This window comes from Episyrphus balteatus, chromosome 3, assembly GCF_945859705.1.
Source record: "Episyrphus balteatus chromosome 3, idEpiBalt1.1, whole genome shotgun sequence".
In the NCBI taxonomy this organism is placed as follows: Eukaryota; Metazoa; Arthropoda; class Insecta; order Diptera; family Syrphidae; genus Episyrphus; species Episyrphus balteatus.
In genome coordinates this window covers 86,275,327-86,419,505 of record NC_079136.1, presented here as the reverse complement: position 1 = coordinate 86,419,505, position 144,179 = coordinate 86,275,327, and the positions used below count along the sequence as shown (strand labels likewise).

The following is a 144,179-nucleotide window of genomic DNA, read 5'->3' as shown; positions in this document are numbered from 1 at the left end:
ATTTGTACAAAGTTTCAATTAATTTTGTAATGACAAATTTGAAATATCGGTAAAATAAAACTCTATTTTTCAACACGTTACATCTTTTGATCTGGAGCTTACAAAATTTTGATTTATCTTTATTGAGCATCCTGATAATATTTCCTTTCATTTGATATATCACACATAACGCTACATTCACTACAAGCTTCACAATGGTAAATTAAAAAACTTAAAAAACGTTTTTAACATAGGCCACTTTTTTTTTAATTTTAAAAGTGAATATTTTTAAATTAATTGGACGAACTTTTCAAGTTTTGATTTCCTTTTTGTATTGGGAATTATGACAAATTACAAAGTCGAAAATAGAAATAAATACAAGAAATGGCGGAACGAAGTCCGCCGGGTCAGCTAGTTTATAATAAATAAGAGCAATCGTTTGTTGTTATATTGTTTTATTTTTATTCTGGTGGATTTTTTTTAAATTCTTTTATCTTTTAAGCGCCAAATTTTGATAAATACAAAATCAAAATTTTAAGAAGCGAAAAATTGCAGCCTTTGGCAACACTGTTTGCTTTTGTGACCTACTTCACAGCAAATAACAATTTTTTTGTAATGCTCATATAAATTGTGATGGCACTGCCAAAATACTGCCTCACTTTGTGAGGGTCTTGCGACTTATGAGATTTTCCAGAATAGGTGTCTCTTGCAAGGGAAAAAAAAATATGTAGAGAAAAAACAATCATGAATCCATTCATTGAAAAATACAAACAAAATTCAGATGTATTAGGTGTGCAATCAATGCAATGGAAGCAATCCAAAAGAATTCGAAGAGCTCAAGATCTCTCAAAAGATAGCATTCAATTGACTGTTTTAAAACAAATACAGAATCTATCATTTTAATCACTTTAACCCCTTGTAACCCAACATCGTAAATTTTAAAATAAATAATGTCAATCGAAAGGGCTTTAGCTATAATTAAACACGTATTTTTTAAAAATTCAATAAATTCATTATTTGCTTAGTTATTTCGAAATTTGCGCAGTAAAAAAAAAAGTTTAAATAATTTATTTTTGTATATAAATGCAAAAATTCAAAGAAAAACTTACTTAAATCCGTTACTAATTTTCCCCGCCTTAGAAAACCATTTTTGGTTCAGATTTTTATTTTTGTATTTATATTTTTTGGGGAAATTACGATAACTAAGGCGGGGAAAATTAGTAACGGATTCTTGTAGAGGAGTTAAATACAAGCATTTTTTACTATAGGAAGGGGGGGTCTATCTTACCCCGTTTAGCAGGGAGGGGCAATTTTCTAAAAAAGTAACTCAAAATAAAAAAAAAAATTATTTAAAAACGATGGCAACACCTACAGTTATGAGTGATACATTTTTCAAAAGGCAGAATATTACACTTTATATAAGTTTTTAAATCAAGTTATTTTAATCAATACTTTTTGAAATAATCGATTTCAAAGTCAAATTTTGGATAAAAAAAGTTGAAAATTACACTTTCAAATTCATATATATATATGATGTGCACTGCTGAGGCCTGCCAGACCAAGATTTTCTTACTTAGCATGCTAAAAACTACCACTGTACGAATTTTCAGCCTTACAAGAGCTACCTTAGTCAAATGTGCCACTAGCTCTTGGACTAAAACTAGGTTTGATATGCACAAATGTGGATAAAAAAGTTTATATATACTTTACAATTTTTCAAGTAAAAGCATTTACTATTTTGTATGCATATGTCAATTAAATGTCAAATTTGTGATAAATGTATAGTTTGCTACAAAGTTTAAAAGTGAATCGAAATTAATGGAACCTTTAAATTGCAATTTTTTAAGATTGCATTTAAAAAGGTTGCATTCTCTGCCGCTCGGTAGTAATCACTAGGAAGCTTTTTTCCACTCTTTGAATCAAATCTTTCAAATGGTTAAAGAAACACTTTAAGACACAACGCTCCGCCTAAAGAAAACTATATTTTTTTTTGTTTATTCATATGATTTTTATAAATCTTTCTGGAAAAGACTAATTACAAAATTAATAAAAAAATTAAAACCTAGAATCTATAAATTCAAATTGTAGCTGTTTTGAAGGTCACATTCAAAACCATTTGTGACTTTATTACACTAATAAAGGGAAAAAGTAAAAAATAAACGAATACAAAAATGTAGCTAAAAAGCGATTAAAGTTTCAAAAATAATAATTATAAAAACTACTTTTTATTTAAGTTTTTAAAACAATCTTGTGTGATGTTAAGGACTTTGCAACCCAAGTAGAAGAATTTCCTATTAAATGCAAATAGGTAGCTTAAGAAAGTGGATAGATGAGTTAGCAATAGAGCTTTTATTTCTCAATTATTTTTGAAACCCAATATAAAGAACGATTAGCTAGAGTTCTTATTATTACGCTTGATTTTCTGCCTTGATGTCATTTGCCAAATTTACACCAGGAAAGAAAAATTAAGTGAACACTTTGATAGGTATATAACTATCGCTAATTACGACCTCCTTGATTTTGTTTCTTTAGTATACCTACTCTTATGAAGGTTCCTGAAGGTTCTGTGTTCTGTCTGACTGTTCCAAATAGATTTCATAAATTTTAATAGCTGTAATCTATGAACAAAGCATACCAGTCACTCTTGATTAGACACACTTATGACCTACTGGTTGCTTCCGGTTCCAAGCTCAACGGACGTACAAAAAATAAGCAGACTCTACTTCAGACGGGAATGATAATTATAGCTATGTTTTATTTTCCTCGTGATCCGGATCAGATCATTGTTTTTATTAGCTTTACAACAAAAGCAGGATTTTGTTTTGTTATTGTTTCGCAAATAAATCTGATCTGATCTGGATCACGAGGAAAATAAAACACAGCTTATATTGATGAAGAACTTTAGATGATTTTTACTTGCGATATATTTAGGTACTATACAATATCAAGTTATGCATTCGTACAAAAAAAAATAGTTTTTAGATTTAAAAAAAATTGAAATATTTTTTTGAAAAATCAAATTTTCGAAAACGGGACATTGATTTTTTTGAAATTATGGTTTTGGATGTTGATTGGTGACTTCTACAAAATGGCATACCAATTTTATTTTGAAACTTTTTTTCCTAAAAATTATTTATAAAAAATTATATTTATACCTACTATATTATTTTGATTTTTTTTTTTTTTTCTAAAAATGCATCTTAATATAACAAATAAAATTGTATACTTGATTTAGATGGCAATTTGATTTCAGATGTTGTTTTATTCCTTTGAAAAACGATTTTTATGTTTTTTTTTTTGTTTTTATACAGATTGTCCCACAGTCACCACCCCAAACGAAAACCATATATTCCTGAGGCCATTTAAAGTGGAAAACGTAAGAGGTAATTTTCTCGTTTTCGTCCCGTTTTCGAGTTACCACGGTTTTTATGATTTTTGCTCTCTTGTCCTTTAACTGGCCTTATCTTTGCCAAACTACGTTTTATTCGAAAGATTTTTTTACAACCAATCAAGAATTTATTACAGTTTTAGTTTGTATCAAAACTTTTTTTTCTGCGGACCACCGTTTCTCCACAATTTTGCATCAAACACAATTTTCCTAGTTTTTTTAGTTGTTTTTTACACTTTCATATCATTTAAGTCAAAAAAACACGTTAATGAGCATTAATTTTTTGTGCTTTTTATTAAAGCCCAGTTTATTTTCATAAAAAAAAATAATTTTTATTTCATAAAAAAGGCTACTGAAAGTAATTAAAAAAAAAAAAAATAAACAAACTAAGTGAATTAAAAAAAAAATAATTTTTAAATAAAAAATTAATTTAAATGAATTAAAAACTTTTTCTGAGCTATTAAGGCTAAGAAAAGAACAAATAGATAAAGCTCAGAAATTTATTTTTTTTAATTACTTTTATTATTAAATTAATTTTTTATTTCAAAATTTATTTTTTTTTAATTACTTTTAGTAGCCTTTATTATGAAATAAAACTTATTTTTTTTAATTTTTAGATAAAAAATTAATTTAAATGAATTAAAAACTTTTTCTGAGCTATTAAGGCTAAGAAAAGAACAAATAGATAAAGCTCAGAAAAAGTTTTAATTCATTAAATTAATATTTTATTTCAAAATTATTTTTTTTTTAATTCACTCAGTTTGTTTATTTTTTTTAATTACTTTTAGTAGCCTTTATTATGAAATAAAACTTATTTTTTTAAATTTTTAGATAAAAAATTAATTTAAATGAATTAAAAACTTTTTCTGAGCTATTGTGGCTAAGAAAAGAACAAATAGATAAAGCTCAGAAAAAGTTTTAATTCATTAAATTAATTTTTTATTTCAAAATTATTTTTTTTTTAATTCACTCAGTTTGTTTATTTTTTTTTAATTGCTTTTAGTAGCCTTTATTATGAAATAAAACTTATTTTTTTTATGAAAATAAAGTGGGCTTTAATAAAAAGCACAAAAAATTAATGCTCATTAACGTGTTTTTTTGACTTAAATGATATGAAAGTGTAAAAAACAACTAAAAAAACTAGGAAAATTGTGTTTGATGCAAAATTGTGGAGAAACGGTGGTCCGCAGAAAAAAAAGTTTTGATACAAACTAAAACTGTAATAAATTCTTGATTGGTTGTAAAAAAAATCTTTCGAATAAAACGTAGTTTGGCAAAGATAAGGCCAGTTAAAGGACAAGAGAGCAAAAATCATAAAAACGGTGGTAACTCGAAAACGGGACGAAAACGAGAAAATTACCTCTTAAGTTTTTCGACTTAAAATGGCCTCAGGAATCCATGGTTGTTATTGGGGGCGGTGACTGTGGGACACCCTGTATATACCTACCTACAATAATTACATTTACTAAATTTCTATGTTAAAACTCCTAAGAATTCTAGAAAGTTGAACCCTAAGAGCAAGTTTGTGCGACCCAGTAGTGCATTTTATTTTTTTATGAATCTAAAACATAGATAGGGGAGAGTGGGGCAGTTTTGAACACGGGGTACATTTGAACACTGCATATAAAATTTTAGTATATCAATCTTTTTTAGAAGTATTTCGATATTTGGACCCGTCAACACGATATCCATAAATGTCAATGACTTTCCATCGTTATCTCGGCTGACTTTCAGATTTATAGGTGGAAGGTGATTTTTATAGTGGTTTTGCATTATTTCAGTTTTTTAGTTGTAAGAGTTTAAAAAAAAAAATACAATTTTTGTTAATGGTTAATGAATTTAATACTAATTGACGGTGAATTTTTGAATGAATATATTAATGTTAAATATTTATTCAACATTTTATGTCATTGACACAGCTGGGGAAGTTTTGAACAAGTATGGTGGGGCACTTTTGAACATGTTCAAAACCGCCCCGAGCAGTTTGTATCAGACATTTTAAGGACACTTGATAATAAATAATAAATCGTAATGTTCTTATAAAAAAAATAATGAAACTAGCATTTGTGGCCAAAATTAAAGAAAAAATGTTAATATGTACAACATAATAGAAGATTAAAAAAAATGCCTGAATTCTTCTCGATGAGAACTCGATTATATACCTCTTAAGCGTTATAGAAATTAAAGTCAAGCTACCTACACCAATTAATGCTCCTGGTACATGAAGAACATCCGCTTTGTCAACATTTAGATTTAATATTTAAATCTAAATGCGATTTAGATCGCAAAATAATCTATTTTACTCTGAGAAGCATAAATGGTATGAATACCAATTTTCTAAGATATATTTTAAATTAATTTTTCTTGGTTTTTGTTTTTCTTTTGAACTTATAAATTTGATAAACTGATAACTATAGTATACATTTTAATGTTATTTTTTCTGAGTTTTTATTATTTGTTGGTGAATTGGATATGATATAATAATCAATTTGGAGTTTTTGTATGTTCTTATTAAAAAACTAATAAAAAGTTAAGTATTATTTATTCATTACAACGAAACTAATACTGCTGTTCAAAAGTGCCCCTTCCATGTTCAAAACTGCCCCATACATGGGGCACTTTTGAACATAAGAGCCTATAGCTTTAAAACATCAAAATTCAATATAAATAATTTGTTTAACTAATGAAATGTTCTTTGAAATCGAAGTTCAATGTTACTGTTCAATGTTAGTAAACTTTACAGATCAAGAAATCGAACATATTTCGTTCAAGCAGCTTCGAAAGCAAAAAGTGTTCAAATGTGCCCCACTCTCCCCTACACTAAAATTCAGCCATTTGATGAGCCACTGTCATATCCAACGCATTTGGAGTAGTAGATTTTACTTATACTATTAATTAAATTATTATTATTCAATCCATTTATATATCCAGAAGTTTGTAATAATTAAAATGAACAATTAAAAAACTACATTAAGACTTAAGACTAGTTTAAAGTGTAGTTATACAACTTATCTTGACACATTAAGTGATCATTATAATAAAAAATTATTTAATAACTCATGATCGACACTATAATGAATTGTAATCGATACATTTATAAAAGTTGTTACATGTAAAAAAAAAAAAAATTGTATAAAAAACAAATCTCCTGCTGTGACTTACTATAAAAATAACGAATGCAATTTCTCCGAGAACATTTTGCTAAACAAAGTGCTTCACTTAAGGTTAATTCTTTTATTTGCAATCTAGTATTCAACATGATCAGGAGCACCTTTTATGGAATTCTAATAGTATTGATTCTAGTACAATTCAATGAAGGAAAATTACGTAAGTGGATGAAGCTTGTTTTTCTTGGATGGAGGATTTTTTACTTAACCTTTTTTTTTTTCGTTCTATAGCTGCTGATATTAAGCCATGTAAGGCTGGGGATAAAACTTGTTTGGTGGAAACAATTAACAAGATCATTGAGACAAAATACAAAGGTCTGTTGAACTTTTGAACTGTTTATGCGAAGAACTTAACTTAAATTCATAAAATAGGTGACCCTGACCTGAATCTAATCAGCATTGATCCACTTCACATTGATCATATGGAAATTAAACAACCCAAATCAAGTGCTGTTAGTGTTGATCTATCTTTTCGGAACAGTGATGTGTTTGGCTATAAAACTTTTCGGGCATACAAAGTTCGGTAAATGAAATTAAAAAAATTTGAAATAAGGAAGTGATTCAAGGCATGGCAATTGAGTGACATCTGTGTACTTTACAACAATCATATTTCTGTTTTATAATTATATGGCTTTGTAGATCCAAGGCAGGGTTGTAAAAAATCATTTTTTTTTTTCCATTACAAATTTTAAAAAAATATTTAATATTTATAAAAAATGTTTGCATTTAAAAAAAAAATATTTTTTGCAACTGAAAAATATTTGCATTGAAAATTCAATTTTTATTGCAAATAAAAATGTTTGGCATTAAAAAATTGTTTGCATAGAAAAAAAATTCAATGCAAAATGTGTGCATCAATTATTTTTTTTAATATTCGTCGAATTTCTTACAAATTTGGGGTTTTTGGCCATATATTAGTTATTTCAAATCAGTGGCGTAGATAGCTTTTTGCTAAGGGGGGGGATAGATCTAGTTCGCAAATTTTTGTTTATGTTTTAATAATGCTTCTTTGTATTGTTTTTATTCTCTTTAAATTGGAGAAAGTTCTTTCGGTAGTTGACGTAGAAACCAGCAGTGTAGCTAATATCTTTAATAAAATATAAATACCATAACAACTTTTTTCGGTGCAGCTTTCGAGCGCTTTCAATGAGTTCATAGAGGAAGTATTTTTCTTTCAAATTTTTTTTGTAAAAATTTCATATTTTTTCCAACTTGGCACTAGAACAAAAATTGTGACCAATATTTCTATAGTAAGTTGGAATAGGTGATCCCGTACATGATCGTATTTTTTTTATTAAAAAAACAAAACCGACTTCCATGGATCAAAACTGGGTTTTATGGTTTTTCTAATAGTACTGAACAGGCACCAGCTTTTCAATACCTACAAAAAGAATTATCAAAACTGGTTCACTCGGTCCAAAGTTATGAGGTGACAAACACAAAAAAAAGTACAGACGAATTGAATAACTCCTCCTTTTTGGAAGTCGGTAAAACAGTTAGGAAATCCCGATTGTTTAAATAATATTTCCTTCTTGGATGAAAACTATAAGGAAATCTTATTGTTTTTGTTCAATTTTATGTGGTCTAGTTTTTGGTAAAACTCAACAGTTTCATTAAATTTTTTAGCTGCTTTGTCTATTTCAGACGAAGAATCCTTAGAAGGAACCGAAAACCCTTCTAGTGTGTTTTCATGGTTTGTACATTTTTCTCCAAGGCCCATTACATAGAAATCGAGAAAAAGATTGAAAACAGTAACACGAAAATATTCTTTACTGTACTTTGAACCGAAGGGTTCGAACGATTCTTTTGTCGCTTCACTATTCTCTTATGTTTAACGCATATGTCAAGGATTTCAGCTAATTTTTCCCATATACAAAAAACTTTCGAAAATGAGTCTGCCCGTTTAATTTTTAGTTGATCCCTTAAATCTTTAGCGAGCTCCATTGCTTGGACCAAGTCTAAATTCACTCTTTGAAACACCGACTTAATGGCAACGAAAGTTGGTAAACCATATTTATAACCTTTAAGCTAATCAAGAACTCGAAATCCATAGCGTTTTTTTTTTCAAAGTGCACTTCTTCAACTTATTTATTCATGACTGTTTATATCGATCCCAATGGGGGGGGATATATCCCCCTGATCCCCCCCCTATCTACGCCACTGTTTCAAATATAATAATATTGAACCTAATGTATGGTCAAACAGCCAAAATTGTATAGGAAATTGGATGAAATTTAAAAAACAAAAATATTTAATGTACACATTTTGCATTGATTTTTTTTTTTTTTTTCAATACAGAAAATTTTTTATTTGCAATAAATTTTTTTATTGCAAAATATTTATTTGGAATAAAAATCAAATATTTTTCAAGCAAATTGTTTTCATTTGCAATTATATTTTTTTTTTATGCAATTTTTTTTTACTTGCAACACATATTTTTCTTTTATGCAAATATTTTTCAGTTGCAATAAAATTTTTTTTTCAGTTGGAGAGCAAATATTTTTTCATGCAAATTTTTTTTTATTGGCAATAAATATTTTTTTTTTTTAATTTCAAATGCAGTTTTTGTTTAATCTATATTTTTTACAATCCTGATCCAGGGCCTTCCACCAATTAGATTTTTTTAAAACCACGTTAATACGATGAACGTTTCGTTCTTCAATTGACATGACATTATAATAAGAATAATTTTTAACTTTTCAGAGGATTTAAAGAAAGTCCCGAAGGCAAACACGTTGTTTATTTTAAAGGACCCTACGCATCTTTAGTTGGTGAATACGCTATTGATGGAAAAATTCTAATCCTACCAATTGTTGGAAAGGGCACAAGCAATATTACTCTTGGTAATTATTATTTTTAAAAATCTTAAATCAAACATAATTATCAAATCACTTATTTTAAAATTTTTTTTTTTTAATTACAGAAAATGTATATGTGCAAGTTTTAATTGATGCCGGATCAAAAGTAAAAGATGGTGCTACTTACATGGATGTAAAAAATGTTAAATTGAATTTAAATACAACAAAAGTTGATTTCAAAATGGACAACCTTTTCAATGGAGATAAAGAATTGGGAGATAATTTGAACAAATTTATGAATGAAAATTGGATGGATATTTATTCTGAAATTAGACAAGGTGTTTTAGATGGTTTTGGTAAAGTTTACACCGAGTTTATTAGGAATTTGTTTGCTTCACATCCATATAATGAACTTATTGAAGGTGGTAATTAGTTTTTGAAATGTCATATGTATGTGACAAGATTTAAATAAAACAGAAAAATCTAAAATGTGTTAATTTTATTTAACAAAGCAATTTGGAAATTTAATAAAACTTGTAGAAATAAATTTGATCTATGTTGGGTAAGAACACTCAGTAGGGGCCGTTTCTTCGTTTCAGAACCATAACTCTTGGGATCTGTAAGTGGTTTGAAAATACCTTCTTACCGCTTTTTATGATTACGTACTCTTTCTAGTACCTAAACCATAAAAAGTTGATCCTCGTCTGATCCACACAAGGTTTTTAGTGCACTGTTAAAAAGTTGGCTTAGTTTCTACGAAAATTTGGGTGACATATTATGAGACAACACCAAAATGTTATTTAAATTCAAAACTTTGAATATATTACATTTTTGAGTCTAATACAAGATTTATTAAACTTCAATATTTTTGTATTGAAAATCAAGGACGTTTTCCTTAATTTTAAGTTTCAATCTTATATATAAAAGAGAGTTCGTTTAGTGTGTGTGGCCGATAAATTTTTTTTTGTTTGAAAGGTATTAATATGTAGATGGTTTGTATCAAAAAAAAATAATACCTTTTCTCGCATCTTTACATAGCTGTCAATTTGTACGAGTAAAAAAACACTCTATCTTTTTAAAAAATTTTACTAAGCTTGATTTGTAAAGCTTTCAAAATAATAAAAAAAAAAGCCTGATTTTGAGTGAAACAAATAATTATTCGTCTTGTGACGAATCTCTCAATCTCTGAAATTCATTGAGGACACGTGTTTGATTATTGCGAGTAAAGCATTGGCACAGTTAGGATTGGATGTTCCAAATCGTGCAGACCAAGATGTTCTTGATTAGAAATACTACGCGAAAGGCAATAAAATTACGTTGAATAAATTAAAAATATGTGCCGAAGTTAAACGATCAACAAAAGTATGTATGTGTATGACACCATTATGCAAGGTGTCAGCAATCAGAGTTATGGTTTGTATCAATTACGTATATTTCTCCTGTGCTTTTGTTTGTGACCCTACTGATTCTAAACGACTAGACAGATTTTTCTGAAATTCTGTGTGAAATGTATGTGAAAAGGTCCATCCGAGACAGGTTTTGTTTTACCCGGACCCGGACCCGGTAGATGCCGCTAATGTCAAGTTATAGGCAAATTCCATATTTGGGGTCGAATAACTGGACAGATTTTTGTGAAATTTTGTGTTATGACAAGGTTCATTCGAGACAAGTTTTATTTTATGATTGGACCCAGTAGTTGGCACTGTTGTCAAGTTTTAAGAAAATTGCATATTTTGAACGAACTACTGGACAGATTTTTGTGAAATTTTTTGTGTCTGATAAAATTCATTCGAAACATGTTTTGTTTCATAAATTGGACCCGGTAGGTCGCTGTTGCCGAAGTATGTATAGACAAATTTCATATTTGGAGTCCGAAAGACTTGACAGATTTTTGTGAAAGTTCGTTTATGTGATAAGTTCCATCCAAGTTTTGTAAATTAAAATTGTATGCGGTAGGTGGCGCTGTTGTCAAATTATAGGCAAATATTCCATATTTGGAGTTCGAAAGACTGGACGCTAATGTCAAGTTATAGTTTGATTCCATATTTGGAGTCCGAACGGTTGTATAGACTTTTATGAAATTTTTTGCGTTTGATAAGGGTTATTCGAGACAGGTTTTGTTTTATATTTATACCGGGTAAGTGGCACTGCTGTTAAGTTATGACCAAATACAATATTTGGGGTTCAAAGAGCTCATATTCAAGGCTAATAAAAACAAACATGATTTAACTCTTTAAAATGTTATTTTCTCAAATAAAATTGTTTACCACTAAGCTATCTCACAGTTGAAAACTGGTATGATAAACTGAAACTTAAAATTTGTTTAAGTTGTTTCAACTCAGTGCCGGATTAGCCTCAAGGCAAACTAGGCAGCTGCCTAGGGGCCCCACTTCAGCTAGGGGCCCCTCGCCCCGACTACGAACAAACAAAATTTCTTGGAGTTTTACCTTCAATAAAAAACAGCATTACATTTGTATTTGTAAAAATAAGAAAAAAGAAGAATAAAAAAACGTTTGCAAATCATTAAACATTAGCCCCGTTCCATTGGAGGTGGTAGTTTACTCATGAGTTGATCTAGTACTATAATTACCACATGATCTTCTACTTCTACCACTGATCAACCCAGAACAGTCAGCTCAAAATATATCACGTTTAAATACCAAGACAAATACTGGTCTATTCGAATATTATTCCAACGACATCGAACCAGAGTTTAGTAACGAGATGGTGCCATTAAAGCTCTTCATGTTGCAATCAGATAATGGGTGATATGCATAAAAAATAGTAAATGCTTTTACTAGAGAATTTCAAGTATATACTATTTTTGATATGCATAAAAATCAAGTAAATGCTGAAAATTAAGTATTTACTATCAGTCATAGTAACTACTTTTTTGGATGAACTTTTTCAGCAAATACTTTATTCCATATGCATAAAAACTAGTAAGTACTTTTTTTCTTTAGGAATTACTAGATTTTTTCAAGGTTACAAAATACCAACTTGTAAAATTGATAGTATATACTTTTTTGTTTTAAAACCGCAATTATGAAGCCATGAAACTTATGAATAGCAGTCTTGAGTCATATTTTGACGCAATATTTTCATGGTATTTCTTAAAAATGGATGGTTGTTAATATTTGTCGAAATGGCAGAATTTTTATGTATCACTTACCAAAAAGTTTAGAATGATCGATTATCGGGCTCAGAGTTAAATTTAAGAAAACTTTATCAATAAGTCATTATTGTAAATGAGTAGTAATTTTTTTTTTTCAATAAGTTTTTATTTTAAGTAATGTCAAGTTTCAAAACTGTTGAGATAATTTCAACTCTGAATCATATATGAATTGCCAACAGCATATTAACTTTACTAGCCATGAATAATATATTTTAAGGAATTCGCAATGAAAAAAAATGCAAAACTGTGTCGCACGTACTTGCTCTTATGTCAAAAGTTGCTTGAAATATTAAAGCTTTGTACAAATTCATAAAAGATTATTTTTAAAAAATATAAATAAAAACTTTAAAATAATATAAAATTTGGTTTAAAGTTAAATAACGTTTTTTTTTTTAATGCATCACAAAGAATTGGAAATATAGAGCCGCTTTTTTAAAAAGAAGTTTTTTTTCATATAAAAATGTTCACAAAATTTTTTAAAAATAAAAATGGTATTCCATTAAAAAGAAGATATATTAATTGATAAATAAAAATAAAGTTTCAATAAAATCATTGAGTCGTTTTCAAAATAGATTTTTCATACAAAATTTCGATCTTTTTTTTATCCATAAATGATTTTATTGAAAATTTTGTTTTATTTTAATATTAAGGTCACTAAAAAGTTTTTGTTCATATTTTTTTATTGAAATTGGTGGTGTCGTTTACTAGAAAACGGTTCTATGGGAAATACCGTTAATTACGGTCCATATTTTCAATATTAAATTTTTTAAAGAAAATCGTTAGAGCCATCATGTAATATCTGATTGTTATCTCAAGTTAAATTTTTTTATGCTGCTGTTAAGTTCACTTTTGACTCACTAAAAAAGCACGAACAGATGTTCACATCACAAACTCAAATTAAAGAAACAGTAAAAATTTGTATTGGATTACACGGTAAAACTTTCAGAACAATTTATTTGTAAGCCCTAGTACGCTGCTAAAGCTAAACGAAATTTGTCTAGGTCTCCAAAAAAAAAAAACTCTTTTTTAGCAAGTAAAATGACATGGACAATTAAATGCTAGTGACAAATGATTTTAATTTTTTCAAATGTGCGGGCATAGCTAAGAATTTCGTTGCCTAAGCTCAAAATAATTTTTCGTTCAATTTAGTTGTGCTTTCAGCATTCGCTTCAGCAACATACGTACCAGGCTTAAATTCGAAACGAATACCAATCATCTAAAAAAAAAGTATTTACTATCATTTTTGGGTGAATTCTAGTATTTACTTGGATGAATTTAGTATCTACTTAAAGTATTTGCCTCCTAGCAGGTACTTTTTTTTATGCATACGAAATTAAGTAAATACTATGAATTTTACCTTTTACTAGAATTTATAGTATTTACTTTCACCTTTTACTTTAAGTAAGTACTACTTTTTTATGCATATCACCCAATATGTCAGAAAAATCTGAGATTGTGCATGCAGAGAAGTTAGAAGTTAATATAGGCACCGTTACAAATTTATTCATAATGAATTACCCCAAATAAAAACATAACTTCGAAAACAGCCAAAATGACGTTTTTTGGCATTTTCTAACGGTAATATTTCAAAAACGGATGCCAATAAAAAAATTTTGACTTCAGATTCGAGTTCAACACATCCAACACTACTAGGAAAGTATATTTTGGTTCTTGTGGCAAAAACCTTGTTGACCAGTGTTATCAATTAAAAAAAAAACTAAACCACCCACACGCGTTTTGAACGCGTTTCAAACGCGTTTAGGACGCGTTTTGGATGCGTTTTGGACACGTTTCGGACGCGTTTCAGATGTGTTTTCCCAGCAAACGCAGAACTACAGAAAAAACCGGTGAAATATGTACGTAAAAGAAGTACTTCTTTTCCACTGAAAAAAGATAGGAGCTCGGGAAAAAACTCAGTCATATACTTTCTGTACATAAGAATACGTGAAGCAGCTATCTCTTTCTTGCATGCAAGATGAAATAAATTTCCCCTCCATTAATAGTACAGACAAATGTACTTCAAAAGTGCATCAGCGAAGCACTTCTGGAAGTGGTCCTGATGTACATTTTCCAGTACTTTTTTACCTACAGAAAAAGCACTGAATCTTGTACTTTTAAAGTACTTATTTGGAGCACTTTCATGGGTTTATATCCGTACTGCTAAAATCCATATTTTAATTTCATCTGAAAATAAAAAAATCTTCAAAACAAACAAACAATTCTTTTAAACTATTATTTAATATTTTATTGGAAAAACACAAAATAGTTTTTTTTTTTGAAAACAAAATACACTTAAAAAAAAGATCCTTGGGCACGCGACTGTGGCCTGGCCAGTTGAAAAAAATGAAAAAGAAAAAAATACTCTGCGTCTGCAGTCTGCACTTTGGTGGTAGTTTTTGTATCTTGTTTTGATTTTTTTTTCTAAATGCTCAAGGCTGAAGCTGCTGTAAACTCAGTCAATGATGTCTGGAATTGATCGCCACTAAAAGACAGAAAAATCAACAACTTTATAATTTATCAATTTTATAATCAGCATACCTTTATTTTCCAAATCAATTGGTGGTTGTTTTTGTATCATTTTTGTATTACTTTTTTTTCTAAATGCACAAGGCTGAGGCTGTGCATTTTGATGGTGGAAATAAATTTTTGTGGCGTGCCGAAGAATTTGTGTGGTAGATATTGTTTAGAGAAAATAGTTTTCACAAATAACAAATAGCGTTTCGGACGCGTTTCGGACGCGTTTCAGATGTGTTTTGCAAGCGTTTCGGACGCGTTTCAGACGCGTTTTGGACGCGTTTTGGACGCGTTTCAGACGCGTTTTGGACGCGTTTCAGACGCGTTTCAGACGCGTTTTGGACGCGTTTCAGACGCGTTTCAGACGCGTTTCAGACGCGTTTCAGACGTGTTTCAGACGCGTTTCAGACGCGTTTTGGACGCGTTTCAAATGCGTTTTGGACGCGTTTTGGACGCGTTTCAGACGCGTTTTAGACGCGTTTCGGACGCGATTCACACGCGTTTTGGACGCGTTTTGGGCGCGCTTAAGATGCGTTTCAGACGCGTTTCGTACGCGTTTCAGGCGCGTTTTGGACGCGTTTCGGATGCGTTTCAGACGTTTTGGACGCGTTTTGGACAAGTTTCAGACGCGTTTTGGACGCGTTTCGGACTCGTTTCAGACGGGTTTCAGACGCTTTTCGGACGCGTTTTGGACGCGTTTTGGACGCGTTTTGGACGCGTTTTGGACCCGTTTTAGACGCGTTTTGGACGCGTTTCAGATACGTTTTGGGCGCGTTTCGGACCCGTTTCAGACGCGTTTCTGATGCGTTTTGGACGCGTTTCAGATGCCTTTTGGACGCGTTTTGGACGCGTTTTGGACGCGTTTCGGACGCGTTTCAGACGCGTTTTGGACGCGTTTCAAACGCGTTTTGGACGCGTTTCAGACGCGTTTCGGACGCGTTTCAGTCGCGTTTTGGACCCGTTTCAGATGCGTTTTGGATGCGTTTCAGACGCGTTTTGGACGCGTTTCAGATACGTTTTGGACGCGTTTCGGACCCGTTTCAGACGCGTTTTGGACGCGTTTCAGTCGCGTTTTGGACGCGTTTCAGATGCGTTTTGGATGCGTTTCAGACGCGTTTTGGACGCGTTTCAGATACGTTTTGGACGCGTTTCGGACCCGTTTCAGACGCGTTTTGGACGCGTTTTGGACAAGTTTCAAATGCGTTTTGGATGCGTTTCAGACGCGTTTTGGACGCGTTTCAGATGCCTTTTGGACGCGTTTTGCACGCGTTTCAGACGCGTTTTGGACGCGTTTCGGACGCGTTTCAGACGCGTTTTGGACGCGTTTTGGACGCGTTTCAGATGCCTTTTGGACGCGTTTCAGACGCGTTTTGGACGCGTTTCAGATGCCTTTTGGACGCGTTTCAGACGCGTTTTGGACGCGTTTCAGACGCGTTTTGGACGCGTTTCAGACGCGTTTTGGACGCGTTTCAGACGCGTTTTGGACGCGTTTCAGACGCGTTTTGGACGCGTTTCAGATGCCTTTTGGACGCGTTTCAGACGCGTTTTGGACGCGTTTCAGACGCGTTTTGGACGCGTTTCAGATACGTTTTGGACGCGTTTCGGACCCGTTTCAGACGCGTTTTGGACGCGTTTTGGACAAGTTTCAAATGCGTTTTGGATGCGTTTCAGACGCGTTTTGGACGCGTTTCAGATGCCTTTTAGACGCGTTTTGCACGCGTTTCAGACGCGTTTTGGACGCGTTTCGGACGCGTTTCAGACGCGTTTTGGACGCGTTTTGGACGCGTTTCAGACGCGTTTTGGACGCGTTTTGGACGCGTTTCAGATGCCTTTTGGACGCGTTTCAGACGCGTTTTGGACGCGTTTCAGATGCGTTTTGGACGCGATTCACACGCGTTTTGGACTCGTTTTGGGCGCGTTTAAGATGCGTTTCAGAAGCGTTTCGGACGCGTTTCAGGCGCGTTTTGGACACGTTTCGGATGCGTTTCAGACGCGTTTTGGACGCGTTTTGGACAAGTTTCAGACGTTTTGGACGCGTTTCGGACTCGTTTCAGACGGGTTTCAGACGCTTTTCGGACGCGTTTTGGACGCGTTTTGGACCCGTTTCAGACGCGTTTTGGACGCGTTTCAGATGCGTTTTGGACGAGTTTCAGATGCGTTTTGGGCGCGTTTTGGACGTTTTTCAAACGCGTTTTGGACGCGTTTCAGACGTGTTTCAGACGCGTTTCAGACCCGTTTCAGACGCGTTTTGGACGCGTTTCAGATGCGTTTTGGCGTTTCAGACGCGTTTTGGACGCGTTTCAGTCGCGTTTTGGACACGTTTCAGATGCGTTTCAGACGCGTTTTGGAGGCGTTTTGGACGCGTTTCAGACGCATTTTGGACGCGTTTCAGACGCGTTTCAGACGCGTTTTGGGCGCGTTTCGGACGCGATTCACACGCGTTTCTTACGCGTTTCGGATGCGTTTCAGACGCGTTTTGGACGCGTTTCAGACGTGTTTTGGACGCGTTTCAGAGACGTTTTGGAAGCGTTTCAGACGCGTTTTGGACGCGTTTCGGACGCGTTTCAGATGCGTTTTGGACGCGTTTCGGACGCGATTCACACGCGTTTTGGACACGTTTTGGGCGCGTTTCAGATGCGTTTTGGACGCGTTTCAGACGCTTTTGGACGCGTTTTGGACACGTTTCAGACGCGTTTTGGACGCGTTTCGGACGCGTTTCAGACGCGTTTTGGACGCGTTTTGGACGCGTTTCAGACGCGTTTTAAACGCGTTTCAGACGCGTTTTGGACGCGTTTCAGACGCGTTTTGGACGCGTTTTGGACGCGTTTCAGACGCGTTTTGAACGTGTTTCAGATGCGTTTTGGATGCGTTTTGGACGCATTTCAGACGCTTTTGGAAGCGTTTCAGATGCGTTTTTGACGCGTTTCAGAAACGTTTTGGACGCGTTTCAGACGTGTTTCAGGCGCATTTCAGACGCGTTTCAGACGCGTTTTGGGCGCGTTTCGGACGCGATTCACACGCGTTTTTTACGCGTTTCGGACACGTTTCAGACGCGTTTTGGACGCGTTTCAGACGTGTTTTGGACGCGTTTCATACGCGTTTTGGACGCGCGCGTCATTCTTACAAAAAGTGACGCCCACGTCATTCTTACTAAAAGTGACGCCCGCGTCATTCTTACAAAAAGTGACGCCCGCGTCTTTCTTAAAAAAAGTGACGCGCACGTCATTTTTACGAAAAGTGACGCCCGCGTCATTCTTACAAAAAGTGACGCCCGAGTCATTCTTACGAAAAGTGACGCCCGCGTCATTCTTACGAAAAGTGACGCCCGCGTCATTCTTACGAAAAGTGAAGCCCACGTCATTTTTACGAAAAGTGACACTTGAGTCATTCTTACGAAAAGTGAGGCTTGAGTCATTCTTACGAAAAGTGACGCGCGTGTCATTCTTACAAAAAGTGACGCCCGCGTCTTTCTTACAAAAAGTGACGCGCGCGTCATTTTTACGAAAAGTGACGCCCGCGTCATTCTTACGAAAAGTGACGCGCGTCATTCTTACAAAAAGTGACGCGCGCGTCATTTTTACGAAAAGTGACGCCTACATCATTCTTACGAATCATTCTTCGACTTCAGATTCGAGTTCAACACATCCAACACTACTAGGAAAGTATATTTTGGTTCTTGTGGCAAAAACCTTGTTGACCAGTGTTATCAATTAAAAAAAAAACTAAACCACCCACACGCGTTTTGAACGCGTTTCAAACGCGTTTAGGACGCGTTTTGGATGCGTTTTGGACGCGTTTCGGACGCGTTTCAGATGTGTTTTCCCAGCAAACGCAGAACTACAGAAAAAACCGGTGAAATATGTACTTAAAAGAAGTACTTCTTTTCCACTGAAAAAAGATAGGAGCTCGGGAAAAAAATCAGTTGTATACTTTCTGTATATAAGAATACGTGAAGCAGCTATCTCTTTCTTGCATGCAAGATGAAATAAATTTCCCCTCCATTACTAGTACAGACAAATGTACTTCAAAAGTGCATCAGCGAAGCACTTCTGGAAGTGGTCCTGATGTACATTTTCCAGTACTTTTTTACCTACAGAAAAAGCACTGAATCTTGTACTTTTAAAGTACTTATTTGGAGCACTTTCATGGGTTTATATCCGTACTGCTAAAATCCATATTTTAATTTCATCTGAAAATAAAAAAATCTTCAAAACAAACAAACAATTCTTTTAAACTATTATTTAATATTTTATTGGAAAAACACAAAATAGTTTTTTTTTTTTTGAAAACAAAATACACTTAAAAAAAAGATCCTTGGGCACGCGACTGTGGCCTGGCCAGTTGAAAAAAATGAAAAAGAAAAAAATACTCTGCGTCTGCAGTCTGCACTTTGGTGGTAGTTTTTGTATCTTGTTTTGATTTTTTTTTCTAAATGCTCAAGGCTGAAGCTGCTGTAAACTCAGTCAATGATGTCTGGAATTGATCGCCACTAAAAGACAGAAAAATCAACAACTTTATAATTTATCAATTTTATAATCAGCATACCTTTATTTTCCAAATCAATTGGTGGTTGTTTTTGTATCATTTTTGTATTACTTTTTTTTCTAAATGCACAAGGCTGAGGCTGTGCATTTTGATGGTGGAAATAAATTTTTGTGGCGTGCCGAAGAATTTGTGTGGTAGATATTGTTTAGAGAAAATAGTTTTCACAAATAACAAATAGCGTTTCGGACGCGTTTCGGACGCGTTTCAGATGTGTTTTGCAAGCGTTTCGGACGCGTTTCAGACGCGTTTTGGACGCGTTTTGGACGCTTTTCAGACGCGTTTTGGACGCGTTTTGGACGCGTTTTGGACGCGTTTCGGACGCGTTTCAGACGCGTTTTGGACGCGTTTCAGACGCGTTTCAGACGCGTTTTGTACGCGTTTCAGACGTGTTTCAGACGCGTTTCAAATGCGTTTTGGACGCGTTTCAGACGCGATTTGGACGCGTTTCAAATGCGTTTTGGACGCGTTTTGGACGCGTTTTAGACGCGTTTCAGACGCGATTCACACGCGTTTTGGACGCGTTTTGGACGCGTTTTGGGCGCGTTTAAAATGCGTTTCAGACGCGTTTCAGGCGCGTTTTGGACGCGTTTCGGATGCGTTTTGGACGCGTTTTGGACGCGTTTCAGACGCTTTTGGAAGCGTTTCAGATGCGTTTTTGACGCGTTTCAGACACGTTTTGGACGCGTTTTTGGCGCGTTTCAGATGCGTTTTGGGCGCGTTTCAGACGCGTTTTCGACGCGTTTTGGGCTCATTTCAGACGCGTTTTTTACGATTTTCGGACGCGTTTCAGACGCGTTTTGGACGCGTTTTAGACGCGTTTCAGACGCGTTTTGAACGTGTTTCAGATGCGTTTTGGACGCGTTTTGGACGCGTTTTGGACGCGTTTCAGACGCTTTTGGAAGCGTTTCAGATGCGTTTTAGACGCGTTTCAGACACGTTTTGGACGCGTTTCAGATACGTTTTGGACGCGTTTTTGGCGCGTTTCAGATGCGTGTTGGGCGCGTTTCAGACGCGTTTTGGACGCGTTTTGGACGCGTTTTGGGCTCATTTGAGACGCGTTTTTTACGATTTTCGGACGCGTTTCAGACGCGTTTTGGACGCGTTTCAGACGCGTTTTGAACGTGTTTCAGATGCGTTTTGGACGCGTTTTGGACGCGTTTCAGACGCTTTTGGAAGCGTTTCAGATGCGTTTTTGACGCGTTTCAGACACGTTTTGGACGCGTTTCAGATGCGTTTTGGGCGCGTTTCAGACGCGTTTTGGACGCGTTTTGGGCTCATTTCAGACGCGTTTTTTACGATTTTCGGACGCGTTTCAGACGAGTTTCGGAGGCGTTTCAGACGCGTTTTGGACGCGTTTTGGACAAGTTTCAGACGCGTGTTGGACGCGGACGCAATTTTGGACGCGTTTTGGGCGCGTTTCTGATGCGTTTTGGACGCGTTTCAGACGCGTTTTAGACGCGTTTCAGAAGCGTTTTGGGCGCGTTTCATACGCGTTTTGGACGCTTTTCAAACGCGTTTTGGGCGCGTTTCAGACGTGTTTCAGGCGCATTTCAGACGCGTTTCAGACGCATTTTGAGCGCGTTTCGGACGCGATTCACACGCGTTTTTTACGCGTTTCGGACGCGTTTCAGACGCGTTTTGAACGCGTTTCAGACGTGTTTTGGACGCGTTTCATACGCGTTTTGGACGCGCGCGTCATTCTTACAAAAAGTGACGCCCGCGTCTTTCTTACGAAAAGTGACGCCCGCGTCATTCTTACGAAAAGTGACGCCCGCGTCATTCTTACGAAAAGTGAAGCCCACGTCATTTTTACGAAAAGTTTCGCTTGAGTCATTCTTACGAAAAGTGACGCTTGAGTCATTCTTACGAAAAGTGACGCGCGCGTCATTCTTACAAAAAGTGACGCTCGCGTCTTTCTTACAAAAAGTGACGCGCGCGTCATTTTTACGAAAAGTGACGCCCGCGTCATTCTTACGAAAAGTGACGCGCGCGTCATTCTTACAAAAAGTGACGCGCGCGTCATTTTTACGAAAAGTGACGCCTACATCATTCTTACGAAAAGTGACGCGCGCGTCATTCTTATGAAAAGTGACACCCGCGTCATTTTTGAAAAGTGACGCCCGCGTCATTTTTACGAAAAGTGACGCTTGCGTCATTCTTATGAAAAGTGACGAGCGCATCATTCTTACAAAAAGTGACGCACGCCTCATTTTTACAAAAAAAGCCGCACGCGTCATTCTTACGAAAAGTGACGCTTGAGTCATTCTTACGAAAAGTGACGCGCGCGTCATTCTTACAAAAAGTGACGCCAGCGTCTTTCTTACAAAAAGTGACGCGCGCGTCATTTTTACGAAAAGTGACGCCTACATCATTCTTACGAAAAGTGACGCGCGCGTCATTCTTATGAAAAGTGACACCCGCGTCATTTTTGAAAAGTGACGCCCGCGTCAATTTTACGAAAAGTGACGCTTGCGTCATTCTTATGAAAAGTGACGCGCGCGTCATTCTTACAAAAAGTGACGCACGCCTCATTTTTACAAAAAAAGCCGCACGCGTCATTCTTACGAAAAGTGACGCGCGCGTCATTCTTACGCGTTTTGGACGCGTTTCAGACGTGTTTCAGACGCATTTCAGACGCGTTTCAGACGCGTTTTGGGCGCGTTTCGGACGCGATTCACACGCGTTTTTTACGCGTTTCGGACGCGTTTCAGACGCGTTTTGGACGCGTTTCAGACGTGTTTTGCCCGCGTCATTCTTACGAAAAGTGACGCGCGCGTCATTCTTACAAAAAGTGACGCCCACGTCATTCTTACTAAAAGTGATGCCCGCGTCATTCTTACAAAAAGTGACGCGCGCGTCATTCTTACAAAAAGTGACACCCGCGTCTTTCTCACAAAAAGTGACGCGCGCGTCATTTTAACGAAAAGTGAAGCCCGCGTCATTCTTACAAAAAGTGACGCCCACGTCATTTTTACGAAAAGTGACGCCCGCGTCATTTTTACGAAAAGTGACGCTTGCGTCATTCTTACGAAAAGTGACGCGCGCGTCATTCTTACAAAAAGTGACGCCCGCGTCTTTCTTACAAAAAGTGACGCCCGCGTCATTCTTACGAAAAGTGACGCGCGTCATTCTTACAAAAAGTGACGCGCGCGTCATTTTTACGAAAAGTGACGCCTATATCATTCTTACAAAAAGTGACGCTTGCGTCATTCTTAAGAAAAGTGACACCCGCTTCATTTTTCGAAAAGTGACGCCCGCGTCATTTTTACGAAAAGTGACGCTTGAGTCATTCTTACGAAAAGTGACGCGCGCGTCATTCTTACAAAAAGTGATGCCCGCGTCATTCTTACAAAAAGTGAGGCGCTCGTCATTCTTACGAAAAGTGACGCGCACGTCATACTTACAAAAAGTGACGCCCGCGTCATTCTTACTAAAAGTGACGCCCACGTCATTCTTACGAAAAGTGACGCCCGCCTCATTTTACAAAAAGTGACGCCCGCGTCATTCTTACTAAAAGTGACGCCCGCGTCATTCTGACTAAAAGTGACGCCCACGTCATTCTTACAAAAAGTGACGCACGCGTCATTCTTACGAAAAGTGACGCCCGCGTCATTCTTACTAAAAGTGACGCCCACGTCATTCTTACAAAAAGTGACGCCCGCGTCATTCTTACGAAAAGTGACGCCCACGTCATTCTTACGAAAAGTGACGCCCGCGTCATTTTTACTAAAAGTGACGCCCACGTCATACTTACAAAAAGTGACTCCCGCGTCATTCTTACTAAAAGTGACGCCCACGTCATTCTTACAAAAAGTGACGCCCGCGTCATTCTTACGAAAAGTGACGCGCACGTCATACTTACAAAAAGTGACGCCCGCGTCATTCTTACTATAAGTGACGCCGCGTCATTCTTACAAAAACTGACGCCCACGTCATACTTACAAAAAGTGACTCCCGCGTCATTCTTACGAAAAGTGGCGCCCGCGTCATTCTTACAAAAAGTGACGCCCGCGTCATTCTTACGAAAAGTGACGCCCGCGTCATTCTTACTAAAAGTGACGCCCACTTCATTCTTACAAAAAGTGACGCCCGCGTCATTCTTACGAAAAGTGACGCCCGCGTCATTCTTACGAAAAGTGACGCCCGCGTCATTCTTACTAAAAGTGACGCCCACGTCATACTTACAAAAAGTGACTCCCGCGTCATTCTTACTAAAAGTGACGCCCACGTCATTGTTACAAAAAGTGACGCCCGCGTCATTCTTACGAAAAGTGACGCGCACGTCATACTTACAAAAAGTGACGCCCGCGTCATTCTTACTATAAGTGACGCCGCGTCATTCTTACAAAAACTGACGCCCACGTCATACTTACAAAAAGTGACTCCCGCGTCATTCTTACGAAAAGTGACGCCCACGTCATTCTTACGAAAAGTGACGCCCGCGTCATTCTTACTAAAAGTGACGCCCACGTCATACTTACAAAAAGTGACTCCCGCGTCATTCTTACTAAAAGTGACGCCCACGTCATTCTTACAAAAAGTGACGCCCGCGTCATTCTTACGAAAAGTGACGCCCACGTCATTCTTACTAAAAGTGACGCCCGCGTCTTTCTTACTAAAAGTGACGCCCGCGTCATTCTTACGAAAAGTGACTCGCGCATCATTCTTACAAAAAGTGACGCCCGCGTCATTTTTACGAAAAGTGACGCTTGCGTCATTCTTACGAAAAGTGATGCGCGCGTCATTCTTACAAAAAGTGATGCCCGCGTCATTCTTACAAAAAGTGACGCTTGAGTCATTCTTACGAAAAGTGACGTGCGCGTTATTCTTACAAAAAGTGACGCGCGCGTCATTCTTACTAAAAGTGACGCCCGCGTCATTATTACAAAAAGTGACGCCCGCATCATTCTTACGAAAAGTGCCGCCAGCGTCATTCTTACAAAAACTGCAACCACGTCATTCTGACGAAAAGTGACGCCAGCGTCATTCTTACAAAAAGTGACGCCCGCGTCATTCTTACAAAAAGTGACGCGCGCGTCATTCTTACTAAAAGTGACGCCCGCGTCATTATTACAAAAAGTGACGCCCGCGTCTTTCTTACTAAAAGTGACGCCCGCGTCATTCTTACGAAAAGTGACTCGCGCATCATTCTTACAAAAAGTGACGCCCGCGTCATTTTTACGAAAAGTGACGCTTGAGTCATTCTTACGAAAAGTGACGCCCGCGTCATTCTTAAAAAAAGTGACGCCCGCGTCATTCTTACAAAAAGTGACGCCCGCGTCATTATTACAAAAAGTGACGCCCGCGTCATTCTTACAAAAAGTGACGCACGCGTCATTTTTACTGAAAGTGAAGCCCACGTCATTCTTACAAAAAGTGACGCCCGCGTCATTCTTACAAAAAGTGACGCGCGCGTCATTCTTACTAAAAGTGACGCCCGCGTCATTATTACAAAAAGTGACGCCCGCGTCATTCCTACAAAAAGTGACGCACGCGTCATTCTTACAAAAAGTGACGCCCGCGTCATTTTTACGAAAATTGACGCTTGCGTCATGCTTACGAAAAGTGATGCGCGTCATTCACACAAAAAGTGACGCGGGCGTCATTCTTACAAAAAGTGACGCCCGCGTCATTATTACAAAAAGTGACGCCCGCGTCATTCTTACAAAAAGTGACGCGGGCGTCATTCTTACAAAAAGTGACGCCCGCGTCATTATTACAAAAAGTGACGCCCGCGTCATTCTTACAAAAAGTGACGCGCTCGTCATTCTTACTAAAAGTGACGCCCACGTCATTATTACAAAAAGTGACGCCCGCGTCATTCTTACAAAAAGTGACGCACGCGTCATTCTTACAAAAAGTGACGCCCGCGTCATTTTTACGAAAATTGACGCGTTTTGGACGCGTTTCAGACGCGTTTCAGACGCGTTTCGGACGCGTTTCAGACGCGTTTCGGACGCGTTTCAGACGCATGGACGCGTTTCGGACGTGTTTCAGACGCGTTTTGGACGCGTTTCAGATGCACTTTGGACGCGTTTTGGAAGCGTTTCAGATGCGTTTTGGAAGCGTTTCAGACGCGTTTTTGGCTCGTTTCAGGCTTGTTTTAGGCGCGTCTCAGATGCGTTTTGGACGCGTTTAGACGCGTTTCAAACGCGTTTCGGACGCGTTTCAGACGCGTTTTGGACGCGTTTCGGACGCGTTTCAGACGCGTTTCAGACGCGTTTCAGACTAGTGATGGATAGTTCCGGAGCCAAATAGTTCCTGGAACTAATTCCTCACTAGGAACTAGTTCCACTAGTTCCCCAAAATTAATTTAAACAGTTCCATCGTTCAAACACAGCCACACACAAAAGAAAGAAAGAAGAAGAGGAACAAGAAACAAAACGAATGCGAATATATCTCTGTCTCTGTTTGAAATACACAATACACACACGCATGTCATAGAATTCTCATCCAAAGCCAACACACATGGATGCGAACGAGTTGAGCGCCAAAAATTCACAAACCAAAACCACAACTACTTTCTTATGAATCATGCTCACGGACATGGAACTACATTAATAGTTCCAGTTCCAGGATCAGGAAAAAATATTCAAATTCATACTATTTCTTATTTTGATGCATTTTATTGAAAAAAAAAAACTTAAATTCTAGATAGTTCCGCGGAACTAGTTCCAGGAACTAGTAGGTAGATTAAGTTTGTGTCAACCGACATACGTTTTTCTGGCCGCTTTAAAAGGTAGATTAAGTTTGTTTCAACTGACATAAGTTTTTCTGGCCGCTTTAAACGGCCATCAGGAAAAAATATTCAATATCATACTATTTCTTTTTTTGATGCATTTTCCTGAAAAAAAAACTAAAATTCTAGATAGTTCCGCGGAACTAGTTCCAGGAACTTGTTCCGACCGAAAAAAGAACCGTTCCATGTTCGTTCCGGCTTTGGAACTGTTTTGCGGATCTCTGTTTTGTGTAATTTGCCTTGTCTATAATAATAATAAAATCAAAATTGAAACTTTTTGGTATGATTTCTCTTTCCAGTTTTATAATGAAACCGTAATGCCGACTTATAACGAGTCGATTTTCGCCGTGCGGCGAAGCTTTTTGGCGTCAGTCGAGTCGTGTGAACGTAAGCCGCACGCGACTAAAGTGACAATCCCCATACTAGAGTCCTAGTCGACTTAAGCCGTGAGACATATCATGTGGTTAAAATCGACTCGTGAAAAGTCGGGATAGGTATACCTACTTATACCTTTTGAATCTAATATATTTTCTAATAACTTATCGTTAATAAAAATTATCTGTGAACCATCAAGTTGCTTAAATTTTTTTGTTGAGATATCACTACAATATTTATTATAGTTATTTCAAAACTTTTAGTTTACATTTATAAAATGACATGATAGGACACCAGATTATATCCGATTAGTCTCTAGTAAGTTACCTGCACAAATTTCTAACCTAACTTAAAAATAGCTTATGATATTGAAAAAGCATAGGAAAAGGGCCCAAGAATTATTTTGCCTAGAGGCCCATGTAATGGTTAATCCGGCACTGTTTCAACTACCAATTATTAATACGATTTCAGCATTAATTTAAAATGATTTAATTTGTTTAATAAAATATTGTTAAGGACATAGCACCATTTTGCTTTCCGCTGATGATTTACGTGGTTATACCTTAATCATACTTCGTACACATTCCAATTAAAATTATAATAGCTTTTTTGCTTTTTTTAATACTTTATACAATTTTATGTTTGTGCTCCACATATCAAGTTGTGGCCCGATTTTTTTGTATTGGAAAAGGTTAACACATTAAAAAGCAAAAAATTGGAAAGAAATACTAAAAAATGCGGAACGAAGTCTGCCGGGTCAGCTAGTTTATTATAATTAATTTCTTTCTTTATCTTTTTTATTTTTTTTTGAGTAATTTCATTCTTTTTTCTTTAAAATGAAACAAAACAATTGTCAGGAACAAAATAGTTATACCTTATACATATATTTGTACTTCTTTAGGTAGCGGTAACCCTACAACCAGACACAAGAAATTTAATTTCTTTTTTAATGGCATCCCACTTCGTTTATATTTTTAATACAGTTGGATTTAAATTTAATAATCTTGTTTTAAAACTAAAGACGACGATTTTAATTTTTACCAAGATAAAGTGTAATATTATTTTTTAATTAAAATTTCTTATATTTTGATTAAGTTTTTATGTTTTTTGTTTCAAAATAAGGTTTTAAATGCAAAAATATTTAAAATTAATAGAATATTTATTTTAAAACCCCATAATAAAACGAAATATTAAAAATTACATGTTTAGTATTGAAAAAGGCCATTCCAAAGGTTCTTTTAAAAACTACGACAGAATGTTTACCCGTGTAGTTTTCAAGAATCGAAGCGTCCTATAATTTACAGCAAAGTCAAACGGCCAACAGAGATGCACTGTCGATGCAATAAAAGTCGATCGAATAAATAAATATCTGTTTTATCTCTTTCGCCAAAAATATTTCCTATTGTTAACTATAAACTTGATTTCAATCGATAGCGAAATTGAATCATTTATTTTCAAAACATGATAAGTCCATGATTTCAAATTTTTCAGGAGAAGAAAAAAACGTTCTATTTTCTTTTGTTAAGTGTAGAAAAATGTATAAAAAATATGTATTGTAGAACTTTTACCTAGCTACAGAATATAGTTTGGTATTTACTTTTTGGACCGATATAGTTCAAAAGATAAAAAATAAAAACGATTTTGGACTTATCATACTTTGAAAATAAACGAATGTGAAATTAGTTTTAAAATGAATATAAAATTTTTTTTAATCCTCATATCAAACAATTGAATTTGGGAGTAGAATATAATGTTTCGAGTAGTTGTTTTACTTGAAAGACGCTTTCAACTTAAGATTTTAAGTCAGTAGTCAGCTTCTTTATGTGTAGTAAAGTTGCTATTTATTTTCAAAAGATGAAAAGTCCGAAACTTTTATCATGTTTTGACAGTAAACATTTTGTTCGCTTAGCTGTAAAATCGAATATAGACTTAGTAGATGCTTCATATTTTGAAAAAAACGAATTTTGAAAAAAAAAGTGGACTTATCATGTTTTGAAAATAAACGATTCATATTGTAAACGAAAAAGATAGAACAGTAAAACAAAAAAATATCGATCCACAATTCAGATTCCCTATACTACAAAAATTAAGAGATCGATAGAGATTCACAATATCAAAATTCATTTTCGATGATTATATTAATAAAAAGTTTTGCCAGTTTCTTCCATTTTGTTTCATGATTTTTTTCAGCATGGATAAATGGGTAAAAACTGTGCGGCATTCAGTGGCGTACGTTGAGTCGCCGGGGCCCCGGGGCAAGACTAAATTTTGGGGCCCCTTTGATATTTGGGGGCCCCTTATATGCAAAAAAAAGTACGTATACGCCATACATTTTTTTTGTATGGCTTATTTATTTTTAGGTTTATTTTAATGTTTTAATATGTTCGTAATGCACTTTGCTATAGGTACTTACTTAAAATTTCTTTAATAAAAGTAGTAAATACTTGTACTAGGGGCCCCCAAAAATTAAATATTTAGAGACCCCTAAAATCAAATTGGTTTTAGCTTAGAATTGATAGTTCTTGGGGGCTCTGTTCTGAAGTAAAAGTATGTACACATTTGATTTTCTATCAGCAAACCTACTTTATTTCTTTTGGGGCCCCTGAAAAATTATTTTTGGGGTCTCAAAATAAAGTGCTTAGAGGCCCCTAAAATATAATATAATTTTTTTGGAGCCAAGAATTAATAAGTATTGGGGCCTCTGTTCTGAAGTAATATTCGGAATGCCACCAATAACGTAATGTTTTTATTTTGGGCCCTGATTTATTTATGTTGGGGCCCCTGAATTGATATTTAATTTTCCATTTGATTGTTTTAAATCACTGAGGTAATAGATTTTGAGGATACTCAAATTATATTTGTCATGCCATCAGAAAATTTGATGAATATTTTTAGGCTCCTTAGTAATAGATTTTCGGACCCCCAAATTAATATTTGATTGCCTCTCAACTAAATTATTTTTTGGGACCCTTCATATAATATTTTTGGAGCCCCGAAGTCATATTTTTTGAGGCTCCTAAAGTAATATTTAGTAATCCATCAACAAATGTAATTTAATTTAAAAAACAATTTTTTTTAATTTAATTTTTTTTGACGCCCCACGGTTGTCCAAAATGACTTATCTCGTTGCAAAAATCATAACTTTTGAACGGATTGAGTTAGCGGTACAATTTTTTTTTTCATTTGAAGGACATTTCTAGGGCTGTTATACCAATGAATTTCAATAATATTATTTCACAGGGTGTTTCGGAATCATCGGCCAAAAACAGATTTTCTTTTAAAAAAAAGTTTAAATTAAAATTGGTATGCCATTTTGTAGAAATCACTAATCCACATTTAAAAACAAAATTTCAAAAAAATACAATGTCCCGTTTTCGAAAATTTTATTTTTCAAAAAAAAATTTAAAAATTTTTTTAAAAATCCAAAATTTATTTTTTTTTAAATTTTATTTTTGGCTTATATTTGAGTTATATAAGTGCTTCTTCACAAAAAGTTTCGTTGAAATCGAATAAGCCGTTTCGGAGAATATCGGATTTGAAAAAAAACGGTTTTATGGCAGGTACCGTAAAAAATCCATTCGGTTCCATGCATTACGCCGAATAGGGTATGTGTACCAATCAATTGTTGATCCAAAATAAAAATATTTAGCTGCGCATGCTTGCGCACTGCCGAGATTTTGTACTTTGAAAAAAAATGAAGGCAGAAGGAACAGATTTTCTTTAAAAAAAATGTTTAAATTAAAATTGGTATGCCATTTTGTAGAAATCACTAATCCACATCTAAAAACAAAATTTCAAAAAAATTCAATGTCCCGTTTTCGAAAATTTTATTTTTCAAAAAAAAATTTAAAAATTTTTTTAAAAATCCAAAAATTATTTTTTTTGAAATTTTATTTTTGGCCTATATTTGAGTTATATAAGTGCTTCTTCAAAAAAAGTTTCGTTGAAATCGAATAAGCCGTTTCGCAGAATATCGGATTTAAAAAAAACCGTTCTATGGCAGGTACCGTTAATAATGATTTTCCAAAAAAATTTTTTTCATTAGAAGATAGACCTTGTTTTCAAACTTACATTTGAATTTTTTAAACAAAATCGTTGGAGCTGTTTTTGAGCAATTACAGCTTTACTGAAATTGGTGTATGACAAATACCGTTATTTTTGGCCCAAAAAAATTAATTCCAAAAACCCCTCTGGAAGGTCTCCAAAAAATGCTACATACCAAATTTGAAGTCAATCGGTCCATCCGTTTAGGCTGTAGATCCTTATACAGACAGACAGACAGACGGACTTCCGGGACCAACTTTTTTGGCATTCTCTATAATCGTAATATCATGGAAAAGTGTAATCTGAACTTTTTTTAGATGTGAATTAGTGATTTCTACAAAATGGCATACCAATTTTAATTTAAATATTTTTTTTTTTAAGAAAATCGGTTTTCGGCCGATGATTCCTAAACACCCTGTAAAACAATTTCCTTGAAATTCATTGGTGTAACAGCCCTGGAAATTTCCTTCAAATTAAAAAAAAAACTGTACCGCTACCTCAATCCGTTCAAAAGTTATGATTTTTGCAACGAGATAAGTCATTTTGGACAACAGTGCGCCCTGAAGTAAAGGCTTTTGGGGCCCCTGGCCTGAAGTTGTTTTTTGCATTTTTACGGCCCCTAATGTATTATTTGTGGTTGCAAAGATTTTTCAAGTAATATTTTTTGGGGCCGTAAGATACAATTATAATTTTTCTTTTAAAAAAGCAGTTTATTTTTTTGGGGCCCCCGGGGGTAACCTTTTTATTAAATCAATATATATTGTGTGGCTACCAATGCATTAGACATAATTTGTCTCCTTTGTATCCAAAGTGATTCAAATACTTCGTAACTCAATTTATGCTAACAGTTTCCTTCTCTGCATTGTACCCAGTGGGGGCCCTGGAGTTGGTCGGGGCCCCGGGGCGCCGCCCCGCTTGCCCCAAGGGAGTGTACGCCCCTGGCGGCATTAAAGGTTCCGAAATCCTAGAATTCCAAATGTTAAATTTCAGTTCTACAACCATATAATATTGATGGTAAATGAATGGTCAATAAAAGTTAGTTGGTGATTTAGTTTGAGGAAATTAAGAAATCACTAATGTGTATGTGGAACTTTTTCCTCAAAATAAATAATTTTGTTGCAAATTGTTCTATTCTATTAATCAGACAGTTTGAACTTTGCTACCCATTCTTTGACTTTTCAAATGATTTCATTGATTACCTATGCAAAAAGAAATAAGATTTTTATTTTCCATAAACTGAGGTGACTTGGTGCGAGTCATTTGTTTTGTTCATTGAACAAGTTATTTTGCATAAAAAACTTGAAGTATATAAAGAAAGTGGTTTTAAAAATTGCAACAAACAAGTTTTATGTGGAATTAACTGAACAAAAACAGAAATGGCACAAAGTCACCTAGAAGCAGTCATCCTAGTCCAATTTTTTCGCTTATGGGTCAAAGGTTTAAATATTTTTATATCATGTTCTTTATTTATAGAATTTTAACGTGGCCTTACAAAAATTGTCTCATACCTATAATAGTCCAAATGGTGATACCGTCGAATTACCAGTTTAAAAATGGAAACTTCTTTGTGGCAACCCTATTTTTAAGGAAACATTTTCACATGAGAACATTTGTCATATCATTGTAATTAGAGAGCCCTCCCCACTAATATTTTTTTTTCTAATTAAAATAATTTCAATTTCTGCTGGTCAGATAGTTTAAATATTCCTCCACATCTCTTGGGTGTTGACCCACAATCACTGTTACTGACAGTGTGGTGTTGTTTAATAATAATTTCAAATGCAGGTCGTCGATCCTTCATGTAATGTTGCATTGCTGATAATCCAAAAAAAAATAAACCAAATAGTAGATTTCTATAAAAATAAACAAACAAAAAATTCCAAATTCAACATTTTTTTATTTGATTTCTACCTAATCATAGATAAAGAAACTTTTAACTAACTATTCTGTTAAAAACATTTCAGAATATTCAATTTTTGAAAATACACCATTGCAAATGTGAATCAAAATTTTACCCATAGCTTCCATAATAACTGGTTTAAGTTCTTTATAAACTTCAGCCCAATTTTCGTTTAAAAACTTATTCATATTATCTCCAAGAGTTTTGTCACCCTTGAAGAGATTTTCGAATGCAAATGTTGCCTTCTTTGGTTGCAAGTCCAAATGAACTTTATCAACATTCAGATACTTCTTGCCATCTTTCTCTACAAGCGAAGCCTTGCCTTTGATTTTGGAATCAACATTGTCTGAAATTATAAAACAAAATAAGTGTATGCGCATTTAGAAAAATATTACAATATTAATAGAATTAATTTTTTATAGATTTTAAAACTGATTGAAGGATTGCACTTTTTCTCCAAATAAGCTAATATTAGCTGTTTTTTTAAACAAGATAACATAAAATGATTGGTATTTTATTTTTTACTGTAGGTAGCAAAACCAAATATTGCTCTGAGCTCAAAATCTAGACTATTTTACATCCACACCTGTACAACCCTGAGTTGGGACACAACTATGATTACAGTTTACACGCACTATAAATGGCTACCGACAAAGTTTGTCAAAAATATGTTTTTTTTAACTGAATTTAACTGAAACTGTTCGTTTTTTTAAATAATTAGGCTTTTTATAATTTAATTTAAGGTTTGCATTGGACAGACCGATATCTTTGAAATCACCGCAAGGTCATTAAAACACCAAATATCTTTGTATAGTTGTTAGAATACCGGCAAATTGTATCGTCTAGAGATCCATTTAGCCCCAATATATTCATTCTCCATTAAATATGGGAGTTCTGTGAAATGGAACTTTAATTTCAATCGATTTCTTAAAAACACAAAGTCTTTGTAAAATAAATTGCACGACTGGGGTCGCACGTACTTGCTCTTATGGTAAAAGTTACTCTAATGTTAAAGCTTTCAATTGAACAAAATAAGGGAAAAATTAAAATTTGATATTTTCACTGAATTTCGTTAGTGGTGCAAAAAAATAAAATCTATTTTTATAAATAATTAAATACCGTTTTAAATGCTCTTTTACAAAAAACTAAGCCATTTGCCATCTGCCATTTTAATTCTAGTATAAAAAGGAATTTTTAGAAAAAAAATTTCGAAAATTGTTAGAGCCGTTTTTTAAAAAATTAATTTTTTATATATTAAAATTTCCTAACATTTGTCAAAAAAAATTTGATATGCAATTTTGAATAAATAATTAATTTACACATAAAAACGAAATTTAAAAATTTTTCACCAACCCGTTTCCAAAAAATTGATTTTTCAAAAAAAAATTTTGAAATATTTTTTAAAAATCCAAAAATGTGTTTTTTGAAAAACTAAAAATTTTTTTAAATAATGATTGTTTAAACGTTTCTGTGTTAAAAATTTGGTCGAAATCTGTTTTGTCGTTTATGAGAAATTCATAAATCCAAAAAACCGTTCTATGGCAGGTACCGTTAATAACGGTAAAAAAAAATATTTTTTGTATTATCAAAGGCGGCTCTTATCAATAACAGTAAGCATAAAAATTTTAATCAAAATCGTTAGAGCCGTTTTTGAAATAAATCAACTTTTCTGTTTCCGTTATATGCACAGAGAAAAATAGACCACATAAAATAGAACAAAAACAATAAGATTTCTCTATGGTTTTCATCCAAGAAGGAAACCTTATTAAAACAATCGGGTTTTCCTTATTGTTTTAAAATCTGCAAAAAAATAAAAAAAAACCATGACCAGGCTGGGAATCGAACTGGAGACTTCAAATCATTAGTCGCCCACCTTACCACCTGAACCAACCTGCCATGAAATTATTGATCGCGATTTTTGTTCTAGTGCTAAGCTGCAAAAAAAATCAACTTTTCAGTCAAATTTTAATAAGATTTTCTCTATAAAAATAATAAGAAATCTCCTTAAAAAAACCTTATTAATCGTTGATTTTAATAAGATTTCCTTATGAAATGTATGGACGGTAAAACAATATGGCCATCTGTTAGTTTTTAGCGGGTCATATTTTTCTCTGTGTGACAGGTACCGTTAGTTTTGGTCCTAAAAAAAAAATTCAATTTCTCCTCTAAGGAATCACCCAAAGCTGTAGCTCGAGGTTCTTACAGACAGACAGACAGACAGACACACAGAATTGCCGGACCCACTTTTTTGGCATTCTCCATCATCGTAATGTCATGTAAAATTGTTATCTCGAGTTCGATTTTTTTTACGAATCCTAAACTTGCCCTATAGTACCTATATCGCAAGTTAAAAAAAGGCAAACGGTTTAAATGCATTTTTTCTTTCACCATTTTCGCCATTACATTCTACAAACATAAACTTAACTCTGGACCAGGGTTGTAAAAAATCATTTTATTTTTCTATTATAATTTTAAAAAAATATTTATTGGAAATAAAAAAAAAATGCATTAAAAAATTTTTAATGAAAACGAAAAAAAATATGCATTGAAAATGAAATTTTTATTGTAAATCAAAATATTTTGCATTACAAAAAATATGTATTGCAACTAAAAATATTTAAAAAAAAATTTGTATTGCAAATGAAAAAAAATTAATAAAAATAACTTGCATTAAAAAAAAAATTATTAAAAATAAAAAATGTTCTGCATTAAAAAAAAATCAATGCATAAGTGTGCGTTATGTTTTTTTTTCAAAACTCATCGGATTTCTTACAATTTTGAATTTTTGACCTTATTATTATCTTCACTATTATAGTTGAAATAGTATATGCATGGTCAAATAGCCAAAATTGTAAGAAAATCGTAAAGAATAAAAATAACAACTATTTAATGCACATGCACACATCTTGGATTGAATTTGTTTTGAGTGCAGAAAATGTTTTATTTGCAATAAATTTATTTTAATAGAAAATATTTTAGTTTACAATAAAATTTTTATTTTCAATGCAATTTTTTTTCTTTTGCAATAAAAAAATTTTTTAATGCCAAATAGTTTCAGCTGCAATAAATATGGTTTTTTTCTATGCAAAATTTTTTCACTTGCAATACCTAAATTTTTTTAATGCAAATATTTTTCAGTTGCAATAAATATTTTTTTTTAATTTAAAATGTATTTTTTTAAACAACCCTGTTTTTAGTATTCTTTAGACGAAATTGATAACATCCTCAAAATCGAATGTGACACAGATACTTCATTTCTAGTTCATGATTTGGGTACTATTCACCGGTACCGCGTACCCGCGTATATTTTTAGTTTCACACAGTTTAATCGTACCATTGTAAAAAAAAAAGGATATTTTGCAACGTTTAAACGCCCATAACTTTTTTAATTATGATTTGCACTAAAATTTTCTTTCAGATAATGAAAGCTTATACAACTTCGAATCGAATATACGAATACTACTCCAGAAGTTATTAAAAAAAAATGCAATTATTTATAACAAAATCAATTATTTATAAATAATTTGTTGTTTTCTTTAATTTTTTTTTAGTAAATTGTTGTCTGTACAAATTGTTTTCATTACTGAGACACAGTCATTTTAACAAAAAGAAGTACAAAATTTCATTTGCTTATAACTTTTAACAAAATTGAAATTTATCAAAAATACTTTGGAAAACTATTTTTAACGTATAAATCTTCCAATATATGCAAAAAAAAAAATGATCAAATTTGAGAATTCGGTTTTAGGTGGCCCACTTGAGAAAATTTGACTCAATATGAAAATATTAATGTAGAAAGTGTAAGCTTTTAAGTATCATCATTTAATTTCTTAAACACTCACTTTTATTGTTTTCCTCTTAGTGGTTAACTTACTTGCAATTATTATTTAAAATAAAAGAAAACCAAAATGGTACTCACCAAATATAATTTTGCTGTTTCCTTCTCCAACAATTGGTAACACAAGAACTTGTCCATCCACACTATAAGGCCCATCTATTATAATTTGTGGAAAATCACATTCTATTTCATACAAAACATTTTGACCCTTTTCTTTAACACCACTAAAATTGATTATTAAAAAAAAATAAAATCAACTGAGAAGTGATTTTTGTTTTAATTATATTACTTACGAAACTTTATGAATGTTAGCTCCGCTAATACCAAGCATTTTGATATCCTTAAAATTTAATTCAATACCAACTGGACTTCCAGCAACTTTTGGCAAGTGTAAGCTTTTTATGGTTAATGGTTCAATTCTAATAAGATTTAGAGGACCATATCCATCAGGATGTTTTTGAAGAGTTTGATGAAGACTTTCCTTTTGACAATCAGTGTCGGTTTTTTTACATTTTAAAACATCAGCAGCTGAAATTATTCCAAATGATGATTTAATTAAGGAATCATAAAAAAAAATTATGACTCATGTTCTTACGAAGCTCTGCAGCACTTAACACAGTTAACAATAAAACTATCGAAAAGATCAAAATTGATCGAAACATTATGAACAATTGTTATGGCTACAAAAAATATATTCCGGTCCAGGTAATGAGGCTCGGAGTCTATCACAGTCGATTAAACTGGCTTATTAGCTTGCAGATGCTTTTTATACATAATTCCTAATTATCTTCCAAAATGCAATAATTGTTTTTGTGAATTTCGTTTATGTGTTAAGTTCTGGTCAGAACGATTAAAAGGAGTATAATCTTTCAGTGTATTTTTAATTCGGTTTAGATGTTCTGTTATATTAAGTACGATTTCAAACTTGTTTTCTTATATTGTCTTATCTTGTTTTTTATTTTAAAATTGTACTTTTGGTTTCGTTTGATGATGAATATCTACTCTTCTTGTTTTTGTATACATATATGAATTTAAGTTGGGTTATGGCCTTTTAATTTAAATCCAACATTTAAAAAAAAATGATTAAAAGTTATTTTTTTTAAGCTTTCGTCAATGATTTAATTGAAAGCAGAAAAACTGGTTGCAGAAGAATAATTCTTTCGTCTAGAATTTACTTGCTATGAAATTCTATCTCTTACCATTTTTATTTATTAATATACACTAAACAAGTTTGATTATTTTTATTTTTTGAAGATATGATCAAATTTTTGGATTTTTATCCATTTGTATTATTTATAAAATTTTGTATTTTTTACTTTATGCCTTCGTTGAATTAGATTTTTATCAAAACTTCACAAACTTGATAGTCTTAGATTTCTTCATAAAATGACTATTATAATTTTTGCTAAACTTATCAATAGTACAATATAATTTAAAAGCAAATAATAGTTTGATGTGACTTAATATTTATCAGTAAAAAAATGTTACACATACACCTCAGTGTCCCACTTCGATAATAGACTGATAAAATAAAATGCAAACATCTTGTATTTTGGCTCTTTATCATAATTTTCTTGAGTAACCGCCTAGTAAGAGGAGGAAGGAGGATGAATGTAACCCTAACTGACAATTTCTGGAGAATTTTTCTTCTTTTCCCTTATTCTTACGGTTTCCCGGAGCTTTTTTTGTTCCTTTTTCCCTTTTCTGCTATTCCAAACACAATTCAAATATAGAAAAGTGCACTCCAGGAAAAAAGTCTAAATTCTAAATGTCAAAAAAAAGGGAAAGAATTAAGTTAAAAAACAATGTTTTTGACCCTTTTAAAAGCACTTAAGTGAAAATACATATTGTATTTGAATTTGAAAACAAAATAGCAACACTTACAATAAATTGTTTCACCTTTTTCAAAAACCAAAAATCTGACGTTTATATCATTTTTAAAAAAAATAAGTTTTAAACCAAAAATGTTTAAACAAAGAAGTAAAATTGAAATATTTAGTACTATTTTTTTTTTTTTATTTTTTGTGAATTAAATTTCTAAAATGGATTCTTCAAAGTTCAAAAAATGCATAAAATCTCTCAATTTTTCTCGTAATTTAATGCTTCTAAAAATGTCCTTAACTTATTTCAATAAGAAAATATTGTATAACTTAATTTCCTTAATTGCGTCTCGAAAAGGCCGGTTTAAACCGGTTTCGGTTTTTTTGCTTCGGTCAACCGGTTTTTTCGGTTTTTTTTGTCCTCCCGGTTTAAACCGGTTTTTGCAAAAAAAAACCGGAAGAATAAAAAAACAAAGACTCGACAAAACAAATAACTGAAAACCGTAAAAACTTTTATTCCCTCTCTCAACTAACCATTTAATTATAAATTTTCATTCATGTTCAGCTTTAAAAATTCCACAAAACTCCTACTAAGAGTGAGTTAAGAATCAAACTAAAAAAAGCTTTGCTTAGGGATTTTCTTCGAAGAGCTTTTTTTTGGTTCACAAATTAGGTTAATTTTTTTTTTTTGAATGTCAAATCAAGGAAAAAAAACGAAAACCGGTTCTTCCAAAAACCGGTTTTTTGGCCCGGTTTAAAACCGTCCGGTTTAACCGAAAGGAAAAAAAACCGGAAAAACCGACAACCGGTTTTTGTACTAACAACCGCCATCCCTACTGCGCATCGAATTTTTAATCAATTTTTAAACATAAATAAAATATTTTTTTTCAAAAAAAAATGAAGATTACCTACAAAACCTAAAAATTGAACTTTTACTAGCACCCTCTTGCGGTTAAGATAGCGAATTGAAATTTCAACGTTAGTGTTGTAGATAAGTCGAACAAATTTAGGGGGTGGCCCGACCGAAAATCGAAAAAAAATATTTTTTGAACCACACTAATGTATATGTATAAATTAGAAAACCATGACATTATTTTTAATTTTTATTATTTGACATATTAATAGGACAATACATTCATAAAATTTAAGTTTATAAACCCATTTTCGATTGAACATTAAGGACTTTTAAAGTTTTATTTTGTTTTTTTTTTTTTTTAATTAATCTAAAGACATTATCAAAAATGTCGCTCTGGTTTTATAAGTTATGTAATTAAAACTTTTAATACATTAGTTATGCAATTAAAACTTTTAATACAAAAATCCACATCAGGTACAAAAATTATGCTAAACAAAACATACAGATAAGCAATACAATCAAACAAACACAAAAAATACACACACATAAAAAAATAATTTCAATATAAAAAATATAAATAAATGACATTTCAAAATAAATTGTATGAGTTCAAAAGTATGAATTATAAATTTTTTAACCGATGTAACGACGAGCCATTGCTGGGCGGCTAGTACTTGGCACTTCTTCATAACTTGCTTCTGGTGAAGGTTGAGGTTTCTCTTCACGAGCAGCCAAAAGAGCTGGTTTGTATATTTCTGGGGCGTTCAATGCCCGTTCGTAAACCTGAATGTACATGCGACTTTTCTCAACACATCCAGTCAAATGATTTAAAGCTGCCATAAGTGGTTCGAGATATACTAAAATTTAAAATTAAGAATATTAGCATTTTTAAAAGTAAACAACAATATTATTTAAATTTTTTAACAATACAATAACACTTAACGCATGTGGGAGTTAACCAGTGTCGTTTTTGTTTTTTCTATACAATATATTTTATTTTATAATAATAAAAGCACATTTTCGATTAACGCGACTAATTAAAAAAAAAGTGGTTGCAATGACCGAGTAAATATTTTTTAGGCTCAATCTAAGATGAAAAGCGAAAATATTAGAAAACCAACACTAACAAATATATTCAATGCAACAAATGTTTGTTCAGTAAAATATAATTGATATGAATCGAAACAAATGGATAGTCCAGTCAATTTAGACATCCGAGGTTACATTAATTCCCAGCAAGCTGAAATTTGGTAGGATTGTTGGAAACACCATCATAAATTAAATCTAAAAAGTCCTCATCGATCCGATTGGGGCCCTCCTCCCGAAACCATTTCTATCTAAAACCAGATAGAAACAAGTTCTATCGCAACCAGTTCATAAAATATTGACTTTTTTTCGTTCAGTGTATTTGAAATTTTATCATCTTACGTTTTCGTTCACTACAACCACGAATGAATGAATTTTATTTATTTCTTTTTTTTTATAATTTTCTACAATAATTGGATGAGTACATAAACACTCTAAAAATTTCATAGCTATTGCACATTTTCCTTAAAAAAAATTTGAAATCTGTTTTTCGATGCAAAATGTAAAAAAAAGTATTTTATGAAAATTTTTAAAGACCTGTGGTATAAATAAATCTATGGAAATCTAGGTGGTCAACTTTCTTAAAAATATTCCCCTTAGATGAGAATATTTTTAAGAAAGTTTAATTTCAATGTTTTTATATATAAAATTGTACGAACTAATTTTTTGTATAAAGCCTAATAATGGTTCTTATTTATTTTTTCAAAAAAATTTGCTTTAGCGGAATTAAGAATCGACTGCAGTTACATATAGTTGATAAAAAAGTTTCGTGCAGCTATTTAAATGTGAGAATAAATAATCATTTTTAGCAAAAAAAACAAAACCGACTTCCATGGATCAAAACTGGGTTTTATGGTTTTTAAAATAGTTCCCATGGCTAAAAGTGAACGAAATTAAAATAGGACCACACTGCAGCCACCAGCTTTCCACTACAAAAAGAATTATCAAAATTGGTTAACTCAGTCCAAAGTTATGCGGTAACAAACATAAAAAAAAAAAAAAATACAGACGAATTGAATACCTCCTCCTTTTTGGAAGTCGGTAAAAAAAACTCTCAATTTAGAAAACACTTTTAACTTCAAGCAATGCAGTGAAATTTCTATTTATCTGAGTCATTCTCGTATTCAGTTAAAATTAACTTCGTTTCTTATCAAGTGAAAAAAAAGATGATTTAATATTGGGGTATTGCTGAGGTTATCCAAGTAATACGGCCTGTAAATAGATTTTTTAATTAAACAAAACTGAAAACTGCTAAACTTGAGTCCTAAAATGCACTTAGATGTTCGATGTAAAATCGAATTCATGGTAGCGTTCAGTTTTTTGGCTCAGTGCGCCTTCTGTTGGGGAATAAAATATCGGCCTCTATTTTGCTGTTTGATTAATCTAAAATAAGAAGCATTTGGGGAAGTTAAAATTAAACATAAACAAATTTTGTTTCTTTAGAATTTCAAAAACAGACGGAAATAACGCTTTGCTAACGAAAGTTAAAGATTTTTCAGAGCCAATTTGATGCTAATTTAAAATTAATTTTTAACCAGTTTGAATTTAGCTCAAGACCCACAGAACGAGGAAAATCTATATTCTAATTACACTGGTCTGCAAAATTTATCTTTTTTTTCTCCTTCAAATAATTTTTTTGAAATTATGAAAGATTTGACTTTCCTGAATCTAAATCTGATTCCAGAAAAATTCTAGCTTATCATTTTTACTAGGTACTATATATCAAGTTATGCATTCGTACAAAAAAAAAAAGTTGAGATAACATTTTTCCATGACATTACGATGATAGACAATGCCAAAAAAGTGGGTCCCGGAAGTCCGTCTGTCCGTCTGTCTGTCAGTCTGTCAGTCTGTCTGTCTGTCTGTCTGTCTGTCTGTCTGTATAAGGAGCTACAGCCTAAACGGATGGACCGATTGATGTCAAACTTGGTATGTAGCGTTATTTGGCGACTCTCCAGAGGGGTTTTTGGAATTAATTTTTTTGGACCAAAAATAACGGTACTTGTCATATACCGATTTTAGTAAAATTGAAATATCTCGAAAACGGCTCCAACGATTTTGTTTAAAAAATTCAAGTGTTAGTTTTAAGCTAAGGTATATTTTCTAATGAAAATTTTTTTTTTGGAAATCATTATTAACGGTACCTGCCATAGAACCGTTTTTTTCAAATCCGATTATCTCCGAAACTGCTTATTCGATGTCAACGAAACTTTTTGTGAAGAAGCATTTATGTAATTTGAATATAAACCAAAAATAAAATTTCCAAAAAAAATATTTTTGGATTTTTAAAAAAATTTTGAAAATTTTTTTTTGAAAAATCAAATTTTCGAAAACGGGACATTGAATTTTTTTGAAATTTTGTTTTTAGATGTTGATTAGTGATTTCTACAAAATGGCATACCAATTTTATTTTAAAACTTTTTTTCCAAAAAATTATTTATAAAAAATTAGTTTTTTAAAAAACGACTCTAACGATTTTGAAAATTTTTTTTCTAAAAATGCACCTTAATATATCAATCAAAACTGCATACTTGTTTTGGAGGGCAATTTAATTTCAGATTTTATTTTATTTTTTTAAAAAACGAATTTTATTTTTTTTACAAATTTCTATATAAAAAGTCTTAAAAATTTAAGCAACTTTAACTCTAAGAGCAAGTTCGTGCGACCCAGTCGTGCATTTTATTTTATACGTGTTTTGTAATTTTATATACTATTTTTCTATAAAGAAATATCTTAAATTAGGATTTTGAGCTATACGCGTTAGAGAATCACAAAATCAAGAAAACCTCAAAAAAACTACTATATCTCAAAAACGGGAGCTGATCGAAATTTTTTTAATAAATACTAAAATCTACATATAAGAAAAGTATGTTTTTGTTCTTGGGAGAAAGTAATATGAATTTTTAATGATCAGTTTCTTTATGGTAAATGCTCTGTTATAGCTATCAGTAAAATCAGAGCCGGTTTTAGGGGGGGGGGCAGCCTGGGCCGTCGCCCAGGGGCGCAAGAATTGAGGGGCGCCGCAGGCGCCCCGAACTTTTACAAAAGTTATATAAATAACGAACTCTTTCCAATCGATGTTTTATTTTTTTTTACATTCACAAAGGCGCCCCAATTTTTTTCTATTTTACATTTTCAAGGGCGCTCGTATTGTTTGTCCTAAACTTTTTGAAGAATGAAGGCGCCCCCATCATTTTTCATTTTACATCGAACACCTCAGAGCCTTAGTTTCATCAGCGAACATTGAACACAGAGGAAATAACTCTGGTTGAAAAAGGAGCTACAAAAAACGCTTGACAACGAATTCGGAGCGACCCAGAGTGCCCTAGAGCTCACAACGAACAAACCTTATACTTATAAAGGTATGTTGTTTTCGATTGGCCGTCCGGAAGCGCCTGGAATCATTAAGAAGCGTGCTGCAAGTTTTTTATTCTCCTAGTGAAAAAACAAAAACAAAATATTTGATTTTTCACCAATACAGATATTAAATTTTAGAATTGGGTGGAAGCGATTCAAAGTTTTTTATTGGATTTCGGAATGAGTGAATCAATGAGTGATTCCAATCGAAAACGACATTAATGTACCTAGTTGAAAAAGTTTTTGAAAAAATATTGTTCAAATAAAACCAACTGTACCTAATCTTTAAATGTGTTTAAACAAAAAAGTCAGAGATAAAGGTAGTCTTGTCAATTGAGCCTAAATGACATGAATAATTAATTTTTTTTTTTAAGTTAACCTTTTTAAGTTAATACACTGCACATTTTTAATAAATGCATTAACAAGTATATGAGAGGTAAGACATAATCTGCTATTGCTTTTTTTCGTGATTTAAAAAATTGTTTTTAGATGAATTTTTTTTTAGAGGCGCCACTTGCAATCTTGCCCAGGGGCGACGGTAGTGCTTAAACCGGCACTGAGTAAAATCCATCAGTAAAAATTTTGTTTAGCTATTTTAAATGCTTTCAACTTTTATTTTGAGCAAAATATTGATGAAATAAGTTGGGAGCTTATTTCAAATATTTTTTTCAAAAAGAAGCAATGCATTTGGTGTTAAATTTTATTCACAAATCCATTTTATAAATTTTACTGTTTAGTAAAATGAAATTTCACCAGTAAAATTTATAAAATGAATTTGTGACTAAAATATAACACCAAATGCATTGCTTCTTTTTTTAAAAGTTAGTGAAAATGTGTTTTTAATTTATTTCATCAATACTTTGCAAAAATTACTATTCAAAATAGCAAAACAGAATTTTTACTGATGGATTGCTTCGAAAACAGCAAAAAAAATGATTTTTCGAAATTTTCTAACGGGAATATAATACAAACGTAACGTGCTAGGCCAATTTTGACTTCGGATTAGGAATCAGCACACAAAATTATGAAGATAATTGTGAGTTGTATTGTAACTGTTAAAGGAAGAATCAGGGCCACTTAAGAAGAGCTTGGGGGAGGGGAGCCGGAAACCACCCTCGATAGCGTAATAGTGTATTTGAGGCCTTATGTATTCCTAGGGATGAAATACGGACTTATTAGGTGTGAAGACCTAAGTAAGTAAGTATCAGTTAAACAAAACGGATCTAACCGAATGGAGTAAGCAATTACTAAACAATCTTAATCTCATCAGGAGGTTCAATACAAGCTTAAATCTAACAAGCTTAAATCTAACAAGCTAACTCAATCTTGACTGAGTAATTATTTAAAATAAACAATCATCTTTCTTATCTTATATATAAAAAAGAGTTCGTTTAGTGTGTGTGGCCGATAAACTCGCGTTTGGCTGGTCCGATTTTGGTAATTTTTTTTTTGTTTGAAAGGTATTAATATGTAGATGGTTTGTATCAAAAAAAATAATACCTTTTCTCACATCTTTACATAGCTGTCAATTTGTACGAGTAAAAAAACACTCTCGCTTTTTAAAAAATTTAACTAATATTCACTTTGAGTGAAACAAATATTTATTCGTCTTGTGATATTTTATTCAATCTCTGATCTTTATTGAGGACAAATAAGTAAAGCATTGGCACAGTTAGGATTGGTTGTTCCAAATCGAACAGACCAAGATGTTCTTGATCAGCATTACCAAATTTCATATTTGGAGTCCGAAAGACTTTACAGATTTTTGTGAAAGTTCGTTTGTGTGATAAGGCCCATCCATGTTTTGTAAATTATAACTGTATGCCTATGCGGTAGGTGGCACTGTTGTCAAATTAAAGGCAAATATTCCATATTTGGAGTTCGAAAGACTTGACGCTGTTGTCAAGTTATAGCTAAATTCCATATTTGGAGTCCGAACGGCTGTATAGACTTTTATGAAATTTTTTGCGTTTGATAAGGTTCATTCGAGACAGGCTTTGTTTTAGAGTTGGACCTGGTACGTGGCGCTGCTGTCAAGTCATGAGCAAATTCAATAGTTGGGGTTCAAAGAGCCAAAAAATATCATGATACAGTCAAATAAGGTGAAAAAAGGAGTAAACCGCGGAATGAATGCTAATAGAAATTTTTTTTGCTCAATATATTTGTTTTGTCATCCTCAAAAGTTTAGAAAAATCTCATGCCGCAAGTCGCGATTATCAAAGCGAAATGGAGATTTTCAAAATAAGCAATAATAGACAATGGTATTATATTCACATATGATACAATACTTCGAGGTATTTTTTAATGCTGATGCCAAAAAATCTAGACAAGATCAAGACAATCTGACGTCTCTGAAAAAAGTTTACCTGTTTTTCATTTGTTAACCCTTATTATTATAACAGTTGCAAAATTACTACCGAAAAACCCTTAAAAGTTATGGTAGAGGGACAAAATTTAGCATGAAGGTTTTCATATCCATTATCATTAAGAATCAAAACAATGCAATGAAAAAAACATTCATACCTATGAAAAATTGGTATTTTTTGAGAAATGGGGAAATTTTGGTATATGCACTAAAAAACAATCTTATAACTAGTGCTGATAGATTAATTTTTTTGTTTCTATCTTTGTTTGGATATTCTATAACTTATGTCAAAAATCTAAAAAAAAATCTCATGTCCGCAAGTCCTAATTTTGCAGTTTAAACTAAGTTAGGTGCAGTTTAAAAAAAAAAATAATAAGAAAACTTTGGAATTTTATATGTTTACCAGCATAACCGACATGATTTAAAGGTATTTTTACACTTAAAAAAAAAAACAGATATAACTTTTTTCAGAGACGTCAGATTGCTTTGATTTTAGATTTTTTGTAATCAGCATTAAAAAATACCTCAAAGTTTTATATAATATGTTTATATAATACCATTGTCTATTATTGCTTATTTTGAAAATCTCCATTTCGCGATTTGATCTTGAAAATCGCGACTTGCAAACATGAGATTTTTGAGGTATGTTATAGAATGCCAAAACGAAGGTATTGAGCAAACAAATTTCTATTAGCATTAATTCCGAAGTGAAACCCTTATTTGACTGGATTATCAAATTTTAGTAGCGATTGCAAGTGATTGAAAGGAGTTCGAGACACATACAATTTTGTTTTTAAAAACATTTTTTTACTATATTTGACGCAAAAAACCCGTGCCAATAACAGAAAATAACAGTGGCATGCATACAACATACATATCACCTGGGAAAGCAAAATTATTGTAACTCCATAGGATCTGTTAAGAACATTTGCTTTCCGCTGAAGATTTATGTTGTTATACCTTAATAATAATATTAATGAAACTTCGTACACATTCCAATTAAAATTATAATAAATAGCTGTCAGACAAATGGTTTGCTTTTTTTAATACTTTATACAATTTTATGTTTGTGCTCCATGTATCAAGTTGTGGCCCGATTTTTTTGTATTGGAAAAGGTTAATACATTACAAAGCCAAAAATTGAAAATAAATACTAGAAAAATGCGGAACGAAGTCCGCCGGGTCAGCTAGTAATATATAAAATCAAATCAAAATCTTCGAATCAAAATATATAATAAAATCATACCTTCTGCCTCATGAGTAATGAATTCTCCCTTTCGATGCTCTAACGCACAATGCTTAAAACTGTCCAGACTAACAATAGCTTGTTGCAATTCGGCCAAAGCTTCTTCGCATTTATCAAAAGCCGATTTGTATTCTGATGGCATTGGTCTCTTGAGTACCTCTTTCAAATTACGATGCAGTTTATAGCTACTCCAGACGGCAAATTTAGTTTGAGCTGAAACACTCAAAGTATTTGGAATAGTCTTTTGATCGTAAACAGTTTGTGAAATATATTCAGCGTGAATAGCAAATTCTAAATCGCTATACAAAAGGAATAATTTATGAACACCTTTTGGTTCTAATCTGAAATAGGAAAAAGAAATTCATGATTTTTTGGATTTTTTTGTTGGTTGCTGGTTCTTACGATTCTGGAGTAAGACCAAGCTCTTTCATGGTTGCTTCTATATCAATTCCAGAAACATCGGGATCTTTTTCTGATTGTTTGTAATTCGGACGTTTTTTAGTTCTTGGATTCGAAGAAGACGAAGTGGAAGGAAATCTGGGAGTGGAAGTGCTTGCATGGGCTGAATTAGCCAAAACACTTGTAACTGTGTTTGATGCGTGTTGCGGAGAAGCACCCACGAGGCCATAACTAAAACGCAAGTTAACAAGCTTAATAAAGTTCTAGATTATGAATTTTTTTATTAATAAACTTACTTTAATTGAGAATATTGAGGAAAAATAATTGGATTCATTGGATTTGTACCAATATCAGAAGAATAAGGAAGAACTTGAGAGCCACCACTGAAACCAGGTGGTGCATAAGTCTGACATGGTTCTTTATTTGGAGCTGTGAATCCTTGACCACCATTTGGTGGAATATTGGAATCATCAATTACCTCGCTCTCATCAATTGTTACAAGCTTTTCTAGGTAGTTGCACATATCATCCATTTGATTTTCCATTTGGTTATTTAATTCAGAAGTATTGACAGACATTTTTTTAAGTTTATTTTAATTTATTTGTTAATTATAAGATTAAATCAAATTTTCTTATTATTGCTTTGTGATTATAACTTGTTACACACTCCAATTTAAAAAATACAGTAATTCTTGCTGCTGGTTGATCTACTCAAAATTGCAGTTGGTTTTGAAATGTGTATTTCCAAGAAATTTAAAAACTAGTCGCAGTAGAGGAAATTTCTTCAGACAGTATGGCGACGCGACGGTTGAATACAAAAAATAAATTCGGAGTAATGAGTGCGTTCAGAGAATTTTGGGCTTTTTTTAAATTTCAAACCACAGGTTAAGGCCTAGTACGCAGTGGTCCGTTCTTTTATTAAATAAAGTTAATTTTGGTTGTTGTATCAAAAAATCATTGTTGTTGTTTTTGTTAGATTTTTTTAGAAAATTTCAATTCAAATAAAGGTAATTTTTTATTTCTAAAGTCAACTCACAATAAATGTGGCGACAATTTTTGAAATATAAAGTTATAGGGGTATTTGCGATCCGGTACAGCGAAAAGGTGTAAAATTGCTTAATTTTATTTACCTACTACTACAACTACAACAAACAAATTTTGCACCATTGTATTTTTTTTTTGCAATAGGGTTAAAGGCTTAACTACATACACCACTTTATGAAAAAGTACAAAAGTGAAAATATTTTTTTTTGGCTTTTTTGCATAGTTTTTCGGACTGAAAAATTAAAACGAATGATGCAGAAAGCTTATTTTTTGGTCTAAAACAACAATTTCTATACTCTTTATTTGTTCAACAATCTTATCAGGATCCATTTAAGACTTTTATCTGAAAAGCGCATTGCGTATACCTCGAAATATTAACATTTCAATACAACCATGTCAAACAAATTTTTGATTATTTTTTTCTATGACAGCTTTTTTCAGACCTCATTTTCTCCGCTTTTTTTTTTGATATTTTCAGATATTTCTGTATGAACACAACAATTAAACTTCCTCTTAGCACTACAGTTTTTATCGAGAGAAAGAAAAATCTGGATAATTATCTGGATTTTTCAAAAATCTATACAGATAAAGTTTTTATTGTTTTTAACACGTAAATTGTTTTGATTTCAAAAATCTCGATGTTGTTTTTTTTGCACAAAATCTATATCGATAAACAAAAAACACACCTATTATCTCATTTGGGTTCTACTGAAAACAGGCTATTAGTGCCTGGCTACGCAGTGATTTTTCAATCGATTGAAAAATCACATGCGGTGGTTACACACTGTTGTGCCCAGTCACGTTCCACTTTTACATTTTCTAGGAACAAACGTCAAAAAGAGGAAAAATTAGCAATGGAACTGTACTGCCCTCAGAAAATTCGGTCCCCTTCGTGAGCATCTCCCCCCTTCACTCCTCATCCCTCTTGCCTACAAACTCACTGCTTAGGCGATTGGAAAATCACCGTGTAGCCAGGCACTTAGGGCCAGTTGTACAAATATTTAATCCGTGGATCAGCAACTTTTATCTTCTAAAATCGGTAGCAAGGCTGAAGTTTATCACTGGTTCAAGGTTCATATATGTAGAAATAGCCACAATTATGGTGGGCTGATCCACGTTTGTACAACTGGCACTTAGTGCCAGTTGTACAAACGTGGATCAGCCTTGGTTCAGATATTTAACTCGCCGATTTCGGCTAGTTAGCTGCGGATCATCAACTAGCCCTTAGGGCCAGTTGTACAAACGTGGTTCAGCCTCGGATCAGGAATTTAACCCACCGATTTCGGCGGATTAGCTGCGGGTCAACTTCGGTTCAAGCATGGATGTGGCTATTTTTACATATGTGGACCTTGCACCAGTGCTAAACCGGAACCTTACCACCGATTTCAGAAGATAAAAGTTGCTAAACCACGGATTAAATATTTGTACAACTGGCCCTTAGGGCTAGTTGTACAAACGTGGTTCAGCCTCGGATCAGGAATTTAACCCACCGATTTCGGCGGATTAGCTGCGAGTCAACTTCGGTTCAAGCATGGATGTGGCTATTTTCAAATAATGTGAACCTTGAAAGAGTGCTAAAACGCAACTTTACCACCGATTTCAGAAGATAAAAGTTGCTGATCCACGGATTAAATATTTGTACAACTGGCCCTTAAGGTATAACTACAAGTGCCACTTTTAGCAAAAAGTGAAAATTTTCAAACTCATTTTCCGACTGGTTTTTCGGCCGCAACATTTAAAAGAATGATATAGATAGCTTATATTTTATATAATTTATTATTTTTAAATGTTACTTTTGTAAATTTTCCACTTTTTGCAAAAAGTGGCTATTGTAGTTATACCTTTAATCAAAATGAGTTTTGCGGGAAAGTCTGCATGTAAAAACAGACTTGGTAACCATGGTAGATGGTTACCGTTGGAGAAATACTTGAATTCGGACTAATGATTGCATTCAGTGATTTTTTTCCCTTTTGCCACAGAAAATAAATTCAAAGATGTAGAAGAAAGGAAATTTTATTAAATCATTAGCTGCGTTCCATTTTAAGTGTAGCCCACATCAAAGGCGACCGATGACAAAAAACGTTGTCGACAGTGTGTTTGTATGAAAAAATTCTTATGGATTAATTCTATGGTTTTTTCCAATACAAAAACGTTGCAAGGTAAAACAAATTTCAAAATAAATGCAGAATCGATTTCCACCCGCCTGTAAATATGAACAAAAAAAAAATTAAAATTTGTGCACAACAAAAACATTTTTTTTTTTTTGTAAGGCCTTAACTACATTGGCTAAAAAAGTGAAAAAATACATAAGTGAAAATTTTCAAACGCATTTTTGTATAGTTTTTCGGGCTAGAAAATTAAAACAAATGATGCAGAAAGCTTATTTTTTGGTCTAAAAAACTCTTTTTCACATACAAAATAATTTCGCTAAGCAGAAAAAAAATATTTTCACTTTTGTACAAAAAGGGGTGTGTAGTTAATAGCCTTATCACACCAAGTCAAAAACGCGGTTTTTGCGAAAAACCCTAAAAACCTATATCAAAAACACGAGTTTTTCCATACATTTTTCATAAACCACAAGTTTTCGTAAAACACAAGTTTTTGATTAAACTTGCCAAAAACCTGAAAATGAAAACATTCAATTCCAAACGAAATAACCAAACAAACCTTTTCAGGAATTCAGCAACAATCCAGCAGACAAAAAAAAAGAACTGACAGCAGACAAAAAAAAAACAGAACTGACAAGCAAAGATAACTTATTAGGGGTATTTACGATCTGGTGCAACAGGCGTAGTAAAAATGTAAAATTTTATTTTTTTACAATAGATCGTGAACGCCCCTATCTATAGTAAATATTAAAGGCAAAGTGACGGACCCAAAAGTGCATCAGTTATTCTTTGCTGACGATGGAGCCATCATAAGTGAAGACCCGATATCCCTGCAACGAGCACTTGATGTATGATGGATGTTCTAGAAGGTAGTGGGTACCGCATAAGCACGAAAAAGACAGAATACCTATGCTGCCCATTTTCTGATCCACACAGGCCTATTCCTGACATTTATTTGAATGGTGTAGTGCTTCCCAAGTGTGAAAAGTATAAATATCTGGGGTCTATGATAAATAACGAAGGTACTTGTGATGACGATATCAATCATCGCGTAAGCGTAGGGTGGATGAAGTGGCGGGAAAATTCTGCTATCTTCTGTGATCGAAAAATGCCCCCTAAGCTGAAAGGAAGGCTCTACACCGCAGTTGTGCGTTCAGCACTCACATACGGTTCACAATGTTGGACAATGTACAAAAAGTATGAGAGTAAGTTAACGGCAGCTGAGATGAAGATGCTTCGTATGACAGCAGGAGTAACAAAGCTTGATAGAATTAGAAGTACGAAGATCCGAGGAAGCCTTCATGTTAAAAACACCATCTCCCAAAAAATTGAACACGACCGACTCAGTTGGTATTGCCATGTTCAAAGGAGAGATCCTGAGAACCCCGTCAAAAAAGCAATATCATACAACGTTCCAACACGAAATAATAAGAAAGGTAGGCCTAAAAACTCCTGGTACAAGCAAATGCAAAAACACCAGCATTCAGTTGGCCTCAGAAACGGAACAATACAAAACCGAGAGGCTTGCCGCCGATTTCTGAGGTCAACCCGGCGAACCCCACAGGCGGATCACTAGTGTGAAGCAGTAACGTGGGAAGGTTATGATCCCCTCGACATCGAGATCATAACAGCGCCGAGAAAAAGGAAGAAGAAGTAAATATTGAAGCATGAATGAAATCCATGATGTTTTTTTTTAACATGGTTGTTCCTACATTGTTGCTTCTTCTTTTTTTCCATTTTTTATAATTTAATTCTTTGTTTTGTTCGGGTTAATTAATTTTCACAAATTATTTTACATCAAAAGAAACTAAATTACGGGACATGAGTACCGACAAGCCGACAACCATAATAAACAGAATAAAAAAGACAAACTGTTTATCATGGGCGACGCGACGGTGAGCTGCCATCTGTCAAAAATAATTTTACTCTATTGTATTTTTATTTTGCAATAGGTCTAGGGTATAGCAAAAGTGCAAGACTGTTGTAAAATTTTAATCCGTATATTTTGTTGGTGTAGTGTTGTAAGATTTTACACTTTTGCAATGATACAAGACCAGTTGCATCGGATCGTGAATACCCCTATTAATTATAGAAAATGGCAAAGCAGAAAAAATAGACAAACAAAATGTGGGGGACCGAAGAAGAAGGAACTTTGGGCTGAAAAGGAGCCATAGCTCAAAGGCAGCCGAAAAAACGGCCATATTTACATCAAAATGTCTAAAGAATTAGATGGGTGGCCAATATATTATTCTACGGAAGAAATTAAAATGAAACTACACAATTTAACGACCAAATAAATAAAATTATATTTAAATTGCCAGAGTTCATTTTATTTCATCAATTTTGTGATCTCAAGCTGATTTAAACAACAAAAATTAAATCCCATCGAAAACTTGACATTTGGATGTCAAAAAATTTGAAACGTCAAACAAAAACCTATAAATTTGTGGTGTGAACGCTTTTCAGGTTTTTGAAAACTTTTTGCCATAAACCGCGTTTTTGGTTTTGGTGTGAAAAGGCTATAAGCCTTAATAAGTATCACTGAAAATCCCATTTTTTTTCTCTTCGCTGAGTTCCCATTCGTATTCTTGAAAATTCCCAATTTGAAAAAAAAAACTCCCGACCCGACACAACTTCATTGAACAAAACTATTTAGTGTCATCTTCATACGGCTAGCACTACAGCTGTCAAAGTAGAACTCAGACGAAATTAAATTTTTGTAAAGGTACTTTTGAAGATTTTAATTTAAAATAAATATGAATTTCTTTATTAACTATATTTAATTTTGTTTTTATTCTCAACATCCAGCATCATTATGGCTTTGAAATTAATATCTACATCAAAATGTTTCGCCGGTGAACAGCGAGTTTATTCTCATTTTTCTGAAGTTCTTAAATGTGAAATGAAACTCGGTGTTTATTTGCCTCCACAAGCCATAGAAGAACAAATTGCTTGTCCGGTATTATATTACCTAAGTGGCCTTACCTGTACCCATGAGAATTTTATTCACAAATCTGGCTTTCAAAAATACGCCGCCGAGAATGGCCTATGTGTTGTTAATCCAGATACATCCCCGAGAGATGTTAAAATTCCCGGAGAAGACGATAGCTATGACTTTGGATCTGGAGCTGGTTTTTATGTCGATGCTCTTCAAGAACCTTGGTCAAAAAACTATCAAATGTACAGTTATGTTACCAATGAACTAATTGCATTGATCAATTCCAATTTACCAGTCACTAAAAAACAATCAATCACTGGCCACAGTATGGGCGGACATGGTGCTTTAATATCTGCCCTTAAAAACCCTGGATTATATCAATCTGTTTCAGCATTTGCTCCCATTTGTAATCCATGTGAATGTGCTTGGGGTCAAAAAGCCTTTAAAGGTTATATGGGCGATGATAAGGAAGAATGGAAAAATTGGGATGCCACTGAATTGGCATCAAAATATTCAGCTAACCCAATTGAAATTCTAATTGATCAAGGAACTGAAGATAATTTCTTGAAGAGTAAGTCACTTTTGCCAGATAATTTTCTTGAGGTTGCTGCTAGCAATGATCATTTGCAAACAATTTATAAGCAAAGAGAAGGCTATGATCATAGCTATTATTATATTGCTACATTTATTGGTGAGCATGTAAATTATCATGCAAAATTCTTGAATAAAGAATAGATTTGAGGCAATTATTATGTTTTTTGTTTATAGAATTTTATACACACAGCTTTGTGAATGTTAATAATTTTTTTTTTATATTGGAATAAAGCCAAAGTGCTCATTTAATAAAAAGGTACTTGAAAAATACAATGATTGACTTAAGTAGTTTTGTATTTATTAGATAAGGATGGGAATTATTATTAAAAATGCAGCTCATTAAATGCAGCTGATAAAATTATTGCAGACAATTTTATTTATCGGGACAAGTGGGTATAAATACTAACGGTAATCTTGTTGCTTTTCTATACAATGTATGATTTTGAAAATAAATTAAGTTTTCTAGAAGGGCAATTCCATGGTAACTCACGTTACATTCACAAAAATTTCCGATACATAAATAATTTTTTTTGTGTTAATTTTAATATAAATTGATACGAATTAACTATCCATGAACGGAGCATAACCATTACTTTCATAATTAACAAAAAAATGTTTCTTTAATTTTAGTATTTGCTTGGGATAAATAAAAGTATGATGGTAACTCACGTTCCAAAAATCGGACACGAGATTTAAGAGTCCCACAGTATGAAGTTTTTCTGCGAAATTAAGAATCTTAATTTGTTTTAAATGAAGATTCCATACATAAAAAATTACAAACTTTTAATATTAGTGACAAAACCAAACATTTATTCGATATTTCGAGGAAAAATTTGAAAATGTTTAGGTAACTCACGCTACATTATTTTGGTAACTCATGTTACCTGCGATTTGTGGTTCCAAAAGTAAAGAAAAGATGCATTTTCACTCAAGTTTTTTTTAAATCGAATATTGTGTAACGAAGATTGCTTAAATGTTAATTTATTTTAGCAATCACGAGGGCATATTGTCATGATCACTATTAGATTCATCCAATTTTCTGTGGGCTTGTTTTTCCGTCATTTTCATGTGAAATTCTTCTGTAGTTGGCAGCTTATGCTTTAAAAATGCTTTAAGATTATTTATTCTCCTTGAATTTAATTTCTATCCATAAGGGAATACAACAAAGAATCTTTTCTTGCAACTTGCATAAAGTGTTACCGTTTGTAAATAGTAATTTGCTATTACAAAAAGTAAAAAAAACTGCATAATTTGTTCAAAATTCGTGTCCACTTTTTCATGGAATTACCCAGAAGAAAATAGTCGCTCAGTCGTAAATGAAAAATAAGTAAAATGCACGACTGGGTTTCACGAACATGCTCTTAGAGTTCAAGTTGCTAAAATTTTGGTATATAAAACAAAAAAAAAAAAAAACCGTTTTTCAAAGGAATAATACAACATTTGAAATCCTAACTTTTTTATAAATAATTTTTTGGAAAAAAAATTTTTAAAATAAAATTGGTAGGTATGCCATTTTGTAGAAACCACTAATCAACATCGAAAACAGAAATAAAACCGAAAAATTTGATTTTTCAAAAAAAAAAAATGTTTATAATTTTTTTTTTATCCAAAAACTACTTTTTTTGAAATTGTATTTCTTGTTTATATTAAAATTATGTAAATGCTCTTTTATGAAAAAATTCTTTCAAATAAAATTATCTGTTTGGCAGAAAATCTGATTTGAAGAAAAAATAAATTGCACGACTGAGGTCGCACGTACTTGCTCTTATGCTTAAAGTAACTATAATGTTAAAGCTTTTTATTCAAGAAATTTAAAATTAAAAGTAGTATAAAAAAATTAAATCTGTTTTTATAATTAATTAAACCCCGTTTTAAATTATCTTAAAAAAAAAAAAACAAATATGCCATTTTATTTTTTGTATAAAAAAGTATTTTTAGAAAAAAATTTTCGAAAATTGTAGGAGCCGTTTTTTAAAAAAATAATTTTTTATATATAAAAATTTTTTAACATTTTTCAAAAAAAAAGTTGGTATGCCATTTTGAAGAAATATTTAATTTACACATAAAAACTAAATTTCAAAATTTTTCATTGATCCGTTTTCAAAAAATTGATTTTTCAAAAAAAAATTTTGAATAATTTTTTAAAAAACCAAAAATGCGTTTTTTGAAAATTTTCTAAAATTTTAATATTATCTTTACTTACACACTTTTGTATACAAATTTTCATTCAAATCGGGTTAATGTTGTACGAAATATTCAGAAACGAAAAAAACCGTTCTATGACAGGTACCGTTAATAACGGTACAAAAAATATTTTTTTTATTTAAAAAGTTGTCTCTTATGTGTAGTACTACACACAAAAATTTTAATCAAAATCGTTAGAGCCGTTTTTGAAAAAAATTAACTTTTCTATTTCCGTTATATGGCAGGTACCGTTAGTTTTGGTCATAAAAACAAAATTTCAATTTCCTCTCTAGGGAATCACCAAAAACTGCTAACTACCAAGTTTGAAGAAAATCACTTCACTCGTTTAGGCTGCAGCTCCAGATAGAGACAGACACACAGACAGACAGACAGAATTGCCGGACCCACTTTTTTGGCATTCTCCATCATCGTAATGTCATGTAAAATTGTTATCTCGAGTTCGATTTTTTTTACGAATCCTAAACTTGCCCTATAATACCTATATCGCAAGTAAAAAAGAAAACACGGTTATTTTAGTGTATTCCGTTAAATACTAACGGTATATAGGTAAATTTTCTTAAAACAAAAATTATAATTAGATATTATATAATTACAAAATAAAAGAAAAACTTACATCTAATGTACATACATTATGGATTATTTTGAATAAAGAATATTTTTCTAAAGTTAAGTGATTTTACATTTAAGATCAAATGATGACTTTAGACTTCAATTATACAGAGATACCAGATCTCAAAATACTCTCTTTTATCGTGGATTTAAATTGTTTAATGAATTACCATCAGAAATAAAGAATGAAAATAATCTTAATAGATTTAAAAATCTCTTATCAACATTTGTAAAATTAATCAATAAAGTTGGGAAAAATTTATCTTTCCCGAAAAATCGGTATCGGCAATAATTTTTGAATGGAAAAACTTTCTAGTAGAGATTTCCCCTATAAATATACCTATCGGTAATGAAGTTTCTCCCCGAAGTATTTCTATCTTTGTTTTATTAGGGAATAGATCTTTTGAAGCAAAAATGTAAGTTTTTTTTATTCAAAATATTAAATAAATATTAAATAAAATGTAAGAAAACGATTAATAAAGGATGGAACTGGAGGAGGCCCATTCCAATAGTATTTGCTGAGATAAAGAATGGGAATTTTTAATTTCTGTAGCCGAGGACTCCAGGCAATAATAACCGTAGGTGACTCGTTCAGTCATTATAATATATTATATTATAACACACGTAATGTGTATAATCTAAAAAAAAAAGGACTGCTGAATATTTGGGTAGAAAACTTGAACTAACCGTGAATTTTGTAATAAGGTTAGGCAAGAAATAAAATTAACTTGATGAAAAAACAGCAAACAATCAACATCAATGAAATAAAATTATAAATATTGCACTAATTGACATTTTAATTGTTTTACTTTGTGTATTTATTGGTTTTGTTATGTATTCACACTTATTATAAAATTGTAATATAATAGTAAAATTTACTAAATAAAATAATACATACATAGTCATTGCTAGAGTTATATGGCAGGTACCGTTAATAATGAGTTTCGAAAAAAAAAAATTTTCATCAAAAGATAACATTTGATTTTTTTCAACAAAATCATTGGAGCCGTTTTAGAGAAAATTAAACTTTTCCGAAATTAGTATATGACAGTACCGTTATTTTTGGTCCAAAAAAATTAATTCCAAAAACCCCTTTGGAAAGTTTTGTTTTCCAATCGTACCTATATCCAACGAAAAATTCTATAGCGAGAATGGATCACGAAATTTTAAGTAATCATAATGAAAACATGCGCGCATAACTTTCTGTGAAAATTTCATTTTTATTTTCCCCATCATTTACTCGCATATATGCCATTTTGATATTAGCATTTGGATATTAGCCCATGTTAGCTCATGCCTCAAGAGCGGATGAAAACTTTCTGGGTTGCTTTGAGAGAGAAAGATTCTTCGAATAATGTTCGTTCCAGTGTGCATCGGCGGAGAGTGGAGGAGAAGATACAACGACGAACTATACGGGATATACTGCGACATCGATCTGGTCAAAAAGCTGAAAATTCAGAGTACAGCTTACTCGAGATTTACTCAGGCTTGTGGAAAACGAAGAATAGAAACCTGAAAAGAGTTTGCCACTAAAATTTAAAAAAAGAACCGTTTCGTCTACTTTAAAAGAATTTCGGTTTAATAAATTCCTGAGGTCTCATTTTGTTTTAACTAGACGAACCCGCCTAAGTTTTTGAACAATGAAAAAACAAGACATTTCTAAGAAAATTTGTTTTCATTTTTTTTTTTTTTGCGAATGCTGAAACCTCCCAATATCTATCTGGCTAAATTAATAAAGTTTAAGAAGAAAAAAATTAAATAATGTCGTTATTTAAAAATTAATTTTCTTTTTCTACAAATTATTCCTTTCAGTCACACTATCTAATCTAAAGTAGTTATCGCCAAAACAGTAATATAGAGATGTCAGTTATATTAGTCAATTTTGGCATTTCTTCCATTAAAATTCATATGAGTTCTCTCATGTGATTGCTGATGATGTCGTTGACTGAATCTCTTATCGCAAACCGAACAACTGTAAAAGAGGAATGATAAAACTTGGTCGTATTATTATTTATGAGTCTAAAAAATATTTCAAACCTGTATGGTCTGTCACCAGTGTGAATTGACATATGAACTTTTAGAACGTTGGTGTACGCAAAAGCTTTCCCACATTCCGTACACTTGAATGGTCTTTCATTTGTATGTATTCTTTAAATAAATATAACCTATTTATAGTTTAAATGGATTTTTCATAAATTAACAACTTACCTTTGATGTTTATTTCGTGTTGAGCTATCTCCAAAACTGCTTGGACAGAATTTACATTTGTATGGTCTATTGCCTGTATGGGTGTTCATGTGCCTGGGAATTTGGGCAGCAGCAGCGAATTTTTTTCCGCAAATTCTATCCAACAAAAAAGATGAAAATGATTAAGAAGAAAAATTGGGGGACAGTACGATAACTAAGGCGGTGAAAAATAATAATAGAGAAGTAGTTCAATATAAACATTTTTAACTATGGGAGGTGGTCTATCTCCCCCCGTTTAGGAAGGTGGGGGAATTTTCTAAAAAATGACTAAAATTTAAAAAAAAAAATATTACAACACATTTCAAATGTAGTTTTATTTACATGAGAAAGTTAAAATAACGCTCAACGAGTCTCATTTCGAATGTGAAGCGGACTAGACAGGGTACTTTTTAATAAAAAGCTGCTGGCATTAGCGCCTACCTGCCCACGTTAAATAATGAGATCTGAGTGAGAACAACCCAGCCCCTCAGACTTATTTCCCTTAACCACCAGTGGTTTCCTTACCGGTAAAAGGGATCTCTAGTGTTTTTTTGAAGACGCACAAGGCTCCCAACTAAGTATGTTTTAAATATCAAAGATATTTTTTTAGGTGGCACTGTTAATGCCCAAGTTATTGAATACAGCCAAAAAAATAAACATCCTATTTTTCAAATTTCTCAAAAACTAGAAGTCATAGGAACACATGGTTTTCGGTTTTTGATAACGGCCATAATATTATTGACTAATTTTAAAACGTGTTTTATCTCAAAACATGTTAAGTGAATGTTAGAAGTTGTGAATTTTCCCAAACTTGGCACTATTATAGAGATATTTGACATCTAGAAGACAAAATCTTAAATAAAATTTCGGTTTAATTGCCAATTGGTCGAGGTATTCCAAATTTAAGCCGTCACAAAACAAGTTTTGATATAAAACTTGTTTTGAAATTTGTCAATAATATGGGCGTAAGAAATTAATTGAGGTAGTTGGCTCAATTAGTCAATTTTGTATTGAAATTAAAATCCACAGTCTTGTCTTCTTGTCCATTTTCACCAATAGGCATGATCTCGGATGGGATCACAACTCTCCTACTGCTACTCTACTGCTTCGTGAGGTTCACTGGGTTGACCTCAGGAAACGTCGGCAGGATTCTCAGTTTTGAATTGTTCCATGTCTAAGGCCAACCAAATGCAGTTGTCGTTGCATTTGTCTTCTCCATGAGTTTTAAGGCCAGTCTCTTATTCGCGTTTGCGTTGGAACGTCGTATGCTATCGCCTTTTGAAATGGATTCTCAGTTTAGGGGACATTTTTTGGTCACAGAAGATGGTAGAGTTATCGCGCCACTTCATCCACCCTACACTTTTTTTTAAAGTTGATGTCATTAGCACAAGAAACTTGGTTGTTGATCAAAGATATTTGAACTTTTCGCACTTGGGAAGTATTATCCCATTCAGGTAAATGTCCGGAATAGGGCCGCCTGGGTCAGAAAATGGACAGCAGATATATTCTGTCTTTTTCGCGCTTATCCCCATTTAAACCCAATGTCTGACATCTTCTTCCCCAACTTAAAGGGTATTTCGTCCGGACCAATCGCTTTTTCTTTCTTGGAGTTTTTCACCGCCACGCTGTAAAAAACTGTACGGTTGGGTACTTCTTCTTAATTAGGTTCGGCTGTTGATAAAAGTAGTTCAAAGCAGTTGTAAGTACTAAAGCCTGGTACGCTGCTGCTGATGCGAAACGAAATTTTCCATACAAAAATTCGATAACGAAAAATTTCGTTTTGCTTTTCGTTTTTCAGTACGCAGCGGCAGCTCTAGCGAAAAATTGAAGAGTTTTCACTCATTTGTCACTTACTTTTTACTATTCTGTGCATTTTTCTTGACTCCAAGAGCAGTGTTGACGGTTTTTTCGCTTTTAATTCATTTATTTCTTGCTTTGAAAATTATTATCTGTTGATTTTTCTTGATTTTAAATAAATTTTGAATTTTTTTTATTTTGACTTTGACAGAATACTCGACAGAATCTACGAATATTTTTCGCTAGAGCTGCGTACTGAAAAACGAAAAGCAAAACGAAATTTTTCGTTCAAGATTTCGTTAACGAAATTTTTTATGGAAAATTTCTTTTCGCTCTAGGCTTAAAAAAGTAAAAAAAAAACCAAGTATCATAAAGATATTTTTTTAGTTTTTAGTAATTTTTTTGTAAATTGCCTTTCCCTCCTAAACGGGGGAGATAGTAAAAAAAAATTGCTTGCACTGAACAAGACAAGAATCCGTGACTATTTTTCACTGCCTTAGTTACTTTTGCAAAAAATTGATATTTGTTAGAACTTACTCGCATTCATGTTCTTTCTGTTCTGTATGCCGTTTTATATGTTGGCTAAGTCTTGATTGGACACTATAAATATTTCCACATATGTGGCAGATAAATTTATTAATTGGATTAGGTTTTCGACCTCTAGGTTCATTCGTTTTTTCTTTCTTCGACCTTTTTCTTGGTTTTTTGATTTTTTTACTATTGGCAGGTGAAGATTCAGTTTTAATGGGATCTTTAACTGTCTCATCTGGCAGTTGTTCAACGTCTTCACATTGAACTGTATCTTCAAGAGTACAACTATCGTCCAATGTCTCTGATTCATCAATAGCCTTTATGAGGGAAATATGTTAAATTTTTTTTAAATTAAACAAATAAAGAATTTTTAAGTTACTTCGGGAGAAAAGGTAACCTCATCATTATAGATTGTTTCTACTTTAATAAATTCTGCTTCTGGTTCTTCAGACTCTTCAATTTTGACATTCTTTTGGTGTTCCTGTTCTCTGGTTTTTATAAACTTTAACATGTGATAATAAGATTCCTGACAAGTGTTTTGGAAAGTAAATGCTATGTTTAGATCAAGTAAGCACTGATTGCATATTCGATCAGGCATACCATCCAACATTTCAACCTGTTTATAAAAGGATTCGTGAAATTGATGAAAAATAGATAATTTAATTGAAAGTAAAGTTAACTCACTGGGACTCCACCGCATTTAATGATTTTTGAAGCAACATCTACTTCACCCGCTGTAGTGGATGCATCGAATATATATTTCATATCTGAATTTGAACTTTGTAAACATATTCGGCAAATAAGTTGCCAATTTATTTCACTTTTTTCAGATTCCATAATTTTTTTGTGTACAAAATTTTGTTTGGAATTGTTTTACGAAAATGAACGTGCGTGACGTGAAGTTGTGAACGAAGAAGGGAGAAGATAAAATGAAATGTCAATTATAAATAGCTGTGTTCAAGTAACTGAAATTTTTCTGAATAGGGATAGGTTCGTTCAATCCACAGTACACATAAAAAGGTAATATATTCCGAACTGACATTGGTCGCCAAATTGTGAAAAAAGTGACAATTTGGCGACCAATGTCAAACTACCGTAATTCTAATTGTTTAAATTAAAGACGAAAAACGCACAAAAACCGAAAAACCACTCACACAACTAATTTTTTAACATTTATTTACTATTTTTCGAGACGAAACACGCAGAAAATTTGTTATTTTTCAATTTATAATTTTTTCAAATGACATTTTATAAATTAAAACAAAAACAAATTTCCTGCGATTGAAATATAAAAATTAAAGGCCGGCCTGACAAATTGGTGCCCATTTTTTGACAAACAAATTTTGACATTTTTCGGAATATATATATTACCTTATTTATGTGTACTTTCAATCGACAGACTAAAATTTAATGGCCTGTTTTCACTAGAACCCAAATGAGATAATTTCGACAATTATTTATAGGGTACACGGTACACCCAAGTATAGGTCGTTTCAAATCAAAAGTCCTGACTCTGAGTTTATTTTCTCCATTCCAATAAAATTGAGAACAAAATAAACAAAAAACTCAATTTTATTGGCTCATTGCGAAAAATCAACTCAAAAATAACAACAAATCATGCTTGTTTGAATGAAAGAAATGTTAGAGAAAAAAATAAACAAACTAAAAATCTGAATTTGTTTATTAATGATTTCTATATGGTGACGACTCCAAAATAATTGAAAAATAAAAATAAGATATTTACTGCCCAATTGTACAAATGAAAAGATGTGAATAGAATTTTAAGTTATGAATTGCTATCATATATATAAACTGGACATTTCTGGTCCATCTTCACCTAGTCCTATAATAATATCTTCTTCAAAGTTATCCCAACTGCCTTCAAATGATAAATAATTAAATAATTAGGGGTATTCACGATCTGGTGCGACAGGCCTAGTAAAAATGTAAAATTTTATTTTTTTACAATAGATCGTGAACGACCCTTTTCTTATCTATAGTAAATATTGAAGCATGAATGAAATCCATGATGTTTTTTTTTTTTAACAGGGTTGTTCCTCCACTGTTGCTTCTTCTTTTTTTCCATTTTTTATAATTTAATTCTTTGTTTTGTTCGGGTTAATTAATTTTCACAAATTATTTTACATCAAAAGAAACTAAATTACGGGACATGAGTACCGACAAGCCGACAACCATAATAAATAGAATAAAAAAGACAAACTGTTTATCATGGGCGACGAGACGGTGAGCTGCCATCTGTCAAAAATAATTTTACTCTATTGTATTTTTATTTTGCAATAGGTTTAGGGTATAGCAAAAGTGCAAGACTGTTGTAAAATTTTAATCCGTATATTTTGTTGTTGTAGTGCGTTGTAAGATTTTACACTTTTGCAATGATACTAGACCAGTTGCATCGGATCGTGAATACCCCTACTGTGAAAATGAATTTTACATCTGGATTTATAAAGTTAAACAGACCTCCAGAGAGCAGTTTAACTTTGGATTTAAAAAATTGGATTTACGTTTGGATTTAAGTAGTGAACATTATGGAATCGGATATATTTTTGACATTTGACATTGTTTAGGTACATCCAGATGTATTTTTTAAACTAGTGAATAATATGGCCGTTAGGCAAATTATTTCATTTCGAATGTCAAATCGTATAGACAAAAAATTTAATTTGAAATCTGAACTGACCTCATTTGCGAAATTATCTCATTTGATATAGCCTGGTACGCTGCTCGCGCTAAAATTTAGCTGAGATAAAATTCCCATACAAGTTATCGATAACTTGTATGGGATCCATTTTATCTCGGCTAAAAATTTTCGATAATTTGTATGGGAGCTAAAATTTAGCTCTAGCAGCGTACCAGGCTTATGTAGTGAAAACAGGCTATAAACATCAAAAGTTTTGCCCCACTCCGCATTCGTATATCTTGTCAGAATTTGAGCTATCTTTTTCCATACCACTACTGTACTATTCCAGTGTGTGAGGTCCCTTAGCATTTTAAATAAAAAAAATATACAAAAAAGAACGCCATTCTGTACAAAACAAAAAAATTGTCTCTTGTCTAGTCTGAATTTCATTGAACGTTCCCATTTGAACTGCATTTTCAACTTTTGTTTTTTTTTTTATGTGTGTCAAGTCAAGTCAAACTGTTTGTGTAAAAACATAAAATTTATTTATTAAACAATTTAATAAAAATAAATAAATAAAAATGAAAGTAAATATAGATTTATCAGTATGCCGAATATGTTTACAAGCAAGTGAAGATGATATGAAATCAATATTTGAAGAAGATGAAAACAATTTGACGATATCAATGAAAATAGAATCTTGTGGCGGAATAAAAGTATACAAAAATTGTTTTACTTCTATATTTTCCTATTGTTTTTTAATTCCAATTTCCTTTCAATTTATTTTAAGATATCAAAAAATTATGAATTTCCAACAATGATCTGTAAAAAATGCCATGCATTTTTGTCCATTGCTCACAAATTTCGTATAATTTGTCAAAACTCTGATGATTATTTACATGAATTTGTATCAAAAGGTGATACTTCTTATGAAGACGAGGAGACCATAGAAACGTTGGATATTAAACCATTGAGTCGAATACCAGTGAGTTCATATTTTGTTAGTCATTAACATTGTTAAACTTGACAAAATAGTCAATCTATAAAAGTAAACATTTACACGTTTGTAAAAAAGTAAATTGTACATAATACATTCAACATTAATTTTTCATATCAAATACCCAATGTTAACAACAAAAATATTTTAGGCATTATATTTAACAAATTCAGTTTAAAAACCATTGTACATTACTCAAAAAGAAACTAGCTTCTATCCTACAAAAAAAAAAATGTAGTTCATCCAAATACACTTGTTCATATTACTAATAGTATAATATTATCTAAAATTGACTGTGGATTGGTAATCTACGGCAAATAAACTAAATCAACCCTTCAAATAATTGTGCCCTTAATTATGAAAGTGGACTAAGTCACTCCTAAAAATGGCATCAAATCTAGCCTAAAAATAATTATTATTTAAGGGGTAAAGTTTATTTGAAAGCGAAATTGCAGTAAATAAACTTCTTTATTGCTCCTCTAGTGATTTCATAAAAGAAATATAACTAACTCGTTATAAGAAAATTATTATGTAAGTTTTTCTTCAAACAATGCAAAAAGTGACTAAGTCCACTTTCATAATCATGGGCACAATTGAATCATTTATTTTCAAAACTTTTTTCAAAATTCTTTTTTTTTTTACTTAATTGTTATTCTAAGGATAACCACGTCTGTCTTCAAAATATGAAGTATTTACTCCATCTACATTATATCCGATTTTACAGCTACGCGAAATATTTTTTTTAGTATAAAAAACAGGATAAGTCCCGGACTTATCATCTTTTGAAAATTTATGTGTAAATGCTATATTAGGCTACTGGCTTAAAATCGTAAGTTTAAAGCGTCTTTAAAGTTAAATAAGCACTCTGGACATTATATTTTAATCTCAAATACAATTGTGTGATAGACTGGGGATGAAAGCAAATTTGTATACCCATTTTAAAACTAGTTTCACATCCGTTTATTTTCAAAGTATGATAAGTCCAAAAGCGTTTTTATTTTTTATATTTTGAACTATCGCTCCAAAAATTAAAAACGAAACGGTATTCTCTACCTAGGCAAAAGTTCTAGAATATATATTTTTTATAAATTTTTCTACACACATCAAAAGAAAATAAAACGTTTTTTTTCTTCCCCTAAAAAATTTAAAATCATGGACTTATCATGTTTTGAAAATAAATGATTCAATTAAACAATCTTACCATTCCACAATCAACAACAACTCTCCGGCCCGGAAAGTTTTCGACTCCAACCTAGAGGGACGACGCAGTAGAGGAAGACCTCGTCTGAGGTGGCGCAACCAAGTGGAAGGGGACCTCAATCAACTTGGCGTGCGCAACTGGAAGCAGCGAGCTAAGGATAGAGCTGGCTGGCGAAGCTTGTTGGTTGAGGCGCAAATCCACAGCGGATTGTAGCCGCCTTACGGCGCTGGTCACCCTAAGTAAGTAAGTAAGTAACCATTCCGCAATCAGAAGCAGTTTGAAAGCCTTTCCAACTACACCTATAAAAAACATGCTTACCAGCTAACCTTCCGTCGATTGAGCACCGCAGAAACCTTTTAACATCTTGCCTCGCACCTGCTATTTGTGAGTAATTCAAATCTCCATTAATTGAAGATGTCAAAAAAATATTACTTCTAAAGAAAACAACCAAATATCTTTCGACCATGTACATCGCCCTACACGCTACTAGTAATATTGATATCCAACCAACAATCAATTTCTACGATGTGAGACTACCAAATTATTTCTCAATTTACTCAAAAAAAGCATATGCAATACTTAAAGCCACAGAAATAGCTATCTCACTTTAAAAAAAATGTTTTCATCCGCACTGATAGGCATTCCACTCTTAAAGCCATCGGGAATGCCAACCCTCAATTATCAAAATTCAATACAACATCTTTAAAAACAAAATGTGTTGCTTTGGGTTCCTGTACACTCTGGTATTAAAGGTAACGATCTAGCAGACAACGCTGCGAAAAACGCCTCTGAAATGGGAAATATAACCCAAATTCCACCTTCAAAAAGAGATTTCTTCAAAGCAATCAATACTTTAGCCTGGTACGCTGTTCCAGATAAATTTTAGCTCCCATACAAATAATCGATAAATTTTATCCGAGCTAAAATGGATCTCATACAAATTATCGATAACTTGTATGGGAATTTTATCTCGGCTAAAATTTATCGCGAACAGCGTACCACGCTTAATGGGAACATAAAAGAAAAGAAGAATGGGACACATACACACACCATTATTCAAAATATGTACCCCACAAGAAAAAAAAAAAAAAATTAACAAATGTTTCCTACGCCTCCGACTTGGCTGACGTATAGTCATTTCCTAAAGAAAGAAAGCGCTTTACCTTGCCATCTGTGCTAATCCAGTCCAATTTTAACAAAAAATTCTTTGAATGTACTAAAATCAATGATCTATGTAAATCGTTTTTCGATAAAAATTTAATCGACCTCTTATCAAAACCTTCTATTGGCAACATTAAGAGTGTATACACAATTTAATCAACAATTAAAATCGAATCTGTTATATGACAAAACTTTGTTACTTAGATCTGTGAAGTTCACAGACCTCTGCCAGCTCCATACATAGTTTTATAACTTTTTATTTTTAATACCTATTTTCTATTATATCAAGCCGCAATTCCTGGAAGCTAGTGCTTTAATAGTTTTTAATTATTATATAAATTTATTTATATTGTAATAATAACAATAAATAAATTAAATATTTCGACTATCTCTATTCTAGACCACTAAAACAGAATACCAAAAAGTGTCCAAGGAAGAATTAGATGATAAGGATGCAATCGACTCAGATTATTCATATGAAGAACTTAAAGACAATGGAGCTTATTCTGACGATGATAGTGAAGTGGAACAGAAACCAACTGTTAAACCCCGTAAAACACTTTCTATGGGTGAAGATGGGACGGCTGTAATAAAAACAAACAAAAAACAGACACACATTTGTGAGGTATGCGGGAATACGTATCAGCGGCGATATTGCTTAGAAGCACATATGCGCAGACATCGTGGAGAAAAACCATTTGAGTGCGAGTAAGTTTTTGTCTGTGTTATTTGAATATTGTTGAATTAAAATTCTTTCTTTTTTATATTAAAGGATTTGTAAAAAAGCATTTGCGTTGAATTTTCAACTTACACGTCATATGAGATCACATACAGGTGCGAGACCTTACAAGTGCCAATACTGTGACCGAACATTTGCAGATAGATCCACTAACGTGAAACATGAAAGGTATGTAAATCTTTTAATTTTTTTTTTTTTTTTCAAATTCAATTCTTAATTTTATTCAAAACGACTGCTATCGAATAGTAAAGAAATTTTGATTTCCAATGAGAATTGAGTCCATAGAGTCTTGTATTCTTTTAACACAAAATATAAATAAAACTGCATGGTACTTGTAATTTTTTTTTATAAAACCCCAAAAATGCCAGTAGACGAACGTATTTGTCGTCACTATGAATTGGTTTGATTGCCTCTCACGCATATAAATAATAAAATAGGTACTAGCTGATTTTAAGGACCAGTACTCTGTGCTAAATTGACAGTATTGGGACCTAGTACTTGGGTGAAGAAATAAGTTGATACTGATTTGACTACTAACTTTAGAACTAGGACCGGTAGATGTAAACTGACTGTTCAGAATGGCGGATGATTGCAATATGATCGATTCAAGGACAACTTTTGAAGTTTTATATTGTGTACTTTGGGGTGTAATGTAAATTGGTGAAGAGAAAAAATGTAGAATATCCAAATAACTAAAGGATGAATAATGCAATGAAAAAATTTAATTTAATGTCGTAATTAATGGCGTGTTCTTTTAAAATACTTAACAAATCAGTTAAAAAAGTTTATAAACCAATGCAAGACGATGTCTTTTTAGTTATTGGTTCAAAACATGACCCCAACACCCCTTTTATACTCTTACAAATTTTTATATGGGCATATAACATGGTGCCTGGAAACAAAGATTTTCAGCCCTATTCTGCTATTCGATTCACGTGAATTGAAAGATTTCCTTTATTTATCACGTCAAACTGGCTTTGAAAAACTTCGAAAGCAAAGCGTTGTTTCCGCTTGTTCTAGAAATTCTAAAGAAAAAAAAATTGCTTAAGGTTAATTTAAACCCCCATTTATACGCTTCTTATTTTAGACTTTCACGTGAATCGAATAGCAAAATAGGGCTGTTTATTTTATTTAAATAAACATTTACTTTTATTTTAAATTTTAAAGTCCCCTTTAGACTTATTGCTTATTTTCTTTATTAAATAGAATCCACACAAATGAACGGCCATACAAATGCGAATCATGTGGAAAATCCTTTACATATTCAAATGTTCTTAAAGTACACATGATGACTCATACAGGAGAAAAACCGTTTACGTAAGTAATAAATATTTCTATTTTATTACTTTTTACCAACATTTAAATTTTAATCTATTTAAATTTAGATGTGATCTTTGTGGAAAGAGATTCTCTCAACTACATCACTTACGGGCCCATCTTCAAACTTTACAGCATCAAAATGATCCGCAAGCGACTAAATTGCTATTAAAAAGTGAACCTTTATAATAAATCAAATAAATATTTCTTAGCCTAATAATATTCGACACCACTATAACCTCTCGTACCGCAACAATAAGATATTGTTACCATAATTTGTATGTTTAAGCATAATTTAAATTATAAATGATAAAATATATGTATGTATGTATTTAAAGCAGACTTTTTGAGTTTATATTTCTCAATATTAAAGAGAAAGAGAGAGTTTGTATGTTGGGCTCGAACCCACACCTCTATGTTAGCAGTCAAGCACTACATCCATTGCACCATTGCCAACCGCAATTTCAATGTCGAGATTATAGTAATGCTCATATGTACACATCTGATCCGGCTGAGGTTCGCCGGCTTGATCTTAGAAAATGTAAATTTCCACCAAAAAATGATTTTTGGAAAATTTGTCATTCTTGAGAAAAAGTATCGATAAGAACAACATACTTACGACTAACCCAATGCATTAAAAAAAAATCATTAATTAATTCCAATTGTGAACAAAATGATTTTGTTGTTTGCTTTTATTTTACGTAAACGTACTGTTTGTAGACTGACTTAAAAACGATATATATCTAAAAGCTACTTCTTATAATTATCAATATTAAAAACAAATTGGGGGTTGCAGGTTATATAATTAACATAATTATCAATAAATAGGATTTGTTTTGTTTTTTTTTTTGTTTCAGTTGAATTTAGAACAATACATTCCTTGGGAGCACGGGAGAGAGTAAAGGTACCTAAAATAAGAAGAATCAACAAATTAAAAAAAATATATGTATAAAAACTAATGTTAACATCTATCCAGAAAAAACTTGGATGTTATTTTGAAAGAATTTTGGTTCCTTTGGCAAATAAATCAAATGTTTCGTATTTTTAGGTACAAACAATACTATCAAAGTAATTTCTATATAATATTATGATTATTGAAGAAATTTGAATTATTGAAAAAATTCGATTCTTCTCTATCCCAAATTTATGTATATCTCATTTTAACAGCTTTCTATGCGTTGGTTTAAGTTTTGTTTTTTTTGTTTGTTTTATTTTGTTTATCATTTGTTCACCATGCGGATTTTATCTTTGATAAGGTTTTTCAATTCTATGATGGTTTGGTCATGGCTGTCTTTGAAGGTGTTTGCTACTTCATTAAGTAGACTCGATTCGACATCCGGATTTAGTGACATGTCAGCCATACAAGAGACTAAGTTTGTTGGTATCTGAGGTGGCTTCCAACCAGCTGAAAATAAAAGAATAAATACAATTAAAACAATATAATACAGATGGACAAATAAAATTAATTTTGATTTTACTAGGTAGAAATTCAACTTCACAGTTCTTTCCCCTATTCTTCCCACATGACACAATATTTGGTTTACTAATTTCTCAATTTTGGCATGTTTTTATATAAGATTTTCTTGAAAATAAAAAAAAAAAAACAAATAGAGCACTGCCATTAAGAGATAAAAGTTTTCATACCCAATTTGACGGTATTACTGATTAATCAAGTAAATCGAATGATTCACGCGAATCGAATAGCAGTGGCCCGTATGAATAAAAAACAGTAAATATGTACACTAGCAATAGGAAATTAATAAGTATAAACTAGGTTTGATATGCACAAAATGTTGATAAAAAAGTTCGTACTTTACAATTTTTCAAGTAAAAGCATTTACTTTTTTTATGCATATCACCCAGTATAGGGCGGATAACACTGGTCAACAAGGTTTTTTTAACAGAAACCAAGATATGCTTTTCTATAGGTTTTTTGTGTGTTGAGCTCGAATCCGAAAAAAAATTCAAAATTTGAAAGCGATTGGTAAAGAACTTTTCGAGATTTGCTAAAAAGCAAATGAACATTAGATATACCAAACACGTTCATTTCATTCAAGATTTCTCGAAAAAGAAAAGAGATATTAACCCTTTCGAACCCTTTTTCGATAAAAAAAATTAAAAAGTATAATATTTGACTAACTTTTTGTACTAATCCAGTAACTAGGCATTATTATCTTTCAATTATGCCATCGAAACCAAAAAAATTATTTGATGGAATATTTTTTACGAATTTTAAAAGATATGTTACATGAGAGTAACGCTGGTACCTAAAGGGTTAAAAAGATTTAAACGCATTTAGTTCTTTTCGAACCCGTTACAAATATTACTGAAACAAATAACCAAGCGCTCAGGAATAACCTCGAAAACTGGTAAAAAGCGGCATTTTGCATTTTCTAACGGGAATATCTCAAAAACGTGATGTGATAGAATTTTTGTGACTTCAGATTTAAGCTCAGGGCGCCAAAATTCTTAGGATTTGGTAACCAAAAAAAAGTTTAATTTCGTTGACCAGTGTGATTTATTAGATTATCTGCCATAGAACCGTTTATCTTAAATAGGAATTTCTCCCAAACAACTACATGCATAATTTAATTTTAACAATTTTTGTATGCAAAAGCATTCATGAATTTACATTTAGTTTTAATAAATAAATGCAAATTAATTTTTGGTTCAAATTTTTCTAGATGTTGATTACTTATTAATTAGTAAATGGAATATCAACCAAACTGAAAAAAACAACTGTTTTCAACAAAAAATTATTTTGAAAAATGTTTGTTTCTAAAAAACATAAAATTCGTTTTCAAAGGAAGAAAACCACATCTTAAAGGAATTTGGGCTCCAAAAAAGTATACAGTTTGATTTCTTTTTTCATAATGCATTTTAATTATTAAAAAGGAAATTAAATTGCATACAATTTTACGGAGGTCGAATTCATTTAAGATATGGTTTTCTTTCTCTGAAAAACGAATTTCATGTTTTTTTTTTTCCATTTTATTAAAAAAAAAAAAAAAAACTAAGCAATTATAACTGTAATGCACTGTGCACATGACCACCCAACGAAAGAGCGAAAAAAATGAGATTTTCGGTATTTCTAAAGCATTTTTTTGAACAAAAGCTGGATTAAATAGTAGTAATCTAACTAAAATAAATAAGGCTACCTAACGGATGGATGGATTTGCTTGATTTTATTTTTTTGTTTTTTATTTTATTAATATCTCCTTTTTAACGCATATCTCCCACATAACGTTTTCGAGGTATTGCAATTTTCTCAAAAACGGCTCCAACGATGCCGATTAAATTTGGTATACGTCATAGTCTTAGTGATTCGGCGGGTCTCTGCTTTCGTTTTTTTTTTTTGCAAAAAATTCGGAGAACGGAAATATGGCGTTGAAATACACATTTTGCCATTACACATTTTTTAGCTTATATTAAAATTTCTCGGGAGTGTTCCCCTTGTTTTAAACATGAGTACGAGAACTAAACTATACAAAAAAACAGGGAACTAAATTCCCCTGGAGATTTACTATATGACCCATCACCCATACCTAAGCAACCCTTTTTTATCACTTTTCCTTAATACTGCCTTTTCATTTTTAAAAAATTAATTTCTGTTTTTCATTGTAATCAGAGAAAAAAGGTTATAATCTTATAAGATATAAATAGTCAGCTTGAAGTTTTTCAAATTCCACAAGTTTAAATTTTAATTTTACAAGTGTATTTTACTTTACTCACCAAGAGAATTAGCACAATTTTGCAAGTGTTGCTTAAGATGACGCATCAATTCCACTATCAGTAGCATTCGTTCCTTTTCGTTCATAATATTTGTTGCTAGATTTTCATCGTTCTGAGATGCCTTGCCATCTTTCTTTTTATTTTTCTTGGTTTGTGAATTTTGTGATGATATCGCAAATCTCTCGTGACAAATTGACAAAATAAAGGCATAAAGGGATAGAATCTAAAAATTCAAATAAAACAAAAATTATATAAAAACAATAAAATAACTGAATATTTAACCTCAATGGCAACTGAAATCCTTTGTTGCACTGAACGCCGACACCATAAATTATCCTCACTGCTATTACTTTCTTTAACAGCATTTAAAAACAATGAAGCAACCTCATCCACATTATTGCTTATCACTTTGCATTGCTCCATTTTAATACAGCCTACATGCAAATCTAAAATAAAACCTGCCAAATCATTAAAGAATTTCTCATATGGCAGATCAAGCATCATATGAAGACGCGATGGGAGCAAATTGACTAGAAACTGATTAGAAATCTTCTCATATTTCATCAGGCGTATTCGTTGGAATAGTCCTTCCCAGCCCTCGCGCAGCACCTCCACAGTTTCAGTGTCTTTTGAATTAGATTCATTTTTCGTCTTACTACTACTGCCACTGTTATTGTTGAAATGATAAAGATCAACAAACGATGCTACCAATCTCAACATTAGCGAACGTATTTGTAGACCTTCGAGCTCTTGTTCAATAGTTTCTCTTTGATGCTGTTCATGATTAACAATATGCACCGGATCCCAACGTACAATAGCTGGTAAATCACGATTATCAGATAATTCATTCCAATTGATTCGATCCTCTTGTGGTTCTATACTCATCAAACTATATGTATTGAGATTTTGTTGAACAGATCCGTATAATGCAACCAAATCAGCTAATTGTGCTTCCACCGATATGGAAACATAATGCAAACTGTTTGTTAGGCGTTCCTTAAAATTTAAAAACTCCTGTAGTTTTGAAAACGAACAGAAGCGATAAGTTAATGCGATGTATTCCAAACGTTCCTTATAACTGTTTGTGAAAAATTTCAATGTTGTATCAAATACAACACGAGCTACTGATGGACGGCCACAAAGTGGTAACAAATTGCAATGAATATAACCCATTGAGTCCAGCTGAATGTGTTTTATATCAATTGACTCGTACATTTGCTGCGCTCCAGTGATGCAACCAAAAATGTGGTAGATTTTTAAGCACAAGAGCTTAACATGGAAATTACTGGGACTGTTTTTTAAAACATATTGCAGGAGACACAGCGCTTCGAAGAGTTTGTCTGATTTTTGTTCTTTCACACAAACGTCATACATAACATTTGCTGTAAAAAAAAAGAAGGAGATAATGGAACTGAATGTAAATTTTTTATAAAAGACTTTTACCAGCTAACAATGCATAAGGATCCGAAGGTCCCATATCTGTGGGCAGGAGATTTTTGCCAAATGAACTGAGTCCGTGTTCGTAGTGCAAACGTAGAGCAGTATAAAATGCAACTAAATGCTCCGTCTCTAGATTATCATAGTGACCACAAATTCTGGAAATTTGTAACGAGCAAATGTGCTTTTGCATTTGTTCTTTCTAAGAAAGCAAAAAAAAAAAAGGATAAATAAATATTTTTATATTTTATGTCCCAATATAAACTACATACATTTTGGGGCAATGATGTTGAAGATATTCCAGTTTCTTGAAGCAGCTTACTAGCTAACACTAATCGATCTTCTAATGAAACTGATGTGAGGAATAATGTGACATCAGAAGTACAGCAAGATTTATCTCCAAATAGCCGGAAATATTCAATTATTAGCTGAATAAAATCACCTAAAAGTTCTTGGGCATTCATTTGATTGGCCCGCATTCGTTTGTGCAACTCTAAACGAGCTAGATATGGTCCTCTTACACGCTTACCATCACCTTCAATTAACTAGCAACGAATAAAAAAAAAGTTTAAGAAAGAAAAAAGGCATAAAGCAAACAACTTACCTGACAAAGAAAATCATGGCATTCATCCATATTGGATATACCATCTTCAGTACTTTCGGTTCCACTCTGTGATTTGTGTAATTCAAAACAACTCGTAAGAAAATCTTGATAGTAATCCCAACGATCTCGACTAGAAAACAAAATAAAAATGCTTACTATGGGGGCATTCAAGTTTTCATTATATTTATAATCGGAGAAAAATGTTTTTGGGAAAAAGACTTCCCATCGAAAAATTCCCAGAACACGACCCCTTTTTCTTTTAAATTTCGTTCCTTATTTGTATATAATTACAAAAAAGCGAAAAACATTACTGGAAAGATACAATAATTTTTAGCATTTAGAAAGTTTTACAGAGTTAGTGTACGGCCACGTCCTGAGCGGCTGAGCGTCAATCCCGAGCGTCAAAACTAAATTAGAACGTATGAAAATGTATGGGGGTGGCCATATACACCCTGAGCGGCAATCCTGAGCGGCTGAGCGACGTGCGTCGCTCAGCCGCTCAGCTCTGTTCTATTTTTGTTTGGAAATCCTGAGCGGCGAACTACATTTTATTCTAAATTACCACGAACATTTTAGTAAATGGTGAAAATTATGGTTTCTTTTGAAGAAAAATATTTAAAAACATTAATTTTTTTCGTTAAAATAAAAAAAAAAATAAATAGGCCCCGACAGGAATCGAACCTGGGACTCGAATCGTTGTCCGTTTAAGAAGCTATATCCTAAACGGATGCATTCTAGAAAAGTATAAATAAAATTTTGAAGAAATGCATTTTTGGATTTTTAAAAAAATTATTAATTTTTTTTTTTTAATAAAATTTTCCAAAACAGGTCATTTGATTCTTTTGAAATTTTGGTTTTAGGTATAGATCTATATTAACTACAATATGGCATACCAACTTTATTTTATTTAGAATTATAAAATAAAAAAAAAATAGGCACTTCTAGGAATCGAACCTGGGACTCCCGCGTGCGAGCCGAGTACTTATCGAATTTTTTTTGCACTTGTAGGGTTTTGAAATTGCCGCTCAGGACGTGGCCACCTCGTCGCTCAGGATTGACGCTCAGCCACTCAGACGCTCAGCCGCTCAGGACGTGGCCGTACCCTTACAATTCAAAAGAGGAACAGAAAGCACTTTCGAAGACATTTGGAACGAAATACAGAACAGGACCCTGGCTGGACGTTACCATAATTACAAAAAAACATCAAATTGCACCGTATTTTTTTTTTTTTTTATTTAAACCTGTGGGTTTTCATGACATTATTTTTTAATTAAATCATTCAAAAAGTTGATTTTGACCTTCAATTGGGTAAACAAAATTTAATTCGCATAATCAAAAAACGGTAAAAAAAAGCATTCGATCGACAACCACGAGATCTGATATGGGTGGCCTTTAGACAACGAGGAGTTCTGGAACCCTATGTGCGTATAATTATGTACTTGTATGATGGAGCAGTTACTAAAGTAAGATGTGCAGCTGGATTCACCGAAGAATTCGAAATCACACAAGTGTACAAGAGAAGCGTCTTGAGTCCTCTGCTCTTTTTTACCGTTCTTGATTACGTGCTTGAAGGCAAAGTGACGGACCCAAAAGTGCATCAGTTATTCTCTGCTGACTATGGAGCCATCATAAGTGAAGACCCGATATCCCTTCAACGAGCACTTGATGTATTGGTGGATGTTCTAGAAGGAAGTGGGTACCGCATAAGCGCGAAAAAGACAGACATTCCTATTTCGGACATTTATTTAAATGGTGTAGTGCTTCCCAAGTGTGAAAAGTATAAATATCTGGGGTCTATGATAAATAACGAAGGTACTTGTGATGACGATATTAATCATCGCGTAAGCGTAGGGTGGATGAAGTGGCGGGAAAATTCTGCTATCTTCTATGATCGAAAAATTCCCCCTAAGCTGAAAGGAAGGCTCTACACCGTAGTTGTGCGTCCAGCACTCACATACGGTTCACAATGTTGGACAATGTTCAAAAAGTATGAGATTAAGATAACAGCAGCTGAGATGAAGATGCTTCGCATGACAGCAGGAGTAACAATGCTTGATAGAATTAGAAGTACGAAGATCCGAGGAAGCCTTCATGTTAAAAATACCATCTCCCAAAAAATTTAACACGACCGACTCAGTTGGTATTGTCATGTTAAAAGGACAGATCTTGAGAACCCCGTCAAAAAAGCAATATCATATAACGTTCCAACACGAAATAAAAAGAAAGGTAGGCCTAAAAACTCCTAGTACAAGCAAATGCAAAAACACCAGCATTCAGTTGGCCTCAGAAATGGAACAAAACAAAACCGGGAGACATGCCGCCGATTTCTGAGGTCAACCCGGCGAACCCCACAGGCGGATCACTAGTGTGAATCATATATCTGGGATAGTTATGATCTCCTCGACATCGAGATCATAACAGCGCCGAGCAAAGGAAGAAGAATCAAAAAACGGTCAAAAAAGGATAATATACAAATTGTTTGCAGACCTACATTTTTCAATTGACATTATTGGTTGTTTATTTTTTAATCGCAAGAAAACAATTGATTAGAATCATACTTCATTTGCCACAAAAAAAATCAATTTTTATGAAAAATCCAAAATTACAAATAAACTCTACTATTAATTAGTTTAAATACAAACAAAGCAATTTTCCGGTTAATTATCATGAATAGAAATTATCTGCTCCCTATTAACCCCACACTAATAAACTTGTGTAGTGTATGAGATCGAGGGAGGTAAAGTTTACAACTCATGGGTTGATTGTTCTTCTTTTAATTGAATAATTACAATTTTTACTTAAAAAAAAAGGGATGGGAAATTAAGTAAAAGTAATGACAATAACCTACACTACAAGGACATTTTGGAAGAAGAAGAATACATAATAACAATAATTATTACAAAAACGAACTCATTTTCCAATTAATTTAATTGGAATCTAAAAAAAGGAAACAAATATAGCAACCCCAAATATTGACTGTGACGTAACGTATACATTTTTGAAAGTCCATTAAGAATGGGGTTGCAATCAAAAAATCATTAAGGAATCAAGTACCATAAATTATACACGTTTTTTTTTTTTTTCAATAATCTGATAAAAAAAACTTTGTGAACAATCAATAAATAACATAAAAAAGTTGTATGTTAAAAAGAAAAATGTCCACTACATTACAAGTGGCTTCTTACCGAAAATGCTGCATGTGTACAAAATTGGAATTTAATTTTCAGATTTTTAGAGCTCTGACCTCAGGCTACAAATGAAGAGTTTAACACCAAGTAAGTCTCCTCTTAAGCTCAGTGTACAAACTATGCGTAACACTTGGGTAGCCTCATAGTTCTCTTAAAAACCATGTTTTTTTGCACTTTTTTTATTTGAACAGAATATAATTTCAACTGAGCCAAGAAGACACTACTGTATCGGAGATTTAAAAAGTTTTACTTAATGTCTTGAAGTTGACAATATTTTTGGATGTGAATAAAATAAACGTTTTTTTTTTTTGTAACATCAGGATAGCCTCACCCTATTTATTATAGCTAAAACGAAAGTTATTTGAAAAAATTTTCAACATAAACATTTTTTTCTTATTTTTTGAAGCTAACCAAATAATATTAGAATCGCCAAGAAATTTCAAAAATTTGGAAAAACGTTATCATAGGTGGAAAAAGCTATTGAATATCCATGAAATTTTATCTCACACATTCACAGTTACATTTCAAGCTTTAGGAGCAAGATTGACAATATATGTAGTTTTTCTTAAATTTTGGTTTTCTAAACACATTTTTATCCATAATTTGTGGAATCGAGCAGTATCTTAAAAAAAAAATTATTTGTAGGACTTAAAGTAAATAACAACATGGTTTTGTCAGGTGAGCCCATAACTACTCCCAACAAAAACAGAAAGCTCTGAGTTATAAAAAGATTGTTCGACTATGTATAGTTCAATACTTCTTGATTTATGGCTAGAATACGTTAAAAAAGTTATTTTTATAAAACATGTTTCAATATTGATAGAAAATAAAAAGACAAACTAGCTAAAGATTGCCACTATATTTCTAGAAAAAAGACTAAGGACACAAGGGAGAAAATCCCTATGACTCAGTAACTAAGCTTAATTAATCGATTCATATTCTCAAAATGTAAAGGTCTCAATTTTGACAATGCGATTAATACATTTTATTCAATATCCATTAAATAAAAATGTTTTCTGCATTGGTTTTATTTTTGTGTTAAAATTATCAACAGTAATTCAAAATCACAGAGCTTTACATTGAATCACATGTTTCTAAGCTCTCATTTCTTTTCATTCTGCTGAGATTCTCAAATGAATAAGTTCAATTGTTAATTTAAATTTGATTTCGGAAAACATATTCAATACACATTGAGGGAAATTATCAACCGAATTAAACAAAAAATACGTAATACTCTATTTTGGGGATGCATACTGTCGTTAAAAATGTAACAAGTCCTTCAAGCCGTACATGTCTCCGTTAAGGATTTTTCCGTTCGAACAAAGTATAATATCGTTTCTCCCCAATTAATGTGGGCCCAGCCCCTTTTAATGTGTATCATCATTTTTTTTTTCTTTTATCAACCGTTCAATGAGGCTTCACACATGATTAAGAAAATGCTAATGCCAATTAGTCATTATTTTTTCAACAGCAATATTTTAAGTGCATCAATTGTATTTCGGCTCTCCCTATTCGTACATGCGCTTTTTTCCTTATTGGTATTAAAACGACAAAATGTTCATCAAATTCAAAGACATTTAAATAATCCTATCGGTTTGTAGAATCGCGACAGAGCGTCTAATGAACGAGATTCATGGTCATTAAAGGAGTATTTGATTTCCCAGCTAACGATAATACTATTGTACCCAATTTTTGTAACAAATAATGATGTTAAATCAAAATCCATTTGAATCGAAGCTCAAAAGCAGTGAATTTCGCCAGGTTGTGATCTCAACCATTCTAAGTCATTGTCAACTACTTGAACTAATTTGTTAAATTAAATTAGATAACAAGTTAATCACCTTAATGTCTAACACCAGATGTTAAGCTAAAAATCATTCGGTTTACATTTGTTTTCGTTTTAAAAACAAAAAAAAACTTCCGTCTTGCAATGTTCGTTCAAGTATGTCACCATTGAAGACAAAAAAACAAAACTTATGCCACAAGCAATCAGAATTACCAGGCTATTGATGAAAATGAATTTATGTGTTTCTAAAAATAGATTACAAAAAAAGAAGGAAACTTGTCTAGTTGCGGGGTACTATTGATAAAAAAATGAATTATGTGAATCTAATTATAGGTAAAATGAAGCTAAAAAATTGAAGATATATAAACAATGTAAGAAAGTATCAGTCTCTAAATATGAATAAACGAAAATAGAACAATAAATGAACAAACGAAACAAAGAAATAAGAAAAAAAAAAACAAAATTAAAAAACAAATGATACTTTGACGATTGGTAAATGCTACAAATTAAATTCGAGAATTTCAAATTCGTTGATGAAAAAACACAAATGTTGCAAGACATCACGAAATGTTAAAATTAATCAATGTCAAGAAGTGCCAAGAAATTTAATAAATTTATCAATGTCAAAATATGTGCGAATGATATTATTAACGCAAAGAAAATTGGTCGATAGTTCCAAGCTAAACAAAATTCTGATATGTATATACAATATCCATTGTTTTTTTTTATTTCCACAATATGACTTCTGCATAAGCAGGAAAATAAATACATATTTTAATAATTGGGATGCAAAAAATGGGTTAGAGACTATCCTTTATACATTGCTAACACATGGCGATCTGAAGGAAAATAAATGTAAGGAGGAAACGTGCATAAGTGCACATTGAATTTGATGTTTGTTGTATTACAAAGGAATGGTAAAACAAAAATAATCTTAAAAATAAGTCTCAAGATACAACTCGCTCAGATTTCTAGAAGTACGAGAGTAACTTTATTGCTTAAATGCAGAGATTCAACCAGCTGCTTTACTGGGTCATTGTTTTTAAAAATACAGGGTGTCCCAAAAGTAATGGATCAAACGAAATATGCTGATAGGCCAACTTTAGGGCTCCCAGAATTTGGTAACTTGTTCATCCCAAATCCTTACGGTTTTCGATTTAATGCAGTTTTTGTGAAATTTCGAAAAATCCCGACTTTGCAACAGTATTTTGCTTCCTCCGATCATAATTGATTTTTGTTTTTTGCAAATCTTTCACTAAAACATTGCCTAATAATAAGAAATAATTAATTAATCAAAATATTTTTTATTTCATACGCCATTTTGCTGCAAATTAATTAACAGTTCCATATTTTATAAAAACTCAATTTCTCTCTTTTATTTCAGAGCAACAGCATGAAAAAAATTTGTATGGTGTGGCACTGGTTTATTATTTTGAAAACTTGCCGTGTTATAGCAGTTTTCAAAAATGTATTAAAAATTCCAAAGTTGCAAATAGAACGAAAGATATTACAATTTGAATGCAAAAAAACAGACGTTTTCAGAGCAAAATAACAAACAAACATCGAGGCTTTTGTTCAAAAAGAAATAAACAAACAACACTCGAGAAACTGTGTTTATTTTTCTTTGTTATTTTTCTCTGAAAAGCCCTGTTTGTTGCTTTTAAATTGTAATATCTTCAGTTCTAACTTCAATTTTGGAAACTTTTATACATTTTTGAAAACTGCAATAACACGACAAGTTTTCAAGATAATAAACCAGTGCTACACCATACAAATTTTTTTTCAGGCTGTTGCTCTTAAATAAAAGAGAGAAATTGAGTTTTTATTAAATATGGAAGTGTTAATTAATTTGCAGCAAAATGGAGTATGAAATAAAAAATATTTTGATTAATTAATTATTTCTTATTATTAGGCAATGTTTTAGTGAAAAAAATTGTGAAAAACAAAAATCAATTATGAGCGGAAGAAGCAAAATACTGTTGCAAAGTCGGGATTTTTTGAAATTTCACAAAAACTGCATTAAATCGAGAACCGTAAGGATTTGGGATGAACAAGTTACCAAATTCTGGGAGCCCTAAAGTTGGCCTATCAGCATGTTTTGTTTGATCCATTACTTTTGGGACACCCTGTATAGAACATAAAGATATATTTACTTTAGACGCCCATGTTGGAAATTAATATTTTTGTTGCTATAATAGCTCAGGCAAATTAGTCAAAATATAGACATGAAATCGCATTTTTCGCGGGACAAAAGTTTTTTCATGGAATGTGTTCTGTTACGAGGACAAATTGAAATTTTTTTAGGACTAAAACTTACGGTACCTGAGATATAACGTAAAAGAAAAGTTATTTTGTTTTCAAAAACGGCTCCTTTTGAAATAAAAAATTGTTTTTGTGCCGTTTTTAGATCGTTTTTTTTTTTATTAATGCATTTCTCGTAAACGACAAAACAAATTGCAACCAAAATTTTTATACAGAAACGCGAAAATTTTAAAAATTAAAAAAACACATGTTTGAATTTAAAAAAAAATGTTTATTTGAAAAAACAATTTTTGGAAATGCGTTGATGAATGTTATCGAAATTTCGTTTTTAAGTGTCATACAAACTTTTTTTTGGAAAAATGTTAGAAAATTTGAATAATAAAAATTATTTTCTTTTTAAACGGCTCTAACGATTTTCGAAATTTTTTTGTCTAAAAATTCTTTTTTTTTATATAAGAAATTAAATGGCACACTTGGTTTTTAAAAGATCATTTAAAACGATGTTTAGTTAATAATAAAAACAGAAAATATCAAATTTTAAATTTTCCCTAATTTTGTTCAATTAAAAGCTTTAACATAAGAGTAACTTTTGTCATAAGAGCAAATGCGTGCGACCCAGTCGTGCATTTTATTTTATTTTTTCTTCAATACCAGCCTTTTACGTTGGAAAATATGATAACTTTCCATAAACCATTAAATTTCCACATCCAGGTACTGAAATTCTTCTATTAAATTCTGCATGAGTATCTTTAATTATGATTTTTTTTCGTGGAAATGTAACCAAAAGTTCTTGTTTCATAAAACATATTAAAACAATTTATGATTTTGAAAATGTGTTATATTGATTTTGTTGTCATTTTGTTAAAGAATTTTTTGTTTTGTTCCGTGGTTCTGAGTTCTCCATCTTTGTAGTGTAGGTTTTGATTAAAATCTAGAATTTTTATTTAACATAAAGAAAAGAGGTAACCGATCAAGTGTTCGATCTGTTTGAAATGGAATGGAGTGTCTGAGTCTGGGAATTTACCACTCTAAGGGCGTCATAATAACTTATTTTCTTTCAAGTTATTTAATATTAACTAAATATTGTCATGAAAACAAAAATACAAGTTCAATGTAGCTTACATGAAAGAAAATTAGAGATACACCCTTGATTTTTGCTCTAAGTTAAACGCCTTTGACTGTCAACAATTGAAAAAATCATATGTACACTGGTTTTATAATCAGGTATGGTAGAGAATTTTTTTTTTCGACATTACAACATTATCTATTTTTTTTCGTATTATTCATTTAAAACTGTTATAACATCGTAATAAGCCGACTTACGATGTTTTAGCTCGTATAATAAATCTTAAGCCCCTTGTAGCTCCATGTGACTAGCGGTGGCTAGTCATATCGGCACTTAAATTAGAGTTTTTTGAAGAAAAAAAAAAAAAAAACGAGATAAGAGCGGGGCTGCTTATTACAAGCAGATACAAAATGTAAAAATAAATATGTATCTACATATATAGGAGCATGCGGAAGCATTCCACAATGTAGAAAAAAAAAAATAAAGTAAAGTATTAAATAAGGAAAAAATTAAAAAAAAAAATTTAAAATTCAAAGTGTAGAAAAAAAAAACAATAAATAAAATGAAAAAGCATTCTTAAGCACTTGTTAGATCAGTAAAAAAAAAAAAGTCCAGTTTCAGTTTCTATTTTACTATTTACTAATTTTTAGGTCCAAGAGGGCTATGAAATACCATGTAGAAGGTTTTTTTGTGTGATCTAGCTGTTAGTGCAATCAAAAATATTACAACTTTTATTAACTTTCCTTAACATTCTCGTAATCGGTTCAAACCAACAAAGATCCCACAGAACGTGTACATAACATAATTTTTAAATATGTATTTCTTTATTGAAATAGTACACCATATTTCTTAGATGTTGAAAGTTCAACTTTTTTGAAAATAAGCAAATTTGTGTAAAAACTACGAAATTCAGAAAATAATAGTTTTTTCTGGATAAACTTACGGGGTTTTATTTTTGGATTTTAGGTAAGCCTAAAAATAAATATTATATAGTTTTTTGTTTGAATTTTTTCATTTATAAACAAAAAATATTTATTTTTTTACTCCGTTAATTTCGGAATAATTAGGTAAATAATGAAGATATTGAATTTTTTTTTAAATACGAGTTTTATTATAGTTAAAGGCAAGTCGTTTGACATTATTAATTTTAAAATTTACGATCTTGGGTTACAAGGGGTTAACTAAAATATTTAATTTAGTTGAAATTTTTTCATAAAGACAAAAGAATGATGAAATTTGTTCTATCCAACAAATTAAAAAATAAATTTAGTATAATTAATTAATTAATTTAGTAAAATAATAAATTCAGTAAAAAAAAAAAAAATATAGATTGATTCATGTTATATTGACAAAAAAAGAATTTTTTGGTGAATCTGTGCGATAAGGTCAGCTTAGAGGTAAGTATGATCAAACAGCAAAACAAGTAGTCAGGAAAAGGATATTCAAAACTGAATTTTGAAGAAAGAAATAAAATTATTGATTGAAAATCTTCGAGTCAATTATAATCGACTAGTATAGCATTTTATGTTTCAAATAGAATGAAAACATGGCAAAATATTTAAGTTAAAGAACCGCATCAGGCAAGCATTTTGCATGATACGTCGAGATCATTCCCGACCTTCCTCATTATGCCTCTGTTTTTTATCTATAGAATGTTTCCGATGGATATCAATTGCTAAACCTCCCTCTTATTTCTAAGTTTATACTTGAACAATTTTTTGCAAAGTGAAATCCAAGTTCCAATTTGTTGTTTTATTGCGAATTGTATTGGCATTTTTAAAGCTTAGTTTAAGATCCGATTCAATTGATACAATTTATATAATGGATGTCATTGCAATTTAAAGATAGACAGCTAGACGGATTGATTCGCTTCGTTCAGTTTTCAATAAATGTTGCTTTTAGAAAGGGTTCTTGATAATAACAACCAAACAACTCAAAATCTCTCCCCCAAACAAAATAAAAACCTTTAAACTAAATATTCATTCAACAAATACTTACTCATCTTTCAGCAATTCTTTCAGCATAACATTAATCTCATCCCACATTTGCATCTTCTTCATCAAATTAATTTTCAAATAAACCGGAGCACCAGGATAACATTTTTCACAAACAGGTCCATTTAAGAAATTTAATGCCTCTTGATTTTTTCCCTGCTCATCTAAAATTGTAATATAAAGTAGAGCTTCTTGTTCGGCTTCAAGTTTATCCTCTGCAATCATTTTATCAACCATTCGTTGCGCCAGCGCTAGATATAATTTCCGTTTATCTGGGTTCTTACTCTCCGGTCCACGAATTCCCTATTTATAGATAATGCATACAAAAAAAACCAAATTGACATACAAAAACTGTCTGAAATGAGATAAATTTTGAGTATACCTGGAGAACAACACTCATAACAGCCCAAAAATAATATGCATTTATGAGTTTGACTCGATACAATTGCAAGGCCACCGATTGCTGTGACTTATAATCGTCCAGTCGGACATATGATATGAATAAATGTGCCAGAATTTCTTCATTGCCAGGCGATTGTTTAGCTGCGTGATTGTATAATTCACATATTTTATCCACTATTGACAAAAAATAAAATAGAATAATTTTTTTTAGGATTTAATAGAATATAAAGGAATAGACAAAATGTGAATGTGTACATACGTTGTTCCATTTCTTTGTAGCAAAATGATAAAACTTGCAAAGTTGAATCGTCTGTTGGCTTTTCTTGGGATATATTTTTTAAGAGGGTATTACTTTCCTCATATTTGCCCAATCTTAGAAGAGCAAGAGCCTTTAATGCTTGTGCACATATCAGAGAAGGTTGTTTCTTCAATAACTTTTCGGCTTCTTGAAGCGCCTTTTTGTTATTACCAACTTCGAGTGAATCTGTTTTTTTGGTTTTGGTTTGAATGGAAAATTGTGAAGATTAGAAGATTTATTTTTATAGAAATACAAGATTGTATTTGAGGATTTTGAAATATTTTTTTATTTATTTATAATATTCATACCATAAATAGGACGTAATCTCCTTTCGAAGACGGTATCATGCACGTGGTTCGCCATGTCTGAAATCTTCTGAAAACTGATTTTTCAATTTTCTTTCTGGCTGATAAAAAAAAAAAAACACAGGCAAAATATGACAAATGTCAAAAAAGCAGAGAGAGAGAGAAGAAAGAGATGACAAGTGTTGTTTTTTGTCTGTGAAAAGAGAGATAGAAGAATGCAAAGAAAATTTAAAAACAAATAAAATAAATTATTTACGGAATTAGAATTAGTTAGATGAGAGGAATATTTAAATCAATTTTAATGGAGTTTTTTATTAGTTTTTTGATTATTTAAACTTTTTAAGTTAACTATTAGACTACAAGTATTTTGTTTTTAATTATTACTTTGGACTTTTATGTTCGGGATGAAAAAATTGATACCTTTTCCTTCGAACACTGCCTTGAAACAAGTATATATAGCTGAACTCTTCCCGGCAACAACTTGACAACGAGTCTCGAATTCAACCAATGTTGCTACTTTTTTCTTTTTTTTTTTAGTATTTTATAGTACAAAAAGTACAAAAGTGAACATTTTAAAATTTTAGACCTATATTCTTGGGAAGAAGCAAAGCACTCTAGTAGCATACTAGCCCCGTTCCATTGGAGGTGGTAGTTTACTCATGAGTAGATCTAGTACTAAAGCCTGTTCCATTGGAGGTGGTAGTTTACTCGTGAGTAGGAATCTACTACAACAACTACACTTTCGTATCTCCTCGAGTAGAAGATCGTGTGTTATTTGTAGTACTAGATCAGGGCTAGAATTGGCTCAAAGAGTGAAAAAGTACAAAAGTGAAAATCTTCAAACGCATTTTGGTATAGTTTTTCGGGCTGGAAAATTAAAAGAAACCATTCAGAAAGATTTTTTTTTGATCTAAAAAACATTTTGTATACTCTTTATTACAAAACAATTGCGCTAGCCAGAAAAAAAATATTTTCACTTTTGTACTTTTTCAAAAAGTGGTGTATGTAGTTAAGCCTTATGGCCATATTATTCACTAGTTTAAAAAATACATCTGGATGTAAAATTGTCAAAATTTCAAAAATAAATTCAAATCCAAAATAGTTATCCCGATTTTAACTATGAAAATTGTTAAAACATAGTTAAAAATGAGTATTTTTTTCTCTGTGTGATAGTGAATATTATGGATTTGGATTTATTTTTTACATTTCAATTTCTTTACACCCAGATGTATTTTTTAAACTAGTGAATAATATGGCCTTTAAGCTTAGTATGCAGATCGGGAAAAATTGTACTTCTCATACAAATTTTTTCTCGGTACAAATTTTGTCTTGAATATTTTTCCAAGCAGTACGCAGTTCACACGCTTAATTTTAATATTTGGAGACCCTGTAAAGAAAAAGTCTCCAAGACGAAGCAAATACAATTCAGAATCAAATCACAAAAAAATGTATTTAATTTGAAAGAAGAAAAAAAAACTATTGATAGAAGTCACTTAAGGGGAAACTGCCCTATTTTTGCCACTCCCCATGTCATTGGCACCTTGAGTTTAAAAACCATTTACAGCTACTATTTTTATTTTTTGTTTAAAAATTAACTCTTCTCGCCTTTTTTGGCATATTCTTTTTTCATACAAAATAGAGGTTCCATTGGGGGCTTGTACAGGATAGATTGGCAGTTCCGCTAATCTACCACGTCGGGCGAAGAACCGTGGACAGGCGACTGCTGTATGACAGGGACATCCTCGCACTAGGCTGAGAAGGGCGTCTTCGGTTCAGTAGGACTGTGTCCGATCGGGACCGAAGAGATAGGGTAAAGCAGGAGAACCAGTTTTGGTGGCTTAGAAATGGTATTCATGCATAGGTAAAAGTGGTCTTCGTTTTTTATGCCTTGGCCGGCTTACATAGTTTTAGGTGTTTAGTTTTAAGTAGGGACAGTCGGGGTGGCACAAAAAAAAAAATACAAAAAAAAAAATACAAAAAAAAAAAATACAAAAAAAAAAAAAAAAAAAAAAAAAAAAAAAAAAAAAACAAAAAAAAAAAAAAAAAAAAAAAAAATACAAAAAAATCAAAAATTGCTTTCTGTGGCTGTTCTAGTTTTTTAAGTAGTTTTAAGTAGTTTAACTAGTTTTAAGTAGTTTTAATTAGTTTGTAAGTTTTTAAAAAAAATGATATGATACCAAGTTTTTTTAAATTATTTCTTGGTAAAAATAAAAACCATTAAAATATTAGTATTAAAATAGTTAAAAGGCCGAAAGGCATTAGAATTAAGAAAATTGAAGTATAACTTAGAGTGCCCGTATAGGGCCAGTAAGTTAGTTGTAAGTAATTGATAAGTAGGCTAGTTTTTATGAATTTTTGTCTAGCTTTAAGATAGTTTTAAGTTGATGAATAATAAAAATGAATTTAAAATGAAAAAAAAAGCCCTGTTCCATTGGAGGTGGGAGTTTACTCGTGAGTACAGATGTGGAACCTTTTAATAAGAAGAAGAACGCATTTCTGTAGCCAAGACTCGCCTTGTGCTTTGTATATAAAATCTATAGTACTATCATGAAAAAAAACAGCGCCACCAAAATAATAAGCTAGCGAACGAACTAAAAAATATGTCAAATTTCAAACAGAAATGTATATCTCATCTCTATTTACTCCCATTATTAATTCGATCTAAGCGCCCTCTCGACCACTCAGGTAACGAACAAACTAAAAAATTTCACTTCATGATAGTACTACCCAACTAACATTTCAGCTTCGGTTAAGGTATTACAAAAGCTACATTTCAGCTTCTTTTAAACTTTAGTAAGGTTGTTGGGCATGGAAAAAGGAGAACGTTATACAAATTTGACCCTCTATAAGGATCTTAAACGAAGCTTTACCGAAGCTCTACCGAAGCTTTGAGATTTGACAGATAGCTTTGGAAGAGCTTGTATAGCTCTTTAATACATGTCTTATCGAAATTTAAAAAAAAATACAAAAACAAAAAAGAATTCTTTTTTAACTGGTTTTAAATCATGAATTTTATCTTTTGATCTCATATTATATATAACATTCCATTAGTTTTTAGTATATCTATTAATAATAATTTTAAAAGTATATAATTTTTTTACCACACCCAGGAATCGAACTTCGTATCTGCTTGGTGGTAGTCCACCACTCTACCCACTCGGCCATCCTAGTTTATTCATTAACGAAATCAAAAACTTAATCAGTTCAAATAGCAAAAAAATGTCCGAGCTAAATTATTCAATAGCTGCGTTCCTTTGGAAATATTTATCTACTTTTTATTACTTAAAACTACTTTGCTATACTGAAAAAGTAGTTCAAAGCAGCTTTAAGTACTAAAAAGTAGATAAATATTTCCAAAGGAACGCAGCTAATGTCAAAACCAAAAAGTTTCCGAGCTAGATTATTTAATATCAAAACCAAAAATCAAATACAAAACATGGAAATTTCTGTAAAGCTTCTATAAATTCATTAAACAGGCTAATAAGAAAAACAAGCTTTCTTCGTTTAAGTTTCTTTAATAGTATTTAAACAACTTATTAGAAGTTGTTAAACAAGTCTGAACTTCTATAAGCAGTTAAATTCTGAAGCAAGCTTAATATAAGCTGTATACAAAGTAGAACCTGCGAGATTTCAATTTATAGAAGCTGTTGTGCTAGTTGGGTATAGATTTTATATACAAAGGCCTTGTGTGAGTCTTGTTATGAGTTCCAACAACACTTTTTCACACAAAAAAATTTATCGGTATTTTCGTATTCATAACAAACTGTTTTTTTTTCATTTTACTTTTTAAAAAGTGCCAAATGCAAACTGGGTATAACTTTAAAATCTACTACCTAATTAAAAAAACAACAACAGTTTGAGATGCTCTGTCAAATAAAAAAAAAAAAAAAAACAAAAACGTCAAACGAAAATGTCATCGTGATTGTTCTTTTCCCCCGTTTTTCGGACCAAAATATTTTCTTCTGCTTTCATTCAGGTGAATAATAATAATAAAAAAGAATTTATAATTAAACTCAAAATCCCTGCAAATAAAAATTTTCTTTTAAATTACAACAAAATAAAAACAATCCACATAAACACAAATGCATATTAAATATATAAATTTTCTTAAAAATTTTTACAGAATTCCTACATGCTGCCTACTAAACCAGCTGTAGTAAATGTGGGGTCTTAAGGACATCATCATCAAAATTTTTATTGCAACCAACAAAATTCTACAAAATTAAAAAAAAAAAAGACAAAAATTTAAGATTTAATGCAGCTAAAAATCCATCCAAATAAAAACAAAAACAAAAATCAAACCAATCCAATTTAGTGTAATTAATAAAATGAAATGAAATTTTCCTGGCTCAGCGATAGTGGATCCGGTGGAAGTAGTTTAAGCAGTAGCACAACAGATCTGGGCACACTTCTGAACGATTTTTCTATCAAGTCAATTTATTCGTTTGTTTTAGCTACATCAACAGAAGCCCTGGAGCACATTATCTACCTTATTTTGGTGTACTTGTTAGTATGCCTGTCATTATACAAATTAACATTTCTCGAGACTGGCAGTCGTTTCTTGCGATTGTTGAAAGTCGTCAAAAGTATTCGTTTGCCTAGCCAACCGAGTGGCAATAAACGTGTGCTGTTTGTCACCTCACATCCAGATGATGAATGCATGTTCTTTGGGCCACTTATTTTAGCCTTAACCAAACGCTTGGACTGCCAACCTTATGTTCTCTGTTTGTCCAATGGTAAGTAGTTAAGTTTGATTGCCATCAAAAAGATAAATGTATGTATTTATTTATTTAGTATGCTAGTACAATTTGCTACTACAAAATATGTTAAACTTAAGATTTTAAGATACTAACGCCCATATTATTGACAAATTACAATGCCACTGTGAATACTTGTTTTTGCTATGGTAATGAAGTATATGGGTTCGAACAGTTGAAGGAAATGGAAAATATACAGAGGAATTTTTAGGTTACCTATTAACACTCCTAATTATGCTATCCACCTAGAGTCAGGCTTACCTCAAACTTTCTTGAAAAACTTAAAAGCTAACGCTGATTATATTATCGAAGTAATAAATTATTGTATATCGCAGCACAAGCTCTGTCGGATATTTAGGTTTTAAAGACTTGGGTGTCCAATTCAGTTCAAACTTAGAATTCACCAAACACATTAATCTCTTAGTAAACAAAGCGAGCTCAATGCTTGGATTTTTTAAAACGCTGGACAAAGGAGTTTGACGATCCATTTTTCACACTTTCTTTATACAACTGTTACGTTCGACCCCATCTCGAGTACGCTTCCCAAGTATGGAGTCCATTTTATGAGGTTCATAAGAATCGTATAGAGTCAATCCAACATAATTTCATACGCTTTGCTCTGAAAGGTCTACCTTGGACAGATCCTTACAACTTATCATTTTACGATCAGCGGATTTAACTTTTAAACGTGCAAAATTTGCAACAAAGGCGTATTAAACCCTGCGTGTTCCCTTTGCAACCTTGGTCAAAACGAAGATGTTTTACATTTTTTAGCACTTTGTCCAATATAACAGGAAATCCGAAGGCTCTACTTTTGTTCTAGTTTTCTTTCCCAAGAGGAATGTGTCGGTGTAATAAACGGAAATCGTGGCTGGAAGCCTCTTATACGCTATGTGTCACATGCAAGAAGCTATCCAAACGAGTGTTTGAATTTGTTTTGAGTTGTAACAAGATGTTAAGTAATTGTATCTTCTCCTTTTTACTTGCGATTCGGATTCGGACGATGATGCAGAATTCCAAAAAAGTGGGTCCTCGTCCGGTAATTCTGTCTGTCTGTCCGTCTGTAAGAACCTCGAGCTACAGCCTAAACTACTGGAGCTATTTTCTTTAAACGTGGTAGTTAACAGTTTTGGATGATTCCCAAATTGAAATTTTTTTTTTAGGACCAAAACTAACGGTACCTGTCGTATATTGGAAATAGAAAAGTTAATTTTTTTCAAAAACGGCTGTAATGATTTTGATTAATTTTTGTGTGTAAGTAGTACACATAAAAGCCAACTTTTGAAATAAAAAAAATATTTTTGTACCGTTATTAACGGTACCTGTCATAGAACGGTTTTTTTTTATTTATGAATTTCTCGTAAACGACAAAACAACCAAAATTTTTGTACAAAAAAGTTAAAAAATTTTTTTTTTGAAAAATCGAATTTTGAAAACAGGTTGATGAATTTAATCGAAATTTCGTTTTTGCGTGTTGAATAATATTTTTTTAAAAATGGCTTACCAACTTTTTTTTTGAAAAATGTTAGAAAATTTTTATATATGTATATACAATTATTTTTTTTAAAAACGGCTCTAACGATTTCCCAAATTTAAAATAAAAATGTTACTATCCGACATGTATCTAAATAATTGCTCATAAGCCACTTTCTCAACGATTTTCTCAATTACAGGTAACATACTAATAGGTCTAAATTTATCACAGTTATTGTTATTTTGGTAGGGGAATTATCACAGATTCTTTTAAACATTTTGAGAAAATACCTTGTTGGAATGAGTTATTTATAACTTTTAGCGATATTGGTCCAATCACATTAAAGCAATCTAATATTATTTTATTATTAAGTTTTTGTAGTAGTTAATAGTAATGTAGATAGAGATAGATAGATAGATTTCTTTATTTCTTTACAAATATGCTTTTACAAACTTTTATAATAAAAAAAATAAAAATAAATATTTATAACGTATTAATTATGCTGTTGTCTTACGAACAAGTGGCGACATTATCATACTAAATAAATGAATACATACAAAAAGATATAGGTAATTTAACATTTTGTATTGTTTTTTTTTTTTTTTTTTTTTAGGTAATTTTGAGAAACTAGGCAATGTGAGACGTGATGAGTTATGGAGTTCATGTCAACTGCTTGGTATTCCTGCTTCAAATGTTATTCTTGTGAATGCAACTCATTTGCAAGATGATCCAAATATCGAATGGAAAACTGAATCGATAGCTGCTTTAGTCTTGAATACCGTTGAGAGTCTTGATATTCAAGCGATATTCACATTTGATCGGGATGGAGTTAGTCACCATCCCAATCATTGTGCCGTGTATTATGCTACGGCCTCATTATGTTTAGCAAATTTATTACCCAAAGGTAAGTTGTTCTTTTTTTTTTGTGTTTAATTTGAATTGTTTCTCTTTTTTTAAATTTAATTAGGATCAACATTTAAAAAGAACAGTTTGGCAATATGAAAAAGCCAACTGTGAGGGTCTCAACGATTTCTTCAAAAATTTAATCGGTCGCTTCCTCGATAGTGACGTTGATTTCAGTACAGATCACAAATTTAATCCTCTCTCCCATATATGACGAAGAAAATTTTGACCAAAAATAAAGGCAAAAAATACTAGAATGTCCCACAGGTAGTAAACATTTTTGGTAATTTGTAACAAATATTGGAAACATTTCCAACGATCGTTTTCAATGACACTCCTTTTGTTAGTTCTCTTGAAAAAGCTAATCTTTTTTTAGGCATTTTGCTGCCATTTCAATTTTAGAAGAAAGTGTCATGACTTCCCTTTCACTTCATCGAGTAAATAATTTAATGGGATCCAACAAGAGTTCTTAGAGATCTTGACATACACAAATCCGCTGGTCCGGAGAGTATCCAACCCATCGTTCTGAATAAATTTTCTTCAACGATGGCAAAACCACTGCCTAATCTTTTTCATCTGCCCTACTCTATTTGGGCCGAATCGGATAAGGTCTTATTTGTTAGTTGACAGTCATATTGCACAATTTTGTTGTTCATTTATGAGCTGTAGAGCAATGTGACTGTCAACTATGAAATATAACCTAATTCAATTCGCACCCTGGTCTCTTTCAAAGTAAATCGAATACAGCTGAGTGGGCTAAGATCAAAAAGATTTTCCAACAACGAATTGTTAAAGATTTTGTTATGAAATAATTGTGTTTGGGCGTTGGGGCTATGGGCGGTAAAACCTAACCCCTACGTTCTTTGTCCGTAAAATAATTTTGAACATTGGGAAATGGTTGTGCGTGACATTAAAACATAAAATATTGCGCTCTTTCTCAAAATTGCTCAAACTATTATTAATACCAAATTCAATCCTAAGTGGGAATTATTATAATTAATACCGACAAAAAAATGCGCTGTATTCGATTATTTTCTGAAGCAAATAGTCCCATAGCAGATTTTATCATTGGCTGAAGTCAGATCAACGGCCTGCAAGGCAACTTGCTCTACGCCGACGATTCATTCAATCGTTAATAGTAATAGGGTATACGAATCATCTCATCCAAGTCGGAATTACTGGCCCTAAGACGAAGATAGAACCAGTCGATCGGCTAGACTTAAGATAGATGATATTAACACTTACAGATGGAACTAGATTGTAAGCAGCCAAAGTATCTAGGAGCCAACTTTAACGAGCTCCATGAAATTCAACAATGGCTCTCGTGGTTTTTATAATAAAAACAGCCATACTTCAACCTTAAAAATTACATAGTTCCTACATTTCTCAAGTAGAAAATTAAATAAACCATTTTTGAATCAATTCAATTTTATTTTATCTTAAATTTATTGCACAAAAATGTCTAGAGCTCTAAAGGATTAAATCAGTCGAACAAAACATTTTCCAATTAAGAGCTTCTGCAGTTTCTCCAAGTACATCTCACTTACCAGAACTAGGAATAACACTAGCAATTGACTTATTTGCCTTAGCAATTGCCCTAGCAATTTCCTTTTCACTACGGATAGCTTCTTTAGCAGCTTTTCTGTTTAGTCTATCTAGCCTGTGTTGATTTATTTTGTTCAATGGAATGTTGTATGAATTGGCTCCAATTTGTACATTTCCAATTTGTCCATTTCCTATTTGTGCGTTTGCACTTTGTCCACTTAGAATTTGTGAGTTTCCACTTTGGTCGATTCCATATTGTTTAACAACGGTTGTAACAGTATCAGTACCCATATATATAACTTCACGATTACTGTCATCACTCCAATCTTGAGCGTTTGAGACAGCAATTGTTGCAAATGCAACTAAGAACAAAGTTGTTTTGAACATTTTGACGAAATATATTTTTACCTTTCGTTGGGTTGGGTAGGTGCTTGGAAACTGAATTTTATTTAGCAAAATTTCGACTATTTATACAAAAACCATTTGAACAATTCTTTGTATTTAAATGTTTAAAATTGTTTAAAAAAAAATACTGTTTGTACAAAAACATCAACTCTGCATACAAAAACGATTCCAGAGCAAATAGTTTGTTTATTTTTTTTAAGAATACCACTTTTTCGCGTGTTGTTTGCTTGTTTTTGTTTTAGTTGCGCGTACAAAATAACTCTGCAAATATTATTACAAGTGAAATTATTTTGGGTAGCAGAACTTGACAGAATCTAGTTAAATCGAACATTGATAGTTTCTAATTTGAAATAATCCATTGTTTTTCATTGAAATTATTCCATACTACCAATACTCGGTTGTATCTACTAAATTTTTTGATTTGAAAGCGATATAACATTTATTCCAGGTTAGCTTGGGGTTTTTCGCTTAACCCGATCAACAAGAATTGTAAAAAAAATAAAAAAGGGGTGTACGGAAAAAGAGGTGGAATCTAAAAATTATGTATTTTTTTTTTGTGGATATTTTCAACATTTCAGTTAAAAGCCGTGTTTTATTGTTACTCAGTATTTTACTGCGTAAACATTTTATTCTGTAAACAACAAAAATTGATTACTTTTATTTATCTTATATATATAATTCTCCTGTGCGTTTGTTTGTGAGCCTACTCCTTCTAAACGACTGGACAGATTTTTCTGAAATTTGGTGGGTGTGATAAGGTCCATCAGAGACAGGTTTTGTTTCATAATTGGACCCGGTAGGTGGCGCTGTTGTCGAGTTGTAGGAAAATTGCATATTCTGAACGAACGACTGGACAGATTTTTGTGAAATTTTGTGTATGTGATAAAGTCCATCCGAGACAGGATTGTTTTATAATTGGACCCGGTAGGTGGCGCTGTTGTCGAGTTTTAGGAAAATTGTATATTTTGAACGAACGACTGGACAGATTTTTGTGAAATTTTGTTTATGTGATAAGGTACGTCCGAGACAAGTTTTTTTTTATAATTGGACCCGGTAGGTGGTGCTGTTGTCGAGTTTTAGGATAATTTCATATTTTGAACGAACGACTGAACAGATTTTTGTGAAATTTTGTTTATGTGATAAGGTCCGTCCGAGACAGTTTTTTTTTATAATTGGACCCGGTAGGTGGCGCTGTTGTCGAATTTTAGGAAAATTGCATATTTTGAACGAAAGACTGGGCAGATTTTTATGAAATGTTGTGTATGTGATAAAGTCTATCCGAGACGGGTTTTGTTTCAAAATTGGACCCGGTAGGTGGCGCTGTTGTCGAGTTTTAGGATAATTTCATATTTTGAACGAACGACTGAACAGATTTTTGTGAAATTTTGTTTATGTGATAAGGTCCGTCCGAGACAGGTTTTTTTATAATTGGACCCGGTAGGTGGCGCTGTTGTCGAGTTAGGAAAATTTCATATTTTTACCAGACTGGGGGCCAATTTGGTTCTGTGAAAACGTGAATCGAAAAAAAAAACTTTTTCATTTTAGCTTTCAAACACTCTTTTCACTTTTTCGATTCATTTGAAACGAAAAACGATTCTCATCCTATGATATCACAAATAATTTAGTGAAAAAAATATATATTTATATGAATATTTTTGATGTTTGTTTTCATTTTTTCACAGAACGAGAATAAAATGAGTGAACAAGTGAAAAGCTTTTCGTTTCACTTATTCACAGAACCAGAATTGGCCCCCTGGAGAGATTTTTCTGAAATTTGGTGGATGTGATAAGGTCCATCCGAGACAGGTTTTGTTTCATAATTGGACCCGGTAGGTGGCGCTGATGTCGAGTTATAGAAAAATTTCTTATTTTGAACGAACGACTGAACAGATTTTTTGTGAAATTTTGTTTATGTGATAAGGTCCGTCCGAGACAGGTTTTTTTTTATAATTGGACCCGGTAGGTGGCGCTGTTATCGAGTTTTAGAAAAATTGCATATTTTGACCAGACTGGAGAGATTTTTGTGAAATTTTGTGTGTGTGGTATGGACCCAGTAGGTGTCGCTGTTGTCAAGCTATAGTTAAATTCCATATTTGAAGTCCGAATGACAGTAGATATAGATTTTTATGAAATTTTGTGTGTGTGTGTGTGTGTGTGTGTGTGATAAGGTTCGTTCGAGACAGGTTTTGTTTTATAGTTGGACCTGGTATGTTGTCAAGTTATAAGCAAATTCAATATTTGGGGTTCAAAATCGCTCATATTCAAGGGTAATAAAAACAAACATGAATTAACTCTTTAAAATGTTAGTCCCGCAAAGAAAATTGTTTACCATCAGTATATCTCAATTAAATTTATGACTGCATCTTAAAATTTGTTTAAGTTGTTTCAACTACCATTAATACAATTTCCACATAAAAATCAAATGATTTATTTTTTTTAAAGAAATATTTCGACGTATGTATGAATAGAATTAAGACGAAATCTTTTCATTTTTAATCGTTTTTTTTTAAGATTTTATCCTATTGCTATTGTTTCGGTTACTGGCTCCAACATTACTCACACGGTAACGGTTTAGAAACGAACAAATACAAACTTCAATGAAACCAAAATATGTAAGAGAGAGAATACTATTTTTAAAGTGGATTAAAAATGAGCGTTGAAAGTGGATGCTACATTCCGCAAATAAAAATTTTGGAAGTTAAAACGAAAGTCAACAAAACAAAAACAATGGTTGTTTGTATAGTCGGTTTACGGACGATAATTTTACGTGATAACGTCATAAGAAAACAGGTTGTTTAAACAAAAAAAAAGTAAAAAGATCGTTCTTGGTGTTGGAATTCCAGGCCTCTGGTGCAAAACACAAATCATTAACAGTTTCACAAAAGAAAGGGAGAATGAGTCATATTTTTCTATAATGGCAGGCGGGATTCATCGATTTAGGCACTTTTTGCAAAAAAAAATAAGAAGTGAAACCAGAGCCAGTTTTTGTATATTTGTGAATTATATAACCTTTATTGGTTGAATAAATTCCGATAAAAATTTGTAATAGCTGTCAAACAAATGATTTGCTTTGTTTAATATTTTAAACAGTTTTACATATGTATGTACCTATGTGTAATGGGAAAAGGTTAACACATTACAAAATCAAAAATTGGAAATAAAACTTGGAAAAGGGGGAACGAAGTCCGCCGGGTCAGCTAGTGTATTAATAAATCTTTACTGTTGAAGGGTAAAAAATGTATAAGTTTAGAAAAGAATTTTCTCTGTAAACCAACAAATAAAAAACTTTAGTTCCCGTGCAAAATTTTACGGAGCTAAGTACTGAGTTATTAATAAAACACGGCTTTAGTTTAAATGTTTGAAGCCATTATAAAACTTGAATAAGAAAAAATGAATTTTCAGAGCTGAATTGAACTGTATTTTTTCATAAGCAGTAACTGCAGAACGCCAACCCTGTGAAAGATATAAAAGTTTCTAGATCTAAACTTATGTTTAAAAATATTAAAATTTAATATAAAAATTAACACATTTTCAAATAACAGATATTTTGTTGTTTGTTTATTTCGTAACTAAGCTAAGCATACAGTACATTTCCATAGTATTAGCCCAAATGGAGATACATTTTTTGTTTGTTTACTTAGCCTGTGTTTAGAGAGCCTGAGTATGTGTACATGTACATACAGGTACACACGATTGAAGTTAAGACCCAACTATAATAGGCATGAGCTCACATGAGAAGTAACCATAATAAACATTTAATGAATAAATAGAATCACAAAAAACTATGAACAAATAAAAAACTGTCATACTTTTGAATGATTATACCTTCAAAATTAAAAAGTTTAGGTATGCATTTTTTAAATATTTTTCTTAAGCCTGGTACGCAAATCGAGCTAAATTTTAGCCGAGATAAAATTCCCATACAAGTTATCGATTATTTGTATGGGATTTATTTTAGCTCGGCTAATTGTTTTCGATAATTTGTATGGGAGCTAAAATTAAGCTCGATCTGCGTACCAGGCTTTATGTAGAAAATAAAATAAACCATTTTTAAATCATTTTTTTTAATTATTACACCAAAACTATAGATCTTAAGGGTAAATCGGTGCGAAAAATGTATTTTCTAATTCCAAGCTTCTGCAGTTTTTTAAGACGACACAGCTAGCTTGGCTAGTTTAGTGTTCATTTTTGTTGGTTAATGGAATATTGTATACTTCATTTCAATTTTTACTTTTCCAGTTTGTCCGTTTCCAGTTAGTCCGTTAATTTGTACGTTTCCGGTTTGTCCGTTTCCACTTTGTCCATTTCTTTTTTGGCCGTTTCCATTTTAGATCTGAGTGAAAGTGCTACCTTGAACTTATCGTCATCGCTCCAGTTTTGAGATTCTGAGACTTTGTACAAAAACATCAACTGTGCTGACAAAAAACGAATCCATAGCAAATAAAAGTTTATTTTAAAGAATATTACTTTTTCGCGTGTTATTTGCTTGTTGGCACGTACAAAAACGTTCTGCAAATATTGTTACAAGTGAATCTTTTTGGTTACAGAACTTAGGGTCCGGTACGTAACTTGACAGAATCTAGTTTTGACTGTATAATTTAAATTAATCCATCGTTTTTCAATAAGATATTTTATACTACCAGTACTCGCTTATATGTTGATGTACTGAGCTTCTCAAACGTTATTAAAAACTTGGAATGGAAGAAAATAGAGATATTAGAGATATATGATAGGCACTGTTATTTTTGGCCAAAACAAAAAAAATTAATTGCAAAAACCCCTCTGTATAGGATCTAAAAACTGATATATACTAAGTTTGAAGTGCATCGGCCTATCCGTTTAGGTTTACAGACCGACAGACATCTTGACAGACTTACAGACAGACGAAAAGACGGATTGTTATCTCAAATATATTTTTCATAGTTCCTTTATCGCAAGTATAAAGGGGATTATATATTTTCTTGTATGTTTTCAAAATTTTATTTAAAGTTTAGAGCTTTCTTAATTAACTGTAGAACGTCAACCGTGTAAAATCTAAAAAAATTTTCCGTTTGATATAAAAATAAATACATATTACTCAAATAACAGATATTTTTTTTCTTGTTTATTTTGCATCTGAGTATACAATACTCTGACGTATTAAAAGTACCAAGCGGAAAAATACACCTTTTTTTATTTACTTTGTGTCATAACTATTTTTCTTCATTTTATTCAAAGTGTTATGATCTTGATGTCGAGATCACCTACGTATCTGGGTTTCACTGGTTATTCGCCTGTGGGTTTGCCACCTTTAATATATCCAGAATAAATGATTTACTTTTTAGACCCCACGCAAGGATTGTAGCAATATGCACGTGACACTGACCGATAGGATATCTTGCGATAAAACTGAGTTTACTAGAAAAATACATACTCTCGTAATAGCTTGAATAAGTAAGAACATTTTTATTCATGTGCCCAGTCTCTTCAAACTTGATTTTCCTACTCAGTACTTCAAAGTGAGTGTAGGTTTAGGTAGGTCTCCCGAAACTTGAAATACCGCCTTTCGGCCTTTCTAAGCCTAAGGAGCTTTAAGTTTCTGGTGTCGGAGTTTTGTTCAAAACTGTTAGTTAGTGCGGTGCAAAAAATGTATTTCATTTTTCGAAAAATTTGGATTTTAATGGCACTAAAAACTTCTAAATACATAGTGATTTTTGAGATAATGAGTTTAAATTGAAATTTTTCGTATTAGGGTGGCTCTAAAAATGGTTATCTTCGACAGTTGCTTGTAAAAAATTGTTGAAGAAAAAAACTGTCCATTAGGGTGGTTCAAACAACAAAGTTTTTTGATTAGATACATAATCAAGAACATTTTTTGTAAAACACGGTTTATAAAATATAATGTAAAATTGAATATTTTCGTATTAGGGGGCTCAGAAAAATGTTATATTTTACATTTACTCTTGGAATTTAACCAAAATCGATTTAATTAATTTGATATAAAATTAATATTACTATACCAAAAATACGCACTTAACAAACTTTCTGTGCACTAAAACGTATTATTTTTTTTTTTAAACGCAAAAAAAAAAACATTTCTGAACACCCTAATTAAAAATATTTTTTTTCATCGAAAATTTGGTTCCACTATTAAAAGTAGTAGAAAGTATTTATTTTTTTATGTAACACGGTTTACAAATTTTCTATGTTATTATTTATTAAAAACCATATTCACGGCTGCTCTAATATTCGTTCGAATTTGAAAACGGAAACGAAAATTGAATCCGTATGGATTGTAAACGGTTGTTCTGATTTTCATTCGACTTTTTTGTTGGAGAATATTTTTTTCTGGGAGCAAATTGCTTACTGGTAAAAATTTCTCGATTCGAATACGGAATTCGGAGCAGCTAAAATTCGAGAACGGGAGAAAAAAGAATTCGAACGGAAATCAGAACAGCCGTGATTTTCTTAGCCCTTATTAAACAAAACTCATTCCGTGGTCATTTTTTTATATATTTTTCTGACCATAATGAACATTCAGTGACTGCTGTAAATTGTACTTATGCAGGCCTGCAAACATTCTGCAGAATTGGTGTGTTCATTAATTCAAAAAAACAGAAAGACGATTGTACTAACGTAGATTTCTTACGTTTATGAAAACACCCAAAGTTTTTTGAGGTTTCGTGGTTGTTAGATATTAGGAGTATTCGTGCAACGGAGAACTTGTACGGCGCCTTGTACTTTTGTAGACAAACCATTATTTGTATTAATACAAAATTTATATAAAAAAAATCACTATTAAAAACTAATTTTCTATAATAAATTATTAATTTTTTTTTTTAGATTGTAAATTTTACACCCTTGACTCTGTAAATATTTTAAGAAAATATTTATCTATTTTTGATTTACTATGTACATGCTTAATGTCGACACACTGGTAAGTAAAAAAAAAATATTTTTTCTTAATTATTTAATTATAAATATTTTATGTATATGATCTAGGTGCATTTTAAGCTGGAAGGAAGCATCAATTATTCGTCACGCTATGCGAGAACATTATTCACAAATGAAATGGTTCCGGTGGCTTTATATTTATTTTTCTCGTTATATGTTTATAAATTCTTTACGTGAGGTTAATTTATCAGATGTTGAACTTGAAATGCAAATTCATGAAAACTAAAAGTTAAAGAACAAAAACAAAAAAAAAAGAATGAGTTGAGCTTTAAAACAAAATATATATATTTTATTTCTTTTTAATCCTGTGTTGTTGCCATCGTTTACAATTTAATTTAATTTATTTCTCAAATGTTTTATTAGATAAATAAATATAATGAAGAAAGAAAAAAACAAAAAAAAATGAAAATAATAAAAAAAAACACAATGTAAAGCTTTCCCACCTTTTGTCATGAAATAAAATTTGTTTATAAAAGAACAACCCAAATGCAAAAGGAAGTGAATAGTAATTTGAATGTAATTTTCAGTGATGGATTCTTCTTTTTATTCCAGGTAACAGATACAGTATTTTACATTGAGATAAAAATAGAATTTTAAAAAGTTATTGCAAGTTTCACCCAAATGAATTTAAAATTTTTTCACTTACCAAATTGGTTCGCCAAAATTCGATTTCGAAAAACTTCGATTTAGAGCAAGTGAACTGTATTTATACAGTGGAGTTAACAACTGAGAATAGAGAGTGATAGATAGGTCATGTGGAGGTAGTTCATGGACAACAATGCTCCGGCCCGGAAAGTTTTCGACTTCAACCCAGTGGGACGGCGCAGTAGAGGAAGACCTCGTCTTAGGTGACGAGGAAAGGGTCCTTAAGCAATTTGGCGTGCGAAACTAAAAGCAGCTAGCTAATAACCTGGAGAAGCTTGTTGATTGAGGCCCAAATCTATAATGGATTATAGCCGCCATCTTTACTGGTGACCCTAAGTAAGTAGTTAATAACAGAGGACGATTGTAAATACATACATCAGTTATAAATATATTCATTGCAAATTTAAAATTGTATACAGGGTGTCCCACAGTCACCGCCCCAAACGAAAACCATGGATTCCTGAGGTCATTTTAAGTCGAAAAACTTAAGAGGTAATATTCTCGTTTTCGTCCCGTTTTCGAGTTACCACGGTTTTTATGATTTTTGTTCTCTTTTCCCTTATCTGGCTTTATCTTTGCCAAACTACCTTTGATTTGAAAGATTTTTTTTATAACCAATCAAGAATTTATTACAGTCTTAGTTTGTCTTAAAACTTTTTTTCTGCGGACAACCGTTTCTCTACAATTTTGCATCAAACACAATTTTCTTCGTTTTTTAAGTTGTTTTTTACACTTTCATATCATTTAAGTCAAAAAAACACGTTAATGAGTATTAATTTTTTGTGCTTTTTATTAAAGCCCAGTTTATTTTCATAAAAAAAATAGGTTTTATTTCATAAAAAAGGCTACTGAAAGTAATTAAGAAAAATAAACAAACTGAGTGAATTAAAAAAAAAAAATAATTTTTAAATAAAAATTAATCTAAATGAACTAAAAACTTTTTCTGAGCTATTGTGGTTAAGAAAAGAACAAATAGATACAGCTCAGAAAAAGTTTTAATTCATTTAAATTAATTTTGTATTTAAAAATTATTATTTTTTTTTAATTCACTCAGTTTGTTTATTTTTCTTAATTACTTTCAGTAGCCTTTTTTATGAAATAAAACCTATTTTTTTTATGAAAATAAACTGGGCTTTAATAAAAAGCACAAAAAAATAATACTCATTAACGTGTTTTTTTGACTTAAATGATATGAAAGTGTAAAAAACAACTTAAGAAACGAAGAAAATTGTGTTTAATGCAAAATTGTGGAGAAACGGTTGTCCACAGAAAAAAAAGTTTTGAGACAAACTAAAACTGTAATAAATTCTTGATTGGTTGTAAAAAAAATCTTTCAAATCAAACGTAGTTTGGCAAAGATAAAGTCAGTTAAAGGACAAGAGAGCAAAAATCATAAAAACCGTGGTAACTCGAAAACGGGACGAAAACGAGAAAATTACCTCATAAGTTTTTCGACTTAAAATGACCTCAGGAATCCATGGTTTTCATTTGGGGCGGTGACTGTGGGACACCCTGTATATTATACTTTCAATTATAATTTTTTATTTAAAAAAAAGCTCGTACTTAATCTTGTAGCTCAAAGTTTATATGTACATAATGAATGAAGATTGGTTTTATAATCTTATAACTTTAAACGAGCTAAAATTGTTTATATATATATATATATATATATAAATATATATAAAATTGGGATCTCGGAAACGGCTCTAACGATTTCGATGAAATTTTCAGGGTGTGTTCATCTAAGCGAGTAAAAAATTTTGGAAGTATTTTTGGAAAAATCCGCCCACTGCCACGCCCACTTTTTTAACATATAAGTTTTTTCGGGAACGGCTCTAACGATTTCGATGAAATTTTCAGGGTTTGTTTATCTAAGCGAATAAAAAGTTTTGGAAGTATTTTTGGAAAAATCCGCCCACTGCCACGCCCACTTTTTTAACATATAAGTTTTTTCGGGAACGGCTCTAACGATTTCGATGACATTTTCAGGGTTTGTTTATCTAAGCGAATAATAAGTTTTGGAAGTATTTTTGGACAAAATCCGCCCACTGCCACGCCCACTTTTTTAACATATAAGTTTTTTCGGCAACGGCTCTAACGATTTCGATGAAATTTTCAGGGTTTGTTTATCTAAGCGAGTAAAAATGTTTGGAAGTTTTTTTTGGGAAAAATCTGCCCACTGCCACGCGCACTTTTTTAACATATAAGTTTTTTCGGCAACGGCTCTAACGATTTTGATGAAATTTTCAGGGTTTGTTCATCTAAGCGAGTAAAAAAATTTGGAAGTATTTTTGGAAAAATCCGCCCACTGCCACGCCCACTTATAACTTTAAACGAGCTAAAATTGTTTATATATATATATATACAGTGCTGTGAAAAACATTCCGGATTTTTTTGTCATTTTCATCAAATGAAATTTTATAACACAAAACTGGAACAAAATATTGTTTTAATATTTTTTCTAGATCGTTAATATATCAGTTAAGGAATTTGAACACAAAAAAATGTTCTTTAAAACATTCAAAAATTTTTAAAATTGAAAAATGAAGGAAAGTCAGAATTTCGTCTGTGCAAAACTAACCGGATTTTTCAAGGATTTCGATTCTTGGTGTTGAGGTAACGGTTTTAAGCGTCATTTCTGGAAAAATATTTGTTTGTGGTGACAAACAAAGTTGTTAGGTTTGTGAATTGTATAAATTATTTAATGGAATAACGGAAAAAAACGCATTAAAGTCATAATTCGTTACTAAGTCGTAGAACACATTCAAACCGAAATAAAACAAGATGTTACCCCTTTAAGATGTTGTAAATTGCAACGTCAAATGAGTATGATATCGCCAAAAAGGAGAAAAGAGAAAAATCATTTGAAGCAGATCACTTGGGTGGATGCCATAAGAAAATATCCATAAAAACTGATAGGCGAATAAAAAGTTCTTTGATAAAAGATCCGTTTGCGACTTCTAAAACGATTTGTGAGGAGCTTAATTTGCTTCAACATAAAGTACAGTAAGGAAAGCTTTGAGAGATTTGGTCTTAATCTCTTTCCGCTCAGAAAAAAGTCATTCCTTAATACTAAGCATTGTCTAAAAAGGTAGGCAATGAAAGGATCTTAAGAAACACTTTAAATTTTTAATTCAAAATACTTGATCATGGTTGTATTTACAAAAAATCATCTGAATTGCTCGATAACAAAACGGAAAAATATGTTTTTCAATGATAAAAGCAATTTTAACTTGTTCTATTCCGATTTTTAAATGCCAGCCAGGCGCTCAAACATGGATATGTTTGAAACCAAAACAATATGCTCCCTACAGTGAAGCACAGCAGAGGATCATTGATAGTTTGGGGTTCTTCTAGCTGCAGGCTCTACCCCGTTACACTAAATCAACGGAATTATGGATCATTTCCAGAATGGAGAGATGTTGGAGTCGATGATGGCTCCATAAAAGGAGAAAGAAATGCCTTTACATTGGCTCTTGCTGCAAGTTATGAAGCCAAAAATTCTTAAAAGGTCGTAAAACTGTTGTTCCGGGAAGACAATACTCCTGGCTTGGAATAGCCGTAACAATTATCCGACTTTAACCCGATTGAAAATTTGTGGGCCATCTTCAAGTGACAGGTAAAGAAGAAAAAGCACACCTCAGTAACTAACGTACTTGGAGCTTTGAAAAATGACTAGGGGCATATCCCTAGTCATTTTTATTTAATTTGGCCGAGTCCAAGCCTCGTTGGTGCCTATCGGTTTTCGAAAACAAAGGTTTTTGAACAAAATGTTAACTTTGACCATAAACATTAAAAAATCCGGTTAGTTTTTCACAGCCCAAATTTTGGCTTTACTTCATTTTTCAATTTTTAATTTTTTTGTATGTGTTAAAGATCATTATTTTCTGTTGAAATTGCTTAACTAATATATGAACGACCTAGAAAAAATACTAAAACAATATTTTGTTGCAGTTTTGTGTTATAAAATTTTATTTGATGAAAATGACAAAAAAATCCGGAATGTTTTTAGCAGCACTGTATATATATAAATATATATAAAATTGGGATCTCGGAAACGGCTCTAACGATTTCGATGAAATTTTCAGGGTGTGTTCATCTAAGCGAGTAAAAAATTTTGGAAGTATTTTTGGAAAAATCCGCCCACTGCCACGCCCACTTTTTTAACATATAAGTTTTTTCGGGAACGGCTCTAACGATTTCGATGAAATTTTCAGGGTTTGTTTATCTAAGCGAATAAAAAGTTTTGGAAGTATTTTTGGAAAAATCCGCCCACTGCCACGCCCACTTTTTTAACATATAAGTTTTTTCGGGAACGGCTCTAACGATTTCGATGACATTTTCAGGGTTTGTTTATCTAAGCGAATAATAAGTTTTGGAAGTATTTTTGGACAAAATCCGCCCACTGCCACGCCCACTTTTTTAACATATAAGTTTTTTCGGCAACGGCTCTAACGATTTCGATGAAATTTTCAGGGTTTGTTTATCTAAGCGAGTAAAAATGTTTGGAAGTTTTTTTTGGGAAAAATCTGCCCACTGCCACGCGCACTTTTTTAACATATAAGTTTTTTCGGCAACGGCTCTAACGATTTTGATGAAATTTTCAGGGTTTGTTCATCTAAGCGAGTAAAAAAATTTGGAAGTATTTTTGGAAAAATCCGCCCACTGCCACGCCCACTTTTTTAACATATAAGTTTTTTCGGGAACGGCTCTAACGATTTCGATGAAATTTTCAGGGTTTGTTTATCTAAGCGAATAAAAAGTTTTGGAAGTATTTTTGGAAAAATCCGCCCACTGCCACGCCCACTTTTTTAACATATAAGTTTTTTCGGGAACGGCTCTAACGATTTCGATGAAATTTTCAGGGTTTGTTTCTCTAAGCGAGTAAAATGTTTTGGAAGTTTTTTTTTTGAAAAATCCGCGCACTGCCACGCCCACTTTTTTAACATATAAGTTTTTTCGGTAACGGCTCTAACGAGATCGATAACATTTTCAGGGTTTGTTTATCTAAGCGAGTAAAAAGTTTTGGAATTTTTTTTTGGGAAAAATCCGCCCACTGCCACGCCCACTTTTTTAACATCGAATTTTTTTTGGTAACAACTTTAAAGATTTCGATGAAATTTTGATGGTTTGGTCCTCTAGGCAAATACAACATTTTGGAAGTATTTGGAACGATTTCAATAAAATTTTGAGGGATGGTTCCATGTTTTACGCATTATTCTTTTTCATTTTGTTACTTCATGACTTTTTGATCATGTATTCAAACTTTGAAGTAATTTGTTGATTTGGTATCACTATGAACAAGGTTCCAAATTCTGAGAGCCCTTAAGTTCCACAATCAGCATATTTCGTTTGATCCATTACTTTTGGGACACCCTGTATAAGAAAGAAAAAAAAGAAATAAAGCAAAGCATCCACTGCTACAGAACAAAACAGAGACAGGGATAAAAATAGTATTTCTTCATACTAAGCTTTGCCGACAAGGCTAAACTTGAAAAAAGATTAACTTTATATTCACCATCCAAAACTTTCTGACCTGTAAATGAAAATTTGAACAAAAAGGGATCTCATTGCTGTAACATTTTCGATAATGCAGATTCCTGTTACCCTTCTATTCATTGCTGATCGTATATTCCAACTTAAATAAACTGGATTATAAAGTGGGAATGTGGTGTTTTGTAACCCGCGAAAAAACTGGTCATTGCAAACTCAAACCTACTCCAAAAAATTGTTTACATTTGACTTTTTTCACTGAAAGTTATATCATTTAAGGATACCGAGCAAAGCTCGGTCACCCAGGTACTATAAATTCTATATGCTTCTAAATGAAAAATGAAAAAAAGTAATAAAAAAAAAGGGTCATATTCATAGTTCTTTCATAAGCTTTAACTTTCTTGCTTCTAAGATAAACTGAGGTTTATATTATTCATAGACAATTATTAAGACCCACTTCTAAATTATTTCTCTACGCCTCCACGGAAAAGAGCTGCTTCTAACCTGGGTAAAAACTTTATACTCCAGTATTAGTTAGAATCGCTTTTAAAATATGACTATGAATATTGCTCAATTTGTCTTTCTTATATTTTACAAAAACTTTTTTTTTCGAAAATTTGAATTAAGATATCTCCGGCAATAAAAGAAGATTTCGGAAAGATAAGATTTAGCTCTCGAAAGAAAAAAAAATCTATTTTTATAGAAACCGTTACCATTTACTTATATTTAATCAGTTTTCTTGCATAAAAGAATAACGTCCGAAGTTGTAAAAAAAAAAACGTTTTTTTTTTAATTCTCGGTAATATTTCAAAAATGGGAGCTGATCAATTTTTTCTGACTTCGGATTCGAGATCATTACACCGAAAACCTTCAGAAAAATATATTTTTGTTTCGGCAACAAAAAAAGTTTAATTTTGTAAACCAGTGTTAAAAACGAGATGAAATTTTGCATACAAAATTTCGTTACCGAAATCTTAAACGAAATTAAATTTGCTTTAATAGTTATCCCGATGTTAACTAGGAAAATAGTTAAAAAATAGTTAAAAATGACTATTTTTTTCTTTGTGTGATATCATAGAATTGGATTTATTTTTGACATTTCAATTTCTTTACATCCAGATGTATTTTTTAAACTAGTGAATAATATGGCCGTTATTATGTTTACTTTGCTATAAAACCCGATGGTTTTTTTCGTTAACATGTTCGCTGTTGACTTAAGAGACTTCAAAAATTTTCGTTTCGCTTCAGCTGCGTACTAGGCTTAAGCATAGTACGCTGCTGATGCGAAACGAAATTTTTCGTCGGTCTCCACGAGGACAAATGAAATGCTTGCAAAATCTCGACGAAAAAATATTCACAAATTGCAAAACATAAAAAATAATAAAATAAAAAGCAAATACGCATCTCAGAAAGGGACGCATTGACAAAAAATGAACAAAAAAAAAAACACACAATTAATGGCCCCGGCAATTGTTTGTGTGCGAAAAAGAAGTGGAGACTTACCAATTTCTCTGTATCGAACAGCATACTGCAGAACAAAAAGTTAACGAAATTTTTCGTTTACGATTTCGTTATGTCATTTTTTTCGTTTCGCATCAGTAGCGTACCATACAGGCTCTAACAGGGAGCAAATGTAACGAAAAAATACTATCGAGTATTGAGCCTTGTACGCAGCTGAAGCGAAACAAAAAATTTGTAAGTCTCCAAAATCAACAGCGAACATGTTAACGAAAAAACAAACAAACATCGGTTATAACCTCTAAGTCGAAAATAAAAAAATTCAAGAAAAAACATCAGAAAATAAGTTTTGAAACAAAATGAAAAAAAAAAATTTAATTTTGTTCAAGATTTCGCTATGGAAAATCTCGTTTCGCTTCAAGCTGCGTAGTAGGCTTTAATTGTTAACGCACTTAAAACGTGCATGGTAAAGTAAAATAAATATCAAAATAATACCTATAGCCTACGAAAAAGATCAAATAAGAACTAATCATACCTAATTTGCAGGGATAGGATCTTGTGGACCTAAAAACTTAAAAAAAGGCAAAATAAAACTCCCAAAAAGGCATAAAAAGGCATTTATTGGGAGAAAAAATGATATATATAAAAATTAATTGTAGTAATTTAAACAATCATGATTTTTTTAAAAATTTCAGGTAACAAGCGCCTGTGATTGTCCCTTTAAGAGTACTTTAAAGGGGCTAAAAGAATTCTCTACATCTGTAGAAACGAGTTGAGCCGAATTAAAGCACTTTTTTTTCGAGGGTGCTGTTTTCAAATCAGTTATTCTTTTTTTCTATCTTTTTTCGTTGCTGAGATATTCACGTACCTACTGTTTGACGTAAACACCAAATTTTAGCATTTACGTCAAAATTTTTATTGCAATTTATGAAAATTTTGAGAATTATTTTGACTTACATACGTCGATGTTTTTTTTTTTGACGTACAAACGACGATGTTTTTTTTTTTGACGTACAAACGTGTATGAACAAAAGAAACTTCTGATTTTCATGGCGTATACGGCAAACTCATTTTGGACAAAAATTTAAATATTTTGAATACTAAACGAATTTCAGATGTCCAATTACATGTATGTAGAAAAGATAAATTTTAACTATGTATATATATTAACTAAAAATCAAAAAATGCCGTATACGGCACTTAAATACTAGGGCGACGATATGCATACATATATATAGTAACTTGAGTAAATGCTAGTACGCACCTGAAGCGAAACGAAATTTTCCATACAAAATTTTCCATACGAAATTTTCACGAAATTTTGAACGATATTAAATTTGTTTTGTTTTTGCTTTAAGACTTTTTTTCTGATGTTTTTTCTTGAATTTTTTTATTTGTGGTATTTTTTCTTTAATATGTTCGCTATTGACTTTGGAGACTTCAAAATTTTTCGCTTCGCTTCAGCTGCGTACTAGGCGTAAGTTAGCTTGAGTAGTTATGTAGCTTTTGAACGTGTCGGTTGCCGGCCGCGCAATAGAACGTAGAAGGCAATACATGGTAGCAATAGCAGACAAACAAGTTGCATAGGTAGATCTTTTCACTCGAATTTGTTTGTGTGGGATAATTAGTGAATACTAAATATGGATATTCAGGCCTATCGAGGTATCCATTCGGAGCAAGTTCCGAAACGATGGCCCGTTCCGATCGGAACGTACATATCTTTCAAGGTATCCACTTCTGAACAAAAAAATAAAGTATACAATCGCATTCATTTGACACATGTGTCAGCGCGATTTATTCAATAAATAAAAATCCTTGTGATGCTCAAGTCTTCTTAATTTCAACCAACCTCTCTTGCTATTTCCATTTTTATATTTCTTTCTGTGAAATTCCACTTTTCTTAAAATATTCCGCAACTATTTCATGTCGGGGAATTTCCGATGAAATTCAAAGCACAACTGTCAAAAAATCTTTGTTGAACACACTTCATCGCAATGCGTTGATAGGTGCCTAGTTTCATCGAAAGATTCTCCGATATGTCAATCGGAACGGATACCTCGATAGAAAATTTCTCCGAACGGATACCTCGATAGGGCTGATTATATTGAGAAAGTAATATATTGAGTAAATTATCTTTTTGTTTGTATATTTGAGTGTTTTGTGTGTAGGCATTACTTTAAAGACGCTAAAAAGATAAAAACATAGGAAAAGGCAAAAAAAGGCAATAACAGGAGAAAAGGCAAAAAAAGGCAATAACGAAAGAAAAGGCAAAATAAAATACATATATTTGGCACGAGGGGGACGTGAAACGTGTTTGTTTTTAATCTATAATGTCGTAGGATTAAGCAAGAAAAAAAGGCAAATTCCACAACATCCTATCCCTGCTAATTTCTATTAGAAATTAGTAAAATCCATTCAAAACAATTGTGATACCACCTTAAATACTCTACAAGTACAAACAACCCCTTAAAAACTTGTCAACCTTGGCAATTTCCAGCCTGCCACACAAATCTACCAACCACTACCAACTTCACATCGCTAAAAAAAATTGACAATTTGCCATTTTGGCATTTTCCCTTTTTCTCGATGTTAAATTTTTTTCTTCTTTGCATATTAGTTCGTCGTGTCATTTTCTCCGCAAGGTCCATGTGTATTCGATCGTCGAGCAGTCTCTTCTGCGGCCGCGAATAAATAAAAAAGAAAAAAAAAAGTCCTTTCTTTTTTTTCTGTTAAAATCCACACAATACAAAAGATTTTCAATCGGGCTTTTTCAAACTGTGCAAAATCACACAAAATCTCCCAAATCCATATAATAATTATATTCAGTGTCTCGAGAGATATAAAAAGTTCAAAAGAACATACATCACACACAAGAAATTCAGTGAATTTTGTGCTGCAAAAATGCTAATCAAAGAATAGTAAGTAAAAAAAAATACTCATAGTTCATAGAGAAGAAAAAGAAAAAAAAAAAAACACATACACACTCCTCCACTCTTATTTGTGTGTATGTTGGTCAGAATGAGCCAAATAACATTCCGAAAGTCCAGCTGAGTGCGTTCGATAAAAAGGGACAACTCGTTTGACATTTTTGAATTGGATCGATTTTCATTGCCGCGGGGGGAAACGAAACACACAGAGAATTCTCTGGGACTGGAAAAGGGGATGTGATCACCCTTCTTTGCCTTTTTCTCTTCTCTTTCCCCCTCCCCTTTCAGGTGGTACTGCTGTTTTTAGTTTTTAAATAAAATGGAAAAAAATCTTTTCGCTTCTTAACAAAAAAAACTATCTATTTTTTCTTATTTGATTCCTATTAGACTGGTTCTTGATAAGGCTATACAATGTATCCCCCCCCAATTTCTCTCTCACCCCTCCGCGAAACCCAAACCAACCTTTATTTTTTTGTAGGGTTAAGTAAAGAAAGAAAGGGAGTCATAATTTTTGAACAAGCAGTGTGTCGTCCCCGTGTGTCATAAAAACATTCACGACGACACACAATTTATTGCTTGATTTATCTGACCAGACCACTTTACCTATTCGGTTTGTGGATTTGTGATCATTTTTGGTCTGGCAGAGAAGAAGCTCTTGAGAGAGAGTAAATTTTAACTCCCAAAATTGTGGGATTTGGGAAAGTAAAAAAAAAAACTTCTTACTTTGCCATTTTTGTTATATAAGTTGCTTATGTCAAGGATGTAAGTTTCCTACACGACAAAAAAAAGTAGGAGGCGAAGAGGAGGTAGGGTTGAGAAATGTCAGAAGACTTTGATGTCGCCTTGGCGCTTGGCAAAGAGATGGATGCAGATGAATTGGGTGGGTGTCGTCGTCGTTTTCCTTTTTTTTTTTGTTGACTAGGACGCAGGTATAAATCTTCTTGTTGTTTTTCTTTTTTTCCATTTACAAGCAATAAAATAATATATATTTTATTCCTTGTGTGTTGGTGGTACAATGATTATCATTTATTATTTCCAGAATTCGTTGTTATTGTTGTTGTTATTGTACCTTTTTGAATTTTATGACCTACAAAAAAAAAAAAAAACACAATTTGTGGTGTTTTTTTTTTGTGTTAATTGATTTATCAGTACTTATCTATCATACACTTTTCTCAAATAGAAAACCAAACCAACAGGGTTCGAACATCGTTCATGAAATTTTGTAGCAGAATTGAAAAAAAAGTTGAGCAAATGTAAAATTTCCGCCATATTTTTAAATTCCAAATAATGAACTAAAACAAAAGTAAAACCCAATTCTTGACTACGGTTTTCTTATTTCAGTCTTTGCATAAGGGTATTTCCATTGTAACGGGTGTGACAGAATTGCTTATTTTTTTGTTCCTAATTTGTGTAGGTACTATTCACTAAAAAGGTATTTAGCAGCTTCAACATCTAATGTTTTTCTTAATTAGTGTATTTTTTAAATTACTTTTTGCTAAGCTGTCTTTTAACTTCACTTAACTGGTGCAACGTAAGAAACTCTAAAAAGGGATAAGTAATTTTTTAAGTAAAAAATTCAAAATTTAGTTAACTTGCTAGGAATTACCAATTAGTTAATTAACCCTCTGTCGGCACACAGGTGCGAATTTGGCAGGAAAATAATAAAAAAATTACAATTTTTCAAAAAAGTGGTCACCAAAAAGTCTCTTTATAAGGATGAAAATATTTTTTTTCAAAATTGTGAATACAATATTCGAATTCCTCGGAATATTCTACATCAATTTCATACTTGATTCTCTATAAAATATTGTGACCAAAAAAAGTTCTAGCGACATGAAAAAGTATAAACCAAATTCGCACCCGTGTGCCTATCACGTCACAAAAAAGAGGTGTTAAAAATCATATTACTGAAGTATATTCATCTATTTTCAGTTTTAAATGTTTTAAAACATTATTTAAGAGTAAAAAAATTCCCGGAGACAATGTCAAATTCTACGATTTTAAAAATGTTTTTGTATTTTGTGTGTTATTCCATAAAATGTTTGAAACTTTCCATTCACCTAGTTTCTGTGGTCTTCTGACTATCTTTTTCATTTTACAATTTTTACTAAAGAAACAGTTTTTAATACACCAATATTCGTCGAAAGCCTCAGGGTCATCAAGATTAAAATTGCTTTTTCTTTTTCATAATGTAGGTAAATTAAACTTGCATTTCATAACATTACGATTTTTCACCTTCCGAAAACTAAGGCACGTTCACATTATCATTTTATTCCAAAAATAACGTGAGCATTTACCTATACATATGTATATGTTTTTGAATACAAAATAATTTATAATGAATACGTACTTCAAATAATGAACAGTTCATTATTATAATGAACGGATGGTCACCGTAGCCATAGGACGACCTATTTTTATCTTTATACCAGTTGGAAGTTATATTTTCCTAAAGTTAGTGTCTAAAGAAATATAGAAGCCAGAAATATAAGTTAAATCGAAAATTTTGCAGATACTTGTCAAATTATTTTTTTTTTATTTTTCATACCTACTACAAAAAAATTAATTCAAATACAGTACAGTACTAATTATTGCACAGGCTGTCCATTTTATCCAGGTTGTTTAATTTAATTATCCAAAAAAGTGACAATCGAAATTTTAAAACTCATTCTTTGTTAGTTTTTCAGGCTTTAAAACTTACAAAAATGATATTGAAAACCTTAATTTAGGTTTGCTAACTTTTTTGTATTATCGAGGAAGCAAAAGGTGTTCATGCAAGCCTGGTATTCACGCAACCAAGGGTTCACACCACTTAGACTGCACTGTTACCTTTCATGCTGATTTTTTGGTGAATTATTTCTCAAACATTGAATTTGCCGATTTTGACTTTAAAGAGTTCATATTTTAAGTTGTATAGATTTTTTACATTTAACATTAAGTTTGTAGGTATTAGTGACACCTAGAAAACTTTACCACATCGCAAAATGGAAAAGTTTACCAAACACGTTTCATGAACGCCCCTTAAATCAAAATGCGGTTGACGGCGATTTATATGAAGTCTAATTGTAGCTAGAAACTGAAGAAAAGTAATTAAAATAATTTATTTCTATTTTATTATATATTTTTTTTTTAAATATATTCCCACCTCTTGCAGTCATTTTAGTTTATTTTATCATCAAAATTAAACATTTAAAGTTTTCCACATTTACAAGATTCAGATGATAAACTTTTCCATACAAAATTGTGCGGGAAAGTTTACCATATATTAGTAAAGTTTTTCCATACAAATTTTGACAGCTCGTTTACCACATTTACCATTTTACAACGTTTACCCGGTTTCATAAATACCCTCAATATCTATCCGATTCCAATATCAATCATGTTTCTATCAATTTTTGTTTAGAAAACAGCTTTTAAACTTTTTTCAAAATTCGCCTTTGTTTACCCTATTCAAATTTGAAAATTTAAAAAAAATCCTAAATATTCAAATTTTTGAATTAAATTTTTTCTCACATAATATTTTCTTTTACACCTCTAACACTAACCATATAAAAGGGATATCGTAGTCAAAAAATCTCAAAAAAGCGTGGCAACCCTATGTCTTGACAAGATATCGTTAGGCAACCCATGTGCAAAATATGTATTTCTTTAGACACTACTTTTAGGAAAATATAACTCTCAGCTAACGAGTTTTATCCATAAAAAAATATTACTTTGAGATAAATTCACCTCAGACCAATTTATATTGTGTTCTAAACCTCATTAATGCAAATGTTGGTTCAAAAATGTGTAGTTAGCTTAGTGTAGGAGCGATAGAGTAAATTGTTTTTTCCCTCAAAAGTAGAGCAAATTTGTTCCAATTGGAGCAAGGTTCGAACCCTGCAAACCAACCAACAAATAGAAAAAAAAAACTGTCAATTGGGTGGTGTGTGGTGTGCTGTGTGCCAGTGCCAGTCATCACATCATCTTCTTGAAGTTTGTTGACGTTGGCCAATGACTGCCACTGCAGCACGTGTATCATCATCATCATCAACATCATCAGTTTTTTGAGATTTTTTATTTTGACCTTAAATTGATTTCATTGATTTTTTTTTGTCATCGTTTTCTTCATTTTTTGAATTAAAACTAATAAAACATATAAAAACTGAAGTAAACATTTTTTTGCCGCTGAAAAGGTTATACATATTATGCGTTTTGCTTGTTTCTTTCTGGTTTTTTTTAGTTGATTAGGAACAAATAAATTATTTCTTTTTTTGGTTTTGTGTTCTCTTACCTAATCAATCAAGTTCTTTTTTAGTTTTTTTTTTGTTTTTTTATTTCTGCGCGGATGTAGAACGATAAAGTGAATGTTTTTTTTTTAACTGTTCCTTAAATCGATGAGTGTTACTTTTATCGTTGAAAGAAAATAAAATGCAAATAAACAAAAACAATGCAGTGATATTGATAAAATCAGATTAGCCTGGTTAATTAGGTGGTGTTGTTTTTTTTTTGTATAAAAATCACAAAATTGTATACCTACTTAAAAATTAGTAAGCTAAGATGTTAGTTAGTTATGAATTATGTACTATGTTCCAATTTTGTAGTAAATAAACTACAAAATTTTAATGCGGAAGATTCATTAAGCCAACATTTATTTACTTTCCATTATATTAAATTAAACAAGAAATTTTAATTTTTGTCTAATATTTGATAGATTTGCCATTTTAAATTTTAAAGTTGCCATTTAAATTGGCAAATCTATCAATTGTTAGACAAGTTTTGAAATTTCCTGTTTTTAATGATCTCATTAAATTTATTAGAGTGTCGATAAATTGGGGCCTAACAAAATGTTTGACTTTGATTCAGTTAGGTAAGGTTCCTATTAAGACCGTGGGTGATCCCTACAGGGAAATAGGGACTTAACTCCGACCGCGCGATATCTTGTGCGCTTTCTAGAGATGTAATTCAGCTTCCTCAAGCTCTTTCCAAGTTGCGCTGACCTTTCCACGATGATTCTCGGTCTCGGTGAGCTTTTGTCTGTTATCGCTACAAATGCAACTCCTTCTTTTTATATGATTCGTTTACCTCTCTGTTTCCAGTCATCGGTCTATAAACTATGAACCTAATAATATTAATAACAAATTAAATGTGGTTTAATAAATATTAATATTCTATAGCTATTAATAAGCATATATGTATGTACATTGTACATATTTATTTTATTTACTTTGTACATTGCCTCCTACTGCTATTATTTTCACAGCACGTGTATCTGTTTTTGTTTTTTAATTGTGATTTGATTAGTTATTCTATTATTACAGGACAAGTTTATGATGCGTAATAAAAATCGACTTATGATGATAGAAAATATAAAAAATTTGGTCCCGCAATGTCTCTGAATCTATCAGTATCTCAGGCAACAGTCTAAATTGAAGCGATTTGCTTAAAGCTTGGTAGTCAAGAGTTTTAGGTGATTCCCCAGGGTTGGGGTCAAAATTCTGCCGGAGTCAAAATTCTTTTGTCAAAATTCTGCTTTCAAAATTCTGCTTTACAAAATTCTGCTTTCAAAATTCTGCTTTTCAAAATTCTGTTTTTCAAAATTCTGTTTTTCAAAATTCTGTTTTTCAAAATTCTGCTTTTCAAAATTCTGTTTTCCAAAATTCTGCAAAAAATTAAAAAAGGGTTTCGAAAATGTTAAAAAGCGCGCGCTTTTTAACATTTTCCAAACCCTTTTTTAATTTTTTGCAAAAATTTGTAAAATCATCTTCTTGAAAAATTTTCTGCTTATTTGATTACTTACCTTCATAATTTGTCATTCTTTGAAAGCAAATTAATTTTTGTTTTATAAATGAATAAATTTGAAAATATTAAGAAAAGGTTTTTAATACATTTCCGAAAATAATTAAAATTTTTTTAATTTATCAAATAAAGATGAATATTCAAAAATTTGAATAAGAAAAGGAATATTTTGTACCAAACAATATCGGTTCCAATAAGTTAAACATAGATTTTATTTGAAAGAAAGTCAGTCTATGCATTTTAAAAAAAATTTGCGACACTTAAAAAAAAATTTAGGAAAGTACCAATGTTGAATCACATTAATGACGTGTATTTTTCTTTAGTCAGCGCATATGCTATAAAAAAAAAACAGAATTGGCAGAATTTTTTTGTCCAAGTATAATGCTGGCAGAATTTTGAAAAGCAGAATTTTAAAAAGCAGAATTTTGAAAAGCAGAATAGAAATAAAGCAGAATTTTGAAAAACAGAATTTTCGTTAAAAAAGCAGAATTTTGAAGCCAGAATTTTGACCCGATCCCGATTCCCTACAAGGGAAATTTTGTTTTTTGGAGTTTCACAATTTTATATTTCATTTTTCCAATTTTGATTTTCATATGACTTTGCTTACGTTCCGAATTTGAGCAATATAAAAATTATATATACAAAATTTCTAGAAGATCGGTTGATGTTTAGGCGTTGAACACTTTGCTCACTTTGTCTCAACTTTTTGTGAAATTTCTTCCTTCTTAAAAAAAAAAAAAAGTGACCAAAGTGGGTAACCTCTAAATTGTTGAAATTTGGAATAAATATGTTTTGTATCACATAGACTCAGGGCGTACGCAAAGCCTGCCAAAATGTCACCTTTTATTTTTTGCCTTCAGAAAATAACATTTTATTAAGAAATTTTTTTAGAACGCTTTAACGTTTAAGCCCAAGTTCTAAGTAAAATAAACAATCAAACACGGCTAAAGTTTCTGTGCAAAATGTAAGTATACATACATATATTACCTAATTTTAATTGGACAAAATATTTGTTGCGGGTTTTTTTGTCGGCAATTTAATATTTTCACACAAAATATATGTATGTATTTATTTCATTCTATTGGAACAATGAAAAGTTTTTTTTATAAAGTTAGCAAAAGTAAAATTCATATCATTGATTTTTTACAAGATATTACATATCACAGATTTTCCATGTATCCTGCAAAAAAAAAAAAACATCTTCATTCTTACCTAGTTTATGTGTTCAATGAAATATTTTTACCAGTTTTTACTAAGCTTCCTTTTTTACCATAGTATTTTCGGTATTTATACTGGAATGAAAGATTTAACCAATTTAAAAAAAAAACATGCAAATTTTATATCTTCATAACAACGCTCTTAATAACATACGAAATCTCCAAAAATTCCAATGTGTAGTATGGTTTCTATCATAGATAGTAAATTTGTTAGAAATGGCATTAAAATGATTGCTGAATTCAACTAGGCCAATATAAAGATGTTATTACATATCCAAATAACTTATGGTTCTTTTTATGTATGGTTTTAATTTTATTATGTAACTGTAATTATTTACATATTTATGTAACTGCAATCTCTTCAAATAAATATGCAAAGTGCTACAACCAAACAAAAGATAGTTTTCAAGTGAAGTTGCACAGATTTGAAGCTTAAGTAAACTGTTGACATATCGCGACCCTCCCGAGAAATTAATTTTTGTTTTTAGACTTATTGTTGACGATGTTAATGTGAATGCTTTCTTGAACAATTAGGTATAAGATTAACACAAAAAATTTATATCTTTTTCGTTCCTTGTTTTGGAAAAATATATTTATATGCTGTCCATATTTCAAAATTTAGATTGCCGCTTACGATAATTTGGCGGGGAGAGCTCGATATGCGCTCAACATACTTTAATTAAACAAAAAATTTGCATTCCTTTGAGAACAAAAGTGATGCCCTATATTTTGTTTGAGAATTAGTGATATGAGTCCATACCAGAATCGAATCATATATCACTGAGGTAAAACATAAGTCCACTATACTATAATGGACTTATGGGCTATGGAGTATTATCCATGTGCCCCATTTGTTGTTATTAGAATCAAGTTTCAAAAGAATGCCTCATATCGAGAATCATTTTGGGTTAAAGAGTGCTTTTTTTATAGACTGACTCACTATATGTACTGTTTTGCAGAACCAAAAACGAAACATTTTGGGAATTTTCGGTCAATATTGTGGAAATTGCACCAATTTGTCTGCTATATATTTTGTTTAATCGTCTTATTTATGCATTTCTGAGAAAACTGACATATTATCGTAAATCTCCTAAATTCATAATAAGTTTGTAATAGAATTTCAGATACCAATGTTACTCATCGAGATATTAACAATAAAAATAATAAATAAACGTTATTGTACTAAATATAACTACAAAGTGAAAACAAGATTTTGAATTTTAAAGGTTACGTATCCCTTTGATAGAATAAAAAATAATAATATATTTTGAGAAATAAGGTAGCCATTATTTTTGAAACAATTAAGACCAATGACACAATGCTTAATAGAGTCGAAATTCACAAAGTCACTGTTCCATGAATTGGATTCTTATCATTGGATTTTATTTCTGGTTTTACCCTTCATGAATACAAATTTCAACGAAAAACATTAAACATTTACCGAATTTACTTAATAATGATACATTCAATGATATGCATATGTATAAACGAAAATAAAATAACCACCGAAAATTAAAATGACATTTTGGTTTTCCAAAAAGAGAGCCCCAAGAATCGTTATATTTCATTTCAATTATTGAACATGTATTCAAGAAGTCTTTGACATTTATAAAGATCTATTTAACACCATTCAAGTTGACATGACCTGAAATATCGAACCAGCGATTATTTCTATGCTATGTAGTAGCTAAAAATCTACATGATGAGAACCTGATAATCTCCAATCACGAGGAGTACATCTGATATGCAGTAACCCTGGGTCAGCATCAGCATAGTACCGTAGAAGAAATGGGAACTCTAAAAAATGTGTTCTATTATGTTGCTGTTATAAGGTGGCGTGATAAGAAAAGTCTACCGCAGCGTCATATGAGTTTTTTTTTTCATACCGTTGGATTTTTAATGACATAAACTGCTCTTTTTAGGTTATGCTAACTTAAAAGCCATTATTGTTTATTTTAATTTGATCAGAATGAAGTTGCAGTCATTTCCCCGAAATTAAATGAGGAGATAATTACAACAACTTACTAAACAACTTCAGAAAAAAAATGGTAATACGACATAAATAATGATGAACCATATTAGAGGTACACTCAGGTTACGTTTCCAAATCATAAAATATGAATCACATAGTACTTTTGCTTTTTTTTTTTTGTTCCAACTAAATGATGTGCGAGATTCAGATTCAAAAGAATAAAGAGCAAAAGAGGAATAACAAATAAACTAAAACGTGTCATTGTTGCTCTGTGCAGCATGTATTCGTATATTGTATTTTGATAGTCAGAGGAACAACTTTTTTTTATTTTTATAAAAAGATACATTTAAACGGAGTTTGTAGTTCTCTTTGATTTTTATTTACCTACTTTCATTTATGTACATACATAAGTGTATACTTAAAGTGAACGATCTCTAAATAAAATGTACAAAAAAAAGATTGATTTGTTAGTAATACTGGGGCTTCATAATTGTGAAACATACAAAAAAATTATTGAGTCACACATTAATGGAGATGTGGCCTTTAATTTATTTTTCGTTTTTTTTTTTTTTCATATAATTTGTAGAGGTTTCATTTGAAAGTGCGTTAAATAAGTTAATTACTTGATTTAACTGCATGATTTGTACGAGAGTACGAAGTTCACTGATGAAGTTGTGTGAACTGTGAACAGTTGTTTTACAGCTCATAACTGATAGAGAATAGATTTACACAAAGTATTTATAAGTGTGTATATAAAAATGCATTAATAAGTATGAGATTATTTTTTATAATTGGCAACCTTAAACATATTTGTATTTTCCGGGTTTCGTTTTCATTTGATATTGGTTGTAATACAGCTTTATGATTTTTTTTTTGTTATTCCATTAGTCTCTCGTCAATTTGACTAAAAAAAATTGAACTTGCTACATAGTTCAAAAATAAGAAGTGAATTGATATGCAAACATTTTTGAAACGAACCTCTGTCCTCTGTTTTTAAAAGTTGGAAAAAGGCTAAATTTCTATTTTTGGCATTGTGGCACTTTGAAATAGTGACCTAAGACCAAAGGAGATGGCACATTTTTCTATGGAACTTGGGCCCAGTGTGTTCACTAACGAAATTGGTATCAAATGAAAGGTGACGGTAAGCACATTACGTGGGTAAAATATTTTTAAATTCGTTAGTGGGGTTTTGGAGATATTTGAGTTTGAAGTTTCGGATTTCACAATCAAGATTTCAGCTATTTTTTCGAACAATTAATCGTAGAATGCGTAGAAAAGACTTTTTAGATTGGAAATTAGTTAATCTTTCTTTTTCTAGTACATCATTTTTCTCTAGGAGTTATACTTTCAGAGTAACAGAACCACAAAGTATCTCATTCTCAGTAATTCCGCACTTAACTCTAAGGGTTGTTTAAAATATTTAAAATATCAAAAAAACACACAATTTTCGGTAGTGTAACTCTGAAATTATAACTCCTAGAGAAAAATGATGTACTAGAAAAAGAAAGATTAACTAATTTCCAATATAAAAAGTTCCCTCTAATTTTCTGTCCGACCAGTCGTTCTCGAGATATTGAGACATATGCGTTTTTCAAAATGGCGGTCGCCCCACAAGACCAAACAATACGCAATCTGAGATTTGTACTTGGGATAAACCCCTCTTCAATACTGCATTCAAACTTAGCTGACGTCATAGCTTTTCCAGATTTTTCCCCATTGACTGAACTATAGTTTCTATTCTTATTATTTAATAGGCATATTTCGGCGCGTTCTTGTGTATTTTGCTTATTATAAGGTTTTTGTATGTTTTAAAGAACTATTTTATATATAGAATTAAAGGTAACACATTAAGCTATCGAAAAATTGCAAAAAAGTGCATGTCACCACTGAATATTTTGATATTTCGATGTGCCAAATGCCTCGCTTAAAAAAATCACCTTTTGAGAAGTAAATACCTAATATGTATTATTTTTTTTAACAAAGAAAAAAACTTTTGACACAGATTTATAGACAAGAGAAATACCTTTCATTTGATACCAATATTATTTCTGTACACCCATTATTACGCATTCTACGATTAATTGTTCGAAAAATTAGCTGAAATCTTGATTGTGAAATCCGAACCTTTAAACTCAAATATCTCCAAAACCCCACTAACGAATTTGAAAATATTTTACCCACGTAATGTGCTTACAGTCACCTTTCATTTGATACTAATTTCGTTAGTGAACACACTGGGCCCAAAAATGTGCCATCTCCTTTACAGTTGGTATTACATGTCTCTTTGGAAAGAGTCAAAAATTTAATGTGAAGAAAAGCTGATTGATATTTGAATGGTTTATTTCGGTGGTTAAAGAATCGTTTATTTCAAAAACAACATATGTATGTCAATGAGCATTAAATTTTCAGGAGCAACAAAAAAACTGTTTAATATGTTACATTCCACAACACTACAAATTGTCGAGTTATAATCTAGATCAAGCTTTAAAAACCGCAAAAATGTTAACATTTTCCAGTCATAACCGGTTTTTAAGCCGTTTAAATTGCTCCTCTGAAAAGTTAATGCTAATTGACTTATGTTGTTCCTGAAATAAACAATTAATGACATAGAATGTTTTAATATAAGTTCAAGTGACCTCAACTCCAAAAATTTTATAAAGCGTTTCGCCCAGGTACGACAGTGGGCTCATCAGTTAGATCTGTCGTACCCTTACTAAGACGCCTTATTTTGGTCGATGTTTACCGACACTATATAAAACTCACAGCATGAATATACTGTGAATTATAATATTCTAAGGGAATTTGTTTAAATTCAGACACTTAGAAAATGTATGCCCGTGGTCAGGCTTATATAATAACGAGGAAAAATATAACAAAAATAATAAAAAATTATTAAAATTATTTTTATTGAATATAATTCAATATAAGTTCAAGTGACCTCAACTCCAAAAATTTTATAAAGCGTTTCGCCCAGGTACGACCAAAATAAGGCGTCTTAGTAAGGGTACGACAGATCTAACTGATGAGCCCACTGTCGTACCTGGGCGAAACGCTTTATAAAATTTTTGGAGTTGAGGTCACTTGAACTTATATTGAATTATATTCAATCACTCCACTTAAAATAAAAATAATTTTAATAATTTTTTATTATTTTTGTTATTTTTTTCTTCGTTAGAATGTTTTAACTTATAATATCTTCAACCAACACACTTTATACTTCGCCAGATAATAGACACTACTTTAACATTTAATTCTATGTTGTTTAAAATAAAGAGCATACAAAATATAAGTAAATACCATTTAAAATTGGTTTTGAAAAAAAAATTGGGTACCTATCAAAAAATTGGTTTTATCGTTTTGATTTTTTTGTGCAAAAATCGTTTACGATTACGACTGATTATTAAGAGCTTTATTTTCAAAAAAAAAATAATTTTTGCTTTTTGATGACACCTCCATTACACTTTGTCTGCTGTAGAACATTGGAATACTTGTTGTGATAATTTTGAACAAAGAAAATTCGAAAGCGAACAAACTGACATGGAAAATCAACTACCCTCTGTGTTGTTGATCAAAATTTCGACGAATCATTCATTAGGTTCTTCTTTTCCCTTGAATAACTGTGGGATATACCAGACAACGCATTTATTACTTAGGAAGTAAATTTAAAATTGAAAAAAAAAACTGCCAAAATTGAATCAATGAGTAAGAGTTATCGCACAATGACGCTCTGTGTCATCCATGCACAATCAATTCACGGCCAAATAAAACTGATATGAAAACCAATGGATGTAATTTTAAATGATAAATCCAGCTTAAGCTGTCATTCATTAGTAGCAAAATGGTGCAAAACGTTTTTTTTTTCGATATCGAAGGTATCGTGATTCATCGCAACTTTCAACCCAATTTAAAATCAGCGTATTATTTGGAAAATATTGGCACAGCTTTCCTACATGTTCGATCGGAACTTGGATCGTAGTTTTTAAGCAATACAAACAAAATTTAATACATTAAAATAATTTTATATGAATATTGAAAGACTACTAAGCCTTCTGAAACAGTTGCAATGCTTTTGACTTAAAAAAAACTGACACTCTTTCAGGTTCACACTATATGACTATCATGTGTTGTGCGTTGTCTTTCGGTAATAAGCGAAATATGTAAACCTTTATAATTTGTTTTCTTTATCTTGTTTGATATCCATAAGTAAACAAACGGACTCTTAAAAAAAACTCTTGGCGCTCAATGTCAAACTTGATTAAGCCTTAATAATTTCGTGGGACAAGTTTCACAGCTGAATCAATTTTTGTTTAATAGAACACTTGTATAACCACTGCAACTTTTCTTCAAATTTTGAATTAACGAATTAATTAGATCAACAAGCTGCTGAAATTATTTATTTTTACTAACACTTTTGTTTAAGCAGACTAACACTTTGAATGTCAAACCAACAGCTGATTTATGGAACAGAAATTTTTGAACCATAAAATCATAACTTTGTCTTGTCTTAGAAATTACAAAAAAAAAAATGTTATTTATATTTGAGAACAAACTATTCTTAAGAAGATATAAACGTAAAAATGCCAACGGTGTGTTTTTTTTTAAATTTTGATGGACAAGAATTTCCAACACTTTATAAAATAACTCGTTATTATCGCCAGATAATTTGTTTTAAGAAGTCGGAAAAAAAAGTTAAAATAAAAAAAATTACATTGGCAATTCCAAACGTTTCGTTTTTCAAATAACATACAAAATACTTAAAATTCATTTCATGAAAGTTCGTAAAATGTGTGTTGGAACATCCCTCTGATAGTATCCGTTTGATTTTTGTATATCTATTTAAGTGAGCTATTAAATGGTGACACTAAATGTTTGTCTATTTTCCAAATTCAATGAGTATGAACGAAAAAAGTCATCAATATCCACCTTTCTAGCTCAGTTTTGAAAAAAAGTCTATCCTCAAGCGTCAGCGTGTAAACCAATAGAACCCATATAGAATCCGTCGCATCTGTTAAATCGGGGATTTCAACTGATAGCTCGATTAAATACACACTTCTGAGAATCGATCCATAAACCGCATCCGTCGAGTTCGTCGTGTATGGGTTGTTATGGTGTGTATTTTAACGAACTGTCAGTTGAATCCTGCAACGTAACGGATGCGACGGGTTCTAGTAGTTGGTTCCTTAAAAGCTGACGGAAACAAAAATCAACTGACTTTTCTCCAATTCGCTCATACTTAAGGTATTGGAACAAATTTATTATAAACAAAATAAAATATTAATCGTTAACCCATGACTTGCTAAAAAATATATATTTATTTGTTTATCTATCAATTGGTAAATATCAGTTCAGCAACGTTATCAATACAAAATTTGTTGATAAATTTAAAATTGGAAATCGATAATCTGTTTAAAAAAACCCCGACATCATAAACTGCAAAATAAACTGTTTATACTGACTTATTTAAGAAAATTGAGAATTTTGTATGGATTCTTGAAAAAACAAAAACCAATAATTCTCAAAAGTCAGGACAATATTTGGCTGAATAAATGAAAAGTTAACTTTTTAATTTTATTTTACATTTACATTTATGAACTTGTGAAAAGGTTTTTATGTAAACAAAAATAAAACTCATAGTTGCCAGCGATAGATTTTGTATCTATTTTTTTAAAGGGTCGTAAGATCAGTTATCACGAACTTAAGGCGTTCTTTACCAAGCACTCTGTTTTCAGATTGTTTTTTATTCCTTCTTTAAGAAGCTGGCTCAATAAAATTAGATAAAAGTTGATTCTAAAGTTTTCGATGAAGACATTGGACAAGTTCAGGAAACATTAGGGACTAAATATTTAGGCAACGTCATTTTCTGAACTGAAATTTAGGTAGACGAGTAAATCGAGTTAGGGAGATATTTCTTGCCTAACTTTCCAGTCAACTTTCCAATAAAATTACCTTAACTTGACTAAATATTTAGTTCCTAACTTTTCTGAACCTGAATGATAATAATAATGAATTTTTGAAAACTGATGGACAATTTCATTTTATTTTTGAGTTCTCCTAAAATTTAAAACAGTATCAATACTAATTCAGCTCCGGTGGACTATGTCTTATTAGCATCATAAATTGTCAGTTTACTAAAGCCCAGCAGAAACTATAAATTAACGTTTGTAATATTAGAAAAAAACGTGTACGCTTGCTCATTTACAAAACTTTTATGTTCCCATAATTGTTATAAGTTCTTGGGTTGATAATCTTTTATAATGTGGTTTGATTAACTGCTATCATCGCCAAAGCCTTCTCATTGATAACTTTCTTGTTGTTATTTTTGCTTTTAAGCAAACCTCTATGAAGCACTTTAGCTTATGACGTTTGCCGATAAAAATAGCTATAATTAAATAACCCTGCAGCTGTATCTCCTACACTTAACTCGGAAATTATCCTGCCTGAAAGCTTACGTATATCCCACAAAACAATGAAATGCAGGCACGATGCATCTGCATCTATTCCTTTAAAGAATATAAATTTTTAATGAAGGTTATGCTTGTAATATTGAATAACATCTTCCCTGACCTCTATACTCTGTCGTCGTTATGATGTGCTAGTTTTTCAACTCATCTTTCAAACAAAACAAGAAAAAAAAAACTACTTTAATAGCCAATTAAGTTTTAATCAATTTTGTATACTTCTTCCTATATTTCTGCTGCTCACAATGTATATAAAAAAGTTTTCTTCTTCTTTTTTTTTTTATTTATTAATTTTAAATAAACCAACGAGACACCATAAACGTTATACCCAGACAGCGAGTGAGAACTAAATTGCTCGTTATCGGATGTGCATTATTTATGATGGCCCTATATAATGTTCATATGTAGTTAATATATACTTTCTATTCATTGGTGGTTTTATTGTTGTTTTTTTTTTTTAGTCTTCTTCTTCTATAAAGTATTGAGATAAAATTAGACGAAAAAAAAAACAAGAGCTCTTACGTAATACTTTGTAAATAACTTTTATTTTTCTTTCTATTTCCAGCCGAGTTACATTGCCATTGACTGTTGAAGAGGTAAACTATTTTCAATTGAAGTGTGCTAACAACGATTCATCTTGATGATTTTTAATGTTTTTTTTTTTTTAATTTTTCTTTGGTGGTATTATAGTATCAAGTTGCACAACTGTTCTCCGTTGCGGAAGCATCCAAAAACGAAACAGGAGGTGGTGAAGGTATTGAGGTGCTTAAAAATGAACCATTCACTAATTATTCCTTATTGGGTGAGAAATGCTTGTTATTTTTTTGTAATTTCTAATTATAAACGATTTATATAATTTTTGAATTACTTATTTAGGTGGAAAATATAATTCGGGCCAGTATACATATAAAATCTATCACTTGGCATCAAAAGTTCCAGCTTTTATAAGACTGTTGGCCCCAAAAGGTTCCTTAGAAATACACGAGGAGGCATGGAATGCTTATCCATATTGTAGAACTGTTATAACGGTAAGATTTCAAATCTAAAAAAAAAAACAATTTTCGTAAGAAAATGTATCTTCTAGCCTATGTAATACACATTTTTACATTTTAGCCTATACTGTAAAACCTGTATTGTAAAAGTCAGATTTTTTCAGACACAATTTTAGTGCTAAAAAATAATTGATTTATTTTCTTGTTCAACTTGCCGTTACTTCTTATTACTAGCTCATTTTTTGATCCACTCGATTTTCGATCCAATGCCTTTGTCTTATATTTATAATTAAAGAGAAATTCATTACTTTTTAGTATAGTCTGAATCTTAGAAAAATCACAAGCAATTGTGATTATTCAAGGAATAATCTCCACAAGTTCTCCTTTAATCCTAACAAAAAAAAAGTTAAAACGAGAAAACAAGGCACTGAAAAAATTCCAAACAAAAAAAAAAAAAAAAAAAAAACAAACCTGCAATAAAAAGAACAAAATGTAGGAAATTTTTTTTGGAAAACGAAACAAACGTTACAATTATTAGATTTTGTAGAGCCTTTGGGGGATGGTGTTTTTCAAGGTTCTTAAAAGCCGTTGTCTTTGCAATATTATTAATATGATAAGCTTATCCTATGTTAAAATTCAAATTTTTCTATTTCCGCTGAAATTTGCGCATATTAATTCTATTTTCTATTTTAACTTACTCAACAATCAAAATACCTTTTGGAATGTCAAATCTCAAATAGTTTATTAGTTGTTGATCACCTCTGAGAGACATCGCATATTTTGCGTGCCAAGATAAGAGCGGAGGAAGCGATAGGTGATAGACTGGGAAAAGGAAGTGTTCGTTGCAAGTGGCCTTGCTTAGAAGGTGTAACTGCCACATTCGCCGGAAAAGGGTGTGACTCTGTGTGTGAAACTTGACCTCGCCTGCAACAATAAGGCCTGAAAACCAAGAGTTGTTAAACCAATTTCTCAGAGAAGTGTAAGCGGGCGAACGATCACCATATCACTGATGTTCGCGCAGTGTGATCTTAAATCACAAGTTGTGACTTTGGGGGAGAATACGAAAAAGTTGTCAATTTCACATCTTCCTAAGACTCGTGAACTATGAAAAACGATGAAGGATATAAACATTTAAACTAGATTCTCTAGACTTCTAAACTCGTTAAGCTTAAACTGCGCTTATTTACATTGCATACTTTTTATAAATGAAGGGTCCAGGGGAAAAACAGCAGAAGTCTATTCCAACTCATTTCGAGAAAAACGCATTTTAAAATTTTGTTCTCCATACAACTTAGTACTAAAAACACAAATTTTATTTATTTTTTCAGTAAGGCTTAAATTTGTTTTATAAAAGTAAGGTTCCCATTAGATAGTGCTCAGTAAATACTACAAGACCTCATCATTAGTTTATTTTTGACAAAAAGTGGACATGTGCCGTTTTTCCCCTGGACCCTTCAAATAATATTTTCTTGTCTTTTCCATTAAATCTAGTTTATTCCTCAATTTCACTGTTCGAATATTCTTGACTTTTTGAACAGATGGGTGTTGACATCATCTTATCAAAATCTGAAAACAGTAAGCAAGGAAATTAGCAATTGTCTTTTCGAATCTACAGATATCGGATTGAAGTTTAAGCTTTGATTGGAATGTAATGATTTCATGCCTTTTAATAACACCGCATACAAAAATATTACTTTGAAAAGAAAATGTACGAAAACAATGAAAGAATCAAGTTTTTTTGATTATCTTCGAAAACTTGAAACCATTTGATTCGAATTCTGGTAAAATTTCGATTAATAACTAATGACTAGCTAAAATTTACATTTAATAAGAACAATAAGTTATGAGCAAACAGCGACAGTGTTCTATTTTACTCAGACCATAAAATTGTTAATTTTATGATACATCTAAATTGTTTATTTCACTAAACAACCCAAATGCTATTCGTATTTGATTGAAATTTTTAACTTTAATTTTGTAATCGATTAACTATACATTAAAGTTACTGTTAGTTTTTTATTTGAACAATTCTATGGAAATAAAAACCAAAAAAAAGTGGTTCTAAATTTCGGCTTTTAGTTGCCAAAAATATTAAAGGTTTACTCTTTGGAATTTCGAAAAAAAATTAATGAATGCAAACTAATCTTTATGCATGTATTTAAATTTTAAAAATTTAAATTATTTTATGACCTTTAAAGTAAGAACACAAAATACATTAAAATAGCAAGTAAATCATTCCCACGAAGTATATTATCAGAAAATAAAGACAAAACAAAAAAAAAGCAATACAAAAAATTGGTGTCATCAAAACTGTAGGTACCAAAAAAAAAAATTACCCATATTGTCAGCAAAACAAATTTTAAAAAAATATTCATGTAATGCAATTTTAATTGCAAGAGCATACAAAATATTTTTTTTGAAATTTGAAGTCAACACATAAATATTTATTTGACATTCACCTGCTCATTACTATATGACCTTGTTTACTTGATATTTTTCGTCGTTTTGTTTTGTGATGCTTCTTTTATGACACAATTGTTGTTGGCCTAGGTCATGTGTTAAATTTCTTTTTCCTTCAAATATTAATTTGTTTATACATTAAGGTACATATAAAAGTACCTATATATGTAATGTTCGTAGGTATATATTAATGTATGATCTATTTGAAAAAAGATATTGAATTAGTGCACCACCTTAGGCAAATCGTCAGAAGTTCTAGAATCCAGTTAATTTTCCGAAATGTTTGCAAACTTTGAAGAGGTTTAATTCCGTATCAGCTTAAGAGGAAGTTTCGATTGTAGATCAAAAATATCCATGGTACTGAGGAACTTATGTTCCGAATGTCGTTCCTGGGAGTTCTGTTAGCAACAGCATGTTGGGAAAGATTTATAGAAAGTTTCTTTACTGAATCATAATTACAATTCTTGAGTGCGGGTTTAACTTGAACAAATCTTTAAAAGTGACTTCAACGTCATTTACGTTTGGGTACTATTGTTTACCCTTCATCTGCTATTTTTTCAATAATAAACAATAGACTACTGTCCTTCATGTATTGAACACATTTAATCTTGAGCTGCGAAGTCTGTTTGATAGGTGACTTGTCTTCATCCAATAACAAAACTACAGTTTTTTGGATGTGAAGCTTCGTTTAAAGTAGTTGACAAAATGTTTCATTGATCTTATTGATGTGATCTCAATATTCTTGTTCATATCGGCTGAGTTGCTCCTATAAGTTTGTTTATTTCGTTCGTTCGTTCTTAGTGTGATGGCATGCATCATTTCTAAGATTTTTCTCTGGCTGATGGAATTCCCGAACATGATATAAGAATTGTTTAATGAAACTGTTATACACTGTCTGGGACAGAAAAGAAGAATCTTTTGGTGTTTATAAAGAACATTTCTGTTCTGAAGTTTAAAATGAGCGTTTCTGGGATTTTCTGCACTTGCTTTTGAGTCAGAGTGGAATAGGAGTGAAAGCTATGAAGTCGAGAAATTACGACGAAACGTAGGAAAAAATATGAAATAAAAATGTTTATTTGCATATAGAAGGAAATGACCACAAAAACATAAACATTACAATGAAATGTTAACAATTAAAATTAATTTTAATTGTTAATTTATCGAACTTCACGCCATTCAACATTAATTTGTGACAATGAAATGTGTTTGTAGTTGTTTTCTGTTCTTACGTTTCTAGCGGAACTTTCTTGCTTTACCTTTTTTACTATTAAACAAAGCTATTGATATACTGGAGTTCACTTCAGTTGAGTTCACTAAAAGGGTTGTTGGATACTCTGAATATGAATTAACAAGTGAAGAGAGAAGTGTTTAAAGAAGTTATCAAATATATGAAAAAAGGTTTTGGATATCAAAAACCTCATTTTTAAAAGCTATGTTTTGAATTTTGTTCAAGAAGCTTACGTGAGTTTAAGGAACAAATTCCCAAATGTGAAAATTTAACTCAGACTCTCAGCGAAAGTAGGCCTTATAAATAATTGAGGCTAGAGAAGATGGTTGACAATTTTTTTATTCCGAGGTACCAACAAAGATGATGATAAAGATGATCAGATTAGATCTTGTAGTAACAGAAGATGTTTGTTAAAGACTGAAAGTGATTTTTAAAAACATAGGTTACATAGGTTAATATATCAGCATCGTCACCAAATATTCGTTTGCTAATGGTTCCCATAGTGTTGTTTATCGTCTGTGAAAATTCTTCACTCAAAAACTTCTTTTGAATTAAGCCGTTATTAATTTATTTCAAAGAATTAACTAACTCGGAGATTTAAATTTGTTGAATTTAAAGTAACTTTCTCTATTTTTTTTTTTGTAATATTATAACCTCTTTTATTTTTGTATGTATTTTCAATAGAATCCTAAGTTTATGAAAGATGGATTTAAAATTTTTATAGACTCATTACACTTAGCAGGCCCTGGAGATGAACAAAATGTAAGTGTACCAAAGCGATCCATACTAATTGTGTTTTTTTTTTTTCTTTTTTCTGTTATATTTTCATGTCTGAACTTAAAAAAAACGGTGATTTGGTTTGTATGGTGTGGTGTGACTTCTCTTGTAACTTAAAAACCAAACTTCCAAAACTATCTACTAACACAAAAATACAATCTTATCTAACCTAATGCTTGGTGTGGTTACCACAACACGCTTTCTACTCAACACAAAAAAACTAAACGACATAAATAATACACTTCTTGTGTCTTGTATTGTAAATTATGGTAAAAATTTTGCAATTGCCTTAAAACTATAATGCTTAAGAATCCTGGCTACATGAAAGAGAACTTTATGATTTGCATTGAATCCCTCCATATCGCCGATGTGGGAGAGCAAGTGAATGTAAGTTTCAAAACTCTATCTCGAAGTAGAATAATTGTGTGTGAGGGTATGTGTGTGTGTTTATTTATTAATTTGGTGATGTGTTGGTTTTGCATTTGAAATCGTGAAAGAAAATTCAATTTAATATTAATTTTATTGGAATTGGTAGGTTCATGAATTGCCACCAGAGAAGCTTAAAGTACGTGATGTTGTTCACATTGATATTGCCAATGACGCTGTGACGCCTGCCGATTATAAACCTGATGAAGATCCAACAAAGTAAGTTTAACAAAATAAAATACCAACATTAGGGGTGACTTTTCAAAGAAATATTTAAAATGCAGCTTGAGCAATTTTTCGAAAAAGTTTTTACTTCAGAATTCAACCAAGCTGAAAGCATTCATAATTTCATATTTCTTTCAGTTCAAATATAATAAGAAAGCTTTGTTTAAGAGCCCCCGCACACTACAGACTTTCTATCGGCCGATAGTTTAGTCGGGTTGGGCTCCTAGTGTGCGCACAGGCAACCGACTAAACGTCGGGTCGCTAGGAAACATTTTAGTTTGAAGGCAATTGTGTAGCAAAACAAACTTTTTTTTCGATCAAACAAACTTTTTGATCTGCCGATACTTAATCGTTGTAGTGTGCGCACTTTCATACATTTTGATACTGATTAAGAGACCGACTAAACTGTCGGCCGATAGAAAGTTTGTAGTGTGCGGGGGCTCTTAATGAAGTTTGTAAATTGTAAATATCATCAGAGCATGAAAAAAATTATATGAGGAACCTTATGTTCAAAATAACAGAACTGATATGAAAACATAAAAATTATTATTTGAAAAGTCGCTTCTGTTATAAATTCATTACGTGTTTTTACAAATCTCAATTTTGTCTTACAGATTCAAGTCAGCAAAAACTGGCCGAGGTCCGCTGGTTGGACCGGACTGGAAAACCAAAGTGGACCCTGTTATGACATGTTACAAGCTAGTTACATGTGAATTTAAATGGTTCGGATTACAATCTAGGATAGAAAGTTTTATTCAGAAATCAGAGCGCAGATTATTTACAAATTTCCATCGGTAAGATTAAACCTTCTTTAAAATTATTTTTTGATTCGTAAAGAATATTCTCACATATATAAATCTTATTTCAATTTTTATTTATGAGAGTCAGGGAGGGTTTCCAATATTTGATCTAAGTAGTTTAGGAAGAAAACCCATGAATCATTATTTCTGATAAAAGTGATGCTTTGAAGTACAATTACTAGCCGTAAGTTCTACCGCAATTTTGATCTATAAACGATAATATCCAGCGACCTTAGACCAGCCTCAATGAAATAAGACCAAATTTCCAATTAGAAATGACACTGCACATTAGTGTGTCCTTTATTTCCCAAAGTGATCTTTTCAGGGGAGACAATCCCTAGATCAAAAGTTTAGGGCCTAAATAAGTGGAATTTAGCAATGTTATTTTTTAGGTGAATAATTGTTAAACAAAATTCAATAAAAAGAATTTAAAACCAATGAAACTGCATTTAAAATTGTGTGATATGTGGTGTACTTTAAGAAAAATAAAATAAAACGTAAAAGCAAAAACCACGAAAATAGTTAATAATTTCAAGAACCGAAATAAAATATAAAACAATTTTTTAACGGGAAATTTTGAATGTGATCTTTTAAAGTGACTGTTTTCCAACCAGAATTATCAAACATTTAAAAAAAAGATAATTCAACTCGAGAGAAAAAAAATTGTATGTAAGAGTTAAAAATTTTCCATACAAATTTGTATGGGGAAAGTATGACCCTAGAGGCACGGGTTAATAACCTCCAAACATTTTTTTTGCTAAATTCCCCTTATTTAGGCCCTAAACTTTCGATCTAGAGGGTGTCTCCCCCGAAAACATCACTTTGGGAAATAACGGACACCCTACTGCACATATGCATCGTTCTCAAAATTGAATCAAACGTTAAAAAATACATGAATATAAAGTTTTTGTACCCTTTCAGAACCTTTCAGAATACAAAAACTTAAATAATATGGAAAAATTACCTAATAAAAAAGTCGGATTTCTTAAGAAAATAAATTTTATCTCGGTTATTTATGGAATATTCTCAACAATGTAATACCATTTTGAAAAGAGAATTGAACACACCAACTTTTAAGGTAACTCGCCGAAATGTCGTAGTGCATTTTTTTTACACTACGGTTCATTGAATTAGAGTCATGTAAATTTTTTTAGAGCTTAGTTGGGCAAAAAAGTAATATTTGCTTTAAAACTGATGCAGCTGCGTTAAAATTTTTGAATGCATTTGGTAGCAGGGTTATTCAAGGTTCCGTAACAAAAGAAAAAAAATGAGAAAAATTAAGATTTGTAGTCACGGCAAATGAAAAACCGTCACAGGGTGACCATTTTTTCGACTTTTTTTCAAATGCCCATAACTCAAAAAATATATGGCTGCGATTTTTTTATATTATTTTTCTGATAACTGTCACCACCTACCCTATCTACCGTTTTCGTTTCGACGTTAACTTTTGGGACACCCTGTAAAGAATATAGGGCAAGCATTGGTTTCGTGACGAAAAAAAATCAAGGTTTTAATCGAACCCAACATTACGATGATGGAGAATCTCCGAAAAAGTGTACCTACTTAGTACACCAATCTTGAAATTACAGGCAAAGATGATTTTTTTTTTGTTGTTGTAATTTTCAAGGGTTCAAGGAGGAAAATTGTTTTTGCTTGATAAAGTAAAATAAAAAAAAAAAACAAATAACTTGTAACCTGTTTTTAGGGAAGTGTAATTTAGGTCAAATAATTTTTTGCTTGATAAAATAAAATAATAAAAAAAAAAACAAAAAACTGGTAACCTGTTTTAAGGGAAGTGTAATTTAGGTCAAATAATTTCTTTATCATATTGACAAATTTCAGAAACGGAAAAAGGATTAAAATTTGTTCGTTTGGCATTCCGAATCGGGTAGTTCCGGACAGTTTTAAGAATTGCCAAACGAAAACGCTATAAGTCAATACCAATTATAAAATTTCAAACACATTTTTGTGATTCTTTCCATTAAAAAAAAAAAACGTTTTTGAATTTAAGTTTAACCTACAAAATGAGGTAGGTACAATTTAAAAAATCTTAACGCAAGCTATATAGATCTTACTAAGTTAGACCCTGTTAGACGAAAACGAACTGCGGCAAAATCGGCTAACGTGATAGTCGATAAAATTATTAATCGACTATCGCGTTAGCCGATTTCGCCCCTGGTCTTTTGTATGTATACACTTTTCACGGCGATTAAGAAGAATGAATTAATTTTTCGGTATAGTGAGAATTTGGACTTCGAAATCAAAACCTCATTTTGTGAGAACACAGAATAAACTTTTATAGCTATTCCGACTCCTTAAAAAATTAAGAAAAAAAAAAAATTGTTTGTAAAAACTTTTAAGCCAGTGATACTCTAATGAAAAACAATAATAAATGTTTAATTACTTTGGGTGATTTAAATATAGTGTAAATGGACAATCTGTACACTGAACAACACAGAATAGTTTTTAAGAGGTACCTAATTTGTTTTGTTAATATTTAACTCGAGTGAATATGTAATTCTACGTAGTCACGGAATAAGGAATAATTTTTAACTGGATTGGGCTGATAAAAAAAATTTTGGTCTTTGCTGAGGTAACCTTGATTAATTGTTAGGAAATAAGTAAGATACGAACTTGAAAGCATCCCGTTTTTCAGAAAAATATTTGTGCTAAACTGTTTAAAAAAAAGCTTTAGTCAACTTTAGTAACCGTCCGTATTCAAGTCTAAAAAAAATTAATATTATTATAATTTTCTTAGTGAAGTATACTTAAAAAATTATGTTTGTTTGCAGGCAAGTGTTCTGTTGGACGGATCGTTGGTATGGACTAACAATGGATGATATTCGTGCCATTGAAGAAAAAACCAAAGAAGAACTAGATAGGCAACGTCAAGTCGGTGAAGTGCGAGGTACTCGCGCTGATTCTGATTAAATTCCATGTCAAATATTTTCCAACAACAACAAACAACAACAACAAAACTGAGCATTATAGTGTTAAAAAAAAAAGATAACGTAAAGTAAAAAAATAGCAAAAAACAATTGTAAAACAAAAGCAACAAACTGAAAAAACAGTAGCAAGTAGGCAAGTAATAAATTGAGCAATGAAAAAAAAAATATAATTATTGTAAAATTATGCAAGTAAACGGTAAAAACGATTAAAAAAAGAAAAAAAAAATGAGATAAATGTGTTATTATTGATATAGATATATATATATATAAAAAAATATTATTTATTTGTAAATGCGCCCAGGTGTATTATTCTATTCTCTTATAAATGTGTGAGGAAAAAAAAATTACAAAAACAAAATAGAATACAAAAAAAAAAAACAAGTTATAATGAAAATAAGTAAATAAAACAAAAAAAAATCTTACAAACAAACAATGCCAGAAAAAAAGTAATACAAACTTTTAAAAAAGAAAAGTTAAAAAAAAACAAGAAAATTAGTATTAAAAATATATATTTAACTATAAATAAATTCAAACACAGAAAAAAAAGCAAAAAAAAAATGGTTTATTACATGAAATTAAGTATTTTATTCGTAAACGTATTTAACATTTACATACATATATACAAATTATAAATATATATCTCTATAGATGAAGTTATTGGACAAGGTTACACAAAATTCATAATTTGAAGTTTATTAATTATTATTTGCCGACGGGAGTATTACTTTTGGATGATTCAAACACTTCTTATCAGAGTTTTTAATATCTAATGTGGTTATTAAAAAATGGAAAAAATTCTTAAGTTATTGTTTATTTTGGTAATAAAAACTGCTGATGTTACAACTTGCACTATTAGGGTTTCCTAGTTTTCTATTAATTACGGTTAACTTTCGGAATGACCTTCACAATTAAAGTTTTTTTTATTAAACAAGACATGGACTTTGTTGATGTGTTATCACTTCAGTTCTCAGACCTATTAAGACCGTGGTTGATTGCTAGTTGGACCTACATAAGTCCTCAACTACACCTTAGGGCCATCTATTTTTGAAGGTTTGCAGTTTCTTTGTGATAATTGATGTAACGTTCAAAGTGATGCATCCGTATAGCAGTACGGATACAAAATTTGAGCGGTTCATTTGATTTCCGTTTTAAAGCTGAAAAGGTCATTCCTCAAAATATCGGCTGTTGATATCTTGTTCGTTTCGGCTTCGGTATAGAAAATATCCAAGATATTGGGAATTGAGGAGGCTGTTCATTTATGCTTTTCTCGATTTTAACTTTTCTCTCCACCCTTGATGTCATTTGATATAAATTCATGATCCTTTCTTTGAGAGAGCTGCCAGCGTAACCTGAATGTTTTAGATTAAATGTCGGGGTCCATCGAGTTCCTCCGTTTCCTGTCAAGACTTCGTTTAAAGCATAAATTAACAAATTATTCAAATATTGACATTCCTTACATAAGAAATTTATTTTTGTTGCTATCATCATGTCGTCTGCGTTTAGAAAAAATGGGGGCAATACTCTACTGTGTACTGATTTTTATGTAATATCTGCGTAACTTGTTTGCTTTAAACTAATGCAGCTTAACTTCTCAAATATGAGAATGTGCAGTCATTTTTCGCTGTTAAGTCTGTTATGGAACTGGCTAAGGGGATTTTGACCCAGTGTAGTGGTAATCAAAACAACAATCTGCACATTTTTTGGAGGCTTTTGTTATTTTCGCATCAATATCTTAAAAATCAAATGTTTATATGTAATTGTGTTATTTTAGTCTTGTAAAGTTTGACGAAATCTAATAAATTATTCAACTGAGAACTTGTTAAGTGTTCGCATTAAACAGACAAAATAATGTTTGAAAGTCAAAAACGATTTTCAAATAAAAGCTATAGTCAATAATCATCCTAGCCTATTCAACATCCTGAAAAAAAAAAGAGTGAACGCAAACTATATGACGATTGCTGTCTCTATCAAATTTATAGTAGAAACGTTTGAAAAGCTCTTAACCGAATAGGCGAATACGAAAGCGAGTGAACACAAACTTTTTGACGATTGCTGTTCTATCAAATTTATAGAAGATAACAGAGAACCGTTGCCAATATGTTTATTTTCTATTGTTTTCGCAAACGTGAACGTTGAAACTAAAAAATTAGTAAAGTTTTAGACTGCTAACCAAGAAAAATATCTCGTTTCATTCATCTAACTAAATTTTTGTTCAGATAATGCCGTTTGCTAAAAAATCAATCCCATATGTTTCCTAAATTTGCTTATTTTATTCAGATGTATAGTGCGATAGTGAATATCCCTCCAACTTAACAAAAACAGCCTAGCTCCTCTGGAAAATTTATTGCCGATGAAGGAAACCTACAAGGAAATCTTTTAGTATTATTTACGTTACGAAAGAAATGAAACATTTTCAGGGAAATTTGTATTCCCATTTGTTTCTTAACCATACAGTGGATATCGCGAATATTTATTTTTTTTTTTTCTTTTAAATGATGCTCAAAAGTGTTCCTCAGAAATTATTGGCATTGGCAGCTTTCCTTGTGAAAGCTTGGATAGAAAGTCGTATAATAAACTACGCAGGAACAAAATATTTCCAGGAACACATTTCCCCTGGAGTTTTGCTATAAAGCTCATTAAAGAGAACAATTTTAGAGTAAAATATATTCAAATCAAGAGTTTCTTTTTGGGATTTTTTTGATTGAATCCAACGGTTTTTAATAAAAGTGCGCTTACAAAAGGAACGTTCATGAAATATTAGGGTAAGATATTTTTAGTCAGCCTCATTTTCTAAACGGCAATTTAGTAAGAGGAATAAGGAATATTTGTCTTGACTAAATTTACAATAAAATTGACAAAAAATGTTTTTCTCTTGAGAGCTTACAATCAGAAACCCGAAACTATACTAACTTTTTTGTGTCGTTTCTCAACCTGTTTATTATTACCAAACTAGTTAAAACAGGGCGTACCTATGTACCTAAATAGTGAAGAAAGTATTTTATAATGTGTGATTTTGTTGCTGGCAGTGCTTCCATTTTATTTGATATCGAAGGATGCATTTTCGCTGTTTAGCCCAATGATGTCAACCTTGGTGTTCTACGACGATAAATCCTTTCAGGTCATATAATTATTTTGGAATTAATTTAAGTCTGTGCTTATGGTTATCCTGTTGGTTAAAAACTTTTGTCTTAAAATCGGTGAAAGTTTTTGTTTTAAACATTATAATTTGGGAGTGATTTTTTTTAAAAGAGATATCATCAGTTTTTAATTTTTTTTCTTTTAAACCTTACTAACCGACAATACCGAATATAAATATAGCCAACTTTCAATAGGGCAAATTCATAGTCGGTTTTATACTCCAGTTTATCTTACACTTAGGTTTATCCAATGTTATTTGTATAGGATAAACTCCAGTCTTTCTTAGCAGCAACTTAGACAGCGTCTACGAATATGGCCCAACAAGTCTTAATATTCAGTTACATTGAGGCTTTTGTCGGAGCCAAACAATCTCCAATTCCATACGAATTATGTTTCGACTTTCGGGGTGTTATGCCGAAATACAAAAATGTTGGCTCTTACGGATACCTTTCGATACGGCCGACTATAATTTAAAAGTATTGTCATCTTCTTTTGAAACGCCTCCCAGAAATTATTTAATGACTAACCAATTGTGAATTGTTTATTTTTTTCTTTTTAAAGAAATGAGGTTCTTAAGATAAAGAGAGTTAAAAAATGGTTCAAAAACACAAGAATAAGGAATGTGTTTTCTATTAACATTCAATTGGTTTTCATATAAGCGCCTAAGTACTATGCAATATTTAATTAAGAAAATTAATTTAAAAAATGTGCAACTGTGAAATGGGTCTTGTTTTGTTGCTTTGTCCAATAATTGTAAATATATATTTCGAAAAGTAACTTTCGAACGTCCAACACCACCACTCAAAATATATAAAAAAAAGCATCCACTATTTTAATTAACATTTACTAATTAAACCTCAAACAAAATTTTAACAAAAAACAAAAAAAAAAAAAACATCTGAATGAAATTTTAAGCAGCAAAATAAAATAAATATATATACATAATATATTTACATACATAAAAAATTTTTCTTCTCAAAAATTAAATAAAAACGAATAAAAAAAAAATGCAAAAAAAAAACGTTGAATATGTATTTGAATTAATAACAAAAAAAAAAAAAAAGAATGAAATATAAAATTGAACAAACCAAAAACAATATAGTGGTATTATTTCTACAAACATTTCTTTTTTCGCGCTGATCACTTGTAAGATATATACTGTACGTAGTAACAACAAGAAATCTTAATTATTTATTTTCAATAATTTGTAGAAATTAAACAAAACAAAAAAATTATTAACAACAACTTACACACGAAGTTTAAACAAATAGATGAAAAAAAAATGTCTAAGCATTAAAATACACCTTTATACTACTAAATACCATATATCTTTTTCTCTTTTTTGTTTTTAATTTTTAGAGCTCTTCTAACTTAAATAACATTATATAGCAAAAACAAAATATAAATATATATAACACACTCACAGACACAAAACAGATAGTGTTTTTTCTTTAATTAATTTTATATTTATGAAATTCAAAGAATTTTTAGATATTTAAATGTGTAACGAAGAGGTAACAAAGAAGTTAATAAATAATAATTATTAAAAAAAAGAAAAGAATTAAAATAAATAATAAAATTTCAATTTCTCAAGCTCCATTGTAATTCCTTTATTTTGTAAAAAAAAAAAAATAAATAAAATAAAAACAAAAAATCAATTACAAATAAACTAAAAAAAAAAAATTACTAATATAAAACCTAACAAGTTATATTTTAAAAAATGTTTTTAAATATACAGCCTAATTCGAATGTTTTAATTTTTTGAATATGTTATGTGTTTTCTTTGAGTGTTGTTATTTATTCAAACTCAACTATTTCAAATTCAATCGTGTGGGATGGTATGATCAGCAAACATTTATGCGAACGATCATTCAACGTTTAGTCTCCTCCATCAATCCCATCCCTGGAAAATAAGATATCGGACCATACAAGTATGTGCTTACACTAGCCAGTCTTATACCCATCTGTGTGACCGCTCACTCGCAAATGCCATTTGGCCTAAATGAAATATATATGTTTAAATCAAAATAATTTATTTTAAAATTCCTCATTTTATTTGATGGATTTTCCTTTCCAAACACTCTTTATATCTGTCCATGAAACATTAAAGCGATTTGTTAAGATTTTGGTTGTTGTATCTAGTTTCAATTATAACGTTAATATTACAAATCGGGAGAGAAATATTAACTATACATATTAATAGAAGTGGGTCACTGTGGTGTATGCGTAACATTTTTTCTGTTGAAAAATGTAAACTGATGAAATTGTTTCTTATTTAAGTTTTTCATACTTTTGATTAGTTATAATTAATTATGTATTTTGTGGACACTAGCAGGAAAAAATGACGGCAGGTATGACGGTATCCCTTTCAAGTTAAGAACGGAACATAATAATTTATTCATTTACAAACACAAAAAGGGGAACTACGAATTGTTGAAATTATTCATGACA

At 31.7% G+C, this 144,179-nt stretch overlaps 9 protein-coding genes across 14 annotated transcripts; 5 read left to right on the top strand and 4 right to left on the bottom strand.

The window, feature by feature from the left end:
- Positions 1–6,543: 6,543 nt before the first annotated feature.
- LOC129916138 (protein takeout-like) lies at positions 6,544–9,821 on the top strand. The gene is made up of 5 exons (XM_055995931.1): positions 6,544–6,694; positions 6,766–6,849; positions 6,907–7,057; positions 9,238–9,377; positions 9,458–9,821. Exons 1-5 carry the CDS (start codon positions 6,544–6,546, stop codon positions 9,763–9,765), a joined length of 834 nt encoding a protein of 277 aa, XP_055851906.1. The 3' UTR covers positions 9,766–9,821.
- A 22,835-nt stretch (positions 9,822–32,656) lies between these two features.
- Positions 32,657–37,733, bottom strand: LOC129915889 (protein takeout-like). The gene is made up of 5 exons (XM_055995588.1): positions 37,662–37,733; positions 37,058–37,241; positions 36,756–36,990; positions 36,544–36,686; positions 32,657–32,970 (listed from the first exon to the last, which is right to left on the bottom strand). Exons 2-5 carry the CDS (start codon positions 37,122–37,124, stop codon positions 32,666–32,668), a joined length of 750 nt encoding a protein of 249 aa, XP_055851563.1. The 5' UTR covers positions 37,125–37,241; positions 37,662–37,733; the 3' UTR covers positions 32,657–32,665.
- Positions 37,734–39,674: 1,941 nt separating this feature from the next.
- On the bottom strand, positions 39,675–48,397 carry LOC129916497 (uncharacterized). The gene is made up of 4 exons (XM_055996487.1): positions 47,888–48,397; positions 47,595–47,822; positions 47,193–47,533; positions 39,675–39,995 (listed from the first exon to the last, which is right to left on the bottom strand). The coding sequence occupies exons 1-4, from the start codon at positions 48,166–48,168 to the stop codon at positions 39,772–39,774; spliced, it is 1,074 nt and encodes a 357-aa protein (XP_055852462.1). The 5' UTR covers positions 48,169–48,397; the 3' UTR covers positions 39,675–39,771.
- Positions 48,398–53,335: 4,938 nt separating this feature from the next.
- LOC129916055 (S-formylglutathione hydrolase) lies at positions 53,336–54,635 on the top strand. Its single transcript, XM_055995817.1, has 2 exons — positions 53,336–53,467; positions 53,551–54,635. The coding sequence occupies exon 2, from the start codon at positions 53,558–53,560 to the stop codon at positions 54,413–54,415; it is 858 nt and encodes a 285-aa protein (XP_055851792.1). The 5' UTR covers positions 53,336–53,467; positions 53,551–53,557; the 3' UTR covers positions 54,416–54,635.
- A 4,217-nt stretch (positions 54,636–58,852) lies between these two features.
- LOC129916062 (zinc finger protein 483-like) lies at positions 58,853–62,551 on the bottom strand. Its single transcript, XM_055995826.1, has 6 exons — positions 62,327–62,551; positions 62,022–62,258; positions 61,649–61,959; positions 59,297–59,431; positions 59,126–59,236; positions 58,853–59,060 (listed from the first exon to the last, which is right to left on the bottom strand). The coding sequence occupies exons 1-6, from the start codon at positions 62,477–62,479 to the stop codon at positions 58,961–58,963; spliced, it is 1,047 nt and encodes a 348-aa protein (XP_055851801.1). The 5' UTR covers positions 62,480–62,551; the 3' UTR covers positions 58,853–58,960.
- Positions 62,552–64,754: 2,203 nt separating this feature from the next.
- LOC129913499 (zinc finger protein ZFP2) lies at positions 64,755–70,037 on the top strand. The gene is made up of 6 exons (XM_055992223.1): positions 64,755–64,996; positions 65,071–65,265; positions 68,040–68,347; positions 68,412–68,546; positions 69,585–69,695; positions 69,764–70,037. The coding sequence occupies exons 1-6, from the start codon at positions 64,862–64,864 to the stop codon at positions 69,882–69,884; spliced, it is 1,005 nt and encodes a 334-aa protein (XP_055848198.1). The 5' UTR covers positions 64,755–64,861; the 3' UTR covers positions 69,885–70,037.
- A 310-nt stretch (positions 70,038–70,347) lies between these two features.
- Positions 70,348–87,221, bottom strand: LOC129913498 (phagocyte signaling-impaired protein). 3 transcript variants are annotated; one of them, XM_055992221.1, is made up of 11 exons: positions 87,154–87,221; positions 86,773–86,962; positions 86,426–86,650; positions 86,147–86,340; positions 85,769–86,067; positions 75,469–75,598; positions 75,137–75,409; positions 74,871–75,066; positions 73,710–74,809; positions 73,428–73,650; positions 70,348–71,100 (listed from the first exon to the last, which is right to left on the bottom strand). In XM_055992221.1, the coding sequence occupies exons 2-11, from the start codon at positions 86,825–86,827 to the stop codon at positions 70,916–70,918; spliced, it is 2,880 nt and encodes a 959-aa protein (XP_055848196.1). In that variant the 5' UTR covers positions 86,828–86,962; positions 87,154–87,221; the 3' UTR covers positions 70,348–70,915. The 3 variants fall into 3 exon arrangements, with proteins under 3 accessions (XP_055848196.1, XP_055848197.1, XP_055848195.1); XM_055992222.1 differs by having other exon boundaries at positions 86,773–86,870; positions 87,154–87,172; XM_055992220.1 differs by lacking the exon at positions 87,154–87,221 and adding an exon at positions 87,026–87,105.
- Positions 87,222–90,646: 3,425 nt separating this feature from the next.
- On the top strand, positions 90,647–103,161 carry LOC129913500 (N-acetylglucosaminyl-phosphatidylinositol de-N-acetylase). 2 transcript variants are annotated; one of them, XM_055992224.1, is made up of 5 exons: positions 90,647–90,745; positions 90,893–91,505; positions 93,614–93,904; positions 102,676–102,769; positions 102,835–103,161. In XM_055992224.1, exons 2-5 carry the CDS (start codon positions 91,103–91,105, stop codon positions 103,010–103,012), a joined length of 966 nt encoding a protein of 321 aa, XP_055848199.1. In that variant the 5' UTR covers positions 90,647–90,745; positions 90,893–91,102; the 3' UTR covers positions 103,013–103,161. The 2 variants fall into 2 exon arrangements, with proteins under 2 accessions (XP_055848199.1, XP_055848200.1); XM_055992225.1 differs by lacking the exons at positions 102,676–102,769; positions 102,835–103,161 and adding an exon at positions 93,968–94,157.
- A 9,810-nt stretch (positions 103,162–112,971) lies between these two features.
- Positions 112,972–142,535, top strand: LOC129913227 (phosphatidylinositol transfer protein alpha isoform). 3 transcript variants are annotated; one of them, XM_055991788.1, is made up of 8 exons: positions 112,972–113,300; positions 129,300–129,330; positions 129,425–129,536; positions 129,611–129,762; positions 134,501–134,578; positions 134,727–134,836; positions 135,457–135,636; positions 138,435–142,535. In XM_055991788.1, exons 1-8 carry the CDS (start codon positions 113,284–113,286, stop codon positions 138,571–138,573), a joined length of 819 nt encoding a protein of 272 aa, XP_055847763.1. In that variant the 5' UTR covers positions 112,972–113,283; the 3' UTR covers positions 138,574–142,535. The 3 variants fall into 3 exon arrangements, with proteins under 3 accessions (XP_055847763.1, XP_055847761.1, XP_055847762.1); XM_055991786.1 differs by lacking the exon at positions 112,972–113,300 and adding an exon at positions 129,101–129,138; XM_055991787.1 differs by lacking the exons at positions 112,972–113,300; positions 134,501–134,578 and adding exons at positions 129,101–129,138; positions 134,099–134,176.
- The last annotated feature ends 1,644 nt before the right edge of the window (positions 142,536–144,179 follow it).

Bases quoted from the DNA above. Each gene is read 5' to 3' on its own strand.
- LOC129916497 (XM_055996487.1), bottom strand. From the start codon at position 48,168: ATGTCTGTCAATACTTCTGAATTAAATAACCAAATGGAAAATCAAATG. The intron at 47,534-47,594 runs GTAAGAACCAGC...TTCCTATTTCAG, and splicing joins CTTGGTCTTACTCCAGAATC to ATTAGAACCAAAAGGTGTTC. The intron at 39,996-47,192 runs GTATGATTTTAT...TTTAAATTTTAG, and splicing joins CATTACTCATGAGGCAGAAG to TATATCTCGAACCACTTATG.
- LOC129915889 (XM_055995588.1), bottom strand. From the start codon at position 37,124: ATGTTTCGATCAATTTTGATCTTTTCGATAGTTTTATTGTTAACTGTG. The intron at 36,687-36,755 runs GTAAGTAATATA...AATCAATTTTAG, and splicing joins GCTAACATTCATAAAGTTTC to TGGTGTTAAAGAAAAGGGTC. The intron at 32,971-36,543 runs GTGAGTACCATT...TTATAATTTCAG, and splicing joins AAACAGCAAAATTATATTTG to ACAATGTTGATTCCAAAATC.
- LOC129913227 (XM_055991786.1), top strand. From the start codon at position 129,113: ATGATGGCCCTATATAATGTTCATAT. The intron at 134,837-135,456 runs GTAAGTTTAACA...TTTGTCTTACAG, and splicing joins CCTGATGAAGATCCAACAAA to ATTCAAGTCAGCAAAAACTG. The intron at 135,637-138,434 runs GTAAGATTAAAC...GTTTGTTTGCAG, and splicing joins TTATTTACAAATTTCCATCG to GCAAGTGTTCTGTTGGACGG.
- LOC129913498 (XM_055992221.1), bottom strand. From the start codon at position 86,827: ATGGCGAACCACGTGCATGATACCGTCTTCGAAAGGAGATTACGTCCT. The intron at 86,341-86,425 runs GTATGTACACAT...TTTTGTCAATAG, and splicing joins CTACAAAGAAATGGAACAAC to TGGATAAAATATGTGAATTA. The intron at 75,410-75,468 runs GTAAGTTGTTTG...ATTCGTTGCTAG, and splicing joins GCCATGATTTTCTTTGTCAG to TTAATTGAAGGTGATGGTAA.
- LOC129916138 (XM_055995931.1), top strand. From the start codon at position 6,544: ATGCAATTTCTCCGAGAACATTTTGCTAAACAAAGTGCTTCACTTAAG. The intron at 6,695-6,765 runs GTAAGTGGATGA...TTCGTTCTATAG, and splicing joins ATTCAATGAAGGAAAATTAC to CTGCTGATATTAAGCCATGT. The intron at 9,378-9,457 runs GTAATTATTATT...TTTTAATTACAG, and splicing joins CACAAGCAATATTACTCTTG to AAAATGTATATGTGCAAGTT.
- LOC129916055 (XM_055995817.1), top strand. From the start codon at position 53,558: ATGGCTTTGAAATTAATATCTACATCAAAATGTTTCGCCGGTGAACAG.
- LOC129916062 (XM_055995826.1), bottom strand. From the start codon at position 62,479: ATGGAATCTGAAAAAAGTGAAATAAATTGGCAACTTATTTGCCGAATA. The intron at 61,960-62,021 runs GTAACTTAAAAA...TCCCTCATAAAG, and splicing joins AGGTTACCTTTTCTCCCGAA to GCTATTGATGAATCAGAGAC. The intron at 59,237-59,296 runs GTAAGTTGTTAA...ATTTATTTAAAG, and splicing joins ACACGAAATAAACATCAAAG to AATACATACAAATGAAAGAC.
- LOC129913499 (XM_055992223.1), top strand. From the start codon at position 64,862: ATGAAAGTAAATATAGATTTATCAGTATGCCGAATATGTTTACAAGCA. The intron at 64,997-65,070 runs GTATACAAAAAT...ATTTATTTTAAG, and splicing joins AATCTTGTGGCGGAATAAAA to ATATCAAAAAATTATGAATT. The intron at 65,266-68,039 runs GTGAGTTCATAT...TCTCTATTCTAG, and splicing joins AACCATTGAGTCGAATACCA to ACCACTAAAACAGAATACCA.
- LOC129913500 (XM_055992224.1), top strand. From the start codon at position 91,103: ATGAAATTTTCCTGGCTCAGCGATAGTGGATCCGGTGGAAGTAGTTTA. The intron at 93,905-102,675 runs GTAAGTTGTTCT...TTTTTTTTTTAG, and splicing joins AGCAAATTTATTACCCAAAG to ATTGTAAATTTTACACCCTT. The intron at 102,770-102,834 runs GTAAGTAAAAAA...TATATGATCTAG, and splicing joins TGCTTAATGTCGACACACTG to GTGCATTTTAAGCTGGAAGG.